This window comes from Neopsephotus bourkii, unplaced genomic scaffold (genome assembly GCF_033783945.1).
Source record: "Neopsephotus bourkii isolate Nb327-2 ecotype Australia unplaced genomic scaffold, CSIRO-AGI_Nbou_v1 NB_107, whole genome shotgun sequence".
NCBI lineage: Eukaryota > Metazoa > Chordata > Aves > Psittaciformes > Psittacidae > Neopsephotus > Neopsephotus bourkii.
This window is the reverse complement of record NW_026900624.1, coordinates 10,316,299-10,460,477: the sequence shown is the minus strand read 5'-3', so window position 1 is coordinate 10,460,477 and position 144,179 is coordinate 10,316,299. Positions and strand designations below refer to the sequence as shown.

General features: G+C 37.8%; 2 long non-coding RNA genes across 2 annotated transcripts; one reads left to right on the top strand and one right to left on the bottom strand.

The window, feature by feature from the left end:
- Nucleotides 1-54,665: 54,665 nt before the first annotated feature.
- On the bottom strand, nt 54,666-131,957 carry LOC133215911 (uncharacterized). Its single transcript, XR_009726514.1, has 4 exons — nt 131,361-131,957; nt 74,767-74,861; nt 58,555-58,604; nt 54,666-56,830 (listed from the first exon to the last, which is right to left on the bottom strand). It is a non-coding gene; the product is annotated as an uncharacterized LOC133215911 (long non-coding RNA).
- Nucleotides 122,148-128,356, top strand: LOC133215906 (uncharacterized). The gene is made up of 3 exons (XR_009726513.1): nt 122,148-122,907; nt 125,656-125,785; nt 126,919-128,356. It is a non-coding gene; the product is annotated as an uncharacterized LOC133215906 (long non-coding RNA).
- Nucleotides 131,958-144,179: the final 12,222 nt, after the last annotated feature.

Below are 144,179 nucleotides of genomic sequence, written 5' to 3'. Positions count from 1 at the left end.
GTACCTTTCCCTATTTAACTGAGTAAGAGTAAGTAACTTATTTTTACTAACTACTTCTATTTTCTTACAATTTATTTACTATTAACTAGTTAACTGGAATAGGAAATATATTTGTACTTCTCATAACTTTATACTTAAAGTGCCAACTACTTCTTAGGCCATTTTTATAAGCAACTTTTGCTTCTGAATGTAATATGCTCTCATTCCTATAGTCCTTTGAGACAATGGCAAATACCCACTCCTTTCAAAAGATCTGTTATTTACAAACTCAGCTTTCTTATATTTTTGGTAGTTTGTATCATATTGTGAAATTGAGCTTCCTGATTCTGCAGCTGGCTTCTTCAGGACTGTTGCCTGTGTCATTCCTTTAATCAAGGGACACAGCACTGCATCCCATGGTGAAGACTAGCATAGCATCGCTGTGGGCTGGTGGGAACCGAGAGAAGTAGAGAATGGTTTGAGTATGTGTTGAATGAGGCAGGGACTTCTTTATGCCACTGTCCTGGGTTTAGCAGTAGCAGTCATTTTTCTCCTTCTTAGTAGCTGGTGCAGTGCTGTGTTTTTGACTTTCAGCCTGGGAGCAACATTGATAACACCGATGTTTTTAGTTGCTGCTCAATTGTGTTTACTCTGACCAAGGACTTTGTGAGTCTCATGCTCTGCCAGGAAGGAGGGGAAGCTGGGAGGAAGCAGAGACAGGACACCTGACCCAAACTAGCCAAAGAAGTATTCCAAACCACAGCACATCATGCCCAGTATATAAACTGAGGGCAGTTACCCGGAAGGGCTAGATCACTGCTAGGGTCTGGCTGGGTATCGGTTGGCTGGTGGTGAGCAGTTGTATTCTCTTCCCTTGCTGTTTCCCTTATCATTATTATTATTATTATTATTGGTGGTAGCAACAGTGGTTTGTGTTATACCTTCGTTACTGGACTGTTCTTATCTCAACCCATGGGAGTCACATTCTTTCGATTCTCCTCCCCATCCCTCCAGGAGCGGGGGGGGGGGGGGGGGGGAAAGGAAAAAAGGGGGGGAGTGAGAGAGTGGCTACGTGGCTCTGAGTTACTGGCTGAGCTTAAACCACGACAGCCACTTTGTGAGATGGCTGGGATTTTTTTCCTTGGAAAATTATCCTTGTTCTTTTTTAATGACAATTTGTCTAGGTTAATGGTATCCTTGCAATAAAGTAGCATGCACACTCTTCCACATGGGTGGGAAGTCAGCCAATTATTTGAATGAAACAACAGTTGAATTAGTAGGTTAAATGAAAACCAGATTATGATATTATATAAATTGCATGACCACATCAGAGTGCATGATGCTGAATAGCTCCTTGGATTTGCTATCAGGTTCTGAGGCATTTTGTATAAAAAGCTGATTTCTGCTTGGCTGCTCTCTGCAATGCTTGCATAAAGGGCAAGGAGAGGAAGACTGAGTACTCCCCTGTTCAGAGCACTACGTTTCTAATTTTGTGGTCTTTTCCTGAATGTGACACCTACAGTGGAGCAGATTACATTACTGGTTAATGATGTGCAGAATGATATGCAGTGCTCTTTTGCCCACTCTCCTTTCTGATGCTTAATAACTCTATACACAAAACTGGGACAATAATTTAACCTACCTTTTGCCATCCATCAAAACACCACAAAGTGCATTTGTTGAGGGGAGGAAGATTTGACAGGGGGAAGAAAGGAAGTGGCAGTAACTGTAGGCAAGCCATTTGCAAGCTGGCTGCCTAAACTCATGCAGCTCATGCCTAAGTGGGCAAAAAGCTTCTCTACAGGCATACTGGGTGGTCAGATCCTCACCACCCCAGTTGCATGTCTGGAGTCAGAAAGAACTCCACTTTCTTCCTTGAATTTACTCCAGATTCATGCACGTGTACCTGAGATAATTAATGATAGACTGTCAGGATCTTTCTTTTTTTGTTGCAGCCAGGAACCAAGACATAGATTGGCTCATGTTGGATAAACGAGACCATGCTAGTAGTATGTGCTGGTTAATAGTAATGAAAAGACTCTGTGCTTATTTTATAAATTGGCTCTTTACTAGGAGAGCTATTTCAATGGTATGGCTGTACCTAGTAATATAGTTTGATTTCTCAGCGCCTTATCCAAACTGCAGTAAGTAGCTTTTTTTTTTCCTTCTAACAAAATCTTTATTGTTGCATGATGTATGTGTGTTTGCTGCCTTGCTGTTCACTGGTAAGTTGCCTGTCACAGGAAAAGGATACTTACGAAACTTCTACAGTTAAAGGCTCTGTCTAGGTAGAGGGGCAAATGTGATCTGTATTAAGCCTTGAGTTAAGGTTTACTAATTATTTTTCCCTTGGAAATCATGTTGACAGGGAGATGGCGTGTGCTGGACTCTCACACTGACATGGATCCTGGCCACAGCCAAGTCAGGATTCTTCTGGGACTGGGAAGATGGTGAGTGATGTCAAGTCCTATACTTCAGGCACACTGAGACCTTCAGGGACTTCAGATGCTAAAATCAGCCTTGTGAAAAGAGACCTAAGAAGTCTAGTTTTGCCTTTGCCCTGTTCGGCAGTTTTCCACTAGTCCTCTGTCCTGCTCATATACTCATATACTTGCTAATTCAGACCATCTGATAAAGAGAAAGTTTTTTAGTATGGCCTTGTCACTGCAGGGGTATCAGCTGTTCTTGTATGGATAGTAATTTGATTTTCATTCACTTGTTACTTGTAAAAGTGTAAGAAAGGCCTTGCTGGGTGAGAGCAGTGGTCCGTCTAATTCTGACAGTGGAGGAAGAAGTGATTCTTGGGAAGGTCATGTGAATCTGACCTCTCTCTGCAGACTATTCCTATCCCATTAGCATTCACAGTTGTTGGATTAGGGGATGCATGCATGCCTGTTTCTTACAGTACCTGTTAGTGTACCTGCTGTGCCTAAATTTGCCTGCTCCCCTTTTGAACCTCCTCCTATTTACCTTCACAACCTTCTCTGACAACAAATCCTACAAATTCACTACTTGCTCTGTAAATCATTTAGTTGTGAACTGATCTCTTGCTAGCTTCAGTGAGTAAGCACCTACTACAAAGAGAGGAGGATTTGATTAGTAAGTTTTATTTTCAATTTATCTTTCATGAGCTTGCAAAAAGTTAATCATGTTCTCTTTTCAGCCCCCTTTTCTCCAAACTGAAACATTGTCTTTTTAGTCTTTCATAAAGCATTCTGCTTCACTTTAGTAGCTCTTATTTGTACTACCTTTAACTCAACTGTGCCCTTGTGGTGCAGTTACACAAAAGGTGGAGTCATTGCCTTTTTATATAGCAGCTCAACAGCATATCTGTTCAGTTGCAGTTTCTTGTGATATTTGTTACTATTGAGTTACAAGTTACTGTTATTTGGTAACAAAAGTATCTCATGTTTGGTTTCTCTTCTTCCTATGACAGAATTTTTTAACTATAGTTTGAAATTTGACTGTAGAGGTATCACAGTAAGTGTAGATGGTCTTTGGGATATTGCGTTCCACTCTTAAATTCGATGCAGTTTGGTTTCTTAATTTCAAATATCTTAATTTCTTAATAATGAAAACCATGTATTTCAGCACTTTATTTGGAGTCTGAGCACTTGTCAAATACTTCATACTCTATTATAGTCCACTGTTAGTAAAACTGCAGTTGAGCTGTTACCACTGAATGCAGCTGTGCCTTTCTCTTCTCATCCTTTTTCTTCTGTGTAACAATATAAAGACATTTCTTTAGTTTTGTCAACTGTATGGTCATCTCTCTTTGTAAAGAGTCACCTGGGCCTGTATGGAGTTTATTTCTGCAATGTTTTGCTTGTCTATTCGTGACAATTTTGTCTTTCCTCGTAAGTATGTCCAAACAAGCCTCTGAAGCATGTTTTGCACATCAGGTTTTGTTTGTCTGCAGTACTGGCTTGTATCTCTTTTAAACAGAGCTGGAAGCCTCAGGTAGCCTTACTGCCGTACACAGGCTGATTTTTTCAAACTTCTTTCCTATTCTTCAACCCTACAGCTTTGTACACCTCTCTCTAAGCAGCGATGCACCGGATTATTTAGTCAGATGAGGAATTTGCTTTATTATGATTTCTTCTTTTGGACGAGAGGCAGCCTGGAGCATCAAGGCAAAACAGCTTGTTATAATTTGACTATTTTATCTCCCAAAGGAAGAACGTGTGCTCCATCATTAAAAATAACAGTACTGGACTTCTTCCAAACCAAAATATAGAACTACTCATGAATTAATGATGAGAAAGGACAACAGAAACAATTTTTGCAGGAACATCTGTAGTGACATAAGCAAAATTTGGTACCATGGACATAAGATTAAAACATGAATGTGTTTCAAAATGGTATGAAGAGACATGTAATGCAGTAGTTATTTGGATGTGTTTAATGAATATCTTACCAGACACACAGCGTTGTAAGAAAAAAGAAGTACTAGTGCATTAAACTGTCTCAGGAAGTAGATCTTGATAAAGAACCTCTAGCTAAGATGCATGAATAAAGGTAGAGGAATAAAGAACAAAGCCAAATAAAAGCCAGAAAGGGCAAAAGGGATGAAGGGAGCTAAGTGAAAGTAGGCAGAATCTGACAGGATTGGAAGAACTGGGATTCAGCACTAAAATTGGCAGTGTGGGTCTAAAGGAGGAATAAGTGAAAAATTATTGAGAGAACATCTGTGAAATAGGAATAAAAGCTTGGACTCTTGAAGAAGAGTCAGAAGGAGTGATAAGTGTTTAAAAGTCTGTATGAATGCTAGATGCATGACAAAGAAAATATAGTAGAAATACAAAGAGAATATTGGCATCATTAATCTAGCTGGAACAGAGAAAGGAAGCAAAAATCTGTTAGAGATAAACAGCATAAGCTAATATATAGATCATTTAGAAGGGAACAAATGAGAGAGAAGGTTTGGAAATAGATAAAATGAGGATTATGGGAGAGCATGTATATTGGTTAGAAAAAATGCGTGCATGTCAAGAAACTGTTTAATGTTAGCTCTCACTGTCTGTAAGAGTGGTTTTCCAGTTGTTCAATGGGTTTCTAGTACCTCTAAGTTGGATGGAGAATGCTTTTCTCTATAAAAGAAATAGCTCAAAAAACCTACAGCCATCCATTCTCACAAATGCAGTGGTGTTTCTAATCCAGCAGTCCTGTCCTTTGTGTCTGCTGAACTGCCCAGGGAATCATGGCAACCCCAGTTTATCAGAGGTCAGGTGAGTGAGTCATAAATAGCAGACCACTGACTACTGAAGTTCACACACACACACGTGAAAAACCTGTGGGCCGTTAGGTGTCATGAGAACTGAAGTCCAGCTGAGAACTTTAAGAGGGAAAAAAAGGGATATAAGGAGTTTACTGTGGTGCATCTATGGTGTTCTTTTCAATATCTTGGTACCATCCTTCTATGATAATATTTCAGAATGAAAGCAGTTTCTTTCTCAAGTACTTAGTTTATAGAAAATACTGAAGCAAGCATTCAAAAAAAGCATTGAAAAAATGCTTGGAATAAATACGTGAATCAATCTATGAAAGTGCAGTGACATCTAACTGTAAGGAATTTTCTCTTTTAAAAAGGAAGTTTAAAGTTGATTAAGCATACCTGTGTGACTGTTGAGCTGCCTTGAATCCTCCCTGTTTCAAGGTAAAGTAAGTCAGGTTAAAAATCCTTTATTGTATCAGATACTTAAAGCAGAAAGGGGTGAAAGTTCCAGACAGTATTCAAAGACCTGGACATGAATCACCACTGAAGGATTTATTAGTTTTACACAGTGCAAATTGCATTTCTAGACACAATTATAAATCTGAACTCCCCATTTGGTCCTTAGGTCTCTGTTCCAGCTGTAACCTGCCTCTTGCCTATGTCTTCATACTTGAAGGAATTGCTCCCCTAAGCATTCATGGTGCAGCTGGGCTCACCCCAGTTGCATGGGAGGAGTGGACAAGGAGCATCACTGCTGGGAGGGATTGGATATCACCTGTCCTGGGGGCCTGTCTGCTGGCAGAGCTGGTCTCTTGACCCATTTATTTATCCTCATGTGCCATCACTGATGCACAGACTTTCCACTCCTTATTTCCACTCTCCCTGTCCCCAGCCCCTTTTGTGGCCTTGTTTCATCTTCTTTCTACCCAATTTTGTAGTATTAGCAGTTCTGCTATTTCTGAATTACATCCCCCCACACACCCCCCTCATTTGCTTCATTTAATTGAATAATTGAAATTTGCCTTTGTGGCTGGTTGGATTTTTTCGGTTTCATCTTTCCTGCTTATGACTTTGCATCCTTAGTTAGGAAGCGCAGTTTTACTCTGTGTCTGCAGTTGCAAATGTTTCTACTAGTTCAGAGGTTAATGTAATGCTTGGTATTTATGTGGCATTTTTGTCAGTGTATTGAGAAATGAGTGTACATAACACGAATCTCTTTAAAAATACAACATTCCCTGTATTGCCAAGGCTCAGTCATTGTAGTGCTAACCACTTTTTACTTTTAGTAATGAAATAGGCATAGCTGTGGTAGATGCTGTGTCCTCCTGCCAAGACAAATGACAAACAGTGTTCTCATCTTTCTTTTTTTATTTTCCTCCTTCTGAGGAGCCATATTTAGCAAATTGTTTGAGCATTGCAACTCAAAATACAGTTTTACCTTTTATAGGTTTCAGCTTGTCTAGTTAGACATACTATTTTCTGTGGTATTTCAGCTGCTATTGAACATTTCAGGCTCTAAACATAATAAAAGAAAGACATATTTTCTATATCTTGAGAATACTGTAACTCTCCAACAATCATAAAATAATTGTTGCACCTCATATTTTCAAGTAACTGGCAGGAACAGTAATCTTCTACAGCTTAGTACACTCTATTAAAAATGAGTAATATACGTATTGATCAAAATGCTTCTCTTAGCTGATGAGGCATCTCTTGGGGATGAAACCACAGTACCATATGGCTTTAATGTACTCAATATAGTTCTCCAAATAACCACTATAAATTATATTTCAGAATTATGCTGGACAGCAATAGAGTTAGTCTTCCAAACTGTCAATAATATATCATGACTGTAGGTAAGAAATTGATTATGCACAGGATGCAGTATTTAATAATTAACAGCTAACCGATCTGTTTCATAACTGTGGTTTGTGACACTTAGAATTACACTAATTTTAACTTTAACATCGCATGATAAAATGGGTGAGTAATGCACCCAGCTAATTGAAACTGATACAGGAAGCATAACGCATCATTTCTCTAGCAATGTGGCTAATGTAATGCAATACTATTTCCTCAAAAAGCATGAGATCCAGCATCTTATTGCAATTTTAAATGTAAATTTTAAATGGAAACAGTCTTCTGAATATGTAACTAGTTTACTGTCCAATTCTGGCAAAGGGTGATGTAATAAATAGCTGAATTTAAATTTAAGGCAAAGATAAAGGCATGTTTTAGTTTGCCGAATTATATCTTTTCCCCTCAAATGTTTATTTGTCAACAAGTTAAATCATTAAGACAAATCAGTTTCAATCCCAATCTGAAACAAAACCACACCATGAAATAGGCAGTATTACCTGTTAAACTCCAACTGCAAGGTTGTTGTTTCTGACTTTACCAGCTGCCAGAAAACATGATGGCCTTTTAAAAATCTGTACCTGGAGATACCTAGTTATCAAGTTTAGAATATGTACAATACCTGGACAGAAAGATCAGTTTCTGGCAACACTGACTCTGCCTTTCCTCCTACAAAAGGCAACAAAACCACATAGAAAGCAAACTCCTTTGGTCTGCCTTATGATTAAAGATCCCATGGCATTTTATTTTAGTAGAAGCTCACCATTTTGCTGAACATAATGGTGGCCAAAATCCTCTCTCTTACCTTTTTAACAGTCTTCTTTGTGCAGATTTTCAGTATGGCTGGAACAAATATTGCATAGATAATGCACTCCAGGGCTGGCATCACAAAAAAATTTTGGTAGGGGATTGTCCTTGTTTTAACTGGGATTTTCTTCCTAATCCTGTGTTTTGACTTTAGTCTGAGAATAATGCTGATAACACACTGATGTTTTAGTTGTAGCTAAGTAGCGCTTACCCTGGTCCAGGACTTTCAGTTTCCAATGCTCTGACAGGGAGAAGGGGCACAAGAAGCTGGGAGGGATCAGAGACAGGATACCTGACCCAAACTATCTAACAGGATATTCCTTACCATAAACTATCCTGCTGAGTATAGAATATGGGCTGGTTGTTACTCAGGCATGGGCATTGTTCAGCAGGTGGTGAGAAATTATATTGTGCATCACTTTGTCTTGGGTTTTATTCACAGGAATATACTATTTACAGCATCCTTAGGGTTGGAAGGGACCTTTGGAGATGATCTAGTCCAAGCTCCCCTGGCAGGGGAGGGCCACTTAGAGCAGGTTACACATTCCTCTCTCTTTTTTTATTATCTCCCTTTTCATTACTATTATTATATTTCACTTTATTTCAATTATTACACTGTTGTTATCTGAACCCACAGGTTTTACTTTTTAAGGATTGTCCTGTCCATCCCACCAGGGGAGGAGGGGAGGAAGGGAAAGTGAGTGAGTGGCTGCTTGGTACTCTGTTGAAGGCTGGAGTTAAACCATAACAGGGATTAAAAAGAACAAAGAATAAAAAAGGAGGTTATGCAGCAGGGTTTTTTTTCCTCCCATGAGTGTCATTAGACCTTTGCAGTTTTTCACAGGATGTAAAAAGTCTCTCTTTCAGCATAATTGTTGGTTCAAATGATGAGTGTAAGAAAAGACATTTGAAGCTGGGTTTTCACAAGATAAGTAGCCACTACAATGTGCAGGCACCTGTGCTAAGTTTTTCTTTTCTTTTCTTTGTTTAAATAACTATTTTGGGAATCAGAGAAAGTGCAACCAGTAAAGTTATGTTTCAGACATTATATAGGTTGTCAAACCTCACTTTCTCATAGGTGTAAGAGTCAACTGTGGCTGCTATAGGGAAGGTGTGCCTCAAAGATAAGATCAGCTCATCCAAACAATGAGATCTCCAACATCTCAGTAGGTTAAAAGGAAGGTCTAATTGCAGATAGATTTAAGAAGCAGTTTGGATTAAAGCACGCTGCTGTTGTTTTGACAGGGGGCTTATCACTATGTCTTGACAGGGGGCTTTTCGCTATGTCTTGACAAGGATTTGTGTAAAGCGTTCAACACTGTCCCGTGCTACATCCTTGTCTCTAAATTGGAGATGCATCAATTTGATGGATGGACCACTCGGTGGATAAAGAACTGGCTGGATGGCCGCATACAAAGAGTTGTGGTCAATGGCTCAATATCCAACTGGAGACCAGTAACGAGTGGTGTCCCTCAGGGGTCGGTGTTGGGACCAGTCTTGTTTAACATCTTCATCACTGACATAGACAGTGGGATTGAGTGCGCCCTCAGCAAGTTTGCCGATGACACCAAGCTGTGTGGTTCGGTTGATACACTGGAGGGAAGGAATGCCATCCAGAGGGACCTTGACACGCTTCTGAGGTGGGCTGATGCCAACCTCATGAAGTTTAACCATGCGAAGTGCAAGGTCCTACACCTGGGTTAGAGCAATCCCAGGCACAGCTACAGGTTGGGCAGAGAAGAGATTCAGAGCAGCCCTGTGCAGAAGAACTTGGGGGTGTTTGTTGATGAGAAAATGTACATGAGCTGGCTTCAGTGTGGGGTTGCAGCCCAGAAAGCCAACCATGTCCTGGGCTGCATCAAAAGGAGAGTGACCAGCGGGTTGAAGGAGGTGATCCTGCCCCCTGCTCTTGTGAGACCTCACTTGGAGTATTGTGTGCAGTTCTGGTGTCCTCAACATAAAAAGGACATAGATCTGTTGGAACAAGTCCAGAGGAGGGCCACGAGGATGATCAGGGGACTGGAGCACCTCCTGTATGAAGATAGGCTGAGAAAATTGGGGCTGTTCAGCCTGGAGAAGAGAAGGCTGCATGGAGACCTCATAGCAGCCTTCCAGTATCTGAAGGGGGCCTATAGGGATGCTGGGGAGGAACTCTTCATTAGGGACGGTAGTGACAGGACAAGCGGTAATGGGTTAAAACTGAAACAAGGGAAGTTTAGATGGGATATAAGGAGGAAATTCTTTCCTGTTAGGGTGGTGAGGCACTGGAATGGGTTGCCCAGGGAGGTTGTGAATGCTCCATCCCTGGCAGTGTTCAAGACCAGGTTGGTCGAAGCCTTGGGTGAGATGATTTAGTGTGAGGTGTCCCTGCCCATGGCAGGGGGCTTGGACCTTGGTGATCTTAAGGTCTTTTCCAACCCTAGGTATTCTATGATTTTACTTGGAGTGGTAGATAATGGACGAGAAGAGCTGTGAGTCTCTGCCATAAATACTTGAGCAGATGACTGGGGATTTTCCTCTTCCAGTAGGTCCTTTCTCTTAATGGACTTTGCAAAGATACAAGCAATACTATCAAATGCGGGAATTTAAAATTGAATATCCTACTTCTACTTTTTGAATATTTTTACACGTATCACCCACAACCCTTCCATAAAGCCTTTGTGTTAATGAAAAAAAACATGAATTAACATGTGACCATCAGTAAATTCAGGTGCAGGTAAATCTGTCTTTTTCCCTTCTCACTGCCATCCCATTGCAGCTTTGTCTTCAATAGCATACTCAATGCCATAGCTGTGAGGAGCAGAAGTCCTCTAATATTACTGACAATGACTTCATTTTTTGTTCCTGAAGGCTGCTGATTTCTGGAATATTGAGACAGAGGTCTTGACAGCCCATAATTATTCTTAAATAAATTTTGAAATTTCACCTTGGAGTGGAGAGGAAACACCTGATCCAGCGAATCAACAAAGGGAATAAGGTTTCCCCACCACCAATACATTTTATACTCCTAACATGATATAAACCATTCATACATCTATTCTTTTTCTGTCTCTTCCTTATGGCAGTCTTTTAAAATATTAGATAATGTTTTGGAGACCCATATGTGTGTATGTGAGGTGGTAAAATTGTATAAGAAGAAAAACACAATGCTAAAAATAAATTATGGTCACAATCAGTATTCTCCAACTTCGCGTTCTCTAGTGTTGCAGTACTTGGTGCAGCATGGAATTTGAAGTAAGTTTCTAGTGTATAAATATCACGCATTTGATGCTATGATCTGTGCTAGCTACCCTTTCTGTCTTCTTCCACCTACTCCCAAAATCATGAGTGTTCTTGAGTGCCTCCTAAACAATTTCAGATAGACACACTGCCTATAAGAAGGCTGTGACATGCACACTTTTTGAAGACTGTGGTGGAATTGTACCTGCTGAAGTGCTCCCCAAACAACTCCTCTGCTTAAGTAGTTTCTCAGGTAGACATCAAATTAAATGAGTCTTTAATATGTAGGGATTCATGTGAATTTAAATTCATGGGGGGGGGGGGAGGGGAAGAAAATGAAAAAGGGAAAGCATAATCACAAAGAATCCTTGGACATTTGCTATAAAACACAGAAAAAGAGAGAACAAGAAAGTTGCTAGGAACTTCAGGAGATTGGTTTGCTAGCCTTGTTTATTTGCCGCCCTAATCTTCCCTTAATATCCACATCCATTTATAACATGAAATCCCAAGACGGCAGTGAGCTTCCCCACCTTATTTGTTGTGAACTTCAGATAGGGCTTCAGGCATTCTGGGTGCAGATGCTGCAATGTTTTCAGTAAGGCAAGCTTTTCTAGGAAATGTATAGAAAAGTTCACTGCTCCATCTTAAGGAAAGTAGTTCTGACATATGTTTCCTGAACTGTTAGGATGAGTTAGCAGCAGAATGTGATAGCAACAGTCTTTTTGTTTCTGAAAAGGAGACTATGGCTAAAGACCATGCTCACACATGCTGCATAATTTCTGGTTGGCTTTTTTTTTCCTGTGGTTATATGCAAGACTTCTTTGGCTATTGGAAAAGTCTCTTGCTTCTTAAAATCCACTATGACATTAATGACGAATAGTAAAGACTACTGCACTGATTTTTGCACGCTAATCAGTCTTTGCATTGCTTTATGTCTTGTACCATATGTACACTGTGACTTGGCTGGGATGAAAAACTAACTGGCAGCACTTATTCTGATTGTTCTTATAATGATCAAACAGTAACACAGTTTGACAGAAATTTTATAAATCATCATGTCATAAAACAAAACCAGCATAAACTAGCTTGAATAAAGAAGGTGTGCTTAAAATAGAAAAAAGTTAATGAAAAGCACATGAAACTGCCCATCTGTGCAATTGTACATTTTCAGTGTATGAAGGCAAATAAATACTGTGAAGCTTTTGTACAGTCCACTTAAAGGTATTAAAAGAAGCTTTTTTGAAAGTTAAGAAGCAAGCTATAGCACATGCTCTTGAATTCCCACCATGAATCTGCTGGTGGTAGTCAGGGAAGGATTTGTCTGGCAATATTTACCTTGACCTCTCTCCTTTCATATCTCTAGGAACTGCCTCTGACACATCCTCTGCATTTGCTTATTTGGTTTACTTTTGAAATCTTATGAGTCAACACATGTGAGTTACAGCAAAAAAAAAAAAAGAAAAAAAAAAAGAGGGGTTTGCAAATTCAAGGGACCAAGCGGTGAGATACATGTCACCATTTTTCACTTTAAGAGACAAGGTGTCATATTGGAAATGTTTTATTTGTAAAATGAATACAGCGATTTCCCAGCCTCATCCTTAATAGTATTTAGCCACATCATAAAAAAAATAAATCATCATAACCAGACAGTCATAAGGGATTCAAGAAAGCCTGTTTTAGCAAAATCAGAGTTGGTCTACAGAAGGAAACTAAGTGGGAAAAGTAAGCTAGGAGGGGTAACATAAATATTCTGGCAAACAAGCCTTACTCAAAAAAGTGACAGCAAGAACAAGTGGCTGTTAATAGATCAAGGTCCTGATAATCTGAGAATCCAAAATGAATCATAATAACCTTATCTAGGTGTTCCTGCTCCGGCAGGGGGATTGGACTAGATGATCTTTTGAGGTCCCTTCCAATCTCTAACATACTGTGATACTGTGATACTGTGATAATACAATATGACACAAGCTTATAGGAGCAAAATCAGAGGTGCTAACATAAGTCAATTAATCAGGAAAACATACATAAAAGATATTAAGTAATGGTTCTGTAAGTATAGCAGAAGTTAAAGTAAGAGAAAGAAGGTGATAATATGGGATACAAAGTAGGATGATAAGTCTTTTTGCTTTATCAACAAATATTATATTTAATGCAGTAATATCAATGAGGAGCAAGAGAAGAAGGCTGGAAAAAAGGTAATTCAGGTGTACTCTGAGAAGTCTGAAAATCACCAGTGAATGCTTACAATGTGCTCTGGATTATGAGTAGTTACCTTCTGGAACACTCTGGGAACAGAAAGGATCCTGCATGTTGTAGATTATAATAATATTATGCAATGTAACTCCCACCTGGATTTTTATCCATCACATCTGACAAAAACTGAGGGAGAATAACAAATATGATTCGGCTTCATTTCAGGAGCATTTATAAAGGTACTGCAACGTATTGTCAAAAACAGTTTTGGCAGATGACGTGAAGGGCAGTTGATATTAACTTTAACATAATCATCACCCAGTTCCAGTAAGTTCAAGACAACACTGATATGAAAGTCAATAAGCTTTTGCTAAAGGCTTCCTACTCTTAGTGCAATTTAATCCTTCTGGTTATATCTTGGAGATTAATTTACAGAATATATTTATAAAATGTGTATAAGACTCATAGCTAGGAGAAGAAAATAAGTTTAAATATGAAAGTGGACTTGAGAACTGCAGAAATGTTTTGAAATCAACATAAAATTAATTAAAGGACTGCACGTCCATTTGAAATAGAACAATTGAGAATTTACTTGATCTGCAGAAAAAGAGCATTAGTTTGAATAACTATGCATATAATTAAGCATTTGAACAAGCCATAATGAGCAACTGAAGGATTTAACTCACTGGAGATTTTTCAGAGGGTAAGTATGTGTAAAGGATGACCTAGATACACCTCACATTATTTCTGAGCTAAGAAAAGGACTCGCGCATCCCTGACATCTCTGTAGATCTATGACAATGAAAGATTGTTTGGCATTTGAAAATTTATGCTTATGGTTGCATATTATACATGCAGTATGTTGTTTATTTTTCCTAATAATGTCTACCGCAAATGCCAGTTGAACTGTAATCTCCATGACATTTTGACTGCATGGTCAGAGGTGTGCTGGCCTTATAGGTAAGCATGTTATAAAGTACTGTAAGTGCTGTGGGGAAAACAGGCAATTGTAGTTCATCGCCATGTTATAAATTACTGTGCCATGGAAGTCAAATAAAAGCTGCAGGAGGTCTTTTTAAGAACTGAGATCATACTCACACTTTAAAATGAGTAGAAAATTCATTCGCTTGCATTCATTTGTAGCCTTTTTTTCTTGATAATGTATCAAGTTGTCTTTTTCATTTAGGTAGGTCAATGGCTACATGTGATACTATTAATTCACACTTTCTGGCTTGCATTTTTCACTTACAAACACAAGCAAAATGGATTCTCTTCCTATGTGCAAGTCTTTTATTTTCCTCTTTCCACTGAACTATTGGGCACTTAATGTCTTGCTTACATTCATATAGTGAAATTAATTCATTATTTTCAGACTTTTTCTCAAATCCTTTTCTCTTTTTCCTCTCAAAACAGTTAAGGAACAACCAAGTATTTGTTATTAGTGTCTTCCAATATTTTTTAAATTGATCTGAGTGCCTATTGATGTTTATTTCCTCTGGCATAATGGTTGAAATTCCTTTGTTATACCATTTATTCTGGCTAAATACATTGACTCAGGGACTTCAGAATATAGTACTATTATGTAGAAAGCTAAGGAAAAGGTATAACCTCAAAACTATAAAAATTACAGTTTTGAGATTTTACAGTAAATTATACTTACCTAAATTTGTCTGAGGTCTGGTAAGGGAGGAGAAAGAGGCATCAGAGTTAGAGAAGGCAGAGTAGGAGGCAGAGATGCTGAAGGGGTCACTGGAAGAAACTTCTTTCAGCCAGCCTTTAAAACTGTGTGACTGAAGATCCTGAGTCATGGGATGGAGCAGGTGAAAGAAGTGGGAACAGGAAGAGTAGAAAAGGATAAGCAGGGAGGGTTGCTGGGCAGTTACAGATGTTATAAAATATGGTCAGTGTTTTGCTTAGCTGGCATCCTTATCCTTGGGTATTATGATTTGGTCAAACAATACTCTCCAAATCAGTCACTTGATATGCACATGCAGAATTTTAGACATTGGAATTTTTCACATTGTATGTTCTGAATGACAATCTGTAAACTCAAAGTCGGTGTGGTGTTGTCAATACTGAAAGGATTTATGAGAACAGAAACGATTTAAAGTAATGTGGACACAAATGGCAACAGGAAGATTTTAACTAGGAAAAGCTGGGACTGAGGGCTAGATAGAGAGAAAAGCAAAGATACTCTGATTTCCATTATATGTGCATATATCCTGCCAGTTTTATTGTTCGATCATTGAAGCTTACCTCGGTGCTGTCCCGCTTGAGTTTCTGTGCTGAATTTAGGATTATGAACACTGTGTGTTACTTTGTCACAGTCCTTGTAGCACATGGCAGCATAAATGGCCTTTGCAACCCTGTATCAGTTTCACAGCTTTTGTTTGTTGCTGCAAGTATAGCATAGATACAACAAAAAGATATGTTGAAACAAAATAGTTACATTGAAACAAAACAATGCCAAAAAGCTCTATTGAAATTCATGTGAACTTTGGGAGAAAACACAAATTCAAGCTAAACCAAATGTTTCAGTTTGCTCTCCTTCAAATAAATAAAATAATCCAGTGGGACTACATTCCTGTAGTGAGACACAAACTTTACCTGCCAGTGCTTTGAGGCAGATGTAGACTCAGCTGGCTTGGTTTCATTATGATGTGAAAGAAACACAAGCTTTTCAGGGGTTTATAGATGGAGTTTTGCTGAGTGCAGCTGCTCCCTCAGCATATTATTAACTAAAAAACATGATAAAGAAAAACAAAAGAAAAAGAAAAAGGTTCCTGGCATTTCTTTATCATGCAGGGAATCACTTGGACTGTTCTGAGGGGATGTATTTGAAAATCACTGCGGAGGATGTGACACACTAATACAAACAAAGTAGAATCTGGAGAATCATAGTGAGGGTAAAAAAAGGAGACAAAATAGTAAATATTAGAGTGTATCCCTCTAGAGAATTCCTTAACAGGCACCCAGGACCACAGCAGAGCCTTTCAGATCAATCACAAGAAACTTGTTTAAAATCTCATCAGCCCTCTTCTCCCTCTATTTTACTTCTGTGGTGGCTGTGTAGTTTCTAAATAGATTAATAATGTTACGATGGCAATAGTGTTGTAGAATCATAAGGTAATTGAATTCAAGGCTGGAAAATACCTTCTGAGATCTCTCCTGCCACAGCAGGAGAATCAAGTATGCCTGTGTCTCTTAACAATTCTGCTTTAAGGGCTTCTAGTGATGGTGGTTCCATGTTTTCCCTGGGTTTGCTTTCCCCCAGTGCTTAACTTATCTCCACTGTTGAAATTTAAGCCCATAGGTTTATATGTTTACTGTCATAACTTTAAATAGTTTAATACATGTTCTCTTTTCAGTTTACTTCAGTGATTTGAATGTCACTGTTACCTTTGACCTATCTTGTCTTGATTAAATAGCTTTAGTTTCAGCCTTTCCTTTTTTTTTTTTTTTTTTTTCCTTTCTCCTTTCTTCCTCTCTCCTATACCTCTCTACTTGTCCTCTTTCCCTTGATTTTTCACCATTCCTTGTTCTAGTCACCCCTTTTCAGACTCTAATGTTGAACCTCTTCCCAGTTTGGTGTTTCCAGGGCAATCATCCAGATGCCTCCTGGCACAGTCACAGGAATGGCTCCTTCTCCAGTCTTTCACAGGCAGTATTGTAAAATACCTCCTAATGTGATGCCTGCCTCTTCCTACAGAACAAAAGTTTGTTCTATAGCAGCTTGCGATCCACGACACTCCTTAAAATCTCTTCATGGCTGCTACTTAATCATTCTTCATTCTGCCTTTGTGCATACCGTTTTTCTGATCTAAGCTAAGTATATTGCACCTGACGTTATTTAATCCTAACCCACTTCTTCAATTGTCTAAGATCATAGTAAATTTTTACCCTCTTCTAATAGGTTATCAGTTTCTCTGAATTTAATATTTTCTGAACGCTTAGTAAGATATCTGGGATGGTATGTCCTGATTTACTGGAAGTACAGGTTTCCTTCCACTGAGGTTATACTAAATGCATTATTAGAAACTGGCTGTCATGGACTGTAAAATATTTGGAGGATGCTATTTGAGGATGATTCTTGTGATTTAGCACTGTCCTGGGTTTAGCAGTAGCGGTCATTTTTCTCTTTCTTGGTAGCTGGTGCAGTGCTGTGTTTTTGACTTTCAGCCTGGGAGCAGAGCTGATAAAAATGATGTCTTGGTTTGGCCAAGGACTTTGTAAGCCTCATGCTCTGCCAGGGAGGAGGGAAGCCTGGAGGAAGCAGAGACAGGACACCTGACCCAAACTGACCAAAGAGATATTCCATACCACAGCACGTCACGCCTTGGATGTAACTGGGGAATGACCCGGAAGGGGCTAGAGTGGACTGCAGGGTTGGAGGAGGTATTGGTTCGTGCTTGGTTGGGCTGGGGGAGGCTAGTTATTGGTCGCCTGGTGATGGGGTGTTGTATTCCCTTCCCTTGTTATTTCCTTTATCATTACTATTATTGGTGGTAGCAGTAGTGATTTGTGTTATACCTTAGTTACTAAACTGTTCTTATCTCAACCCGTGGGAGTTGCATTCTTTCTGATTCTCCTCTCCGTCCCTCCAGGAGTAGGGGGAGGGCAAGAAGGGGGGGGGGGGAGTGGGTGAACAAGCTGTCTGGTTGGGGTTAAACCACGACAAGCACAAAAGTTTGCTGTTTAGGATGAACAGGGACAAATTCTTAAGCAGGAAGTGAAGGTGTCATAGTGCTAGTATTGGTGGGCACGGTTTAGGAATTGGCTTTACCTCAAGACTCATATACCAGACTGCTTTGTTACAAAGTTTTCTTGGGGTGAGGGGACATACATATGTACACTTCCTAAAGAGATCTGTGATGTGAAAACCAAGTTTGTATACTGCCTATTCGTTCTGCATTTATTTATTCAACACTGAATACAATAGACGCTGGACTTATTCTGCTGTATATAATACATAAGCAAGTAATGCAGTGAGAGTTTGAAAAAGTGTGATTTTGCCACATCAGTCATTCTGATGAGTGAACATTCTGAGTGCTGCAGTGCACTACAGCAAAGCATAGCACATAGTGCCTTTCAAGCTTGCATAAATTCAGTCTTATATGCTGTCAGAAAGCAAATGTATTTTGTCTACTACTTCTACCATTTCTGTAAGAATTGAGCTGGTATACTTGTATACTTTAATCATTAAAAACCCACCAAAATTTAAAAGTCATTTTATGATTTTTGTCCCGATAGCCCTTTAGATGTCACTGTTTTAATGAAGATGGTTGATTGATTGACTGATGAGTTAGTAAAGGAATCTTGGGATAATGTGTGTGGCTTCTGGAGCATTTCTTGTGATGATTTTGTATACATCTGGTGGTGTATTGTCTATGATTTAAAAAAAAAAGCAGTTGTCTCCAGAGTGCCCTTATGCTATGCCATGTGCTGGTCAGGAAAGATGAGGTTTTGGGCTTCACTTTCTATTTATACGCAAGTTTGTCTCTGGTTTGCTCTGTCGCTCATTTTTCTTCTGTGGCAGTTCAGTGTTGTATTTTTCTACCTTAAACCATAAAATATCCTAAACATGACTCCTAAGATGTCTTTGATGTTTTCTGACAGCACTTAACTATTCTACCTCTATAAACACTCATACAGTTATATATTACTATTGTACTGCATTAAAACATACCAATTATTACACGTTATATTGACACATTTTGCATAAGGCACATGCAAGGATGTTTTACTGAATACTTACAAGAAGGAGTGGTGATAGTAAAGTGAGAACAAATGTTGTACCACTTTGAGGATTTACAGGATACAATTCAGCTGACTTCATTCAGTCTACAATAGCCCATGCCGTTCCTACATATGAAATGCCTATTCAGTACTAGAATCCACACACCTACTTTCAAAACCAGCTTCAATCACTGTTTGATTATCTATGCGCTAAGTGGATATTCAGACCTAACAAATAGCCCAGATAATCGTTTCACTACCACCTTTCCTCTTGGACAGCAAGGGTCAGTTTCTGTTGTAAGCTTTTAACTCCAATTTAGAATTAGCTGGAAATCATTAACACTCAATATAAATTCAGCAGCAAGATTAAAATGAGCTGGTAGTCAAACTGGACTTATATAAGACCTCCATCATTAAAGCAGAGGTAACCACCTCAGCTAACACATTTTTGTGTCAGAATTATCTAATGATACTGTTGCTGCTGTAACTTAGAGATATATGTATAAAGTTGAGACTACTGTTTGCTTTCAGGGGTCAAAAAAATGAAGTAACATTGCCCTGTGAAAGTCTCATGCTGGACTTTTTCAGGTATACTTTTCAGAGCAGCATATTGAACTATTGGGATCTGTCGCAAACAGTGATCATGTCATACTTTGGAAAATGTACCTATGGTGCAGTTCTACAGAAATGTCCAAAAAAATTAGTATGATGGAACATCATATAGTGTTTGTTTACATGTACAGATACCCAATCTGCATGCATAAATCAGGTGTTTCAGCATAACCGTAACCTGGTAGGCACTAAATGATAAGATGCATATTGGATATTATTTATTTTATTATGTGCCTATACAAACACCATTTGTATTTATGTTTTGGAGATGAATGATGAAATTAGAGCCTTACTTCTAATGCCATTAAGTTTGTTAGCATGAAAAAACACTAAATCGATGAATGAAGTGGCAGACCCACAGTAATTTACAATTCATCTTAATGACCCAGAAAAAGTTCCTGTCTTTTCCTGGTTAATCATCTGAACTTTTTAGATGATGGCGATTCCTTCCAGTTCATATTTTTTCCTTGTATCAAGCAATACATATTCATCTAATATTTCTTCCTAGGTGTTATGCTTACTTAATACCATCCTATTTTCTGTGGAATACCCTGTTTTTATTAGTCATCAATGCTTTAAAATAATTATTGAAACAAATATATGAAAGATGGATTAAATGCTAAAAAAACCCCCAAACAAAGTAAGAAATCTATAGCTGAAACTAACTTTCTCTAAAACCTAAGAGACTTAGCAGACCACTGTAACTTTAGGGCCTTAATGGAAATGAAATTCTGATGTAAAACTGGAGTAGCTGCCACCCAAAATGCAGGAACTCCTCCAGCACAAGGGAAAGGCTCACTCTAGGCAACTGGAAGCAGTAACGGTTCTACCAGCTGCTGGGGTTTGGGTTGTTTGTATGTCTGTGGGTGAGATGAGGAAAAGACAAAAGAAAGTGATGTAGGAGCTGATAAAGGGACAGGAGACACATCTTGGCCTAACACAGAGAATGTATCCCATAAGAAAGAGAGCATTTTGGCTTGCAGAGGTTTGGAAAAGTGAGCAAGAAAGCTGTCTATTTTCATTTAACTTTCTTGCGCTCAGGAAGAGTGCACCTTATAAATTTCCCTAAAGAAATAAGGCTGCATCAGAGAACACCTAGCTCCCTCTGCTTTCTCTTCATAATGGAAATAGCCTACAATTCTACTTTTTTGTTGTTCAAGTGAAAAATGGGCAATGCTTTATTTAGAGTTTTGCATATAGTGCATAGTACATTTGCTATATTTCACTTTTCCTGTAGGGCAAATGATTGGTATCATAAACTTAGGACTGCTGTGAAAGTAAATCTTACTCCAGGCAGACATTTCCTGTTGAAAGATGAAACCTTACATTACAGCAGTGCTTTTACTTAGCTGACCTGAAAATAAGTTGCTCAGAAGATAGCTTAACCTTTTCTGATTAAGAAGAGGGGGAACAATAGCACATACTTTCTCCTACAGAGACAAAACCCTTATATTTTTATTTAAAACTTAAAATATTCTATATATCATTTGTGATGCCCAGATTAAAAAAAAAAGAAAAGAAAAGAAAAGAAAAGAAAAGAAAAGAAAAGAAAAGAAAAGAAAAGAAAAGAAAAGAAAAGAAAAGAAAAGAAAAGAAAAGAAAATTCCTGTTTCCTTTGATTAAAATCAGCTTTTTCAGAATGCTGGCACTTGAAATGAGATGTAGTACTTGTAAATGGTTACATTTTATTCACCATCATAATAATCTAAGTGTTTTGAGGATTTTAAAATTTGTTCTTATGAATATGAAAATTACTTGGGGAAATCAGAAAGGAGAGGATTTAATTTTAAACTCAGAGGTGGTCTTAGGCTGCAGTTTGTATCAATTTTATTGCAAGATTTGCTTCTAGATTATATCTGCAGACTATTGCTCAGATGTAATGAAATAAGGAAGAATAATATCATATTTGGGTTTTATCTCTTTCCCTGCCAGTCAGTACAGAAGGTTCAATGTGAATTATTTTATGCAAGCTATTCTGTTTAATATGAAAAGGAAAGCTATTCAAAACCAGGTATTTTTTCCAGGACAATGAAAAGAAAGGTATCATCTGTTGATGTAAGGACAACTCAAATCCTGAAAAATTTTGGCTGAAACCTCTTGGGAATTCAAACCAACCAGCTTGGCTTACATGGAATTTCATGAAAGTTTCTCTGGAAAGAAAACGATGTTGGGATATTCATTGGATTTGTTTTTTTTTTAAAAAGCCAACATTTCATGTAGAAAGAAGACACAGAGTGCTAATATTCTTCTATGTGAAACTCCTAGGTTTATTCATAAATAATGTGAAATATCATAAATGCTTGGCAATATTAGTCCTCGATGATAACTCTATGCAAATTCATAACCTATTTTGGAGCATGCATGTTAGTTGTGAATTAGAAGAGAAATGGTAATATGAGTGGGAGTATAATGTCCAAACAACTTATCGTAATTCCATGGGTTTTTTAAAGACCTGCATGATAATGGGTCACAATGAAAAGTAGTATGAGCTCTGTCTCTAGAAGTGATGGATAGATTTCTTCAGATACCTCTTCAGTTCAGAAACTGTGCTGATTTTATAGGAAATAAGAAGTACACAGTGACTTAAACCACTAATATATTTACACGTGTATATGACAGTCATGGGAACTGGTTAATTGGTTAATCAGGGATCATATTCAGGCATGAAAACAGTGTTTTCTTTCTGTAAGATTTCAGCAAATACGATGAAGTTTTCCATACTGGCTGTCTGGTAAGAAAGAATATGAAAGGAAAATTGTTTCACTGGCTTATGTCCTACATATGGACAATTTCTTTGTAATCCTTCTTGAGAAATGACATGGGCCTAGACTATTTATTTCATCGTAAAATGAACCTGAAAGAAGTGCAGTCCGTAGAGGCATAGTCCTCTGAAGTCTGTTTTCTCACAATTTGAATGAGAACACTGAGCTTCCATGAATCCTGAGAAGCATAACTGGGAATGGAATAAAGTAAAATACACTTAAATTCCTTTTTGTCTATGGGAAATTTTGTACAACAGAGAACTTAACCCAAAAGATATCCTGAAAAAAATGAATGGCATTTATGTATGGTTTCCAGTATTCTCTACAAATAAGTCATATTGGTAAAAAGTCTCAGACAATGTCTGCAGCATTTTTCATTGAAGATACATTTTGGATTTGTTTAATTTGAATTATGCTAAAATCTTTCTCAGACATTATATCTTAAGATAACTGATTTTGAAATGTAATCACTGTGAAACTTGGAAGCAGAAAATATACTAAGACTACATGATTGCAACTCTGAAAAAGTATTTTAAGTTTCTTGTATATAGATTTATTTAATAGTGTCTCAGAAATGTGTCCTGCAAATGTTCAAGACACTGAGATTACTGTAATTTTAGGAACTTCACATCAGGAGGGTCCTTCAGTATTAATTAAAGCAATTTGTCATAATTGCATGGATAAACACTTCAAAACCACTTTGTGAGAGTGGCAAAAAAAGTCTTCCCTTCTATCACTGCTTATTAGACATGCCAAAATATTAGCATGACACTTGAACAGTGCTGCAATCTGCGTGGTCAAATTGCTGATATATAAAAGAAATAACCTGAGGGGGATTTTATGAAAGCAAATGGAATGACAAGTGTTTCCATGTGTTTATTTGATTTACTTTTAATTACTTAGCACATAAATCATTCAGACCCAGCTGCTCAGATTGAATACTGAGCAACAGTAGCAATGCTACAGGTTTGGGGTTTTTTGTGTTTTTTTTTGTTTGTTTGTTTGTTTTGTTTTTATCAAGTAAATGTTACAGAACACATTCTGAGTTTAAATTCCTTCTTCACTTAGTGATTCTTCAGCAATACTTCAAAATATAAATGCAAATTAGACTACCTAGTACTATTTAGCCTGCATAGTCATGATTTAAAATGTAAGCATATTTCAAAGGGTAACCTGGTACAAAAATGAAAGCTTTATATTTTTGAGCTTGTTTTAATTTTGGTTTATCTTCTATAAGTAAAAGGAGTGTTTTAAGAAATTTCTTACCACCTCTCAAAAGGATCATCTCCTTTGCCACTTTCCCTTTCCCTTTCTTATCTTTAACCCTTTCTCTTACCTTTTCCCTTTCACTTCCTCCTTATGCTTATCCCTGTAATTTTGGTTAGTCGGTTAGTGTGGTGGGTTGACCCTGGCTGGATGCCAGGTGCCTACCAAATGCACTCTACCACTCCCCTAAACTGGTGGATTCTGCTTTTTTAGGTACAGCAGATCCATGCTTCAAATAGATGGTCAGTGATTTTTACAGTTTATCAAACAGTATCCACAGTCAAACTTGTAATTTTGTGACATTTTCTTGATGTGTCATGACATATCTGTTAAAGAGGCAGGATAGAGAAGCAGTATGTGCAGAAATGGGTCTTAATCATACAATGAAAATGTACAAATTAAACTTTCATCATGTTTTCTAACACTGCAAAAGGTCACAGAGTAAGGCAGTTTTCTAAAAGCCTTTCCTGCCTCCTGAAAAAATTACTGTGCCTTGGACAAATCCATTCAGTTGTATTTAAATCATTAAGCAAAAACCAGGGAAGAGCCCTAGTTTCAGAGTTATGGAGCAGCAACTCCCTGCGTCACATTGCTTTAGGATTAAAATCCTCTATTCCACATTTGTCTTGAAGGCAGCTGGCTGGGAGAGTCCAAAGTGAAGCCAAGGAGTGAACTAAATTTATGTGGATAATCAGAAGCTCAATCCTAAAATGAGACTTCTGATCCCCTTTTATGGATAAAAGATAATGATTTGTTAAGCAGTAGAGGTATGTATTCGATTCCTAGGCAAAGATACCAGAAGAGACTGGGATGAAGAAAATACATTGCTGTAATGTGAAGTGGCCTGTCTGGCATGATGTACTCTCCCAGGTGGCCAAGGAGAAGGTGAATCCTCCTATATGTATAATTTACACTCCCTAAAAAGTGGGGCTTCAGGTTACCTGTCCCTGGGTTTGTACTATTTTTAACTTAAATGTAATTAGTCCATCTGCTGGTTGTACTAGGATTTTTAAGAGCCTTTCTTTAAAAAAAAAAAAAAAGGAAAAGAAAGAAGTACTGTTTTTTATTATGGGCATTCATTCTGACTTCTTTTTTTCTTATTTTCAAATGAAACTAATTACACACCTTTTCCCTATACAAAAGAAACATATGTATTTTATTATATTTTCATATGGATGAGACATTCTTTCTTCACAGTATACTAAGGAGTGAAAAAAGAGTGAATGCTGTTTAGAGACACAGCTATCTTTATGAATCCCTATTTATTAATTTCCTTTCCTTCTTTTCTCTAGGGAATCTTGAAGGTGGCCAGGATCATCGCAGCAGACTAAAAACTGGTTTGAAGCCTCAGAGGAGGTAATAATACTTTCTTACTCCTCCCTTGTTTAGTCTCGACAAGCTAGCTGTAACTCTCTGCAGATTAGCAACATGCAATCTGGTGTGGTATGACAAACCAGGCTTACGATATATCCTTAAACTTCATTGAGGGTCTTCCATTCCCATATGGTTAGAAAGATTTGTTTTTGTTTTGTTTTTTTTTTAATCTGAGCTGCAGTAAAATCTGGGTCATTGGGTTAATGGACAATAAGAAACAATCTGTAAATGCATCAAGTAATGGTAATGATGTGAAATAGATTTTGAAGTTTGTAAAAATTTTAAAGAATGCTGTTTTCCCTTTTAGTCTCTTGTTAAGGTAGAATATACAGCATATTTACTTGTTCCAGTTTAGGAGACATTTTAACTCCTTAAACAACCAGCAACACTTTCATTTGCTCGTGTTATGTATTTCATTCTTAGCTGACTGTGTAAATCCTTTAGCTGCATGGTATTTGTGAGCATAAGCAGTAAACCTCCCTCTGAAAGCAAGCGACCAATTTTATGAGTATTGAATGGGTAACCAAAACAATAATGTTTCTCTTCCAATTCACAAGATTCAACAGTGGTTTTGCACTCAAGACATTTTAATCATATTACTATCATACTGTGCCCTTCATCTAGAGCTAAATACCAGCCAAAGTTTACTTGAAAATGAGCCTAGGTTTTGCTCAAATAGGCTAATGAACCTTTGTGAACTTTCAAGACTGGGCTGAATTTCAACTTTGTAACAATGCTTGAAGCCAGGTGAGTTTTACTGTAAATATTTCCACTGTGGTTCCTGCAGCAATCTGATCTTGTTTAACTAGTTTAAATAAATGCTTGTGAAACATTGAAGTATATTGTGTAACATTAAAATGTTTTTATTTAAAAAACTGAAAAGTAAAAGCAGTGATAATATGCCACTGTTGAAACTGCTAAATTACTGAATGTGCAGACTGAGATAGCATTAGTTAAATATTCTGTTTCTTCATCTATACGTATTCATGTGTATATACCAATAGGAAGCAAATGCACTAAAAATTTAAAGAACTTGTCAAATTTAGTAACATACGAACAAAATTTAGATTAGATATTAGGGTGAACTTCTTAACTGTGCAGGTAGTGAGGCACTGGCACAGGTTGCCCAGAGAAGTTGTGGCTGCCCCATCCCTGGCAGTGTTCAAGGCCAGGCTGGATGGGGCTTAGATCAACTTGATCTGCTGGAAGGTGTGGCAGGGGGTTGGAACTGGTTGAGTTTTAAGGTCCTTTCCAACTCAGACCATTCTATGACATGATTCTATGAAAAATACTGAATGCATTGTATATGTATAGCTATTTGTAAAATCTAAGATAGAATGATTGTTACTAGTTACACCTTCTCAATCGAGTATTGCTAATCTCTGTGTCTGTAAAGCCCTTTTTAAAGGGTTTGAACTTAAGCATAGCTCTTTACAAAAATGAAAGAAAGGATATGGGGGGATTCAGTGAGAGAACTGGAGGTTCAAGAGACTAAATATTACCTCACAATCAATAGCAAATTGCTTCTGGTAAATAGACAAGATGCATGCATCCATAAATATCTCTTTGCCTCTTCCCCCTACCCCAAAACTCAGTCCAAAACAATACTTAGTCTTAAAAGCAGATGGAGTTAGCATGGAGATGCCTTCAAACAGAAATGCAATTGCTTCAAGATGGACCACAGTGGTTGATAAAAATAAGTAATGAATAATGATTAGTATATGCTGTGGTCTTGACTAGTCTAAGACATAGGGATTTATAGAGACATTACTCACCATTTTCCTGAAAAGTATTTGAAATCTGTTCCAAATAGACAAAATGTAGTAAATACACATAACCAATTCCCTAATTTAAGGTCTGTGATGATGCATACATGCTGTGACTGAATGCAACTCAGGTAAGTACACTTATACTGAGGCAGAACTAGGGTGACTAGATGAATAAGCAGAGTAAGGCAAACATCCACCTTGAGCTTTCATGAGGTGGTGATATTGTAGCATTCTAAGGGTTAATGTTTTGTAAGCTTCTTTTAATTGGAAGTTAAAATTGTGTAAAAGTTTTCTTTTTATAGAATTAATCTGCAGATTAATGTTTCCTGTGTTTTAATGACATGTTCCCCAGCAGCAGATGAGTGGTATAAAAATGCTTAATTAGAGTCAGTCGTAGCCTGCTGGCAAACAATGACCTTACCTTCAACTCAATGTACTGGAGAAAGAACTTGAAGCCTTTTTGTTCTTTAACGTAAGTTTTAAAATTAAAAGGCATAAAGTGGTTTTTTGGTGGCTTTTTTTTTTTTCTTTTTTACATGCCCAGCTGAATGTTGACTCTAACAACAATACAGTAATATCTGTTTCTTTGAGCAGTTTTCTTTATTTGCTGGTTGGGATTTACAGAGGTGTGTGTATTTGTGTGTGTGTGTGTGAAAATGAAGACAGACACCAAGAGACATAGGAGTTCAGCAGATTTCCTTAGTTTTTGACTGCAGCTTCTGTTTTGTTGCCTGTACCTAACATTGCCTAGTTTAGGCTGATATTAATGTAACTACTGCACTTAAGCGAAGCCTCCACTCACCATTAACTGTTCCCTAAGGCATTTATTACTTCAGGCATGTATTCTATAAATTATACAGAGGGCATGATACTGTGTTCCAGTATATCATTAGATCTGTATGCATTTTAATCTAGCTCTGTTGTAGAATGGGAGTAAGGTTTTTTGCTCCCCTTACCTTGTGTTCTCCTGTTTCCTATGAAAGCTCCCTCTCATGCTGCAGCTCAAAAAGGAAGAAAATCTGTCTACCATTATATGCCGATACAATTAAATGCACAAGCTGGCTAGTGTTTGCATGGCTTGGCTGCAAGTCAGGAAGGTACCCATAAAAAATAAATAAATAAGAAATAATTCTCTGTGTGTATGCATTCATGTATGCATATGTATAAAATATAACTGGGACATGCAATTATTTTTCTTCTGGTTATAAAATGGATTCCACTCTCTTATCACTGCCAAAAAAAAAAAAAAAAAGTAAAATAAACCAAGTGTTTCTTTCAATACATCTCGCAGTCTTTATCAGCTCAATAAACATACAGTGGAAAACCAAAGAGAAACTATTGGTGTTCTTTAGCAGAGAGAGTGAAACAAAACCAGACATTCTGAGAGTTTATGAGAGCATGTAAAAAGATCATTTCCTGAAAAAGTCCCTAGCTATAACTGGAAGATCAGAATGTCCTGATTGGGAGATTGTGTTAGTCACAAAATGCGATATACACATTGCATTTTGGAGCTATCATCTACTTAACACTTACTGTTGTTGGACTGGGAAGAAATAACACATGTGTTGCTACCTTACTGAGTGTAGCGGTAATAATGAAAAGCATCAAGGAGGTGGAGTGGAAAAGAAAGTAGATGGTAGAAGGAGCCAGCATTGTGCTTAGAGGACACACTGCAGTGTGAGTGAAATTCCCTTTCAGTAACCTCTGGATTGATTTAGCCCCACTGCCTAGGAACTTCTGGCTCACTGACAGCAAAGTAAGCCATGCAACATTTTACTTACATGAAGAATAAAACCAGCTCAGCCACTGTCAGTACATACTGTTTTGCTCTACTGCCCTGATGCATCAGATACATTTATTTTCCAGTTACTAAACTTGGAAACAGGGTGTGGTACAGCTCCCAGGTTGTCCATCAGGTCTATCAGAACTATCCTGCAGATGCTTACATATTTCAGTGTATATATGAAAAACCCAGGTATAATATCATCTCCTCAGCACACATGAAAATACGAAGTGTATAAAAATGTGTAGGACAGGTTGAAAATCATGTATTAGAGCTGGATTTTCTTTTTTTTTTTCTTTTTTTTTTAATGTAAAGCTGTGCATTTTATATTTTGCTTGGAAATTCAATTATCTATCAAAAGAAACACAGAGGTACAACAGAGAAAAATCTGTCTGAAAGTGTGGATAAGATGTGACTAGAAAACTACATTGGATGTTTCATACACCCTTATTTCCCTGAGGGCCAGGGCCCAGCCATATCTCATCAAGCACCAGGTGGTGAAACAAGAAGGGATTGTAAGGCATGAAAAGAGAGGTTGCTTGGTCAAGGACCCTAATCTAGAGAGGATATGTTGTTAAGGCATCTGTACAAAAACTGCAGTAGTATTTTTTTTCTATTCAAATTTTCTTTTTAATTTTATGCTTTTAATTTTTAATGAAATCAAAAGTTTGGCTAAGAAATTGGATGGAAACATCTTGCTTTTCTAAAAGAATTCTCAGAAAAAAAAATATTTCCTGACATAATAGTATTCAACAAAGCAGAACTTAATTTGAGTAACAATTTTAACTGGAAATACTGTTATTTCTGCTCTGGTGCATGTGAATGCTGTGAATTCCTACTGTGAGGAAGAGAGAAACTAGAGGGAATGTAGGAGCTGCCACACTAAATCAGACCAGAAGTCTTTCATCTGCAACTTCTGGTGTTTGGTGGCAGTCCACAAAGAAATGTGTAATACTAAGTAAGTGAAAGCGTTATGATCTACATCAACTGCGATGCTGATAAAAGCTAAACATTCTTAACTTTATTTTCAACTCTATATTTTTGAAGCTTCTTGCATAACTTTTTATTTTCAGTTTTTGTCTCCACAACTTCATGTGGCTCTAGTGTCTAAAACTGCATCCCACTAATGGAAATATTTTTTAATTTGGTTTTCCTTATTGTTTTTAATTGCAGTTTTTGCCCCAATTTTATCACACTTGTATTGTTGCTGTTTGATATCATCCATCATTTTGCATGACAGTTTCCCAGGGGCCCTGTTCACCCTAGATGCTGTTTCCTAAACCTTTCTCTGCATCTGTTTGCAAGCAAGGTGATAAAATCTTCCCTTCTGTATGAAGAGGGTAAGAAGAGTGTGAGAGGGTGAGAATGCAACAAGGCCAAATGCACTCTGTCCTCTTGGGATGTAAAAGGCAACTTTTAAGATTGCCAGTACCAAAGGAAGCAGTGATTGGCTGGCAAAGGCTGTGGCAGTCTTCCTCAGCCAACCCTAGTCCCATCTTGTTCTGCCTTCAGGCTGGGTTTGGCTTCCTGTTTTGGAAGACAGATGTGTGCTATATTACAGGAGTCTTGGAAATTATCTTGTCAGAGATGCATGCATACATGCTGCTTTTTTGCTTGCAGTTTTAAGAGGACAGTAGAAGTGCTGATGTTTTACAATCATAGAATTCTTTAGAGAATTATTTAGGTTGGAAGGACCTTTTAAGATTATCAACTGCTAAATCCTTTTTGCCATTTTAACTGTTTAGTTCTTACATACTCTCAATCGTACATTTAAGAAGGACCTCAGGATTTAGAAGCAGGACACAGGTTACAAAGATTGGTTTTAATGTAAAAAACATCCTGAGAAATGTTCTTAGTGATGTATTTCTCACAGTTACTCAAAGTGCCATTCTAAATAGCAGAGTGTATGCGTTCAGCACTGTACATTTTCACTTTCAAGTCTTGTTCCCATTAATTCAAATGAGATGCTTATTAATCTGGTATTCCTATAATCAGTATACTTTGAAAGAGACCAGATTTCCACCAGAAATCATAACATATATGTAATTCTCCCAGTTAGGGAAAGAAAAAAAATAAAACAAAAGAAAACCAAATGCCTTGGTGTCTGTAGCTCAAGCAGCCGTGCTATAAAACAAGGTGTGAGTAGCTGACACAAATGAAAAACATTTTCATTAATCCATTTAAAAGACTATGGATTTTTAATCAACATCCTTTTGATTCAGATCCATGAGTTAATGGCTTTCTTGAAATGTCAGTGCTAAGGAAGACAGTGCATCTTTGTGCTAAGAAGTGGCTGCAGACTACTTCAGAGACGATTTGTCTTCATTACGGAAATGTCCACCTCTGCTTGCAGCATAGTATCATCTGGGGGAGATGGATAGCAAAACCAACTTAATACTGGATCTTCTGCTCCTATCTTGTTTCAGAGTTTCTTCCCTGTAGAAGGTAGAGAATAAGAGCTAGGCTTGTGGGGCTCTGGGAAGATATTACAGATACGCTCTTCGCTTCCTAGTTCCCGTACTACTCCATCTCTGATAGCACCTGTGGGACCCTAGAGTCAGAGTTGCTGTGGGAATTGCATTGTCACAGAGCACCTGTAGGTTTGCTCCTGAGCATAAACTGCTCTCCAAGTCCTGATGTAATGTCGGTCCAAGTCTTGGGTACTGGTAGTGGTTTGCTCCAGTTTACTGTCGGAGTGGCAGATGAAGTCAGTGAAGCTGAGTTTTGATGTGCTGCTTTGTGAGTAATTCTGTAAAAGCTTTGCAATGGTTTAAGTATTGTAGGGATTTTTTAAGATGCATAACATGGGGTTTTATAATACAGTGCAGTCTTCACATCTCTGTATGGCAAATCATTTACTATACTGCATAAAAATGCTAATAGTTTATAAAAGAAGTCTCATTCTCCATAGACCCTGGTCCATAAACTTGCAAGGTGGCTTTTTGGTAAGGGAAGGGTGCCCTTGGCTCACCTGACATACTGTGATAGTATCGGTGTCTGAAGCTTTTGGCTTTGTTTGGCTGAGTCCATGTTTAGAATTACAGTCTTTGGTGGAAAGGGGAACAGCTTCATATAGTCATAGAATCATTTATGTAAGAAAAGATCCTTAAGATCATTGAGACAAAACATTAACCTGGCACTGCCAAGTCCACCACTGAATCACGTCCTAAAGTGCCACATTCTTTAAAGTACTTCCAGGCCTATTTTGACTCCCCCACTTCCCTGGACAACCTATTAAGGGAAAGGAGAGAGTCAGGCATTGCATGAAAAATACTTTTAGTGGAACACAGACCCTCTGACTGAAGATAATAGCCATTTGCATCAACGTGTATTCCACACAATACATTGTGCCCATGCACAAAGCTTATAATTACTCTTATGTAAGAGTAATCATAAATTACTCTTAAGCAAAGTGGCCACATCTTTGCTCAACCCACACAATGAAGAAGAAAATTAAAAGCAAGTTGTAGCTTTCTCTGTGCTCTGTCCCTTAATCCTGAGCAGCGTTTGCCAACTTAGCATCTGTTTTGTCTGTAGCTGTACATTTAAGGGCCTTCAGCATGGATGATAAGGGGCTTGTAGGAATTGTTGCATGCTGGAACACATAGAGGGCCTTCAATATTGAGGTACTTTAGAAAGAATAATATTGTGATACTTTGAAAAATAGCCAGTAGTTTCTGCAAATATTGAATTCCTTTATGTTTTCAAATGTCAAAAGTAATTTTTAAAATATATCATGATAGTCAATATTTTTGTAATGGTTTTCTAAATAATTATGCATTTCATTGTTTCAAATTGAGGGGGTTTGTAAAACAAGCCCTAAATTTATTGAACCTTATTATTTGATATGGTTTCTTCTGTCGTTGTTCAGAGTGTAGCACACTGACAATTAACTTTTGGCACCTGCACAGTGCATACGTCCAGATGATTATACCTTTGATAACGTATAGATAGGTAGTTTTAAAGACACATAGTGTTCATATTCAAAATGTCTTCCAGGCTATATGCATTTCTAGGGAGGTAATTTCAAAAGAAAATTATGCCTTCATCATACTAGATGGGTATTAAAATACTGTCATTCATTATCAACAAAGAATGTGTTCAGTTCTGATTCTTTTGCTAGAAGATCTTTTAAAAAGGAAAATATTTGAGATGGAGTTATTTCTTTTCTGGTTGGAAATTTCTCATTCTTTATTAAGTGATTGGAAACTAAGGACTTTTATTTTTTTCCCTTGTGATGACTGGGAGTCAGGAACCTCATCTACAGTGATGTGAGTGTTGAAGTTGCAAGTGGTGTTTCCGGTCAGAACTTCTTTCATTTGAGCCCTCCAACCTGAAGGGGCAGCCAGTCTGGTTGGCTGACATAATGAAAACTGAGCATCATCAGAATTATTAAAATTTCTCTACAATCAGCCAAGTGGATGTATAGTCCCACTTCCTCCACACCCCAGATTTCCCTTTCTGTTTCTGGGACATCAGAAACCAGCCTGTCAACATCACAGCACAGCCACGTCTGCACATAAAATCTTTTCAAATTAATAAGAAAACACACCTCAGTTGAGGTTTTCTCCCTAGTACAGCATTTTCTAGCACAGTGTTTTCTCTTTAGCAGCTCATTTGACACTGGATGCCTGACCTCTGCTACCATAATAGCTGTTAATGGAAACTTCACCTCATGCAACGATAAGATGGATTTTTGGCAGCTGTGAGAGATTATGAAGAGTAAGAACAATCTTAGCTGGAATCAGAAGAAAAGAAAGCATCTGTACCTTGAGAAACACTCAGCTGGTTTTCATTACACACCAAGCCTATATTTATTACAAAGACTAGCCAAGAGACAGAAATTGATAGGTCTCTGTGCTCGGACCAAGGAGGCTAGTGTCGGCTTGATAAATTCTTCGTTTCTTCTTGGTTGTATGAGTACAAGTGACCAGAGCTATTCAAAACCACCGGTGGTCTGTCTCACAGACCATCTTCTATGAGTAGTTTTTTATCATGTTTTTCCTTCAGTGTTGTTCCCTTGTCTCTAGCTGTCTTTCCCTTCTAAAATGGAAAGCAAAGGAGGTGAGACAAAACAAGGGGAAAAAAATTTCTTTTTAGAGCAATTTTAGTACATCAAGCATCAAATACGTTAATCATTTATTTAAAGTCTCTATCACTAGAAAGCTTTTTCCTAAGCATGTGTAAGTGGTGAGTGGCATCCAGAGAAGGGCAATGAAGCTCATAAGGGCCTGGAGTACAAGATTTATGAGGAGCAGCTGAGGGAATTGGTAGTATTTAGTCTGAGGAAGAGAAGGCTTAGGGGGTATTTTATCACTCTCTACAACTACCTGAAAGGAGGTTGTAGTGAGGTGGGGGTGGGTCTCTTCTCCCAAGTAATAAGTGATAGGACAAGAGATAATGGCCTCAAGCTGCACCAGGTGAGGTTTAGATTGGATATTAGGAACAATTCCTTCACAGAGAGGATCATCAGGTATTGAAAGAGGCTTCCCAGGGCAGTGGTGGAATCACCGTTCCTGGGAGTGTTCAAAAACTGTGTAGACGAGGCCCTTAGTGACATGGTTTAGTGATGGATTTGGCAGTCCTGGGGTAATGGTTGGACTTGATGATCTTAAAGGTCTTTTCCAACCTATTTGATTCTATGATTCTATGATCTCAGACCACAGAGAAGAACAATTAAAATTCAGAGTTTGAAAACTCAGTCATTAAAAGCGAAAAATGGGAAGCCTCTGTTGAAAAGAGCTTTTGGTTAAAAAAAAAAAAAAAAAAAAGAGGAAAAATGTCAATGGGAATTAGAAAATAAGTTATTTCATTTCTGTCTTCTTTCCAAGCCTGGAAAACACCAGAGATCGAGCTGAGCTGTCACTAAAGATTAGGAGACAACAGCTACCAACCACAAACTGTTTGGATGTGTCACTTAAGGCACTGTAAAGGGAGCCAAGTGAGTCAAGTAAACAGAATGCTGTGGCAGAAAACTTTGATTTAGTTATAACTGAGTAAACATGGGAATATACTGCTGTAAACAAGTGAGGAGTTTGGCCATAGGTCCTTTACATGTGAAGTGAAAATTAAATTAAATTATACAAGACAGATGGGAAGACCCTTCAGAATCCCTTTTCCCCCTGAAATTAACTTGTAAAATAAAAGGGTGGAAGACAGGAGTTGTCTTTTTAGCCCTTCCAAGAACGATGGGAGAGTGTTTTAGAGGCTTCCACTGTACTTGGCTGGGCTGTTGCAGCTGCTTCTGGAGAGGTTTCTTCCTTTGAGACAGTGGGAGACATTGTAGTAGACAAAGTGTTCTTTACAATATCCTGTAAAGAAAGCATGGCATGAAACATGCCTACCACCAGTGCAACTCTGGTTTTTTGACTGTCTGATGAGGTTTTTGAACTGTATGCTCTAGTATGGTGGCATGTAAATAGCTTAGAAATCAGTATTTCTATTATTGCTGGAGGTGCCAAAATTCGATTCAAAATTTCAGTGATGGTTTAAAACCAGCATGCTCTTCAAGTGCCAAATGATGGTAAGTTAGATATGGAACCTCATCCGTAGGGAACAATTCAGTGTATGTAAGCAGGATATAAAGTGGTGGCAGCTGAAACAGATTTTTCTTTTCTACAGCTGCAATTGGATTCCACTCTCTAGGCATATTTCTGTTTAGGGAGTATTAACTCCTGAGCTGAATTAATTCCACTTGTCTTCTACCCGCTTAATGCCATCAAGAGCTACCAAAGTTGAGAAATTTAGCCTTGCACTGGTATATAGGAATTTAAACCTGAAAACTTTACTTGATGAATGGATCCATGCTAAAAAACATTGCAAATCACCAAACCTGACTATTTCTGTCATGCTCTACAAAAGTTTTTGCGTAACATGAGTATTGAGTAGTAAAAGATTACTCCAAACAGGCAGTTTTCAAATCAGTGTGATGGTTTTCTTTTACAATTTCTTTGACACCTTCACAAGAAGTGATTACTATAAATAAACAATTTAGACACAGATCTGAAAAAGCACCCAATTCCTATTAAGATGTCTTACTCCCTCTGATCTGTCTTTGAGGATCTGGACCCTTGGCTCCTAAGGTTTTCTGGCGAATGCATCATCAGACTTTTCAGACAGAGATATATGGAGGAAGTTACAACTACTGGAACTGGAGCTACTTCAGAGAAGTAGCTGTACAAGGGATGACTGTTGGCGCTGTGTTGAAAACCTTTAAAATCAAGGAAATTCTTCACAGACTTCAAAGATATGTGGTTTTCAAATGGGACTCCATTTTGCTGTTGTGCACCCTTCTAAATTGTGATTGAAATCTGAAGGGAGTACTTTTGTTTTCCATCTATGAAAGCAGTTGGTGTATTTTTAGAATACAAGATAAGAGCTTTCCTGGGGTTTTTAAAGAAGTATATCCTGCTGCATCAGCTGTGGAGTAAAGCTATTGCACTGCAATTGGACTGAAATAATTTCTGGAATAGTCAGTACTCCATTGGTAAAAAGAACCTTAGATTTTTAGGTCAAGGTGTCTTTCCTTTCTATAAATTCTACTAGAAAACTTTGTTAGGCAGTTATTTGTATACCATGGTGTAAGGAACGATGTATTGCGAGATTGTAGTTGAAGAAAAAATTATCAGCTTACTATGTCCTCAACCATAAGTGTGTAAATGGGTTTTAAGAGCTATAGCTGCTTCATAAGGATGAATCTTACCCTACAAGTAGAACGCCACAGTACTGCTTTAGTTTGTGGTACAGTTGATGTAGTTTTACCCACTTAAATTGTGATATTTTGTTTAAGATATTTATCAAAGCCTTCTCTTTACTAAAGGTGAGATACAGGTACCTTTTAGAGGCTGTATTGCCTTCACACAGAAAACATCCTAAAAAGGGGGTGAACTTCCACTGGAGATTCCTTTTCCCAACCTGCTTTCCCCCCAACCTTCCCTGAAAAAGTCTAGACCTAGAAGCAGTCAGAAAGACAAACACATCTTTAAACACAGTTAGGAGGACTCATTTCTATGCTTTCTCACATGTACAAGAATTAATAGCTTAAAATAAAAAAATCCTAATCAGATTTGCATGGTGGATTCTTTATCTCTGGAGAAATCTTTATGAACCTTTCATATATGCCCAAGAATCCCTGATGGCCTATGGGCCTAATTTTTGGTCTGATATGAATTGACAGGGTATGAGACCTGACATAATGAAAGGCACCAAGTGGCATATTATTTGTTGGTTTTGGCCACTAGTGATGAAAATTTTCCTGAGCAGCTCTGTGTCATGATGTGGCAATCCATGTGGCAATGTCTTGAACAGAATTTAGGAACAAGACCAAACAGCTCTGTACCACAGTTATTTCAGCATATAGTGGCTTTTACTTTTTCTTTCCTTCTCTCGAAAGCAGCTGCAGTCTTTTGCTCCAGCAAAGAGTTGGTGAAACATAGAGACACTAAATTAAAAAAGAAAAAAAAATAAAACCCAACAGGATGCTTTCCAAGGAACAGAAGCAGTTGGATTATACAAATGAGAGATTCCACTAAATGAAAACAGGAGATGTTTAAAATCAAACTTTCCATTTAGCAAGAACAGTGTAATTGTAGACATAATAGAAGAAAAATCCAGTAAGTAGCTTTGGAAATGGCTGTAAACAGCTTTTGGAAAGACAGGGTAGTGTCATTTTGGCAAGCACAATCCTACTAAGAGAATTTTTACAAAACTGCATAAATTTTCTTGCTCCTGTCTTCCCCTTTCCTGTTTACCTACAGGTCATACCGGGGCAACAAAACTTTCAAGAAGAGCATCATTTTTCTTGAGCTGGAAGCTTTTATTTCACTACAGCTGAAGCTTGTCAGTGAAACCAGAGGGTGCCAGAAAAGGTGGGAAGTCATGAAAGTCAGGGTAATTATGCTCTCAATAATTCCTTCTGTGTCTTACAAACATTAATGTATTTGGGTATGTCACTACTAGAGCCAGTGTGGTACCTTTTGAAGCAACAGCCCTGTGCACTGTTCCAAAGAGTTTATGTCTAACCCATGGCACACAGGCTGCTTTCCTTCCTTTCCTTCATCTTTTTTTCCTTAGTGACAAGCCCAGAAAAGACCAAGGTTGTAGGTTTACATCCCAGACCTGGGTCAGGGTAAGACCACTGCAAAACTTCATGGCACCTTTCACAACATGCTGGATCCTTGGGGAGAAAACCTGGGCAAGAAGAGAGCTGTGGTTAGTTTTCACAAGATCCAAGTAAGCATTGATCTAAGACAGCAGGGCACGTGAGCCAACTGAACAGAGTGCATTTACTCCCAGAGCCTTATCCCACCACAGGAATTCAGGAAATGAGGTGGTGGGTATAGTGCTTTATATGATAGGATGCTGCACATCAAGTGCCCTGACAACTCAGCTAGCTGGCATACTGTCTTCCTGCTCTTCCGTTACTTATCCATGGCCCGCATTTTCGTTTCTCTTTCTTTTTCATAGACACAGTTCTTACACCGCTGCAGGCATCTTTCTAAGTCTCTGCTTCAGCAAGTCTCCTGATGTACCAAGATGACAGTAATGTGTGTTACTGCCTGCAAACTGCACTGCAACTGAGGTGAGAATCACACCACATGTGATTACTGATCTTGCATGCTACTGTAACAGTATGGTCAAGAAAAGTTACAGATCTCACTTCCTAGGCTGTATTATACATGTATATATAATATTGGTAAGAAACTACTGTGTTACAGTAATGAAGAACAGTGACAGAAACTGTGACATTACTTGTAAAAATATGCTTGTTCCCTGTGTCAGTGCTGGCTATACAGAGGAACTGGTAAAAGAAGTATCTAGATCGTTCACCTTATGTATATATAGTAAATATATGCAGCTGCAGCTTAAAGTTTGAATTCTTTGAATATACAGCGTGCTGCTTATTGTAAATATTAGATGCTAAGCAAGAGCTTTGTGCAAGTTGGAATATCACTTCTTATTTAAAGCCTTCACAAAATGAAATAAGCATGTTTTGCCTTCTGTATGATTTCCAAGATTTTTTGCAAGTCAAATGAGTTCTTTGTGCTCAGGTTATTAATCCATACGCTTGATGTAACATAAGCCCATTATTTAATGCTAAATAGCATAAATCACTCTTAATTTTGTAGTGTAAAAGGATTACACTCCGAAGGAGCTGTTCAGCAATAAATGAGCTTTAGCTGAATTTATAAAGTGGTAAGTTTTTTTCTGATAGTTGTGGTGGGGCAAAGGGGAACTAGTAATTGTTTAAAAAACTAGTTATCAATCAGTACTGACTTTGATAAGCTAGGTATCATAAGGATAAAAACCCTACAACATTTTTCCTAAGAATGCCTCATTATTTAAACAACAGCAGAACGTGTATATAGAATGGAGATAAAACAAACCTAGATTAGATTACTAGTTTAATAATCTTCCCAAATAAAAATACAGAATTAGGAAAATAGTTAAGCAAGATTATAGTAACAAATGCAAGAAAGGAACAGGGCATGAATTAATAATGTGGAATCAACTGCTCACAGTTAATAAATATCTAGTTTAGGAAACAGAAAACCACACAGATTTCTGATAACTAATGCCTTTTGTAATATTGGCCAAAATTTCTATCTGGTAAGGCCTGTCTAAAGGCAAAGTAGTAATTGAGCTACATCTTGGGTGTAATTTGAATGTGCTAAATAAAAGTATGATATGAGACTTGAAATGCTTTCACAATTCAAGGGGCAGAAAATGTGTCAGGAAAATGACAGGAGCCATGAAGAAGGCGCATCTTCAGCTGTGTAAGTAGACGTGGCTCCCTGATGCTTCAGCAGATCTGCTTTCATTCATACTTTCTGAAAATATGACCCCTGGCACTTTCAGAATTTCTTGCAGAGAGTTATTTGAGTAGAAAACAGAATTAATGATTGTGAAGTGCTTGAAGCGATTGAGGAAAAAAATTGTATTGCTAATAAATCTCACCCGTAATGCAGGGTTAGAGCAGCACTGTTGTGACAGTGCTGCACATGAAGGATGATTCCCCTAACCTCAGTGGAACTGAGTTACCTCAGGGTAAAAGAAAAAAGAGATACTGATACATTATGGATTTGAATTTTATTAAGCTGTGTAAACACTAGCCCACTGGGCCATGATATACTGTTAGCTTTTGGTTTCTGTTTTCTTTCTTCTTAAATAGAGCAAGATAATCCTTCTCCAAGCTGAGTAAATAATTGCTTTGCGGAAGACAGAGGTCCTTATGGTTGCCTCCATCACATCATTGCTGTCAAGAGAATTGCTGAGGATTTAAAACTTGTAAGCAGCTCTCAAAAATAAAAACAAATATTGATTTGGATTAGTGTCAGCCAAGTTAAAGTTTGGAGTAATATCTTTGAACATACATTATTAGAATACATGCAAGATTGAGAAAAAAAAAATCTTCCATTAAAAACAAAAAAACAAAACAGCATAATAACTGTAAGATATGCATTTTTGTAAGAAATTAGTTTTAATAATGGTGAGGGTCAAAATAAATTGCAATATAAGCACTGAGTAGTAAAAAAGAGATTTTTTCTAAGGTCTACTAAGGAATCTGAGATTTTTATATACACATCTACTTTCACAAAAGAACTGTACAGTATTATTTCTAGTAATGTCTTTACTCCAGTTTTTGTACTTTGGTGAACTGCTGGAGAGGGGGCTACAGTGGGAGTGCTGCATGTGTGTGACTCTGAATACTGTCATGTTAAAAGAGTAGCATGGATTTAACTGAAAAATAAAGCTGTGCTTTTTCTAGTCTGGGGAGATAATAGTGCAATTACCTGAATCTAGCAACCAGCAGACATTTCACATACAAATTTGAAGAACTCTTATAGTGCTTAATGAAGATTTTGTGCTCATCAGTTATCTTCAAGAAACAGCCCTGCCGTAATTGGCAGCCTAAAAGGGAGTCAGTTAGGAAGATCTTTGTGGGACAGCAAGTCTCCTTGGTGGGCAAAGTTAATGCAATGGCAAAATTTCTTTGAAGAACACCATTACCAATTTGATCTCACGTTATACCATTTGAGGAAAAAAAAGAAATAAGTTACAGATATGAAAAATAATAAATTACACATAACCACATTTCCAGCCTGAAAAATGTCATAATCATTCTGTTACGTGAGGGGCAAGCAGAATCCTATCTAATGCATAAGAGTGTGCACATAGTCATGGATATGGCAGTTAAAGAAATAATATCAAAAATGGAGTGGTATATTTCCAGTAGATTTTAATTTCATTATAGTTTATTGACTGCTGGAGTTTCTCCCATGCAATTCTTCACTGAATGTACAGTTTTACAAGGAAGTTTGATTTGTCTTAGTATTAAAAGCCACTGTTTAAAACCTTCAGTAATATGTCATTGACCATTTCATAGCTTTGAATGATTACTTGTGATGTATGTGATGAAATGAAACAAACCAGAAAAATAGTGCCAAAATGCAGCCTGTATGCTGCTTCAACAAGATACATTGAAAAATAAATAGGATTTAGTATTAAAAGGCTGATGTGGCTTTAATTTGCAGTTCATGAGGACTAAGTATTTGTACAAGTCTTTTTGCTTTTATAATGAAGTATCAAATTGGCAGTATTCCAGGCCACTTTCCATAATACATGAAGTTGATTGTGCTGCTAAAGCACTTACTCTAATTTGCAGAAAAGAGGAACAATAAAAACTATGCCTAAAAATCAGAATGGGGGTGGGACAAAGGTACTCAAAATAACAAGCTGTTTTTTGCCTTTTCATTTTGGCTGATGAAAATAATCCCCATTTTCTGGAAGACCACCAGGAAATGTTGAATTACTTTCTTTTAATTCACTTCTGATATAGAAAATCAAAATTGGAGGGGGGGTATGTTTACTTAGAGGAAAACAAATGTAACACTGATCTTTGAAAGTAACTAGGTTAAGAATTACAATTTGAATAACTGCTGTTTGTTATGTTAAATTCCTAACTTATTTAAATTAATACAACAACATCAACTAGAAAAAGGTTTAATCACTAAACCATAATTCTACAGAAGCATATGCCTCACTGAAGTTATCAGAAAGCCACATGTAAGTAGTTATCCCAGTGGATGTGTGAAAGCATTAGTCCTCGTGGGCAGCTAGGTAAATGCATTAGTAGTAGAGCAAATAAGAAACATTTTGGCTATAATGTGAAATGTGGTTCTGACACATTCTGGGGAACTCTAAGATGGGATTTCTTTTAATGAAAAATTGTATGTAGCTTGGATCTGTCTTATTTCTTTCCCAGATGAATGTCAGTTAGTGGCTGAAGACAAAGCAAAGTTGGCTGGCAATTCATAAGCTCACTTCACTTATTCCCCAGCAAAACTAACCCATTGTGAGCCCCCAGGGATGTTAATTAAAAGCTAACTGACAAAGGACTTTGGAGTTCTGCAAAGAGGTGCTTGGTGTGCAGTGTGTCATTACAGCAGGGAGCTCTTGGCACAGTGGTCAGCTAAAGAAGGGGCTTGAAACTATGTTCTAGAGAAAGCATGCTGCAACCCAAGAGCTTTATCACTCTGTCTAATTCGTGAGATGCTGTGTAATTAGGTGTTTCTTGGTGAAGCTATTTTGGTTCACTTACAGAGACCCCAAATCTTTCCCTTAAGTTCCAGACACCTAGAACTCAGTCAAAAGTCAGAATTCTGTCAAATGTGGGTTTATGGATTTGATTTTTAAAGAATGGACTCCCTGTAGGTGCCCATTTTTCATTTGAGCATGGAAGGGTATGCATCTGTGTGGAAGTGCATTCAAAAGGGAGCATAGCTTTGCAGCATGGTGGTGGTGGTATCCACTTTGCAATGGGAAGGTGATGTTTCTATTCTAGTTCTGAAGCCTGTTTCTGAGTTTAGCATCCAGCTGGTTTTAGATAGGATATAAAAATAGGCTTTGAGTTGATGCCAGGTAGTCCCCATCCCAGCTGTATGCTTTCCTTTTCTCAGTGATTTGCTACAATAGAATAAATCATCAACAAGAGTACCCAGAGATGCCCTTTAGCATCCTTCATCCTTGCTTTGTCCTTTCTATCCTGAGTCTCCAATTGCTCTGAAAGTGCGAGCTGAGACTTTCACCTTCCCAGGCCATGGCATAACACTTGTGGTATAGCAGCATCAGCAAGGAATTGTATTTGTGGATTGTTGTATCCTGTCATTATACTATGAAAAATGTTTTCTGAGTTTCTATTAGATGTCTAGTGGATAAAGGTCAACCCAGAGTTTGGGCAGATGTCAAACTTTTAGAGCGCTTTCTGGTCAAACACGGCTGTGAGTGGTGAATTTAGGCATTTTCAGTGCTAGATGGCAGCCGAATGTGTATGGGTTTGGTTTGGTTTGTATTTTAATCTCAGTGTTTGTATGCAGGTGGCCCTTTTCAGCTTTAATGACCAGTTTTTTTTTTTGATGAACATAACTAATTCATTCAGTCCCTCTTCCCATAAAGGAGGGATGGAGCAAGATACTGTTATCTCTTACTCTGGGCTATAATTAAAAAAATAGAACTGCAGAAGAGGAGTTTTCTCTTTTGAAAATCCTTCTTTCAGAATTCTATAAGGTTATTTTAGATATTAGTTTACTTTCAATTTGAATGCAAAGATAAAAACATTGGTTAAATCTACTGGAAATAATAAAAAGATACAGCTATCCAAAATCACTAAAAATGTTTAGAAGTTCTGAAAAAAAATGTATTTCCTGTTTTCATCTTTTTTTTTTTTTCCTCCTTCCCACTTACTGAAAAATAAGATGTGGGAAAATTAATGTATTCCCTTTAAGCATAGATTATTTCCTTTCAAGATTCAAAATAGCTAAAATAGGTGTTTCAGGAATGAACCTTGGTTCTGCATCAGATAAGGATGAGCTAAATCAAAATAAAGATCAAAGCACATGCCAAACTGTTTTTTTCCTGACTGGAAGGCAGATATGAGAAAAGAAAAAAATCCCCCCAAAACAACCAACCAAAAAAAACAAACAAAAAAAACCCAAAACCAAAACACAAAAAAGCAGTACCTTTGCATTGGGCAAGGAGTGAGAGCTAGGGGAAACAAAGTTTATCTTCCCATGCTATTGGGCTATCAGTCTTCATCCATTTGTGACCTGTTTGGCAGGTTCAAGTACATTTTAAAGTGGTAGAAAGTTCTCAGGGGAAAATTTGCTTTTTACAAGAAGGTAAAAATTGGTGGGTAGGTAAAGGAGGGAGCTTAAAGTGACTTTTCTTTTTCCTTGATTCTGATCTCAGCAGCTACCATGTCTGACTGCTCTCATGGGCTGATCAACCTAAATGCCATATTAGCCAGCCAACTAGTATAATTTTTTAATTTATATTTATTATTTATATTTAGTTTTAATGCACCAATTTTAATTAATAAAAAGAACAATCTGTAGGTATAGAAAGGGTAAAATTAGAAAATGGGGGGAAACCTAGAAGTACTATGGGAAAAATGAGCTGAGAGAGAACATGGTGTCAAGTGCTGAAGACTGTTACACAGAAAAGAACAGTAAATCAGGGCTCATTTTGGAATTACTGTATTATGGAAATGTGAACTTCTGACATTTTATGAAAAATACCAATATTTATAGACATCTACTTATATAGATAAACTTGGTCACACATACATGTGTATTTAACATACTTGGAAATTGCTCTGCAGCACAGGTCATTATGTACATGACAGTAACAAGGAGCTTTTTGATTCCAGAGTTTCCCTTCATATGCCCAGCCAGAGAGTAAGCTATCAAGCCACCAAAAGTAAAGGTTAGTGTGATTTTTCCCACATTTCACATATCGCCCTCTCGGGACAAATCTTTTCCCTTGCCATGTCCTTCTCTCTCAGCTGGCGTTTGATGCTGCCTTCCCCCACCATCTCCACAGCTCTCTTCCCTCTTTCTGTGTTCCCAGCTTCCTCATGCCTCCACAGCCATCACAACTCTCTACACTAAATTTATTAACCTGTGTCAGGAGTGAAAGGTGAAGGGAACAGCCTGTGGGAGATGGGGTGGTAGGTTGGACAGGAGGGACCTATGGAGACAGCTGAGAGGGAGGGAATCTGCCATAGCTCTTGCCTACTGCCTGGAGCCAGATGCTTTCTACATCAACTTGTACATTATCTGAGGATTATCTACATACTATTCTTTCAGAGGATGCTGGTTTCTGAGGTTGGATGATATATGGAAAACTGGGTAATACATCTTTTAATGGTTACGACCACGCCAAATACTGTGGAAGATCAGACTAGAAGACAATCGTAGTTTAGGTCCTTCCAGTGTTAAAATCTATTATGTGTTGGGTTCAGTGCCTTTTTAGCTTGAAGATGATAACTTATGTCTAGAAACTCTCTTATGTTTTGCCATTGGTTGCCTGTGACCTTTAACATATGTCAAGCATATGGTAAATTTCTGAATGCTTAAATTGTAGCACCAAGGTGTTATATTCCTATTATTTAGTTGGTTTTCATTCCCAGTTTTGGCATGAGGCCACTGTAGATGAGACATTTTTTATTCATTTAACTTATTAACAAAAATAAATCTTTTCTTGTTGATTTGTTGATGTATTCACTTCCTTTCTGCAGCAGTAGATCTGGTAACAACAAGACAGTTGAAAGCAGGAAATATTGCTTTCTACTCAAAGGACGGACAAATCCCTCACATTTTTAGTAATCTGATACAAGAAAGCTTATAAAATAATATACTTCATGCAAACAATCATTTAAAAGTAAAAAATTCATGTTATGTTCTCTTTCACAGAGTGTCCTCTACTAGATCATTATTTCCAAATGTTCCCACTAATGTTGGGTGACATAGTTTGGGTCACTTGGAGATCTATTAAATCTGTGAGACAGTGCTTTAACACTTTGTTTGGGACTGTCAGTATTCAACTCTGAGAGCAGGCTCTGGGAGACACAATGCAGGCATTCAGCAACAAGGCACTGAAAGTTAGGAGATGTAGAAAAAAGAAGAAAATAACAATTTGACTTAAAAATTTCAGAGGATGAGACAAACAGTGACCTTCTTGTCTTTTTATTATTTTTTTAATATATATACACATCTATCTTATCCATTGATTCACCTAATCTAACTATTCCTCATCTTTTTTCTCTTTATGTTCTGTGGCTGCAAAGATGTTGATGACCTGCTAATTTATTCCTTGTGTTCTTTATGAATTTCATCTGTTACCAAAAATTGCCCTTAAACGAGGGTAGTTAAATGAGAGCATTTTCACATCTCTCTTAAGCACCCTGCATGTGTTTCACTTAAAACAAACAAACAAACAAACAAAAACAAACAAACAGAAAAAACACCCCCCCCCCAAAGACTTTATTTTTATGAGGCCTTTTTTTAAAAAAAAAAACCAAACCACAGAGCTGTGAAGCTTACCATAATTTATAGAAAACTTTATGAGTGGGAGTGGGTGGGAGGAGAAAAAAGGGGGAAAAAAACAGGCAAGGGAAGATAAGGAGGTCTTTGAATGAAATAAATAAAATGAGGCTATGCCAGATCTTATCTAATAATGCCAGGAGAAGGAGACAGAGGAGTTCTAACAGTATATATCCCAGGTTTCACCAAGGTAAAATTAGAGGCAATCTTGGCAGTGGGTGACCAGAGAAGTTGTCATGTTAGCTCTCGTCAGTTTTAGTATTCTTGTCTGTAAATAGAATTAGCGCCTTTAATTTCATTAAGACATTAAAATCAAGAATAAGTTTTTGTCACACATCTTCTGGTAAAGTGTTGAATAGAATAGAAAATATTAAAGGGATGTCAATTGAACCAAGAGATATGCCCTGCACAGAAAAATACATGATTTTTTTCTAGAAACACACATAAATAGTGTGAGTAGATAGTGGTTTAGTATTGGTGAGATGACTGATGAGTTGTACTGGTTGTGCTTCATTTGTGCCAGTAAAATAGCAGACTGGAATCCTGTTTTAATTTTAATGCTTATTTTACTATGCGAGAATGTATCCCATTAGCTATCCTTCCAAATAAAAGCAGCAATTACTTTTGAAGGTAGTGGAAATCCTGATAATCATGACTGACACAAAATTACATTAACTTGCATTTTCTTCTGAGGAAAATTTTAGGGACTTCTGAAAAAAATAATATTATTTGCATTAATTTTTGTCACATTGCGTTTAATGAATTTGCAAGTTTCCCTCGTTGCTCTAGGACCCAAATTGTCTGATAGGGAAGGAAATAATGTGAAGAAACCTACTCTCAGTAGGTTTTTATGTGTAATAAAGCTTTGCATTACTATTGAGCACCTTATGTCTAGAAGCAAGAGCCAGAAATTTCAGTGACTTTGTACTTTGCAGTCAACTCATGAGGCATCTAAAAATGTAATTGTCTGAATTTCAGTGGGGAATCTGTAACAACTCTAAAACCTAGTACCTTGCTCAAGTAGGTAGAAGTCTAACAGTCTGCTATGTAGGACATGGATTTGTATATTTTAGCCAAACGTGCCCCTAGAAGAGGAGAATTCCTACCACTCTTTCTGGTGGCTAATGGTTTTTGAAGTAATTGCAGTCTGTTCTGGAGGCACAAGAGAGGGATTTTAGTGACTCCAGTGGAATCATTCCAGATGTGGTGGAAATGAGATCACGTTCTGGGCCTCCGTTTATAGCTCTGGTGAGAGACAAGATTGCAACACTTGCATGAGAGACTGTGCCAATACAAGAAATCTGGTGGGTTTTTTTTTCTTTTTTTCTTTTTTTTTTTTTGGTTGGGCTTTTTTTTAACAAGAAGTTACCTTCTTGGAGTTTGCTAATGCCAGGCCACAGACCTTCATCATTTGCAGGAAAAACTGTGCTTCCCTAGTAGCTAACTCCTAGTGACACCCTCTCATCCCCCAGTTCACACCAGGAGGTGCCTTCTCAGCTGTACAATGGGTGACCCAGCATGACCAGAAGTCAAGTGGGATTATTTTGGCTGTACACACAGCAACAGAGCTTCCATGCACTAGGGCACGAAGACAGAGTGAAAGGAAAACCACTGATTTTCTTTGAAGGAACCAAGAACACCTTGATTTGACTCACTGTTGGTTCACCTGCAGTCTGTGAACAGCTATGGCTGTTTTCTTTCCCAACATGACACAATTTCTGTACTCTACATTGTCTGTGGAGGTCTATACATAGTTTTGTTTTTATGATTGGTAACATACTTAAAATTCATTTAGCATGTTTTTAGCCTAAAATGGCATTTTAAAGGTATGTAATAAAACTGATGTGGGCTGGAGCTTTAGTTTATGTGGGAAGGGATTGCTCTGTGGAATGAAAAGAGGTGAAAACCTGTGGGGTTTAAGTTCTGAAGCCACAAGCAAGGACATTATTATTCATTGGAGGTCATTTTTTCAACCCAGAAAGCACTAGTTTTATGAACTGAAAACTCCAGTCCATGTATGTTTTATTAAAGCTTAAAAAATACCTTTAAAAAAAGTGCAATACCTCTACTTGTCTACTGTGAGAGATTTTATGTTCGATCATAAGGGCCTGATTCTGTCCCATAGCTGTGTTGGAAGGGTAGGGAATGAAATCATTTGGACTACTCATGGGGCAGGTTACTCATGACATAAAACCAAATCTGGTCTCTGGGGTATGTGGCCACCAATAGCAGCAATCATGGGACAGGTCCAGGAATAATAGTGGCAGCCATTTAAATAAGTGGAAAATTGTCCTCCATTTTTACAATTTCTATCCCTCAGATGTCTGCATTTAATAATCACGTCCTAGTATTCTCATTATTGCTCATGAAAATAGTACAACTTTCTGGTCTGCTGAGAATGCAAGTGGAGCAATTACTTAGATAAAGACATCTTGACATTTTCTGCAACAAACTGCCTTTTGACAGAACAGAAAATGCAGGAAATGCTCACTTCTGACAAACCCAAGAAAAACATTTCTCTAAAATATTTTTTTTCTCAATTTGTGTTTTTTTTTTTCCTCCAGCCCTACTGTAATTGACACCAAATGTTCCTGGCAGCAACTGCTTTCCAATTGGTTACTGCATCTCCACCATGCAAATTGAAAACTACATTTCTCTCAAACTGTGCATTAGTATGAGGGAAACAGCTTTGAAAACAGCTTTATTTTTATTCTGAAAGGCTGCTGATGCATGCAGTTTTGACTTATAACCACCTTATGAAGACAAGAAATAGTTGCAAAAATAAAAATGCATTTTCAAAGATGACCAAAGAAAAAGGCTATTTTTAAGAAACTGCATAGTATTAGAGCTCTAACAATGCTGACTGCAAGAAGAGTAAACCACAGTGAAAAAACTTATAAATACATAAATCCACATTTAAGCCTCTGGTAATTAAAATCTTGACATCTCCAGTGAAACGACAGGGAATGTACCTTGGTGAAAATTTACGGACTTGACATTTCTCTAGTGCATAACAACATAACCTCCCAGAGGTGCTGAACAGGCATGCCAATATCTGGTTGCATATATCATAGTTAGGCATCTCAACACAGGTAGTCTAGGCCTTGAAAAGAAAGAAATAAATCAGTTAAAGATTAACAATTTCAGGTTTTTTTTGTTTGTTCGTTTTGTTCATAACGATTATTTTTAAAGTTTGAGGTAGCATATTTAAATATTTTTTAAAAGGAAGTAAGTATTTCTCAAGCCTGGGTAACAGTTTAGTGGAAAAACCAAGCAATTCTCTCCCACTGAGAGAGAAGCTGGTGTCTTGTCTACTATGTAAATCAGTGAAAGTGCCATCATTTCTGCACTTAGTGATGGCTGGCTTTGGATGCCTTTGTTATTTTGTTTCTCTTCAACACAGGATTTTTAATATGCTGAGAACACCTGATTTTCAAATTTTGGGTCCGGTTATTATCATTGCATTGTAACAGTGTTTCAAAATTTCTGTCTGGCACTTCTGTTTCACAACATTTAAATTCTTTCTATAATGTTTCTTAAATTGCAGTGCAAATGACACAAAATTCTAGAACAAGCTTTTATCAGAATAAGAAATCTCACAGAAATTTAAAAGGGTCCCAGGAAGGTATTAATTTTAACATTTTGAATACAAGAAAATTTCAATGACTTTTTTCCTTGATTTGTTTCAAAGATACAGCTATATAATTTTTATTTAATGTTAATATAATAGTAGGTTTGGTTAATTTTACATTTAGGTTTAGGAATATATCATTATGATCTTTTTTTTTAATAAGTATTTTTTCTTAATTATATGTTTTAATTTTTCTGATCTAAACTTTCACAACTCATATTCTAGGAAGAATTTTTAATTTTGACAGCTTTCTGTGCAATATCAGAGCTAGTTTGAGCATGAAATTCCCATTAAGTCTATATCTTTCACAGTGCTATGGAATCATTAGAAATACTGAATTTGTTCAGATATTCAATACATTTTTTTTATCTTTAAAGTACTAATTTTTGTGGGGTATAGTTTGTACTCCTTGGCCTTGTTTGGATTTCAAAACTTAAATTTGTAATCTTCAGATTTATAGTTTCTGTAATACAGGATCAAACAACATTTACGGTTACATTTCTGTCATAAATTTTAAAATAGACTCTCTACCCTGACCCTGTGAAGCTGCTTATGGCGGGGTGCTTATCAGGAGATAGTAATGATATGCCTAAAGTGTCAGTGCAAATATTGAGTTCAGTTATGTAACTCTCCCATAGTTACTGATGTTTTAATTCATTCCAGAAGCATTTCTAAATTCATCACTCAGGCAAAAAAAAAGATACTTTTTTTTTTTTTTTTTCTCCACACAGCACATAAAGTTGTCTTTATCAGGTTTCTTCAAAAAAACAGAGTAGGCTCTGCCTAGTTATCAGCTTTCTCAGTGAGCCCTTTCGTGCTTTCACTCATAACAACTTTCTTGAACATGTTGAGCTTCTCAAATGATTAAAACTTCTCACAACCATCTCATCCTTTTCCCATTTCTTTTGCCATGATAGCTATAAAAAAGAGTGAGTAAATAGCAATGTTTTTATGGCTGTAATTACTACCTACCAGGCTGTTCATAATAATTCTGCTGTTTTTATTGCTCCCTTGTTGGGCTTATTGAAGCCACCTTTTTAGCTGCTTCTGGCAGAAAGTGTAAGTTTGTTTCCTGGCAGATGAGAAGAGCTTTCTTGGCATGCATTCAGGAGGCCAGAGCTTTCTGTTTGTTTCTGAATTCTGTAAATAAATAAATATTTTGGGGAGTTTCTGGGGGTACAGATTTGGGATTTTTTTTTCATAAGTTTTTTTTTTAGGGTCTTCTTGGTATTTTTGTTTGTATTTGTATTACTAATTCTGTCCAGTTCTGCTCCTGTATATTTCAGCTGATGTCAAAGCATCAACATGGACATCATACACACAATGAAATTATGCATTTAAGTGCCTTGTTGGATTAGAAGCCTCAGTCAACTGCTAGAAGTGTGTTCTGCTAGCTTTAGTAGAAAAATCAGTAGATGATATAAACCTACAGGGTTTTTAGGTTGAAAATTATTTAAGTATGTTAACAAGCACAGTTTGGTTCTTTTCTTTCTCCTGTAATATTGTTGTTAAGGGCTGGAGGGAGAAAGGGTCAAATTTACAATATGGACACTAATGCCTTTTAAATACAATGGTGGAGCCCTCCAAGCTTCAGGCTGATTTTATTAAAGGAGTGTATAAGAATGAAAAAATCAACATATTAAAACTATTCAAGTTTCTGGTGAAAAAAATACATTTTGTGGTTATAGAGCTAAAATTTTGTTCTGGTTTGAATTAGACTATTTTAGTGAAAGCAACAGCATATCATAAGATCCAGGTAATGCTTTCTTAGTTAATCTGTAGGCAGATCTCTGTCTTCTTAACTCCTTACCCATGAAAAATTCAGAGCAGTGTTTCAGTATCGTATATTACTTTGCAAGTATACACTGCCATATTCTTCCAGCTGCAGGGAGATTCTCCAGGACAAACTGCATATAAGTGGCACAGAATGCCTCTTCTGCTACTTGGAGCTGCACAGATAAAAAAAAGAGACTAAGACAATTCAGGAATAAAGAGATATTTCAGCATATTTATTCACATTGCTCGGTCTATGATTTGGGGGGGTTGGGGATGGTTTTTTTTTAAATGTTCGGGTGGGCCACATGCAAAGAGTTGTGGTCAATGGCTCAATGTCCAGCTGGAGACCAGTAATTAGTGGTGTCCCTCAGGGATCGGTGTTGGGACCGGTCTTGTTCAACATCTTTGTTGGTGACATGGACAGTGAGATTGAGTGCACCCTCAGCAAGTTTGCCGATGACACCAAGCTGTGTGGTTCGGTTGATAGGCTGGAGGGAAGGAATGCCATCCAGAGGGACCTTGACACGCTTCTGAGGTGGGCTGATACCAACCTCATGAAGTTTAACCATGCCAAGTGCAAGGTCCTACACCTGGGTTAGAGCAACCCCAGGCACAGCTACAGGTTGGTCAGAGAAGAGATTCAGAGCAGCCCTGCGGAGAAGGACTTGGGGGTGTTGGTTGATGAGAAAATGAGCATGAGGCGGCTTCAGTGTGCACTCGCAGCCCAGAAAGCCAACCGTATCCTGGGCTGCATCAAAAGCAGTGTGACCAGCAAGTCAAAGGAGGTGATCCTGCCTCTCTACTCTGCTCTTGTGAGACCTCGCCTGGAGTATAGTGTGCAGTTCTGGTGTCCTCAACATAAAAAGGATATGGAACTGTTGGAACAAGTCCAGAGGAGGCCACGAGGATGATCAGGGGACTGGAGCACCTCCCATATGAAGATAGGCTGAGAAAGTTGGGACTGTTGAGCCTGGAGAAGAGAAGGCTGTGTGGAGACCTCATAGCAGCCTTCCAGTATCTGAAGGGGGCCTATAGGGATGCTGGGGAGTGACTCTTCATTAGGGACTGTAGTGATAGAACAAGGGGTAATGGGTTCAAACTTAAACAGGGGAAGTTTAGATTGGATATAAGGAGGAAATTCTTTACTGTTAGGGTGGTGAGGCACTGGAATGGGTTGCCCAGGGAGGTTATGAATGCTCCATCCCTGGCAGTGTTCAAGGCCAGGCTGGACAGAGCCTTGAATTGCATGGTTTATTGTGAGGTATCCCTGCCTATGGCAGAGGGGTTGGAACTTGATGATCTTACGGTCCTTTTCAACCTTAACTATTCTATGATTCTATGATTCTACTAAATGGTTCAATTACAAATTACATGTTGGCATTATCTTGTCAGAGTTGATATTCCCAAACATAAACCAGCACTAGTCTTTCAAGGAAAACTATTATGGCCAATTACTGCAAGCATGTCAGTTCTCTAGGAAGAGCATAGTGTTAGACAGAAATGAGTACAAAATCACAGTGAGCAGAACTAAGTATGCAAGAATTCTAGCAAGAAGAAAACCCGAGGTTCACATCCTAAGCACTATTTAGAGAGAAAAGCTGCTCATGCACAGATTTGGTGGAAGTAATTGCAAGGAAAAACAAACTAGTAAGTCAGGAGAATAAATGGGAATGTTGCAGTTTCCCAATCACCTGAGCCATTGCGAAGTGGCAGCTGCTGGTCCATGGAGCCTGCAGAGCATTTCCTCTCTAAGAAAGCCCATGCATGGTGCTGGCCACCACTTACTCATTTTGTCTTGTAGAGGAAGCCGAGGTGGATTGATGTAGCTGCATATAAGGCGAGGTAATCCAAACCCTTTTTTTTTTTTCAAAAAATGAGTTTTCTCTGAAACTGATGCCATCCATCTAAAAATAGTCATTACAGCTCCCCTTGTTCATCATGTGTTTATGACAGTCTTTTTAAGAAGTGGCATTCATTTGCACAGCAGTTTTGCTGTCATTAAGCATTTTCAAGACAGGTTTGGGAGCTGTAGGGAAAGGGAGGCAGAGCAGTGTTCTCCTGGTTACTTGTTCTACAAACTGAACTCAGAATGAATGCATATTTTCATGTTTTATGGCTTACACATTAGCAAGGTTGCAAGGATTCAGTAAAAGGAACTCAGTTAATAGTGTGCAATCCTGACATTGGTTCTTGGCTGGAAAATGGCACTGTTGAGGCCAAAATTAAAGGTAGGTAAGTGGAATTTACCTGACTCTGAATTTTGGCTCCTTTTCCATTAGAAAGGAAAAACGAACTGCTTTTGGCCTTGCTTCTCAACAGTTCTGAGAATGAGAAAAAAATTGGTAGAATCGTAAATTTGAAGCCTTCTCTTCATAAAAAGTAATTTTTCTTGAAGAAGTTCAGCTGTTTTCAATTGACACCTTAAAAAATCTGACCTGACTTGTTCCATGCTTCCTTTGGAAGCAGAAACCTGAAAACTTGCATCTCAAAACATTTAAAAATATTGTAGAGATGGATCAGTACTTGGTGGGTTTAATCAAAAAGTTTATTAGACAACGAGAATATCTTCTTTCAGATGCAATTTTCTTTAACAGGAGTGCCAATAAGGAAAATTTAAGGGGAAAAAATGTTTAGAAGTGTGAATATCTGTTCATGACTAACATTAAAAGTCCATTTTAATAAAAGATATCTGAATACATGCTCAGCTGAGCCTGTTCAGCTAATAATGTTAAACTTCAGGGAAAAACCCAAGCTTGTAGAGCTGACTCTCTCTGGCATGTACCTGAAATTATCCAAGGATATTTCTTTGGAGAAATCAGTTACTGGGGCAAGTGAAATATTGCAAAGTGTATGGATGGGCTGCATGCAGGTCTTAAGCAGGATAATCCAGGGATGATGTCTATTTGCAAAGCACTACAATGGTACATGAAGGGAACTGACTATTCAGTGACATTCTTTAACGCTCCAGGCAGGGGGAATGGGAATGTTTTGTGAGGAAAATTTGGTTAGGGCTAATAATTTTGAATTTGGGAATGCCGTGTTACACTTATGTGAAAAAACAACAGGTCTAGGTGTTCGAGTGGATCAATTGACATGTAAAATTTAAGCTTACATCAAACTGGACCTTTTTCTAACCTTAATGTATTTTTTGTTTGTGTTTGTGGTGGTTGGTTGGGTTTTTTTGTTGTTTGTTTTGTTTTGTTTTGTTTTTAGGGTCTGTTATTTCTGTTTCTAAAAAGGTCAGAAAACTAAAAGCTACTGTAGCATTGGACATTATTATGATGCATAGATATGCAGACAAAGCACCTAGCGGAAAGCTTGGAAGGAACATCACTCTTGTGATTCAGTCCAGTTTTGCATTCTCAGGATGATTACATGCTTTGGACAAGGTTAATGTAAACAGCCAGTCATTTGAGTTGTGATTCAAGCAGATACTGACCATTTTTTGTTTTTTTTTTCATCAGCAGATCTGTTCTTGAACTTTCCAACATCATTAAGTACAGCTGACATTTGTTTTTTGCATAGCACTTGACATAATGAGATATAATCCCCATCTGGGCACTTGTGAAGAGTAATTGCACATTTGCAAGATACTGCAAGATTTATAGTAGCATCTCCCAATATCTCACAATACAAATGTATCTAACGTACTGTGAGAGGTAAATTGGCACATTCACATGATATGGCAAAGTTTAGTAAGATATCTTACTTTATCTCTTATGAAAACTATGAAATTATTGCCTGTCACTTTTGTGTGTTTATTACTGATTATTCTGTGAGGCTGTATTTCAAATCTATTGCTTGTGAACATGAACAAATCCAGACTAAACAGGATACAGTCAGAGATGAAATATTGTGTTTGCTGAGATATCAGCACAGAGACCTCAGCAGTTTTTTAAATGGAAAAATAGAATTATGGGTGCCAAGGGCTGAGAAGTCAGAAGCAAATGTAGTAATATAACCTACATTTCAAGAGGAAAAATAGTTGTGCTGAAGATAATGATCCTTCAGAATTTGAAAATAATACATCTTTCTCCAAATACAAGAGTTTTTCTCTCCATTCTCATTTCTGTCTTTGCCAGAAGTTAAGGGTTCATGTAGGGTCCAGAAATCAAATATGTTCACAAATGTCTTCCACTCAGTCGCAGCTTCCGAAATCCTTTAGCAACCTGAGACTAAATAGTCTCCAGTGCGTACTCCCATCATCAACAGCCACTACCTTGCATCCACTAGGTTCAAAAGAACCCGTCAACTACTTCACACCTTCTAAAACTTCTTATTAGCAGAGAGAGAATTGCATTTACTGACACTGAAACCCTACGAGGTACATAGTGAGCCCAGAAAACTGAAGCAACAGCAGTACAGAATCTGGCTATACCACAAACAGCACTGGGGGATGCCAGTGGTCTGTAGATGGTAGCATAGTTAAAAAGTACATATATTGTTCTGATCTACAGGGACAAGACTATCTGTTTGGTTATCCACAATACTCCACAGCCAAAAAAATGCAGTTCACTCATGCAGAAGAGGATTATATGTTTTTATCCACAATTAGTCTGTAACTTTTTTTTTTTTCTGGTATTGCTATTTCATGGCAAAGTAATACTCCATATTCAGTAGTTGAGTGCCAGCCTCATATCCTTATTTACAGTTGCACTTGTCTTGTTTGCTTCAGAAAGCCTAGTGGAAGAAAGTTTAGTCACATTGCACACCTTGTTCCCTCCTATGTGTGGGCCACAGCTCTTCCTCCAGCTCCTCTTCCTGCCTGGCTGGGTGCGAACATCAGGATGCAGCTTGCACACTTAACCTGAAGCTGTAGGAGCATCTGCTGCCCTCTTCCTACAACTTCCACACAGAGATGCCATTGTACTTGAGAGGAAATTTTAAGTATTCACAGCTTGCTTATCAGGGAAAAGTAGTCATCTGGTAGAATGAGAAAACTCATGTGCTCTGTGGTATAACTGTAAATAACTGCACTTGAAATCAAAGCCCATATCTTGGGACAAGTATGCCAGCTTCCAGGAGAAGACGGATTTTTTTTCATGGCAGACTTATCACTGGTTTCCTAAATGAACCAAGATAAACAGAATGAACTCTTTCATGTGCTGCTGTGATTAAAGCAAGGTCCTCAAGTTGGCAGCCTATTACAGGGCGGTTCAAAGTGGAAATAGGAGCTGGCTTTTTTCTTTCTCTCAGAGAATCCTCCTGCTATTTGTGCACAGTCTATCTTGGTGACTGGCATACATTGGAACATACGCCGTCTGTGGGCTTGGAAATCTCATGGCAGTAATCAAGAGTGCACTGGTCCTTATGGCAGGCATCAAATGGGCTACTGCCAGGTCTTTGAACTACAAAAATAAATAGAGAATAGAACTGCATTGTATTGGCAAAGCCTGAGGCCCAGTCGCCTGTCTTGGAGCATGCTCTGGTGAGAGTGTTTAACTTGGATATGGTCCATCACATGTGGTAGCTGCAAGAGTGGAAGAACAGAACAGTGTTAGACGGTACATTTAATAGTGTGTTGGCTTAGTAGTCCTCAGGAAACTGTTACTCCCATTTTCTCTCCTAGGGCTCTGAGCCCTACCCTCTTGCTGAGCTTCTGTGTAAGTGGGTGTAGAGATCAAGTAGTACAGTTTTCTCCCTGGTCCTACAAGAAACATGTATGCACTGGTCTGATCTGTAACATGTGCCTTTGGCAAGGGTAGGAATTGTGTGTGTGCCTTTTCATTGGCAGTTTAGACAGCTCTGACTTACAGCATGCTGTAGGTGAACTGCTCTACCCTAGAGGACTTGGGAGGCAGAGGAGAGGAGCAGCATGTTCCATGGTTTTGGCTGAAGCATGTGTTCCTCTTTCTGTTGTGGGCAGTCTGTGGAGCAAACTACAACCTCCTCTTTCCTTGCTCAATTACATTTTTTCATCAAACTAGAGTGTCCTGTGAGCCCCTCAGTGTGTTACATACCTACCTACCTGACTGCTAAAACTGTGTGTGTGCAGTGTGTGATCCTGGAAAGTTGCACCACAGTTTTCATGTGCTGTGAATGTTTTCATGGCTGAATCAATTTGTTATGGATTATCAGACAGGGTTTCTGAAGAAAGAAAATCTGAGTATGAAATTTTCCAATTAAGTGATATTGCAGCTTTTGCGTATGACTTTTGTATTTGTTCAGTAAAAGTTTTGGGGGATTTTTGCTGCATAAGTTACTTGATGCAACACTGGTGAAAGGAGGGAGAAGAGAATTTAAAAGAGGATGAATTCCCTAGTACAATGTGTTTTGTGTCACTTTGGGAATGCAAAGCAGCCATGAACTCAGTTCCTGACTATTCCAAGTTATCAAAAATGACACAAATCACTGAAAAAAATTCTGCTTTACATTCTGGATGACTAGAAAGTAATTCAGAGTAGCTATGTTCAAATTTGAGGTATGTTTCCAGTGGGTTATTTTACATGATCAGATTATGTTCTGAAAGGATAAAATAAATTGGAGTGAAAATTTTGTGAGTTCTCAAGCAAACATTTTATCAAATTAAAATGATTTTATTTGGCTTTAAAGCAGTGACATTTCATTTATCATAAAAATTTGTTTGCTGAGAACTTGATGGCTCTGTTACTGCTCAGTATATTTACTGTGGGAAATATATTGTGTAGTACATGAATTTTTGCAGGATCACCAGTGGTTTACAAGCCAGTTGCTAGCTCTGGAATAAGGGCAGAGGCAGCACTGGTTGCTGCTGCTGCCAGGGTCTTCCTCCTGAGGAAGGACACACCAGCGTGCATGTCCTTTTAGAATGCTAATTAAAAAATGAAAAGGAGGATACTGTAGGCTTTGAAACACATTAGGCAGGAAAAGGATAGCTTACGATGATGCTTGCTAGGCATAGGGTCTGAGCACTCTGAAAAATAAATGATCTGTAGTTTGGTAAAGACATTTAATTAACTTAGCAAATGTGGGTTGTTATGCCATTCTACCTATTTGTATCAGAGGGCTTTAAGCAGAAGTTGTAACTCTGTCTTTACTCAGCTCCATGACATTAGAAAGAGATTGTTTTCATCTGACAACTGATGCTTTCTGTTCCATGTTTGCAGTAACAGTTCATTGGGCTAGGTTTTTGCCTTTAGCTTAAAGGCATGTTGATAATTTCCCATTAAAGTAGCATTTACCTAAATATTTATCTGAATGGAAGAGGTGACTTACCAGTGTTTATGGTTCAGATGCTTATTATTCTGCTGCACTTTGTTTCTCTGCTATGGTTTCTTCTGAGGTACAATGGCAAAAGAAATCCATAGAAAAAAATATATAAGAAAAGCTATATTTTTTGTGATTTCTCTCCTAAGTGGGACCAGAAAATACTAAAAACATCATGGGTATAAGGTGGTGGTGAAAAGACTGATTCCTAGAACAAACCACTGTAGATGTATGTGACCAAACAGAGTAACATGGGGATTTCATCTGCAATGCAATTTGAATCTTCAGTTATTCACCATTTATACTTACAGAAAAACTACATAAAGATTGTGGGCTGGCAGGCAGAATACTCATCTCTGAAATTCTATTAGTGACAGGGGATATTGTACTTTTTTCTTGTTTTCTTTTTACATAATACTAACAAATGCCATCTCCTTGTTGAGTACAAGGTGAATACTTGACATGAGCCTTCAGAATCATGAATGGTAGAGCTCTTTAAATCCTTCCTCAATGAGTTAGACTTATGTGGCTGTTATGATGCTTAGCTTCATTTCTGCTATTTTTCTGAGATATATAAATGGTGAAACTCAGGCTGTGTGTTATCAGGCTGGTGGCTTGCTGCTGAAATGCTCTGAGAATCTTCCTTCTTTTTTCTGAGATGGATCACAAGTACTGCCTTGCTTCAGAGCATCCTGGTGTAAAGGAACTTGGTTTTGGAAAGGCCTTGTAACAGAAAGACTTCAGGGCTGTCAACGTTACGAGTGTTTCAAGAAGCAGTTTTCAAAAAAGCATTTATTTTTTTTTCCTTCAAACTCCCTGAAATACTTTGATTTCTTATAAAATCTAGGAAAATATTTCCAAACTGAAAAATGTTTAACTCCTTCTAAAGTTTGTAAACTACAGATTCAATATCTATCTCCCTTGTTTTGATTTCCATGCTATGCTTTTTACAAAACTTGTTACCCTCAAAAAACTTTAAACAGTGGGGGTTTTAGTAGCTGTCATACCCAATGTATCTTGCATGTATCTACGTATTTAATGTAGGCTGTAGCTGTTTCAAGTGCATAAACAGTATATTAGTTTACCACCTGTATATTCATTTTTCCAGTCATTTTACTACGTCACCTAGTCCAGAGATTTCTTCTGTCCTCTAAATTTCCAAGTAACCACTTAGATTAATTAATTATACTCATCTTCACAGAAAGAATAATTCTAGAGTAATCACTGTGCCTAACTGGAAGAAAATCATTGCACTTGTAGATTTGCACACGAGAGTACGTCACTGTGTAGCATAGTTGGTAAAATCAAATAGGCTGAATAAGTTTAAAAATCTTTAATCCAGTTAATGAAGGAAAAGGTTCCATTGTTTCATTTTAAGCGGCAAGCTATTGTGCATAATCATAAAGTTATCTTATTTGCCTGATGTTTTATATTTAATTCCCATCAATGTAGCATATAGTAGTGAAGAAAAATGGCTGAACTGGAATGATAGCATCCACCCTTTTCTTACTCCTGGGCAAAGGCATTTTTACAGTAAATTTGAAGAGGAAATGTAATTAAACACTTCAAAACTTACGCGTATTTTCACAGAACCATAAACATGGATATAATATTTGCTACAGTACTAATCACAAATCTATCCCTTACATACTGTGCTTATATTTTCTTAGGAATATGTATAGTATATAATTAAATAGCACAGAATATATATCCCCAAACTCATAGGAGACTTGTCAGTTCAAACACCACTACAGAGCGAACATGCATGCTTTGTTGTTTCATGTTTTTCAATTTTATGCAATAAAAATTAATAACTGAGAATAAAATAAGCTACTAATAAATCTTCAAAGCATCTTCATCCTTCTGATTTTAATTATTTAATTGATAATTGTGCAGATCAAAGATTCCCCTGGTACTGATCTAGTTTCAACAATTAATGCTATAACCAGATACTCATTTGTGTATAGAAGAAATAAAACTTGTTTAAAAATAGATGCAAAAAAAGTATGAAAAATATATTAAAAAAATAGAATTTACATTACATTTTAATATTTTTCCTAAATCATGTTATTAACAATACAGTGAAAATATTTACAATTAAATATAATCTATTCTGCCAGCTGCCTGCTGATTTTTTTTATTCTTGGAGAGATTTATCATTTTCAAATGCACTGTGACAATTTGGGTGAGGAATTATGTCTCCTTACTTCAATTTGTGATTAGGAAATTTCTTTTACATAAGATACCTTTGTAAAACTTTAGAGTATTAAACCTCAGCTACCTCAAAAGAAGGAGATACAGGTAGTGAGGTTGAAAGGATTGTTTGTTACTGTTAGGAAGATCAAAGAAATAAACATTTTGCAATCTAGTTAGGCTTCAGGGATTTGGTAATGTTGAGACTGAAAGGGTTGTGTCATGTGCAGATCTTTTTAAAAGCACATACAAGCCATAAACAATGTTGCAGTTTGAGCATTTAAATTAACGTGCTGTAGCATGTAACACAGACATATTCACATATGCCTATTATATATGATATTCCCATATCATATTCACATTTGGACACATCAGCTTCCTTTGCAAAGGCATAATTTCTACTGTTCACAGGCTGAAAGCATCTTTGTATCCAGTGAAGACTGTGGACAATGTGTTGGATGAGGCCATGCTTCCTCTCTGCCCTCCCAGGTGTGAGTTAAGCTGCATTTCCCTGTTGCACCATATCAGGCCACCTAGACCAGCAGCAAAAGCCAAAATTGGGGTAGTGCTGAGGACCTTGCTGTAGAGGATCAGCATGTTGCTTTTGCATCAAACAGGGTAAAATTTGCCCTGTTTGGATAGGAGGCCAAAGATGATGATCTATGTTTTATCTCTTTTCAGTCAAGCTATTCATCTTCTCCCACCACAAAGCCTGTAATGGTTCAAACTGGACTGATATTTTCTCTGTCTTTTTCTGTTTCAGAGCTGGTAAGAAAACATTACAACAAATTCACAGGGAATGCCAAAAGATACCATTTTGGAAATACTATTTCAGTCTGTTCAGGGTGGTACCTGTTTTATTTCTCTGCTGTGGTTTACCATCTGTTGTGTTCTCTTTGTCTTGTCTCATCTGCAGCCCATTATGCAACAAAATCCTCAGGACAGAGGGAGGATAGGAAGGCAGATCCTTCCTTACAAGTAGGGGAGCATGCAGAGGTGGGATAAGTTTGTGAAACAGAGACGGAAAAAAGCCCCTGCTGAAGAAAGTTGCAGTGTTGGGCATGGAGGGATCCCACAGTCAGAGGTGAAGGGATGAAAGCCACTTCTCTTAGGATGCTGAGCATTCTGGGAAATCTAAAAGTTGCTGAACTCAAGACAGTACTGGACGAAAGGCCCTGCTCTATAAAATGTTTAATACAGCCAGGTAAGTTTTGTCTTATGTATGTCTTTTTTGCCTCACTCAGTTTTCACTGTTGTTTAAAAAATTCCATAGTTCTAGACTTCCCTCTCCCCCATTTATAGAATCTAGCCATTGGGATTCATGGCTGTCACTATTTTTGGGGTGCTCTGAGATTGGTATGGGGGTTTGGAAGATCCTGTGAAAAAAATACCTGTTGATAGCATATTGTCTTGCAGCCATAAAAATGAGCAGTGTTGGTTGGAAACTGGGAGTAGAAACTGTGTAACACCATGTGTATATAAATCCCTGAAGCTCAGTTTACTTAGGATTGTTAATGGTGTATCTAAAGGGAGGAGAAAAAATGTAAGAGATAGGAAGGATAATGATGTGAATTGCTAGAGCACAAAGCAGACTTGGAACATGAAAGAGCGAAACACCATGCCAAGATAATTAGATGATATAAGCATAAGGCAGGGAAGTTAGCCAGCACTTATCTTCATTTATAAATAATGCTTCTGAACACTTCTTTCCATCCCCATTTAAAGATTAATATTCTGCTGTAAACCAGACCTGCTCTAAACATCAGAGTCTCACTTACCCTGGATTAACCTAGTGGTTCTCTGCAGGATATGACGAGGTCGGAGCAATGCAGTTTATCTCCCTGTTTTGAGTACAACAGGTGTTGGTACTCCGGGGTTGCCCCTTTTGATAAAGGTTGTACAGAGAACAACAGGGAGACATGAATCCCTGTTAGTCACCTCTCATGAAGGAGATTAATCTTACTGAAGTCAACTCAAATCTGTTTTTATTCAACTGTAGTAGATTAGACCCTCCAAACATGAAATAGGGATTTGAATAAATATCCTTCTCGACTCTGATATTTTCAAAATTGACATGGGCTCTAGATGCCTTATAGCCAGTTAATGGTAATAGGAAGGGGTCATCTGTAGGGTCCTTATGATGCTTTGAAATGTCTGCTGCAGTATTTAATGTGTCAGAAATTGCTTGTATTTGATGCAACCCTTCAGCATAGTTCAGTGCTTTACTTTCTAAAGTAGTTATATTCTTCCTAAGCAATGATTGCCAGAGACACGATTCCATTCAGATTCCCACATTGTGTTGAGATAGGTGCTTGCCTGGGACTTGGCCAGCTAATCTATGGACAAATTGTCCAGAGCACCAGAATACAGAGGTTTGAGAAGTTATTATGTCTTCAGACTTACAAATGTAGCTCCCTCTTGAAAGCTTTTGTGATATGTCTGCTAACAGATAACATATTCTCAGTATGGAAGCCAGGCTTCCCAGGGCTTCTGATGGATTGGTGTGCCAGTGGATAAAAGCATCAAAATACTCTGGTCACCCTTGCTGGTGATCTGTTAGTGGTTCATGGGAAGCCAACTGGTGGTCTATAGTGCTATTTTTCCTTCTTATTACCAGTTACTAAGTCATATAAAGGACATATTAAAGAAATAACATTAAATAATGCTAATATCCCAGGCAGATGATTATTTACATCTGCCACAGAAACACCAAAGGCAAATGTGAGGGGAAGGTGTCATCTGTAGTAGCTGATAAAGGAAGTTAGAGTCACTTCAGCAGTATTTTTAAATTGCTAAAGAAGTTATCCCAAGAATTAGTTCTGCTAGCTAGACAAGAATTATCAACTTTTAAATTAAGAGGAAGAAATGAGAAAGAGATAGAATCTTAATATTAAGCTACTTTTGAAATAAATGTGTTTTTTTGACTTTTGAAATCCAATCTAAAGTCTGCCCTCTAGGCTGTTTCATTCCACCTGGCTTTAGCCAGAGGATTCACCTGGGTTGTACTAGCTTTCCACTTTTTAAGAAGTGGAAAGTTTCAGGAGTCTCTAAAAGACCTTGAAATACAAGTTGCTTGAATCACCACAAGAAGGTGCTTGAAGTCACTTGTCTTCACTGGAAATGCCTAAACTGAGATGGGGGGGAGTGAGGAATAAAGTCTCTGCAAACCTTGCTTGATATTATGCAGAAATACAGCCATGAGTCCTCAAATGATTTCTTGTCATGGGATTACCAAAATCTGTTACACTGTACATGCAAAAAGAGTTGAAGCAATCACCAAAAAGTGTAGGACAAAATATTAGCCCCTTAGAACAGTCCTCTTCAACATTATTTTCCTTTTTTTTTCATTCAACAATTGAGGATTATCCTGAGAAATCTGACTTAGTTTTAAAGTAACATTGATCTTCAAAACCGCAATGGATTCTGCTCATAAACAGAAGGTTAAGCTGAGAATCAGAGCAGCATTTCATTGAGAAAGGCCAAATGTGAAGAATTTGAGATTTAGAATAGCTGTGGTAAAACCTTGTTATGTACATAAATATTTGGCTTGATTTCACGAGTGAAAAGAACCCAGTAGTGTTGCATGGTTGAAAAATAAGAACATTTATTTAGGATGTGACTTCTTAAGGAGATACTACTAAAAATCTTAGTCGCAGATATTATTCTTTATTCTGGAAAGAACAAGTTGGGAGCTGTTGCTTTTTTACTTTGACCTTTAGATGTTACCCTAATTGTCATCAATTCACATGCTATTTAAAGAGAAGAGTAATTTATAATGGTAAAGTAGTAGGATTTATTTTGTATCTCTTTTTAAAGGAAACATACAACTTGAATTGTGTACTTCAGGCTTTTTTTTTTTTTTTCTTCTTATTTTTCTTCCCTGCCAAAGTTCTTTTTGATTGCTTGGATGCCATATGGGATTATGGCCCTTTTATCTTTTATATGACTATCACCTGCAGGCAGTTGTATCTGAGCTCCTGATCCCTGACCACAGCTTCTCCTAAACCTCTGTGAAACATCAAATAGATTTAACAAAAGGCCAAAGAAATGAACGATTTTTTGTTGCTATTACAAGATCTTAGTTGACTGTCCAGGTTAGCACTTCAGTCATAAATGAAAAATGTATTTATTGAATTTTGTCTAGTCTCTTGGGCTAGTGCTCCTTATAGAGTAATAAATGTCCTCTGGATCAGACCACCATGGTGGGCTTTCAGTTGGAGATCATTGATCCCAGCAACTCTCTCAGGTTCGAAAATCCCAGTTTAGCTGTAGTCATTTTCTTTGTTATATCCAGCAGCACATACTGTACCCTTGCGCTTTTCAAGCTGAACTCGACGTGAACTCAGGGGTGATATCCTGCTTCTTCATGGTGGAATTCTATTTGAAATCGTGAAATTCTAGTAAATGTGGATTATTAACCATGTTGGGACTATCAAAGCTAATGTTCAGTTTTCTAAATTTCCTGCATTCTTCAGTCATTAATGAAAGAGGATGCAAGTGCTATCAAGATTACAATTTGTTATAACACTATAACATTGAGCATTTTTGATTGACCACCTGACAACTTTGTGCTACTGAGCAAGTTCAGGGTGAAGTGTTATCTTAACAATGGTTGTTTTAGTAACAATGTAGATGTAACCACAGCAGTGTTTAATTCTCTCGTGCCAGGCGTATCTATTTCTGAGCCCAGAATTCTTGCTCTGTAGCTCTGCAATGGCTTGGTGTGATCAGAGATGTGTCTTACCTCCTTCAGGCTATTCTCTGGCATCCCTGTTCTGTCTCAGTGGTCAAAGGATGGGAATCTGTTTAATTGCAACTCTGTTTGACTCCTGGACATGGGCATGGATATGAGCCCATTTTTTACCCAAAATACCCCCATGAGAGATATTTTGAAACATCATAACTAACATAAGTTAACATAAGTTAACATAATAACTAATGTAAGTAACTCCTGGATAGGAGATGCTGAGGAAACTTTTAAGGAAAAAAGAGTCTTACAAAAGCTGGAAGCAAGGACAGGGGGCCTGGGAAGAATACAGGGATGTTGTCCGGGAAGCTAGGGACCAGGTTAGGAAAGCTAAGGCCCAGTTAGAATTAAAATTGGCTAAGGATGTGAAAGGTAACAGGAAGGGATTCTATAGGTACATTGCAAATAAAAGACAGACTAGGAACAACGTGGGCCCTGGCCAGAAGCTAACAGGAGAACTGGCTACCCTGGATTTGGAGAAGGCTGAGGTTCTTAATGACTTCTTTGCTTCAGTCTTCACTGACAAAGGCTCTGACCACACCACCCAAGTCTTGGAAGGCAGATGCAGAGACTGTGAGAATGACGACCTTAGACCCACTGTACGAGAGGGTCTGGTTCGAGACTATCTTAAGAACCTGAATGTGCATAAGTCCATGGGACCTGATGAAATCCATCCGTGGGTCCTGAAGGAGCTGGCAAAAGAAGCTGCTAAGCCACTGTCCATCCTATTTGAAAAATCATGGCAGTCAGGTGAAGTTCTCAACGACTGGAAAAAGGGAAATATAACCCCTATTTTCAAGAAGGGGAAAATGGATGACCCAGGGAATTACAGACCAGTCAGTCTCACCTCTGTGCCTGGAAAAATCTTGGAGCAGATTCTCCTGGAAGGCATGCTAAGGCACATGAAAAACAACAAGGTGCTTGGTGACAGCCAGCATGGCTTCACTAAGGGGAAATCCTGCCTGACCAATTTGGTGGCCTTCTATGATGGGGCTATGGAACTGATGGACAGGAGCAGAGCAGTTGATGTCATCTACCTGGACTTGTGCAAAGCGTTTGACACTGCCCCGCACAGCATCCTTGTCTCTAAATTGGAAAGACATCAATTTGATAGGTGAACCACTCAGTGGATAAAGAGCTGGATGGATGGCCGCATACAAAGAGTTGTGGTCAATGGCTCAATGTCCGGCTGGAGACCAGTAACAAGTGGTGTCCCTCAGGGATCGGTGTTGGGACCGGACCAGTCTTGTTCAACATCTTCGTTGGTGACATGGACAGTAGGATAGAGTGTGCCCTCAGGAAGTTTGCCGATGACGCCAAGCTGTGTGGTTCAGTTGATACACTGGAGAGAAGGAATGTCATCCAGAGGGACCTAGACACACTTGTGAGGTGGGCTGATGCCAACCTGATGAAGTTTAACCATGCCAAGTGCAAGGTCCTACACCTGGGTCACAGCAACCCCAGGCTCAGCTACAGGTTGGGCAGAGAAGAGATTCAGAGCAGCCCTGCGGAGAAGGACTTGGGGGTGCTAGTCGATGAGAAAATGAACATGAGGCGGCTTCAGTGTGCTTGCAGCCCAGAAAGCCAACCGTATCCTGCAGGTCAAAGGAGGTGATCCTGCCCCTCTACTCTGCTCTTGTGAGACCTCACCTGGAGTATTGTGTGCAGTTCTGGTGTCCTCACCATAAGAGGACATAGAACTGTTGGAACAAGTCCAGAGGAGGGTCACGAGGATGATCAGGGACTGGAGCACCTCCCATATGAAGATAGACTGAGAAAGTTGGGGCTGTTGAGCCTGGAGAAGAGAAGGCTGCGTGGAGACCTCATAGCAGCCTTCCAGTATCTGAAGGGGGCCTCTAGGAATGCTGAGGATGGACTATTTGTTAGGGACTGTAGTGACAGGACAAGGTGCAATGGGTTCAAACTTAAACAGGGGAACTTTAGATTGGATATAAGGACGAAGTTTTTTACTGTAAGGGTGGTGAGGCACTGGAATGGGTTGTCCAGGGAGGTTGTGCATGCTTCACCCCTTGCGATGTTCAAGGCCAGGTTGGACAAAGCCTTGGGTGACGGTTTATTGTGAGATGTCCCTGCCCATGGCAGGGGGGTTGAAACTAGATGATCTTAAGGTCTTTTCGAACTCTAACTATTCTATGATTCTATAAATACAGGCAATTTGAGATTGCTCTTGAAAGTATTAGCTAAACTTGCCCATCCTTCTCATGAGTTACACCTTTTTGAGCTGCTTATCTATTCCTTCTGTAAGGTGTGGCATGCTGTTTTAAAGTGCACAGTCATGCAGTTTGCTTTGCCTCAAAATATTTTTCTTAAAATGCATCATAAATAGCAGCAGTTCACAATCTGCATGTCCAGCAGCTCAGACACATCTGTGGTGGAATCAGGACACAGCTGGTGTTAGATGTGTCCCCACTTCAGTGCCTGGTCCCACTGCGGCTGACTTGCCTTCTCATCGCCCAAATCTCTTTTGAGAATCATCAATTTTAGAAGTCTGGATGTCCCAGAGATGGTTGCATTGAAGGGAATATTTGATGTTAACAAAAAATATGCTTTTAAAATATTTTCCCATTGTATTTAATATTGGAGCATTCAGTGATAGAGTAAAATTGAAAATAGAAGCATTATTCTTACCCTAATCCTTCCATATATTACAAGGATTTTGTTCCTTTTTCCACTTGTTCTTGGACTGTATTTATAAAACTATCTTAGCAAGGTACCACAATAAAACACACTCCAGCTGACAATTATATCTTTCTCAGTTGTATTTGAGATTTTCTCTGATACACAGAACCTTAACAAGACTGTAACTGGATAATATTGGTGACATTTCATTTTTCATTTACTAAAAGAAATAGAAGAGAAAGGGGGCCAAATAATGATTTTATCTTGTGTATGGAAAAAATATTTATCTTTGAATGAGAGGCTGTCTTGTGTGACTTTCTGCTTTGTATGATCAGAAGATTGAAGCATTTCTTTTCTTTTCCTTTACAAAGCATTCTTGTTTTCTTGTTTAGATCATTCTCAGTTGATTTGACATTAATCTTGGCTGGGTTTATTCAGTTTTAATGCTATGTATCAAAGTAAGTGTCCTGGCTTGCTTGTTTTAAACCCGAGCATGTCCTTAGCAAGCTAGGTATTTCAAAAAACCAAAACACTTTCACACTGAGCAGTTCTGTTCAGTTAATGACAAGTCTTTCTTTGCTTCTTCTTCTGAACCTTCACCAGAAACTAAATATAAATAAGGCTCTTAACTGAAGTTTATAAAGTGGTGGTGACTGAAGGTAAGAGAAGTGCCTTTCTGAGTCCATCCTCTGTGTTTGTGTGCCTGGAGATCTGAATGCAGTGTGGAGTACTTGCTGGAACGAAGAAACTTCACAAAACTTGTGTTACTGTTCCTCAAAATGACTGAAAAAAATCCCAGATTTTTTTCTCACTGATTTAATGGGATATTACATTTCTCTGATATACGTAATATTGTACTTTTTCCTCTGGAGAAATACAAACCCAGTCATTTCCTCTGATACTTTCTTTTTCAAAGCATGCATACTACAATGGATGAAAACCTGCTCTCTGTTGCTATTATCATAACTTTCTGGTTTGATTCACTTTTTAGTAATTTGATTCTAATTATTATGGGGAAAAAACATCGTTTCCAACATAAAATTTCTAAAATTTGATTTTGTGAAATGGCTGAAGAATTTATTTTAATGCCAGCAATAAACAGTCTTCATGTACTTTAGCCTACAGTAATTCTTCCTAAAATGAATGTAAATGTACAACAAACCAGACTATACTGTGATTGTCTATAGTCATTAAAGAAAGTAAGATCAAAACTGAACCTTTTTTTAACAGCCCCACTGAATTATAGCTAGTGGTTGAGAGTATTCCCGGCACAGAGACAAGACAGCGTTACTGTGTCTGTGTAAGCAATACTGTACATCTATCTGTCTGGATATATGATCATGAGCTGAAGATTGTTTATTGTCAAAGGCTGAGTGGCTAATAAATGCTGGCAATGGCTTGGATTCACTGGAATGCTGCACAGCTGCAGCATTAGTCAGACTTTCCCTTTTCTGAATTCTGTAATCCCTTCAATATTGCATTAAATATGTTTTCAATATTTATCTGGATAAAAATATGCTGAATATTGCAACTGTTTCATTCTGATGTTTGTCACGTAGGAAATCTGTATAAGGCAGAAGGTAACGATGTTTGCATCACTAAAACCTAATGCAGCTGCTTCTTGCTTTGCTTGCTCGTTCAGAGGCTTGTGCTTGGGCTATTTACAGCACTTGGTAAGCCTTTGTGATTGCTTGGAGGTGGAGGCATGTCAGAATTTCTGCAGCCCCATTTCAGGCCTTAGTGCTTGGCTGAACTCACTGAACTGACCCGTCACAAGAAACAGGGTTCCTATAGGTTTCAGTGTCAGTAGAATTTAGCGGATGGATTTTGGATTTGTTATACTTCATACTCCAAATCCTTGACAAGCCAGGAGTCAGAATGGTTTATTAATATGTCACTATTTTTTTATTAGTTTTCCTAAATGATTAGCTGGTCTATTGTTAGCTGATCCATTGTCTCTCAGCTTTTTCTTTTTTTCAAACAATTTTTATCTATGAACCAGATTATTTGGATAACAGTGATTGCAATTAATGATGTGGGAGAAGGGAAATATGCTCTCCTTATGTTGCAGGTTCAGAATTAAGACAGGGAATCCAAACACATGCAGTTCAAGTTAACCACATGGTCTAATGCAGTCCTGGCGATGCTAAGGATCACTGTGTCCATGTGTTTCCACCAGCAATTACTTTCCCAGCTGCTGTTGAAAAAAACAGAAAGCACACCAAATGGAATCTTCTGTAGGTACCAAAGATAACCCACTGCTGCTTGGGAGGATTGCTTTCGGCTTTATGATCTTAAAGGTCTTTTCCAACCTAGTTGATTCTGATTCTATGATTAGCTTGACCTAGAAACAACTGGGCTGCGTATGCATTAGGAATAGAAAAGGTCATTAAAAAATCATATTCAAATTCAAAGTATCTTTTGTACTTTTTTCCCCAGCTGTATTACTAATAGCTTGATCAGACTTAAGCAAAAAGCCTATTGAATCCATTAGCTGTAGGCCACTGATTCAAGCAGATTAACAGTAGCAGAAAGTGAAGGATGAATTACTGGTGTCTGTCTAACTACTTCTAGTGTTCGCCTTGCAGTTAAAGCTAATTTCAGTCACTTATTGGCAGTCACAGTGGCACCAGCAAGTGAGTGGGTCATGGAGACTAAACCATGCATTCATCCTGAATGGTCCCTTAAGGAAAAGGTGGGAGAGTGTTGGGGAAGCTTGAATGAAAGTTGCTCCCATTCCATGAAAATGTAGAAAGCCTTAGGAACCAGAACTGTTGAAAACTTCTGGTGCGTAAAAAACCCTTCGTTTGAATGAACTGCTGCAAGCACACATTGAAAATGAGAAGCCTAGCATTAAGTTTAAACTTCTACATAATAATCTGGATCATAAACTTACACTGCTTTGTCACATTATCTCTTTAAGATAAAGACTTTTCATGTAGTCTCTTGACACTGGCATAGCATTTTAAGTGATTCAAATAAACAGAAAAATAGAATACTAGTTTCTTCGTTCAAGAAAAAACTCACAAAAAGTGAGAAGGACAGACCTTGCTTGCTCTCTGTGTTTGGATATTGGCTTTCCAGTACTTTTCAAGTACACAAAGCAGTCTCTCATCCCATGCCACTTTACAAAACATTGATAGCTAGTGCATATTGCCGTTTCCGCTTGTGATGCAATGTGTCATATTTGGTCTTTATACCCAGAACAATGATTTATCTTGTAGTAATAGCTTAAAAAGTAATTAGCCCCATCTCATTACAGACACTGCGTGTTTTTTTTCAGAGAAGAGTGACAGCCATAGAAGACCTGCTCTTGACAGTAAACTGAGTTGAAAGTCACAACACAGTCAAACACTTTTCTTGTCTGGCAGAAAACGTTGCCTATCAGGTTTTCTGTGTTATGTGGTTTCTTTGTTTTCTTTTTCAATATTGGTGTCAAGAAACGCAAAGTCCACAGAATGGAGAATACTAAATATCTGCCAAGTGAGCACAGCTATGCATGTTGGTAACTTCACCACACCACAGGATGCGTCTGATGAACTGGAAAGCTGAGAGATCATAATTATAAGAGTAAGGTACATTGAAACGTTGAGTAATATGTGTATTCCTCCCTTCTCCCCCTGGCAGGTCATCAATGCTGTTGTCACAGTTGCAGCTTAGTGACCAGCTTTTACATCACTGTCCCCTCTGGTAACGTCACAAACCCCAATCCACATGGACTGTTTTGCTGCCATGTCACATTTATTTAATTGGTTTTCCACTGTCACACCACAGCTGCTTTTGATATTGCCCAATCAACATTTTTCTCACTCAGCAAACATGTTTTGCATTATGTTTTCCCCAGATGAACAGGCATTCCTTTTTCTATCAGATGAAACTTCCAGCCCTTAGTTTCAAGTGCTGTAGGATCCTTTCTCTTAGTCCTTCTTGGTTTCTGGCTGCATACTATTTTTCCAGTCAAATATTGCTTCTGGCCTTTATTCAGAAGCTACCACTTGCAAATCAGTGAGAGATATTTGAAATGAAGTTTAGGTTGTTACTAAATATTGTAGCTCCCCTTACAGTATCTCTTCCCTTCCCTATACACAAATGTATGTGTTAATATTATAGAATTGTAGAATTGTAGAACAGAATATAAATACTTATCATTTGTTTATGGTCAAGGAAGCCCTGACCTCCACTGAGATTTACAGTCCTTGCCTCAAACAGCTTCTTTTATTTGCATAATTTGCTGGTTTTCTGTCTGTGCTGGTATTGTATGGCTGTGTTGCCACATACCAACTGCATGTGAGTTTGACAATAAGCAGCAGACAAGTGGGTGGCTCACTTGCCCCATACCAGTGCTCAGATTGCCCACAGCGGCACTTGCAGAAGTATGGCCCCATGCTTGTGCTGCTCCTGGGATGGTCTATGGACCTGGGACAGTGCAAGTTGTAGCTTCTACAACCCCAGTGTGGGGCTGTGTGGGTACCCTTTGGAGACTATGGAATGTAGAATCATAGAATAGTTTTGGCTAATAGGGACCTTAAAGCTCATCTAGTTCCAACACCCTGCTCTGGGCAGGGACACCTTCCACTACACCAGGGTGCTCAAATCCCCCTTCAAGCTGGCCTTGAGCACTTAAACAGCTCCCTGTGGAGTGTGACCCATTCTACTGTGAGATGTACTGTGAGACCGGCTCTGCAACTGATGGGATGGCTGCCTCCCTGTGCTCCATTGCATGTTTGAGCAGATCATATTGCATGGATTTGACCTTAGCTGAAAGGCCCACCAAAATTATTTAGTTATGGAAAAATGTTGCACAAGAATAACATGGAGGAATTGTACAACACACAAATGCTATTATACAGAGATAGGTATCTGCAATTTTTTTGTTCAGTTTGGGGCCACTTTCACAGATACACAAAGCAGCTGGTCTGCACCTGGTTTGTATCAAAAAAGACCTTTGCTCATGAATAAATACACGACTAAAAATAACATTGCAGGTCTAATCTACTTACAGTCATAAAAACTTCAACTTCACTATAGGTGCCCTGGAATAAGGGATGAAGTAATTTTGTCAAGTTTTAATGCAGAATAATTTTTTATTTGCATTATTAAAAGTGGAGTTTAAGGCCAAGAATGTGTATAGCCAAACATTGTTTGGGGGGTTGAAAACACAATTTCATGTTTATTTTTCTGTCTGGAAGGTGGTTGATAATCCCAACAGTCAGCATATAGTCTGGCTGTTGGACTTCCAACGATAGCTGTTCTTATTGTCAATCTGGATCTTCAGTAACTAGATTTAAGTTGAAATTTAGAAAACACAGAAGATATCTAATAGTAAAAAAAGGTTCCATGAAAAGAAAACCATGAGGGTTAGATACCTCCTCTTATATTTTTGTAGAGTCTTATTTTTTTTATTGGATGTGTACTGTTCTTTCTGAAAGACAGAAGCAACAAGTCTGCCTTTTCACTGTAATTGATTATTTAGTTATTCAACTAGTTATTTTCTGTGAGCATGGTCAGAAATGACATGTCTTTCTACTGCAGTCCACCTGTTTTATGTAAAACACAGATTGCAGTTGTGCTCTTTTTTTCTACCACTGTTACACAGTCCCCAAAACCGTCTCTTCCATCCTGGGTATGAGAAAGAAATCGTGGCTACTTGCCACTGGGCTTAAGCAGAGTCCTTTCATAGGAAAACTACATTTACTTAGGAGAATAACATCATGTGGCAGGGCTATGGCAACAATAACACCTCTACTGCCAGAAAACACTTAGCCTGGGTGGCTCAAATGGCCCAAAATATTTAAGAGCATTTTTCTTATACTGTAAATTCCCTATGGTACATTATTTTCTACTGAAAGCTAATAACTACCCTGTCTGTAAAGCAACTGGTCTTAAGTTTATTAGCTTGCAAGACAGAGAAATAACAGACACATATCACTGACATTTAACAAAGATATCTTTCACGGGTTTCTGTATTTTTTCACATGCACCACACGTTTCTCTTTAGTTAGAAAAACACATTTTGAACCACATTCTGAGTAACTTCTTACGAAGCAAAGCACATTTCCTAAAAAGTCCTTAGTGCTTCACCAAATACTGAATCCCTTTTCAGAAAGTTCTGGAGGTTTTTGAGAGAAAAATAACATGTCAGCTTCTCTAATGAAAGCTGTTTCACCCTTGCCGCAGCAGCCGTAGTATTTTCCTTGGCATAATGGGAGAACATCATCCTGTTCCTGCACTGAAGTGGAAACGATTGCACAAATGATTTTCATGTGAAAGTGGCTTCTTCAGGCAGTATAAATCCCCATTCACACTTCTTTAAAAGTATATTATTAGCCTGTTTCTTTGAGTAGAGGAGTGGGTCACAAGAAGATGATGCATGTGATCACTCTAGAGCAAAGGTGTAGTAGCAATATGTTCTGCTGGTTAATTAGAACTTTCCACTATCTGGATACATCTTGTGGGTGAGTGATGCACATAGAAGGTGGTCCAGTCAAACATGAATATTTTTGTCCTGGAAGGAGTCCACTTTCAGACAATATTTTTAGCCACAGAATAGTGAGACTATAAGAAGCTAAAAGCTGCCCTTGACTCCTGTATTTTTAACAGGCAAATATGTACAAATTAACTAGTGCTCAGTGACACAGTACACGCTATTGCTGGTTTGTTCTTCCAGTGACCGCATCCTCTTGAATTAGCACCAAGTCCCATGTGAACTGGCCAAGGTCACAGTAAGCCGCAGGTCCTGTAGAAAAAAATGGAGAAAAACGGGTGGCACGCTTGGTAAATTATTTCTATTTTAAACTGGCCTCTACAATTTTTGGAATCTGAATTTTGCTGTGAAAAGAAGAATTCGAAAAGAATGCATCTCCCAAGTGACTCAACTTTTGAGTTAAACCATGTGGAACTTCAAAAACTGAAGCTGCAAGTTGTGAAAGCACTCCTTGAGGGCCTGGGGCTCTGCTGAAGTTGTGACAAAAGTTTTATTAGCTTAAATGGGAACAGGAACATGACTTTGATTATTCTTTTTTCAAGTCCATGAAGTCCAAGTGGCACTTGCCCTGACTAGTAATAAGAAAAATTCAAAGGAGAGCAGTAGTTGTACATCCTGGAATGTCAATGTTAACAGCCCAAACTGCGGTCCCAAACTCTTAATAAGATGGAAAGCAGAGGGATTAATTTTCTTTTCTGACCCAAGCACACCAAAGGCTACGCAGAAGCCTGCCTGGGTGGTATGTTAGAGGATAAGGAACTGAGATAAAAATATTCAGGAATGATCCAAGCTTCACACTAAAGAGAAGCTATGGTGTCTAGGGCTAAATAGAGGGAATGCTGGTGTTTTATAGTCTAACAGTTTCAAATGACTTACAAGGACCATGTATATTTCTCTCTTTATTGGCTCACCTACTTAAAGGTGCACAAAGGCACAATGTTTTATTATCATAGTGCCAGTGAGGCTTCAATTGTGAGCTTATTAGACTGGTGTCTCTGCATGATCCACAGAAAGAGTAAGCATTTGACAGAAAGCAAGCTGTTCCTCTTCATCACCCTCTTCTCCAAAACTTTGACATGACAAAATGTTAACTGGCGATTGCTAATTTGGGTAGAAATAATTTGGCTACAATAATTGTGGAAAAAAGCACAGAACATTGGGAAACGTTTGCGGATAGTACAGCTCTGGGTTTTAGTTGGACTGTTTCCCAGGCACTACAGAAATGGAAGCATGGTGATTTTACATTTTGAGTTTGAAATAAAATGGCCTTTTTAGAGGTATTGCAAAGTACTACGTTTAGAATCTAGCATTCAGGTTGCTTAAAAAAATTTGCTTGTCCCTTTCAACCTGCCACTAGGAGCAAAGATGGCAAACAGCAGAAAGGGCTTCCTAAAATGCAGTGAATATTCATGTGAGAAATCCACATATGATTAACACACTGAAGGTGGTCCAGGCAGTCTCATGGAAGGCAGCCTTATCAGATATGCATGCCATCTATGCATTCTTTAATTGCTGACAGATAACGCAGCAGATCCAATATTTCCTTTGTTTTGGAATGTTTTATGACTACACCAAATTCATACTTTAAAGTATCTGGAGTCACAGATTCTGTTTTATCTTAAAATCAGCAAGAAATATGGTAATGTAAATGTCGTGATGTTTTAATGAATAAACATTGCTCCTATTTACAGTATTTTACCTCTGAATATGACCCTTAGATGTGTAGGAATGACTGTCTAAGAGAACCCAAGGGCAAATATTTACGTATTTACAAATTACATATAAGGACAGGTTGAATGTTGAAAGCCTTTACACTGTTTTTCCATGAAGAACAACAGTGACAAAACAGTGCCTGCAAAAAAGGGTGGAGATGTGTTCTCATGTCCATACATATCTTCCCCATCCACCTTGCAGCATTTATTTCAGTCAGTGGAGGGTTTCTTTGTCTAGCACTTTGGACTCTTTTCCATCCAGCTCCTGACACTACTGCAGGGTCTGACAGCAGGAGAAAAGGGATATTTGGGTTACGCCTCTGCCCACCTGTTTTTTTTTTCAATTTCCTAAGTATTTCTGTGGTTTTTCATGTGCTTTCAACAATACTTTTCAAGGTCTATTGATCTAGCATAAAATGTAACCATTATTATATCCAGAACGCCTGAAAATTACCATCCTGTGTTTATTCTGTGTTCTAGAACCACTAAACAAAAACAAAAAGACTTGCATCCTATGCCCAAGTCAAGCAGGAGTAAAGTGAACAAAGCTGTGACAACTGAGAGGAGAAGGTGGCAAAAATAGCTTCAAATCTGAGGAGCTTCTTTCAAAAGCTGCATTGTTTAGTGTTCAGACTAGATCTGTCTTTCTATCTCCTTCTCCTTGGAGGAAACGTTTGAGTGGTAAACTGGAGACAATTTACAGGTAGTGGACATGGGGGCTTGCAGTTAGCCCCTTATCTGTCTACATGTACTGTTCACATGTGATTAATATGTGCTGTGTTAAACATGGGTAGAGTCCTGTATGTGTGGCTGACAAGATAGTTCTGCTTTGAGTAGTATGCATCCTAGGCCAATATAAAAATAATGTAATACTGCCAGCAAATGTAGTAGTTTTCTGCAAAAGTTAGAGAATGCAGTTTGCAATTTGAAACTGTTGTACAAATGCAGACATGTATTTGTTGAAGGGTTTTCAAATACCACCTACAAGAGAAGAAAAAGACCATTTTTTTTTGATGTTTCTCTATTTGTTTGGTTTTGGTTTGGTTTGTCGTCATTTTGTTTTGGTTCTTTTTTTTTTAATTGTAGCATAGTCTTAAAATTCAGATTTCAATCTCTCTTTTTTTTTTTTTAAAAAAAAGAGAGGTCATAAATACCTTTTTCTTTTGTTTTTTCTTCATTTATCCCTTTTCAAAAGTAACTTGATTTCTGATAAAATGGAACTAATTCTACATGTAGTCCATAAACATAAGAATTATGGGGTTGAGTTTCAAAATTCTGGAGTTTTAAATATTTATTCAGTTAAGTATCTTTAGCAGAACATATTTTTAATTCTTTTCTTTGGAATGCTAACATACAACAAAATCTACCCCTCGACATTCAGCGATCTACTTCTATTCCTTTTCCATCTTCTGAAAAAATTAAATGGAATGTGTCTGTAGCTGTTGCACAGTGGTGACTTGCAAGTATTGCTTCTTGCTACAAATAATGTGGTCTGGGTGAAAGACATTTGAAGGTAAGCTGCTGGTTATGGGCATTTATCATGTCCTCAACTCCTAAAATGGCACAAAATTCATGCAGTGCTGAGTAAACAGTATGTGCTTTGGAAAAGGGCTTTGTTTGGGAAAGGCAAAGAGTTGACACAAAGAATTTAGGTTTTCCATCTTTCTTTTACTCAATGTTATTGAGCAGTAAGAATTTATGTGTTGAAAAAAAAAAAATTCTGTCTACTTGTTAGGGATCTATTTTAAACTAGTAGCAGCACAAGGAAAATGATGTGTCTTACAGTAACATAACATTTACTTTACATGGATACCTTGTTGTGTTTTGTGGCATTGGAAGCACTTTAGACATATATATAGTCTACTGGTTACCAAGGTGCACTTTGGGTTCCCCCCAGTTTTATCATTGCAGGAAAATAATTAATTTTTTTTCCTAAAATTGGAGGACTTCAATATCCAGAGATTCCTGCCTTGACTGTTAAAGTTGCATAGGCTTACCAATATCTCAGCTGCAGTGGAAAGGTTAATAAAAATAAATGATATCGTTATAAGGAACTATTTTTTCCACAAAAATGTGCTATAAACGGCATTACCAGTATGCCTGAAATTGCAATTTGCCCATTATGAAGGCATGAAACAATTTGGGACATTTATTTCCCCTCACTATAGTAGTTTGTAGATGGAGTGACACCATTAATAGAAGAGTCTATAAATGAGTGCTAATTATGTAACCAGATTGATTCAAATGGGATGAGTTCTCATTTATTTTAATTGATAACTTCAATTCTTACATGACAGAACAAAATAATTAATAATGACAGTGACAATTATTGGGAAACACACATTGAAAATGATACTTCCAGGGTTTTATATATGTGATAGAAATGTACAGTATAGTAAATTATCTAGGGCAATTTTTTTGTTGTATTTTTACTTCACAGATTTCAGGAACAGTAAAAAGAAGTATATTATAGGAAAAATGCTGCTGACAGTGGAATTAATAACTTATGAATAAACTCTTTAGCCTCTAGTTAAATTGGACTGCTTTCGAACTTAATTATATCAATCCTAGAATATTAAAATTTAATATTAAAACTGTATTTTAACAACTAAAAATGGACTAAACACTTCATAACCCGTGCTTAAGCAGAAGTCATCTCTAAACATTGTTTATATTTATATTTTATATATATATATATTGGTTCAGTTTACTATTGATGTAAGATCCAACTTGTTAATTTGAAAATAATAAAAAGACATTGTGTATTTGGGGGGGATTTAAGGCTTTTTATGCTTCTTTATTATTTGTTTTTTGCCTGATGATAAACTCAGGATAGCTATGAAATATGGAAAACCTATATTTTCCCTATAATAAACTTTATTTAGAGGTCTTGCATAGGTTGTACCAAGATGACCTTATGGCTGAGTTTTTCATGAGGATCAGTAAGATGTAGTTTTTCAAAGGTTTAGTACAAAAGCAGAAGAGGAAAACAAACCCAGTAAATCCCTTAACTCCTGGGTTCCCTGTCAGATCTGTCCTCATTTAGGTGGGCTTCATCCCAGGAAAGCAGTATGTCTCACGACAGATTTATAGACAAAGACTTTAATGAGTACTAACATTAGAAGTACATGCAGACCTCTCCAACATGGAATAACAGAGATTAAAGAAGAAATAAGTTTCAAAACCTGATAGTCATTTTTATGTCAGTAATAAAGTCAGCTATTTTTAGGAACATTTTAATACAGATATTTATAGTGTAAAGCTATTATAAATTTTAATGAATTATTGGTAAACGCTGTTTGTATCTTTTCTTGTGGAAAGGGTTCTCACCATAAATATATATATGTATGTTTATGCAAAGACATTTCAGAGGATTCATAAACTGGATAAAGACTACACTGAAGAAATTAGACTCTTCTTCCTGTCTGATAGTAAAAGATCAAATCCCTCGAAGCTTTGTTTAAACAAATTCATCAACCGTTTGAGAGTGCAAGCTCTTGAAATAAAAGAACAACACTATAGACAACTGATTTTTTTAGGCCCTTTGCTGTTAGACCTTTCTTGATACACTGCTGGACTAAAAGTAAGTCTGTAAGGCTCCAGACCAAATTTTACAACTTCCACTTCAACTTCTGTCTTCAGCTCAGTCTTTGACCTTCTGTCCTTGTTAAATCCTTACATGAGTGCTAGCTTAATTTCAGGGGGAATACTGGGGCTTCTGATCTGTGGGAGATGTAGTAAGTTTTGCATTGCTTCCTACATCACCCATAAATTTTAATGCAAAACCTTAGAAACAACAGATTCATATGAATGTAACAGTAATTCTATCAAAAATCTAATCCATACTTACCATTTAAATAGCCTAATTTCTAATAGCCTAAACACTGTAACGCCAGATTCCTTGGCAATCAGCATTTCTTCCACAAAACCAATTTTTCTTACACTTTTGACCACCTATACTGCCACATCAGTATAAATTAGCAGGTTGATATCCTGCAAATTATATCTCAGAATGGCATTTGTATATAAGGAAATGGAAATGTAGTGGGAAAATGTTTATGGCATATTTAGATGAAATTGGTTAGCAAAAATACAAGCAAAATCTTGGAATGTGGGTGACAATGATTTAGAGTCTGTTTAAATTCATATTTGTATTTTTAAGGGAATATTGATATGTCCACTGAAAATCTGATATTTTGAAAATTATGAGTAGGTTTGCCTGATACATCTAGCTTTAGGACTAAAACATATAAATGCTGTCTTAGTTGTATTGCACGAACACCTGACATAAGAATAAATATTCTTGAGTTGTGAATTGTAAAAGGGAACAATGAACATTGTATAGGAACATTGTATAGGAAATATCGTCTTCTCCAAGAGAGAAAATACATGTGGAACTGATTTGGTCATATATTTTTTGTTGCAGTTCTATACCGTCTCTATACTTATCACTTCTCTCCTACCTGTCATATAGTGGAATGCATTCACTATCTCTCCTAGAGCTGGATGTGGTTTTTGCTTTGTGCAAAGGACTTTACACTCCAAATGAAGCCACTACAGAACATGAAAATAACAGACAAATGAGAGGGTAGGAAATTAAGAACAGGAGGTAAAGTAAATAGAAATAAAAAGCCAGAACACCAGCTGCTGGAAATTAGTGTAGTTCTACTGAAGCCCATGCAACTACACTAACTGAGCAATTGGTTCATTATATTTATTTATTTTACTCTTTTTTCCTTCCCTTCATTGGAGCTCTGAATTAACTGAATTTACATCAGCTGAAGAGCAGTTCCAATATGCATCCTGTTACGTAGCAAACTGGTATCTGTAAGAAGGAAGGGGCAAGACCCTCTGAGGAGGTCTTCGAAGGGTCACCATCTACCTAGATCATAATAATGCTCAAGGATGTATTCTCATTTTTGCTTTGTTATTTTTAATCCTTTTTTCTCCAGCACAGGTCACCCTAACAGGGAGTCTCACTGTTGGTGTGGTTACATTGGGCTGCAGCAGACCTTTGTGGACGGCAAGCAAGCCATCAAATGAGGTAGCAGCAGGTATGATGAGGTCATAGCCACACTACCGGAAAACACAAAAATTGAGTGCTCCTCTCCTCCCCTTGTTTTCCAGCCTGTCCTCAACTCTTTTTGCAGCGAGCCTGAAAGCACGTCTCAAATGTACACCACCATGTTTTCAGTGTGGGTAATGAGTGGACCAAGACTCAACTATGCTGTCACATCATCAAGAGGGTAAGAGAGGTGCACCCAGAGGAAATGCATTATGTGGAGTGGCAGCTGAGTAAATCATCACAATAGTGGCAGAAGAAAGACAGGAGTAGGACTGCAAAATTACAGTTCATAATGAATACAGGTTTTGACTGATTTGGGATTTTTTTATGATGACCGTTTTAATTTTAACTTGGAAAGCAAAATCTTTTTTTACTAGAGCTTCATGAATAATTGATGACTGTTTTGAAATTTATTTTCAATACAAAAGACATTTCTAATCCAGATTCTATTTCCTATAATTGTTATATATTAAATATTTCCCGAATCAAAGATTTGCTCCATTGCTTATTCAACGCTTAAATATCTATCTATATAGGCTTCTACATCATTACTTGGAAATACATTAAAAGAACATTAATTTGTGAAGTTCTCTGAAGCAAGGAGTGCTAACAGTAAGTAGATTTGCAGTTCTAATTCATCTGCCTTTTGCATTAAGATACAGTCTTTAAATACATGTTCACACATAATCTAGGCAGTTTCGTGCTATTTCTCCTTTCTTTTCATTATTCACTGCAGAACCCTTTTGTGTCTTTCAGGATTGAATTAAATGTGGAATTACACATTTGCTTTTGGTCTCATTTAAGGTAGCCATCAATGTACCAGCTAGATACCTGGAGAATATTAAGACGTTTATCTCCTTTTGACATACATGGCTACTATTTCCATCTTACAGAGAGACAACTGTAAGAGAGGGGGACAGCTGTTTAAAATTATATCAATGCAGATTTAACCCGTTTAAAAAAAAAGGCTTGAGAGGGCAGGGTATCAATCTTCATTCCCTGGGATGAAAATCTATTAGTGGGAAAAAAAAAGAACTCAGTGTGAACAAAATGCCGTTTTGTGTGAATGTAACATTTTCACTATGCATTACTATGAAGGATTTGGCTACGAAGAACTTTTACATAGATGTTAGCCATCTGAGCTGCAAAGCTGCCCTTTGTAAAACATAATCTCGAGGGATGTGGCTGTTTTAGAGGCTGGTTGTGAGATGAAGTAGCTCATTGCCCTCCTGCAGATGAACACTAGAAATTACAGACTGAGGTCACAGGCCCATGAGCTCAGAGTTTTTTCAGATCCACATGGAATTTCACAGTACAAGGGGTAGTCACTTTTGTGACCTGTTGGCTCCCTCCATTCTGAATATTAAAAGGATTACTGCAAACAATGGAGTTGTTGAACTTGAAATAATTTTGTGTGACATAAAGTCCAGCACAACTGAGATACAAAGAACTATTTTAACTACTAAAATAGAACTCATGTTACTACCAAATATGTCTTCAGGTGTTGTGTTGTAATGGCCTTTACATGATATCAGATGCTAATTCAAAATACACTGTCAGGTCAAAACCCAGCAAAATAAATCATAATGAAGAATTCTATAAAAGTAGACCAATATAATTTCCATTGCTAGTTTAACTGCATGATCCTTTGGTTATTTTTGACTCTTCAGACACTTGATTAAGTAGGTAATAAACAGGTATTTATTTTAAGGAACAAACTTCTAAATTTGAAGAAGAAAACTGCATACCTGTCATCGTAACTAGTGCTATTTGGTGAAATTTCTACTCGTGTTGAAATATAAATTGCAAGCATCCCTCTTTACTAGTTCTCTCAAGATTTTCTGTTCCAAATGGTCATCTCATGTTACTCAACCTACCATATTTCTGTGAAGAGATTAGTTTTGAAAATCATATTGCTGGTAGAGAATTCTTTTTCATTATTTATTCTGAATTCATTAGTAATATGGGTAGAATTACAGTCAAGTACTTTTCCTCCCTGAAAAGCAAAAAGATTTTTAACACATGTTCTCTTCTTTGCAGAGAAAACTTCCAATTTGATTACCCATCTGACAATTTAGCTTTATATAGCAACAAATAGTAGCTATCACTCATGATGTTCACCAAGATAACCTATCAGCAGCTAAGGTAAAAAAAAGAGTGCCTTAATTAATGAAATATGTAAACAAAACTGAGCTTTATTTTGAACATACAGATCCCATTCACATTATTTTCCCATACAGTTGAAAATTATAATTGTTTCTAATATGTGCTAATGAGAAAGAAACTCATTCTCTAGCTGTAAAACAGGTGGAGCCATGGGGTTTTTTTGCATATGTGTCATAAAACAGAGAGAAGAGGGGTGCGGTCGTCAAAGCCTAAGGCTGTGGTGAGGAATACAGTGAGAGGCAGAGCAAAAAGGTGAGGGAGGGACCCCAGGAGAGAGCTTGGGAAACGAAAGTGAAAGCTGTTATCTGATTATTACTGGTGTGTGTGTCCTTTTAGTACAAAGCCCTTTTTGGAGTTGGTGGTGATTTTACATGAACGACTGGTGACTGCGATCAATGAGAGTCTTGTGCTTCTGTAGATTTTCTTTCTTAGCAATGCAGTATGACAAAACAGAAAATGTTTCTGTCAGCTACAATAGAGATCCATTTTTATCCAATGAAAAGATCTGCAACTCTTATTTCTTGCAGCCAATTCCCTAATTGCTAACATGCTTCAGTAGCAGTGTGTAGTGTGCCAAAATGGAACCCTACTTGCCACCTGAAAGAGATAAAATGTGAGCAAATGTATGAAGTAAAACTTTAGGAATTCTAGTAAAACCAGGTGAAAACTAAGAAAAGCTGAAATAAAAACTGACATGAAATCATGCCTAAACCTCAAACAGAACCTGAAAATGTATTTGTTCTCTCTCAAAACCAGAGGTATGTGGAAGAATCTCGTATGACTCCCCTCTTACTAGCTCTATTATTTCCAATCAAAATCACAAGTACCTGGCCTGACTCAACCTGGGAATTAGGAAAGTTGTTGTGAAGATTTTCTTAATTCCCTGATGTGGTATAGGTCAGATCATGTGCTAAGGCTTACAGTTTTCTTTTATAGCTCTAATGAAATATGCTTTTCCTATTCAACATGTTGGTAACTCTTGCTTTTATAACTGTCCAGTCTTTTCTTGAATGCTAATAAATTCTTAGCTTTGATGCTATCTTTCTGCAAAGAAAGGCTATTTATGCACTACATTAAGTGTTTACTTTTGTCTGTAAAGCTACATAATATGGGCAGGCTATTAAATATATCTCTCCTGAATAGCTTGACCTAAAAAAAAAAAAAAAAAAAAAAAAAAGTTGTTATTGGGGTTTTGGTTGGTTTGTCTCTTTTAGAACTTTTAGGAAAATAGCTAAGAAAAAAGTTATGGAAACATATAAGTGAATTGTTTAGGAAATTCTATACTATGAACTATGTTTTTAATGTATCCATCTCAAAGCACAGAAAAAAGAAGGTTTATTAGCAAGTGCTGATATTTGAATCTCTAATTCCTGTTTGTTCCTTTGCCTAGTGCCCTTCGTTGCTCTTCCTGGTGCCGGTGTTGCCCCTGTAACTTGATTTGTGAACCATGTAACTTCCCTGGACAGGGGTTAGAAGAGCAATGTTACGTTAGCTTTGATTACCTCCCTCCAGTTTATGGGAAACAATTTAGTTAAACTTTTTGTTATTCCATCTTGGAGCAGACCAGTGCAGGAGACAGATCAACAATTTTTGCCCCTTTGGTACTGCCAGCATAGTAAAATGTACCTATCTCTGCAATGAAACATAGCAATAACATAGGAAAGGAAGATTTCATATGTATACAGTATAAAGTTCAAATTACTGAAATTATGTTATCTCCTTCAAAAAAGTGAATGTATTATTGAATAGCTTTTGCATATTTTTTTTAAGAATTAGACCTCACACTTCTGAATTTCTACCTTTATTATACTCTAAATTCCCTTGAATGCTAAAATACAGTTACTAACGTGAACACAGGCAGCTTTCCTATTTGCTAATACGATTGTTACCATCATCACATTAATAAAGAAACTGCAGAATTAGTTGAGTCCTGAGGGAAGTTGTCTCTGTGACAGATACCATAGTTATTTCCATGGTGCAAAGATAGTCATATATTAAAATACAGCATGTCTCCTGAGACAGGTTTCTACTACTGTAGCTGGTTGCACGAAGCAACAGAAAGTTTGGATAATTTCTGAGCTGCATTTTTTTGCATTAATGACAACAGTACATGCTCCAGAAAAATTTATACAAGGTAAAGTCTGGCTGGTGAGTTCTGCCTTTCTGTCTGATGTAAACATATTTATCCAATGAATTAATTATCTATAGTCTGGCCTTTCTATAAAAATACTGTTGTATTTCTATTTACTGGTTTTAAAGCACTGTCTATGTGGGTGGGCAAAATGATATTGCAGTGCTTACCTCCCATGCCAGCTGGCCACCAAAATGTCTGACTGTGTGTGTTCAACTCTGTTCAGTTGCCACAAGACATGAAGCAGGGCTGTGACCCTGGTGATATTCTTGCTTGTAAATGTAAGCTCAGCTATAAAAATTGCTGTGATTCCGTCAACAGTAATATTGCTGCTGTGTTTTCTGAAATCCTCTGTTTGCAGATCCTAGTAGAAATAAGACTTTTCGGATCTAGAAAAGTAAAATGTAATTGGAATGGGACCAAAAATTGTTGTAGTTAGACTTGAAGGGAAAGATTATTAAAATATGTTTTGCTTATAGTCTACCAAAACAGATCACACCTACTACTAAGTCATATCAAGATCTCCTTTCAGGTTTCAAATGCTTGGGTTGGATGTCCAGAGAAATTCAGAGTTTTGGGGGTTCCTCTTGCTTGATGTGATATTCTACCTTAGTCTTCTGCTGAAATTCTGCCAGTCAGGGGGGACAAATACTGCGATGTTTCTAAGGACATCATAACACTGAGTGCTAAAGTGGTGTTTCAAGGAATTGTTTTACTGGTGTAATCTCCATATTTCTGTGATGGTTTGGAGATTGCCATTATGAATTATGTCTTGTTTTCAGCAGCGACATCACTCTCTGGATAGTACATCAGGTAGAAGAGCTAAAGGACAGAAAACTGAACTGGCTTTCTAAGGAAGTGGCACTGCACACATGACTTGTGTGGATACCCTGGTATTGGGCACTAGCAGGGCTAGTTGGACTTTTCATACAACCTTAAGTGAATATATTTTATGAAGAGTGAAGTAATATCGACTAGTGGAAGTACAGCACTTTGTGACCGGATGTTAGTGAGAACTGTAAAGAGGGAGAGAGATGAACAACACATTGGAAAGTGTTTTCAAGTACTGATACTCTTCAGATATACTGACAGAATCGGATAATGGCCTAGTAACTCCTCTGAGCAGATTTTCATCAATCTACTTTTGTTTTGATAGGGAACATGAACTCAATGGTCACCACTCATCAGAGTCCTCAGGATGGTTCCCACCAACAGGGAAAGTGAGGACCTTAGTGTTGCCACACTTGTTCCTACTACTTCGGCCACCCAGAGAAGATCTCCAGCAGCAGCACTGGGAGACCAGCAGAAAGCAGAGGCAGGGGACTTATAGGAAGCATGGGACAAACCTGGAAGAGGTACCAGCATCAAAACCTCTCTGTGCTTCTGATGGCACTTGCACAGGATGAGACATCCAAAAGGACTTTATAATACCCTGCTAAAATAAAAGCTGAATTAACCTAGTGTGCTTTAAAAATTTAAAATGTGACAACAGGCTGTAAGAATCCATTTGCAAAAGCATTTCTTGTTCTCTCCCTCTTCCCTTTTTTCTTTTCTGCCACCACAGAATTGAAAGGCATGGCAGAAACTTGAAGTTGCCTTACTGTAAGACTAGGCTTTGATTTCAGCTTCACTTTCTACTGCAGGCTGCTCCTGATAAACTCACTGCATGCCAGGAACTGGCCTCTCATGTGAATGATGGGATTGCAGGATAGCTGCTTTGGAAACACTAACGTTGTTTACAAAACTTCCCGCTTATCTCTGCTAGTCTTGTGAGTCAGCTATACATAAATGGGTCTGACTGGTTACTCCAGTCCAAAACTATTTCTGTATGTTTTATTCCAAAGAAAATAGGCAGCAGGCATAATGCATTTCTCTCTGAAAATAATACACAATTAAAAATAATAATAAAAAAACCCAGCAACTAGAAACAAGATCTCAATCTTGAAGCATGATGAAGATTGACAAAATAATCTGGAGCCAGGAAAGATATGCTTATGTAAAAAACAGAATCATAGAGTATTTTAAGACTAACTTCAGGGTTCCTAGAGTGCAAAATAATGATAGTTACTAAAGAGACATTTCACATTGTTTTGGATGTGCATTTGATTCTCTGGCTTTGCTGTATTACATAAAAGTAACCTTTCTGTTCCACCCTTCCATAAAGGCCATCAGATGTGACGTAAGGTAATAGAGCTAGTTCCCCTCACTTCAGGGAACTGAGTCAAGGGATTGAATCTGCTCCTTAAAGGTGTTCAGGAGATGATTATGCCACCTAAGGTTATGCTGATTCCAGACTGGTGTACCAAATGAAGAATATTTATTTTTTTTACAATTTTCCTCACTTAAATGCAAGTCACACAAAATTTATACACAGAATTACTGATCCTTCCCATTAAATATAGTTTTTACTGACATCATTACAGAATTCCTGTTCTTGTTAGAAATTTTTTATAACAAATGCTTTTTTCTTTTTTCTCCCTAGAATCAGTGGAGAAGTTTCCCTTCTTTATTGTTTTTTTCAGAAGAAAGGAGTGTACAATGCACAGCATAACAGGTATTCCTAGCTTTTATGCACATAAATGATACAGCAAATTGTTAATGGTTAAAGAATATTTCTGGGGAAGCCTTGATATTGGGGAGCCATTATATCTGCTCTTTATATTTCTAAATCTGCTTGTTATAAATGTGTAAAAGAGCATTATCTTATGCATGTGTGTACTGATTTCTTTACACTGTTATGTACAAATTCCACCAGGACTTTTAAAAATGCACATAACATTTGGAAAGTAACAAAACCCCTATCCTGAGGGGGTCCATTACTGTTTCCTTTTTTGCAGGAGTAACAGCAGGCAAAAATCCAGGTCTTTCTCTAAAGTTGCAGTCAATGTCTCAGGGTAGTGGAAACATTGTGAAGTTTACTCAACGCTGTTTTCCTACCTTCTGTGCATGTTCTGGTGTTTGCCTTACTTTCATGGTGTTTTCTGTTTCCCCTTCTTGGGGAGAACATGAGACCCACCATGACTAGGTGAGATGACTCCTCATCCCTGCTTTGTGTCCCACTTTCCCCTGACCATCCCATCTCACCTTGCATTGCAGTGCAGACTGCTGCACGTTCAACCCACGGGCAATTTGGTTTGTCTCAGTTCAGTGTCAGATTTGGGCAATCAGCATGTGACATCCCCCCGGTGTTTGTGGATTGATGGTGACTAGCTAATGCTGTTGTAATGTATTTCTCATCTGTTGGTCTTTCCAGGCTGTTCTTCAGAGTTTAGGTCCTGATCTCAATTAGTCATGGTGATTCTAAACATTCAGAGCTGGGTGATTACTGTAGTATCAGAGATAGGGGCAGCTCCTGGATGAGAGCTGGGGTCTCATGGGGCTGTTGTGCATGTTTGGCATTAGACATGTAGCAGTGGATGAATGCAGTGCAGCAAATAAGTTTAAAAAAGCATGGTTTTTACCATTATTTTATTTCAAATCATTTCAAGTTTCAAATCAAGGTCACTGACTTGTGACCACTAAATATAGACATGGCATAAGAAAAGCAAACACACTTAATCTGGTATTAGCACACTTTAAAATGTGTTTTTAAACACCTAGAACTAAATTATGCTTCAGTGAAATTTTACCATTGACTTCCAGAACTGAAGCTCTATTCAGCTTCAGCGAGTCCAGAATCTCCTTATGAAATTTAAATGCTGATTCAGATTAGAAGGTTCATCCTATACCCTTTTGGAGGCATAGGTCCTTTCCCTGCTTGAAGTCTGGCTGTTTTCTTTCACTCAGATTTTGGCTTGAATTAATTGTATTATCTCAGTATTGAGAAATTTAAATACAGCAAATAGATCCATTTAACTGTGTTGTTTCTTAATGTTGTCACTGGTCTCTTATTCCATTTTTGATTTCTGGTACATGCAGATGGGAATTGCCTGGTAGGAGTGCTGAGGAAACAAAATATCAACATGAATTTCAGGGAAGCCTCTACTTGTATTTCTTGACATAAACTGTTCCTCACAGTTTAGTTTTACTGTATTCTGCTGCTGAGTGATGATCAATATTTTGTGGCTGGTAAAGTGAGTCTTTTGTCTGTGAGGTTTTAAAACACCTTTAAAATCTTTTGAGACAAAGAGAGCAGCAAGTTAGTGTGAATACATTCAGGCATTCGAAAAGAAATGTGACATGGAGTTTCACTACTGTTAATATGTATTCACATTAATAAAATAGCTAGATTGGTAACTAAGATGAATATAGCAGAAATTATAATGAAAGGAAATAGGATCTTTACTGTTTTTTTAGATTATAAATATAGCACTTGGTGTTGGGCTAAAGGAGATACGTTCTTAAAGAGATTAAGGAAATATATGTCCCACCAGAGATTGCAGAGAATCAGGCATTTCATTCTGGACCTCACAAGTATTGTAAAATTACAGATTTAATAAACAAACCGTTTTACGTCTCTGTAAGGAACTTAGAGGGGATTTTGAAAGTCAAACACTGAGGACCCTTGCTTTGATTATGGTGGTAAAAGTAACATCTGCCTCAGACTTTTTAACAACAGACTGTTCAGATCATTCTTTTCAACTATGGTAGAAGACTTGACAGACATAATCCATCCTACCCCTCATTTCTACACTTATATCTCCCAGCTGAAGTAAACCTTACATCAAAGCACTCATATCAAGGACATTCAGATTTAATTTTACCTTTCTTTTTCAGATGTTCAGTTTATTACGACAACTTTTGTGGTTTCCTAATTAAATCAATAACACAGGCATAAAAGAAAACCAATCATTTTGTTGGTCACGTCCCTGGGATGCCACAAAATATTTTTCTTTCCTCCAAATCTGAGACAAAAGACCTGGCTGAAATTTCTGCCACACTCACATACGTTTGCCACTACAGACTGCTACCAACAAGTAGGTTATCCCAGTGATGCCAATGCATGTGCTACTTCTTAAAAAGACTCCCCAGATAACCACATAGAAGAGCATTTATCCTTGGGATGGGGAGTAGACATGAGAATTTAGGAATCTTTCTTTCTTTTAAAAACACATTATTATATGTCCATGAAAACATTAGGTTGGGATAAAGGCAAATACAGAGAAAAAGAAAAGGAGCCAAGAATCTCCATTTCTGCTTCCATCAGCGAGGCTCCTCCCTCTTCCATTGCTCTATTTCTTTGTCTCCTCTTGGGCATACAGCTCTGCCTGAGGTTAACTCACTACCAGGGACCTGTTGATTCTTTCAGGTTTGCTGATGTCATTTGTGCCAGACATTTTTTTTCAGTGATTGGTGCCAGATATTTTTTTTCAGTGATTGTATGATTCTTAACGGTTCATAAAATGTTACAGGCACATTAGCTTCATTTCATGCTTTTGGTTTAAAATTTCACATAGGTACTTGATTAAAGATTTTGAGTTCATGGTTGCAAGAGTTTTGTAAAAGCTTTGTTCTACAAGATTTATTTCCCTGAAGAAAGTTTAAAGGGAAGTCTCAGACAAGGCACTCAAAAAAAAACAAAACAACGCCAAAAAAGGAAAAGATAGAAACAGCTTGAGGAGCACTGAAAACTTTGTTTTAGTATGGAGAGATAATAAACAATAGCTTTCAGGGTCTTTATCATGATGTATTGTCTGCATTTCAACACATGGTCTTTGTAATGCAGACAGAACTGGTTTTATTAAAACATCAATGACAACAAAAAATGCATTTCCCCAGATCATCTCTCCTCATAGTCAGAATTTATTTTGCCTGGCAGGTGTAGCCCATTTATTGCAACAAAAGGTGAAAGGTTTGATGCTGTGATTGTGGAATCTCAGGGAGACAACACTCAGCTGACCACTCAGTCTTCCTCTGTGAAAGTTTGTGAATTCTTTGTCACAATCTGTTTCCCAGTAGTTTTACATATTTCTTACCACATCCACAACTTTATTTAGCATTACTGTGACTCGCTACCCTTTCTCACATGGAAAATATCTAATCCATCAAAAACAGGTGAAACAAAAGGTTTCTTTGGTGACTGTGATGTCCCTTGAGGTTTCAACACTTGGAATGTGTGCTTACAAACTTCTGAAACTCAGTTTTGATCCAGAGATACACATGCCTATGCAATGTGTCCATTTTGATTTATTAGAGAGAGAGGCAAATACTCCAAGAAGGTATCTAATATTTGATGTAGCTGATAAAATATTTATTTCAGTGCCCAAAGTTAGCGATATTGTTTCCAAGTTCCAGCGTATATATTTAGTGAGACATCAAGAATTTGGTCCAAGAAAATGATTGATTAATTATGGCCCCAAAGTAGTCATAAAATCCACTGTAGGAGATAATTTAAACTGGAATCACAAAAGACCATTCACAGCCAGGAAGAGATTGTCTACAGATGCATAAGACAAAGGGCCAATGAGGGTGAACCTTTTTTAATACAGTTCCTCTCTGGAACTTAGGTTTCTGTGTACCATTTTCTGATATTAAAGTCTCCATTAAAAGACCTTTGTAGCATATACACTCTCCTCAAGAACTCAAACCTAGTGATGCTGTGGTGGCTAGCCTAGCAAATGGTTAGTGTGTTCACCCAGAAGGCAGAAATGCCATTCTGTGTTGGGCCGCTGCCTTCTACCCAAGGAGCTCCCAAGCTCCTGGTGCTTATCCCTGTGTTCCCTGATTGTTGTTCCTCACAGAAGGTGTTTCACGGATCCCGACTTTGCTGATGCAGTAGCTGCTGCTGTGACAGCTGTACTTTGTCCTCTTCCTCCTCTTATCTCTTAGTTCAAATGGGAAGTACAGGCAGCCATGGTAGTTTATCTCCATTCCTCCACACTCTTTCAGCTGATGGAATTCCTGTCATTTTTATTCAGTCCCCTCCAGTTTCTTGGATTGACAGTTATTGCAGCTGTCCATACTTAGTATGCTGGAACTGTTCCCCTTTTCGTTAGGCTTGTGTCCAGCCCTCATAACAAAAGGCAGGTGATCTGCACACTAATATTTTGCCTCATTCAGGCTCCCTTGTTCCCTCTAACTTCAAACTTCTCAGTAAGAAGAAGTACAAGCCATGATTTCTCCGCTCTGCCTGTGAGCCTGTAAACCTATGTTGGTTTCTATGTCAGAGGAATTTGAAAGCTTCTTTGAAAAACAAAGTGTTAGCTTTTTTACATCAAAACTATTAAAACAGATGATACCTGGTTTTCTTGCAGGGTCTTGTAATTTGCTGGCAAATTTTAACATATTACCCAGTTGAGAAAATAGACAGTGATTCTACTGAAATGCCTACAACTGCCTAGCCACAGGATCGCTTATTCCGTAGACGTATGAATCCTTCCTGTCCGTTGTCATCTTTTCAGCTTCAACCTACTGTTCTCCTGCTATTTACACCTACTGTTTTTCCTGAATGTGTCAAGTCTTTTTCCAGTCCTTTCATAGCCCCTTCAGCAAACTGATTTCACATTTACTGCATTAATTCCTAAGCGCTTCCATGCCTTCTGCACACATGTAAGTGAATGATTGCACACCAAAGATGCACATATGCCAAAGCAAGCCTAGAAGAAATTGGTAAAAAAGTTCAAAGCTGGATGCTTACTTCACCATCTGGATGAAATGGCTTGTCTGCTAGGACTGTTGAGCACACCCGCCTCTCATTCCCTTCAAAATGAACTCCTTTTGCTCATTAGTCAGACTCAATAGTCAGCTTACAGTTCAGAAGGAGTGAAATGTGCTCATACAGTTTGCTCGTTCTCATGGTATCTCAGAATCTGTGACTGGAGAAAACTGAGTATTCTTTCGGATATCTCCCAGGTTATTCTATGCAGTTAATGCAAAGCCACAAAGAAAAATTTTGTCATGACTTAAGAAGGTTTGATAGTAATCTGGCAAAACCTTTATTATTTTCTCCTACTGTATTGCCAGTAATGAAGCTCAGAGTTGGCCTGTTTTGTTAGTAGTCTTTCTTGAGGACCTCTTCAAGGACAGCTTTCTAGGCAGAAAGGCTTTCGGAAGCCTTTGTTCTTGCTGTACTGCTGCTTCCAAAGGTGCTGACTAAAATGATAAAAGATGAGCTAAATATAAGACTGCTGAGGGTTTTGTGTTGGCCATCCAGACAGTGGTTTCACTTGATACTGCAGTTCCTCACGGTGCTGGGGAAGTAAGGACCAAATGATTCACGCAGCAGAGAGGAGAGTTCAACCTGGCAAAGGGTAAGGTTCTGTCTCTGAAAAATGCTGGTGTGGCATTTTATGCTACATCCCATAATTTTAGCTCTTAATTTCATGCTTTCACACTTTTATTTTTTGAGCTGGAGAGGAGTATCCAGTGGGCTTGGGACAATATTTTCTTTATGCAAATTTCCTTCCATGCAGAATATTAATCTCTGCCATTGGCATTAACAGACAAGAATTAAGGTTTCATATTAAATATAAAGCTCTGTCAGAGCATACATTATGGCCTACTGTGTTTATAAGATAATTGTACTTACTCTTAATAGCATTTAAATTTAGAATTCGCAGATTCCAGGCATGCTAGCCCCTTCCATGGTGTCTGCTTAGAAACAACCATGTAATAGCAGTTAGCTTTCTTCACAAGATACTGTAGTAACAGGTATTTTGGTGCAAGGTTGTTTCACCTTATTGGATTTCAACTTGAAACTAGTGTTTGTTATTGCCCTAAAAAAAAATGCAATTATTTGTTACAATAACCAAAATTAATTCCCTGCAAACAGTAGCTGCCAGCTGGTACTGGGTTTTAAAACTCTTATAAATTGATATTTCCAATTATTTGGGCAAAACCCCAGGAGAGTCTTATTTTTGTTACATGCTACTCCTTTTGTGGGAATTCATATGGATGCATTCCATCTCCAGTAAAAAGTTATATTATGCTGCAGGTGTGCAGCACACATAACCAATAAAACAAAAATCAAAGCCTTACAGGTTTTAGCCTTTGTGCAGTTTTCATAGGTTATGGTGTTGTCAGGTAGTGTAATGCTCTAAATAAACATTAGATAAGATTCCCTGTTCACTTGCATGGGAAGAAGTAACCAGTTTTAGCTGAGGAACACAGAAATCCCTTCTCCCATTGCCTGCCTCCCCCATCCTTTCCCTTGTGTCCCAGGAAGAAAGGTGCTGCATCGCTAAGCACATGAAAGGGTGGTGGGAATCAAATGAACAGCCTCATCTCCAGCGCATCTAGCCAAGTCCCACAGAGAAATAAATCTCTGCACAAGAAGCAGTTACTGACCATCAGTCCTGGAGTTTCCTGAAAGGCCAAGGCTGTGATTGCAGCTAGCCTCGCCCTAGGAAAGGTCTGAACTCAGTTTCTGTGGAAAATCACTGCTATCTGAATACTTCCTAGCTCCTGAGTTAAGATAGTGAAAAAGGGCTCTCCACTTTCAGTTCATTGTCTTGAGAGGAAGGGCGTTGGGTTTGTGAATTTTTATTTTCTGCACTCATTTCACCATTCCTCCCTCTTCCCAACTTCCACACAGAATACCAGAAGAGATGCAGGCATTAGCTTTCAACAACTTTATTAAAATAAGTCAGCATATATGATTTACAAAATGTTCAAACAGAAACTGTGAATTATCCAGAATTCTAAAAACAGAGATTGAAAGGGTACCTAGATTTAGAATTTGACTAAGTGCACAAAACTAGAATTAAAATTACCTTTGAGTATTAAAGAAATTTATAACACTTACTTGATGGCCAGCTAATTCATATTCAGTGTTAGGTTTTTCCAAATTTCTCTGTTTTCTTTAAGTTGCCATTTATTGCTTTATTAACATGATCCACTTCCAGTGAAATAATTCTGGTCAAGAATACCCTAGCAAGGGCCACTCAAGTATTTGCCAGGTCTTCTTTTTTAGCGTATTTCGTGTTGTTGAGCAAATCGCATGGCTGATTTCTCTGGGGAAATGTCACACAAGTAACTTAAGCAGGACTGGTCAGTATCAGAAGAGGGAAAACATGGGCTATAAAAGAAGCTGTGTTCTGGAAAAGCATATTTCCATTGCCCTTTGCTGGAGAGCCCAGGCCGCAGCACCAAGGATGAGTCGTCTGAGAGTCATGGGGAACTGCAAGGGAGTTTTCCTATTGAAAGGGTTCTCTAAGCAAAGTGTCCCTCAGCAGGGTGGAGCGTGGGAACTGATAAGCTCAGCAAGGGAAAAACAGCTTCTGGAGTCCGGGGAGGAAAAGGGAAAGGAGGGACAGGATGGGTGACTTTCAACTTCAAAAAAAACTTGTTGAGATTGCATGGGTCTAGGAAAAGAAAAGCAGAAATCCCTTCTCTTAGGCTTATCAGTAGGACCAATAAAGGATAGTGGATCTCTCCCCATCCTGGATCAAGGCCTTTTGTACACCCCATACCCAGCACACAGAGCTTCTGCTTTTCTCTCCCAGAGCCCTGCAGCAGCATCCTCAGCTGACCTGTGATTCTTGACTAGGGGTATAGATAGCGTCCTAGCCTGGGCATTATGAGGCCAGACATTTTCTTAGGGTGAGAATATTCAACAGGTTTTTCCATACTCTTCACAGCATACTCCTCCTGATTTTATAAGGCTGAGAAAGAAGAGCATGGTTTCAAAGACTGAAACCAGTAATTTTGTCAGATCTTATGGCTGGTATTGGGTGCATGGTGCCACCCCCAAAATGGACTAACTTCCTAGGGCAAGCAGGAAACAAGGGAAGAACAGTGGTTGAGTGTTAGCAGCCTAACATTTCTTTTTCAGCAAAATACCAAGAGCATTTGGAGTGGGATAGATTGCAAGTTTGGAGCAAAGAGAGTTATCAAACGTGGAAGGTACTTAATGCAGTAGGAGACTTGTTTGTCAAAAAGCATAAGGCATACCATATAGATTCACAATTCTTTAAAGTTTCATTCTGCAGCAGAAAACAGCTGAAATTGTGAACATTTGAAATATATTTAAGCCAGTGTTTTCACCTGAAGCACTTAGCTAGTGTTACATATAGTAATTTAAACAGCTTGATTCTGATCAAAATACAGGAGAATAAAGCAACCTACCTCAAATAAAAGAGGTGTGGCTGTATATATAAGAAAATAGAAAAGAGACCACATCTTTGTATGTTGATAAAAACAAGTATAACTCCAGTCTGGCCAAACAGATGTATTTTAATGAAACTCCTGTTGTCATTTCTCTTTCTTTTCCCTCCTGTCACAAGTCCACACACAAGACCTTCATTCCCTTCATTCCGTATTGTGCCCTTATTCATTAGCATGGCAATGTGACCATTGTTCAGTCTGATAGGGAAACAGCCAAATCTGACCTTAAACATTTGATAGAGGTTTTCTTGTAAAATATATGATTTACCAACAGCTGCAGTGATTCTACAACAAACACGTTAGTGTACCAGAGGACTGGGACACAAGTTTGTTTAAACAAACCCAATAAAGTTACTATGGGAAACTGAAGGAAGTGGGTCACTAGTTTCCTGATAGTATTTACGGCAGTCCATAGATAAGAGAACTGGAAAAGAGGCCCCTCTTTCTTCTTTAGTTTATCAGGAGGTTAATGCAGAAAGACAAATTGTTGTAGGATAAACTCTGATGTCATGGCTAGCTTTTTCAGTCAGACCATATGTGTAGAAACATATATAATAGTGTGGAATTTGGGGCAAACACATGATGTTTAAAATTAAAAAATCTGAAGGAAAGAAGGGAGAAAATGGTAGACTTCTGTGAAACACATATTCTGGAGGAAAAAAGGGACCTGTGAGAAAAGAGCACTGTGCTCTAAGACCTAAGAAATATTTGAATGTAGTTCTTCTGGCTGAAATGCACAGAAGCGTTAGGCAAGTATCACCTGCTGATTTCAAAGTCTGAAAGAAAGAAGAAGCTGGCCTGATGGTTCTGGACTTTGAAATGCTGCTCTTTACTGTGACACACAAGTAGTATAGGTACCTTCAGCAGGCACATGTTAACTTTAAGGAGAAGCAGTTCTGGTGCCAATAGCAAAATGAGACTAACATCAACAGTGGTGACTTTCTCCTTCCTGTTGCGTGCCAAACTGTATGCCAAAGTGTCAGGCCAAGTGCAAAAGTAAGCAGCAGCATGCACATCCCATTACACGTGGCAGAGCAGCTGGGAAGTTTAGGAACAATTTTAATGAAATTACAATAGTGTCTAAGCTCCTAAAAACACTGCTGGCAGCAAATCCTTCCTTCCCAAGTAGAAATGAGCCACAGACTGGTAAGTGGATGGCTCTAATTCCTTCTGAGCCATGCATGGAAAGATGACATAAACTATGCACGTATCTTATTGTTGAATTGCTAAGTGATTGGGCATGTGTACTGTTTAACTTCAGTGGATATGTCTTACAAGGACAATCTCAGAAGCTTCTGGGGGGGTTTACTGATTTATTTTTATTTATTGATAGCAAGGGTTAATGAAGGGATAGAAATGCCCTGCTGAACCTTAATTTATCTGTTATGTTTTGTGTTTCAATAATGCTAATTCAATTAGTTGGAGTTGGAAGAAAAGCTGGTAGGAGCCTCATGGAGAGGGTAAAGGGTTTTAAACTGCAGGAACAATTTTTTTTTTGGCTCCTCCAAATTGTGGAACCCAAAGCATGCCCAGATGGAACTTGCTGAGGAGCTCTTCTCATCGTTCTTCCCTTCCCACTCACAAAATCTATCAAGTTGAGCAAGCTGGAAGCAATCTCTTTCTTTTGCAGAGTTTGAAGGGGTTTGACCATCCCACGGTCCTTACAGGGGAAGTATATCAGAGACCATGGCAGCCAGCAGTGGGGCAAAACTAGCTCACTTCCCTGTCACCACCAAAACCTCAGGCATTGTCGCCATACTTTAAGGAGACCGTCCCTTGGGACTCCACCTGAGCTGCATGCCTTTTATATTTCTTGGGAAACTGGAGCCATCGTTAGCAGCGAGGGCTTCCTCACTGGCTGTTTAGATCTTCAGCTGATCTCTTTAATTTGTGCAAATTCCAGACCTATGGAGTCTAGCAGTGGCCTTTCCATGGGGAAGGAAGCTGTTTCATTTGTAAGGAATAAATAGTGAAAAGTATGACATGAACCTTGCTGAGATTTCCTCTTCATTAACCCTTGTCTGCTGTATTTTTCCATGAGTCTCCACATGGTTTTGATTTCAGATCTTCAAAATATATTTTATGTTCCTTCCCTGGCCTCCTTTAGAGAACATTGTTTTGCAAAACAGAAAATATTTCCAGGGTTTATCTCTTTGTCAGTAGCTTGAAGTGGGGAAAGTCATTTTTAAAAAGCCCAGTGCTCATAGGAATAGGAGCTCGATTCTTCTTGGTTACAACTACAGGGTGGCTTTTAGACTTTTGTCTGTGTTAATTGTTTCCTGCATCATTGTATTTATTCTTCAACCTATATCGAAGGTATGACTCATTATCAGTGGCTATATGTAACCCATGATGGGAGACATAGTGCAGATGTAGCTAGTGGTGTCACACACATCAGTTATGAGGAAGACCTGCTCCTGATGAAGAGCAAGCCTTCCTGAAACCTCTCGGCTACAGAGCTGAGCAGCGCCTGCCCAGTCTATCAGGAAATTTGCCTGACAGGGGAAAACCATGTCATAAAACCACTTTTATTTCTCTCAGCTCTCTCAGCCTTCCCATGGTGGAGCAGGGAATGTAGTGGGAAACCAGAAATCACCTAGGGCTGCTCCATACGAGCTATTCTTGGCTGTCAGAGATGTCCCTGAGGCTGCCTTTGGTCAGGCTGAGGCATGAAGTAGTTCTTGAGTCATCAGTGTTTTAAGCAACAGCAAAGTTTGTGTAAAGCCTGCCATTTCCCCTCTTGTTCCACACCAAAAGTATCTGGCATGGACCAGAAATAACAGTGCCCCATTGGTTTTCAGTGTCTCACTGTTAGATCTCCAAGCGAGCAATCACTAAGTTGGAGATCCTAAATTTATTGCTTTAGCGCTCGTGCATGACAATACATTTGGGGTAATTTTGTGGCTCCATTTCTGTGGTGAAGAAAGTCTGAAGGAGTCTATGGTAACCTGAAAACTGCTCACGGATGTGCTGCAGGGAGGAAAGGGGAAGCTAAGGTTTTGTTTGGAAGGGAAAAAAAAAACCTATGAGCCAAGACATAAAGTCTCATTTTGCTCCCATGTGCTAGTGCTTGAGCAGACTATTGTTCTGGACTCAGAGATTGGTTCTTAATTATGTTGAGCAGTGAATGGTTTGAATTATGGCCACATAGCTTGGTGAGCACAAGCCTGTTAAGAATTTTGGCTGGAGAGCAGCTGTGGGGCTGCTCGGAGATCGCAGAAGGTGGCTGTTGCTGGAGGTGTTTTCAAGAGTTAAGAGGCGTGCACGCTGCCACCTGAAGTCCCAAGCCTGAAAGCTTTATCTAAATCTGCCCTTGTCTTTATTCTGCTATTTCAATCTAAAATAAAACATCTTGTATTTATTGTATCATCACATTTAGACACTACCATTTTGGAATCTCCTGTGGACATCATCAGATCCAGATGTTTCCAAATGTCATCATCCATACACTGAAATGATTACAAATGGAGATATATTTCTGTAAGCTGTTGCTACTCGGTGAAGATTGCCAGTTTCCACTGGCTTGGAGGAGTCTTTTATTTTTAATGGGGTAGGGATGGCCCAAGTTCAGTACTGTAGTTTTATAAATTACACATATTGTTGCATGAAGCACAAGTGATTGCAGTCTCTGTTCACTCATAAATTTGGACTGATTTCCTAAGAGGTTACTAATTTTAATATGTGTAGGATGATTTTAAAATTAGGATTACACATTCTGATTACCTATCTTTATCTGTAAAGAGTGTGATGTAAGTTTATTATGCACTCTGATCGAGGTACTAAAAATACAATTCAATTCCAAGGAAGAAGTATTTTTCCTTCATATCACTCTCTTTGTGTAAGTTGTCTGACAACTGCACTGGTACTGTACACAGCTGTGCCTGGTTTGTAAATGAATACTACCACCCTCTACTGCAATGAATATTTAATTCCTGCTCAAAGTTGCATATTCTCCATTCTAAATGTGCACAAAACATGGGGAGATGAGTTATACAGATGCCCAGACATAAGCAGAGATAACCAACAGTTCAGAAGTGGCAAGGATTTACACTGACCTCTTAGGCATTGCTCTGGATGTCAGGGTAAGATTACAGTTTCTACAGTGGGGAAAAGAAAACTTGTACCATTACTTGCTCTTATTGTGACCTAATTAGTAAAGTCAGGCTACATTTTAGATTTTTTCATCTGTTTACTTATTTAGAGAAAATAATAGTAAGTCAGGGATTCTAAATTCCTGGTTTAGGGCATCAGAATGGTGAGTGTCACAGTGTTAAAATTTTAGGTACTCTTCTGAAACAGTATTGTATTGTAGCTTTCAGGCATAGTTAAAAAAGTTATGTGCTCAAGAGTGAGACCCTGGAGCAAGCTTCCTGGGTGAAAGATTACCTGTGGTGACTCTTGGGAACACAAAAGTGACAGTAGGAGAATTCTGTCTTTCTCTAAAGCTTTGTCCTGCATGCATATTGCACTGTGAGAAAGCACTTATTTTTCCTAGGGAATTATAGTCCAGTAGCTTCACGTGGATGAATGTCTTGCTCTTTCTCCCAAATCAAAAAAAAAAAAAAAAAAAAGGAGTAATTCTGTCAGGAAATAGAATCAGTCTCTCAAATGATCATCTGATGACAGGGTACTGCAAAAGTCACCTCATTGCCTTTCTCTCCTTTCTCTAGTAGATGATATTGATCAGGTAAAAACAAGTTACTTCCTAAAAAGATGAGCAACATAGATCTGAAATCCTTCAGACTGTTAAAGAAATGGGAACTGTGTCTTCCAGGTACCAGAAATTGCTTTGAGGACTAATGCATATGCAGAATAACTAATGTTGGTTCCTTTTCTGTTTGTATTTTAAAGGAAAGTAGAGCCTTTTGTAAGGAACCGGGTTCTAATTCTTTTTGAGCACACTGGTCTTCCTCTGAAAAAGCCTTCTGCATCAGGCTCTGCAGGGGAATTAACTGGGAAAATTGCACTGCTGGACTGAATTTAGGCATGATCAAGGAGATCAAAGTTCAAAAAGAGAATGCACACAGATTTAAATCAAGGTCCCAAAGGTACCTAGTGAAGTTTACATTCAGAAAGTAGGTGCTGGAAAAGTCAGATGCAGTAGCAGAGCAAGCATTTTGTGATTTCAGTGCTGGTTTAGGTGCCAAATACCATTTGGGCACTTAAATTCTTTCTGAACTTGTTAGTGTACTAGAGAAGCGTATTGCACATAAAATACAGCAGGAGGTTATGGTAATAACCTAGCTGTTTGTTGGTGCTGTCACACACAGCACCCTTCTGCCCTTTGCCATGGTTACTTTAGCTGTAATATGGTTATCTGTCATTATTTTAAGAACTTTGTCTTTCTCTAATACAGAATGAACAGAATCATCCTGGCACAAACTCCTTTGTGCTGAACTGTCCCCTTCAGAAGAGTCAAGAGCCTGTAAGAGTCAGATGCATAAACCTGGTCATGCTGGATGTAAAAAGCTGCAAACACCAGTTTATTGCTTGGATGTGCAAGTTAGAGAAAGTTGCATCTCTTCCCTGACAGGTGGGTTTAGGTCAAATCTTATACCTATGTTTGGTTGATTTGGTTGTGGATTTTTTATTCAATACTCTTTACATGCCATTAGCTAGTGATTGTGATGTCTTAAAACAAATAGCTGCAGATTATTAGAACACAATGGTGTATATAGTAGCCAAGCGTCTCATTTCCTACTGCTCCCAAGTAATTAATGGGCATGTTCTTTGCAGCTCCTATACCAGCATCATACAGGGTTAAAAGGAAGTTTGCTTTACACAGAATGTTCTCACTATTAAACCAGATCAAACAAAAGACAGAAAAACCCCATGTGCTACTGAATGCCCTTGTTATTTTTAAGGCATGAGGCCACACTGTACACACACTATAGGAGCAAGAGCACAAGGGATTGAGGTTATGTGAAGACTGCACAAGTTTGCATGACACACATTGCAAAAAAATAACACTCAAAGCCTTTCTGAATGAAGTACATACACCCTCCTTCATTATGTCATTTCTGTCTTTACTTCAGATTGGTCGTTAGGAGGTTACCGGAGCCCCAAACCATATTGTAATGATCAGATAGCTTTTTCATAGAATAAAAATTTAGACCTAAGAAATATGTTTCAAATGTACAGTGTACGAGTTATCTGTAAGTGCATGCTGCTCAAGTAATGCATTTGTAAGAGCATTCTCCCAAGATTTTAGAAAGGCAATTAAAAAAACAAAGGAGGAAGAGAAGGAAAACTATCCAAGAAAATAACTGGACAACAGTTTGAGGTAGCAGCTGATAGACCTGCCTTCGCTTCATGGAAAATTCAAGAAATATTTACCTGTATTTGGTGATGTCTTCAGACTCAAAAAATCCATGCAGCAAGCTAATATCTGAGACAAATAAGTCCTCAGTGCTGAAAGAACCTTTAAATAAACAACAAATTGTGAATTCTATGTCAAATAAATTGCATGTACTTTTTTTTAGCAGCTAACTTTATACTAGTAGTGATAAAATAATAGCAGCAAAACCAATAAAAGCCTGAATTTACAGGTGTAAAATAATACAAGGTAAATAAATAAAAGTACAGACGATATTTAATTTCAACTAGATTTATAGGGATAGAAAGAAAATCACCTTTACTGCTTATTAGCTTTTAATAATGTATATTAGACTTTAGTTTAGAATTTTAAAAATGGTGCTTCAGTTTTATTATGTGGACTGGAAGTTTTGTTTAGTCATCTGGCTAATGTTGACTATTTTAAACTCAACATAAAGTCAAAATAGATCCAGAAAAAGTTAGTACATAGTTAGAACATTTATTTCATTAATTATTTTGAGTTAGCATGGATTTTGTATTTTCTCACTGCCCTGGTAATGAATCTATGGCAAACTTACGCAACTCCAGTAACTGAAAAACTCAGCAATATAAGCAGCTGGCAGACTCTAAAAGTAACTGATTCTACTAAATTGGAAGAAATGGGTAACAAGGGATAATTGTTAATCACAATTACAATACCATAAAGATATTGTTTTCAAAAATACTTAGTGCCAGGTCAGCTAAACTATGCTCAATAAACTCTAGACACAGGGGATGTGTCAAAAGTATTCTTCATGAGAGCTCCTCATCTTGATATTGGAGAAGGCATAAAAGGTCTTATGGAGGAAGGGATGCTGATACTGAGAAAAATATATCATTCAACATGATGTATGTGTATCATATGGTGCTGTGAGAGAAGAGTCAAGGTATCATTGAAGTGATGCTATTAATAGTACTGAAAATCATATACAAAAGTACTTGAATAATAAGAAGGGTAAGGAACATCCCTTGCTGAATTTGAACTGAAGTAAAATACCAAAGCTCTTGTGTCTTCTGTATAATCAAGAGATGTGCTAATTCTTGCCTATTTTGAGGAGGATTTCTCATGTGACAAATTAAAATTACCCCTCATGGCTGCTGGATAAGCTGCATGCCTTTGATTTCTCTCAATTGGTCTTGGATAGCAATGAAGAAAATAAAAAGAAATTAGCTGAATCCCTTTGTAAACTCTCAAGCTTAAAGACTCAAGCTAAAATTTAACATGGGTTTTCTGTTAATCCAGCACATGATTTATTTACTGTAAGCAATCCTGAAGCATGGGAAATGGTTTCCAGAGATCTGAACATGAGTTTTCTGGACAAACTGAAAAATCTTTTTTAATGAAAGACCTGTAGATTGAAATTGTTAAAAGAGATTTTGTTTCCAGTTTAGGTATCTGACTTGACAGGGTCAGTTGGTCTTCTCCTGAATCCATTCCAAAACCATGAACCACTGAGCATATGTACATTAATCAAGGCTTATGTGATTAGTGGCTCATAAAGCTGTAAAAGGAACATTTATTTCCTTTTTGGACATAAAGCACAAAAAGAAGGCAAAGGGTGGTTTCTTGTCACCAGTCATCAGCTTTCCGTGTTCAAGTAATAGTGATGATGAATGGGGTATAGGAAAACTCGGTAGCATCATTCTGACTACACAGGTTAGCTGTCTGTAAAGATATGACATGTTGGTGCATGGTATTTTTTTCAATAAAAGCATAGAGAACAGAAATGAAAGCTGTAGAATTTGGCAGGTGATTAGGGAAAAGAAATTTCAAATATCTTTATTCCCTGCTTGCTTTGAAAATGTCATCTCAACAAAGGATGTAAAGGATCTTTTTAAAAAGTCTGGTATAACTTACAATTACGCACCTAAATTGTGTAACTGGAGAAGTAATGAATTTGACCAGTGGGCTAAATGGCTAAATCAAGGAAATGAATATAGACATTTTGCTCAGTGACAGCTAGATTAAGAATGAGACATCACTTCCCATGGAACTGAAACTTGTAGTAATAGCCCTTTTCCACAAGGATCATGGTCAGGAAAATGGTACAGTTGATTGTAAAGGTTGCTAATCAGAGAATGAAACATTCATTCTTAGTCTATGCTGATGAAAGTAAGAAAGATAAAGCAATTTAGGGTTTGTTATGAGGCAAGGGTTGTAGTAAAAAGATCTTAATCGAGGAAGACACTTTTTAAATAAGAGCTACAGAGGTCTGTTAGTCAATCTCAGTATTCATTATGAGAAGGCAACCCTGGTGTTTTCTGAAACAACTGATAAAATTTAACACATTTCTGTTATATTTGATATTCTATTGCTAATGACCTTTCTACAGAGCTTTATAGTTTTATAGATAAAATGTTGCTGACTATATTTCGACATGAATCAATTCTTTATTGTCATTATTAGACAATACAGAATTTTTATTCTTCCCTTACTTTCTCTCTCTTTTAAGTGTTGTCCTCCCCAATTACTTTGGACTATATCTTGCACATAAAAACATCAATAGAATTAATTTCCCAGACATGTACTGTTCACCATGTGTTCAGTGGAATCATAATTCTTATCTTGCATTGCTCAATTTCTTCAAGGAAGTTTGTTGCCCAGCTCTAAAAAGAGGTTAGGAATGTGTGTATGAAGCAACACTGATGCTTGGACCCTTCTGCTTTGTGTGTATATAGCTGCTCCTGTAGAATTTTGAAAACACTCCTGCTTAGTCTTGCCCTTGATTCGTTTACCTGCCGGTAAGTTCTTGCTTTTAGGTCTCACTCAGAAAAAAGAATGTAAAGAGAGGGAAGCACCCTTCATCTCAGTGGTGCGCTGCCAAAACTGTAGCAGGAAATTTCCTCAGAACTTTTTTTTTGTAATTCATGTGGTATTTTTAGGGAAGAGTACTTTTTCTCCTATTTCCAGAGTCAACTACAACCAGTGCTATATAATTTTGATTATTCTGTCTAATGAAGTATTATTTAAGGACATGTTATTTTTTTTCTGCATGTGGGTTTTCTAGCTGACATTTCATGGGGGCTTTTTAGCTGTTTTTCCCAGAACTAGTCAGTCACAGGTAATCATCTGAGTGAATCTCCTGGCAGCAACGTCTTGAAAACTGCTGAGCATTGTGTGCCTGTGAGGTGGTCGCTTATTTGAGCATTAATTTCTTCTTGGAAGTGTGCCACATAGTTACAAACTGAGTGGGTTTATTTTTATTCCTGAGGGGAACCAGTCTCTCCTGACCCTGCTCTAGACTAGGAACCAGATTCTCCCTGGCTCATATGTGTGATGGGATGGGAGGCAGCCGAGGTAAAGGGGGTGAGGGAGAGAGTACCATAGAAATACTGGGTTAACAAGATTGAGATCTGAGCTTGTTTTTCTGATCCTGCTTGGCTAGTCTCTCTTCTTACTGATGTATGTACAACAGCAATTTAGTAGACCTGCATCTTAGAGGAATCACTGATCTGTGAAACATGAGCAGCACAAGCCCAAGCTAAGTAATTGACAGGTAATCCCAGAGAACTACTTAACGTGTGAGACTTTGAGCTGGGGACAAAGTACCAAAATTTGTCTGTGATGTATTTATCTGTACGGTTCAATGCAATATGGAACATAATTTCCTTTGTGTGTTGCATATGGGGCATTTGGGACCTCACGTGGCTTTTGGACTACTCTAGGAAAAATGTCTTGTAAAGTGTACACTGAGATGAATGTGGCTTTAATAAGTACACAAACCTAAATTAAGTAGATGAACTTAAGCTGTTCTGACAGTGGAGCAAAAAAAGCAATGTAAGACCTACCATTTTGGGTTTCCCTAAGACATATTGATGTTCACTGAGGATCAGTTCTGAATTCAGCTCCTTCTGTGATGCCAGCTGTTGCACAAATACTAAAGCCCTGTGTAAATATGGGGCAAAAAAGTAATAGATTCAGTTTTGAATTAAGGCTGTAAGGGTGTTTGAGCTGAATATTTAAGATGAAGTCAAGTATTTGTACAGGAAGCTGGCCATTTACCTTCCCATGTTTATCCCTTGTTACTGCCTGGTTGTATGCAGCAGACATTGAATTGGCAAGCCATAGTTTTTCAGAAATCTTGAGTGAACTTACTTTGGCACTAAAATACCATATTGCTTCATTTTGCATGCTTCAGTTGTACAATTCCTGGCGTTAAAAATTGCACTTTGGGGCTTTTGTATTCATTCTACATTAGATGCTGAAATCATGAGTTGTTATGTCTTTCCTGGCCAACTATAAACCCAGTGCCTGATTTGCCTTTTCTCATACACCAACAGAAGGTCTCCACTGACATTCACTTAATAGGATTTCCTTGATGTAAAAGTGGTGCAAGAGAGGATTGAATCTCAAATGTATTTGCAAGTTTAACTCATATTAATCAGACTTGGGTATAATGGAGTACAATAATTATGTATATGTTTGGCAACATTCGTCTCCTGGTTAATATTTTTATGTTCATATGTTATATTACTTACAGATGTTTTCTTCCTGCTTATTTAGCAGATTTCTATTTTTAAGCAATTTCATGTGATTTTGCAAATATTTAGTAAATGTTACAATACTGGCATTTTTCAACTGGTACAAAACTGAACGGGCTCACTTAAATTAAAATCTTACTGCACTGTAAAGCCTAGTCTCTCTTTTTTTAAATTAACATAGCATTCTTCAATTTAGTGCAATTATGTATTTTCTTGTAGATGCATAACACAGAAAATGCACCTCTAAATTCTTTGTTTAAATTACAGTTTACAAAATTATTCCTAGTACCAAAGGGTAGATATTATAGCTTTGTCCTCAGAAAAATGAAATAATAATTGGTAAATCTTACCCAAACATTTTGATTTGTCCATTGTAGTACCTCACAAAGTTTTATTAATGCCAATGCACAAGTGGAAGTTGATAATGTATTAAGAATGAACTGTGGCAACCAGGTTATTTAGATAGTGCTTTCTGTTAAGGAGACTTATAATCTGTATATTTGAGTGATTAAACTAACACTCAAAGCCCATCTTTATCAAGCCTTTCAGTTTGACTGCATTTGGGATTCATTCCCAACACCATTATGTTTTTTTTGCCTAAACATGAAAATGTCAGATAGAAAGAAAATAATTCACAGCTGTCTGGGTTGATTCGTCCATTTCAAATGGGTTGATTCACCCATTTCTGACATCATTTTTATGCCAGCATAATTCCACTGAAAACCATGGTATTAATCTGGTGCTATACTGGTTTAATAGAGTAGCAAATCAGACCTTAGGGGGGGGGTTCTTGGTTACTTCTAATTTTCTGATTAAAGCAGATTTATTGGAACCCATTGTAGCTCTACTGTGCGCTATCTGCATCAGCAACCTCACTTCATTCTAGGGATTAAGGAAATTCCCAGCTTGCCTCAGCTCAGTGAAGGTACAGTCAGTCAAATGCTTCAGCAGGATTTTTCATTTCCATATTATTTTAACCACATTCCAGAGCCTTGGAAACACAGACGTTCCAAATATTCCATAGATTTCAGATTCTTATGCAGATGCGAGGCACCATCTCTAAATTCAGTCATCTCCACTTCATCCTTCCTGTCCATGTAGCCAATAAAACAGGAGATTATCACCCAAAATATTTTCAGGATTGCTCTTTTGGGCAGGAGAATTAGGTAATCGGTGTCTATAGCCTGCCACTGGTAGAGTGGTTGTCCTGCCACAGGCTAAGGGCTTCCCCAGGGGAACACTGGCATTCAATGGACCAAACAGACACAGCTGTAAGAGGAGACAAGGGTTTTTTTTATTTATTTTTATTTAATTCCTTTTCAGGCACTGCTGCTATTCAGATTTTGCCCATAAAGTAAAGCAAAGTAAAATAAAATTAAATTCAATTGAATTAACCAAAATAAAATATCCAAGCCCTACCTCAATAAGCAGAAGTTACCCCTTTCAGCGCATCATCTGCAGGATAGGTTAGTCAGCCCTGTGTCACGAGCAGCATCAGCTAGCTGTAATTATTTCCCCAGTGTGAGACCGTGGGAGAGCGTCTTGCTCTCCCCAAGCCTAGCTGAGTGCATGTAGGGCGCTTGCTTTATCTGGGGGGATCGATATAGTGTGCACATTGCCACCACTAAAAAGTTCAAGATCATGACTCAGAAACTCCTTAATAAGTTACACTGTTCAAAAATCATGCAATTGTTAAGAATTTGGGAGGGGGGGGGGGGATAGGGGAGGGAGGATTTTGTTTGCCCCTTTGCTGTGTTAATCTAGTCCTTGTTTTTTCTCTGGAGTCTCAAGGGTTAGAAGTGAATTATTTATAAATAAATATAAGTTTCCCATGTCATATACAATTCGAAGAGCTGGACCTTGCCACCAGCAAAACACTGGGAGACTCTACGTTAGATCTAAAGAACTGGCAGCTCTCTGACTTGTTCATCTGGCTTGTTTACATTTTCTCCACTGGGAGCAAGAGCTTTCTTTGAAAGCATTGCATCACTTCTCTCTGGGAGGAACGCTTTGTGATGGGCAGCTTCTTGCAAAACTAGCCAGGGTTTTCAACAATACATAATAGGGCTAAGCTTTCCAAAACTACATCCAAACCTCCTTTACAGCAAGGGGAGAAAAGATGTAGACATAAAGGTGAAAAAAGTGAGGGGAATGATTGCATGCTTTTCACATCTTCAAGAAGGCTCAGTCAGGTCTGGTCTGACTCATTATGGTTTTTAATTGTGTGCATGCCATTTGACAGAGGAAAGGTGCCTCAGGGCTTAGTTCTGTGTGCATGCAGTCTGAGAAATGCTTAGGGCCTCAAGTTCTATAAATTAGTGTAGTGAGAACAGAAATTGTTCTGCTGCCTTTGCCTGCAAGGCATAGAGGTTGTCTGCTTCAGGAAAGTCAACCAAAGTATTTAGAAACAATCTCATGCATTAACTAAAACGGGTTTTCATTTGATTCTGCTTTGTTCAATACATATGGTCCATGGGATAATCAGAGAGGTTATTTCTTTCCTAAAAGGTTAAAATCTAGAAGTGCACAGACCTAGGAAATACAGGGAAAAAAATGCTTGTGGGGGGAAACAAAAAGAAGAAATAAATAAAGCCTAATTTCAGAATTTTTCGTGGTATGTTTAAAGCCCCAGATGAAGATTTATGTTGGTCCTGCTTGATCCAAATGGGTTGCCTCTCCTTAATAATAAAGATTTCTTTCAGAACGTTTAATGCATATTGCTGCTGCCAGATACAACCTCCTACTTTTCCTAGGTTTTGAAATAGATTGGGCAATTCCTAAGCTTTCTTTGGCACGTGAAGATAAATTCATGCATTGGACTACAAAACAACTGCTCACCCAAAAGTGCAGGAGGCCTGGATGATGTCGATTAGAAATAAGCGAAAGGAACTGGAAAGATCTATAGAAGTAGCATTTTAATAACTTTGCTTCTGCATTATATGTTGAAAAATATCTTGTGAAAAGGGAATAATCTGTGGAGTATTCTCTGCCTTTGGCTTCAAAAAGGTTAGTTTTCTTGTCCCCTTACATATGTACACAGCAGATAGCATAGAAAATGCTAATCCTAGTCATAGCCTGTTGAGAGAGAAAGAAAAAAAAATAGAGACTTAAGTAATAAATCTGGATAATCCCCTCAAAGAGCAATGGCACAGTTATGGCAGCAAGCACACAGGAGTTCAGGCTATACTGTGTCACACAGAAGCATCTTCACACTTGCTTGCCTTGTTCCAAAACTATTTCCACTGCAGTGTCAGGGGCTGCAGCACCTCAGAAATACACCTTAAAAGCCTCAGGCATAATTGCTGGCCATTGAAGCTCCATGCCAGCCCTGATGTAAATGGAGGAGAGTCCAGCAATTCACCTGTTTCCATGGAGTATGCTGAAGAACAGTGGAGCAGAAGACAAAATTGGATGAAGCTACCCCCAGGAAAGGTTTGGTTTTGTTTGAAAGCTGAGACAAAATGTGCATAAATGAATAAACTGAAATGGCTGTAAATAGCCTAGGAAAACATGCTACAATAAAATTGTTTAGAATTCTTCATTATCCCACTTCATGTTTGAGAGGACGACTGGAGAAGAAGATCCTGTATTTTTTTTAGAAATGCACAGACATTACAGCAAATGAGTGTGTTTTCCAGTTCAAATATTTTGAGTATTTTTTAATGTTTGCACAGGCTCAGGATTTCTGAGGCCATGCAATAACCTGCAAAAAAATCCCACTACTTCTTGCCTTGCTGAGACTCACCACATGGCATACAGTTGAAAACACTTTGCTGTGGCATGTTTAATAGGTTGCAGAGTAGGCAGTACCTCTAGCCATATGTGGTTCCTTACAGCAACTGAGAAGAGAGCAGATGAAATATGTCCTGCTTTCTCAAAGCAAGTTGTATGGCTCTGTGGCTCCCTGAAAGGCAAGACCACTTCCACTTTACCCACACAAACGTAATCCCAGTGTGTTCCTCAGTTTGTGAATGGCTACGTTACTGTGCAATTAGCCTGGATTATCAAAATGTTGGATAAGAATTTGGGGAAAAAAGGTTTGCTTCTCATTTTTTTCACTGAGCTTACGTCTGCTTTACTCGGAGTTTCCTATACCTGATACTTTGGTGTCTGTGACCACCAACAGAGTTTCCCCCAGCCCTAGCAGTCTGTTTTAAACGCGTGTGCTGTATATCCTTGTTGTCCAGAGGGCTCTGGTAAAGGCATTTATCTGTTGAATGATGTGCAGACCACCAGATTCAACAGATGACAACTTAAGCACAGTGTTAGTGACCACCAATGGTGTGGGTTTTATTTTGGGATCCTGCTCTTTCTTTTTAAAAATTTGTTGCTCTTATTGACTTTTTTTCCCCCTTTTGCAAGCTGTTTCTTCTGAGTTCATGAATCCTTCAGCTCTGTCCCATACTAAAAGCAGATCTTGATTTCACGTGCACCAATTTCGTGCTGCTCCTCCTCTAGCCTTCAGCAGTTGCTTGCGGTTTGTGCTCATACGAAATCAAAAGCAGGAGTTTGGGAACAGATGTGAATAAACAGCCATGGACCCAAACACGTCTTCTTGCTCCCTCCCTCCTTCTCGCCTGTTGCCCATTTGCTAACCCCTGTTAAACTTAAGACATAGGGCAGTTTAGAAAACACAGATCATGACTCTGTGTTGTTTTTATTGTCCTTTTTACAGGTGGAGATTTGTAGAAAGGGAAGACAGATGTAACATGGTGACATAAAAGAGGCAGAGTGAAAGGACAGTCCTGAGATGTCCAATCAAGACCCCTGCTATCAGCATCAGCCACACCACTTATGTCCTGTTCATCAAGCTGGGAACTGCTTGGCAGGATTGTTATCAGAATATATGTCTTGCTCTATCAGGGCATATATTAATCTTTTTAGGGGTTACACACTGTTCATGTGGGATGGTTTTAGAGACCTAGGAAATTAAAAAGTCAGACGGATGCAAATGTGTTGTGCAAATGCATCCTTCCACAATTCTGCATATCACCACAACAGATCTTAACAGGGATTTTCTTAGCAAACAACATATGCAAAGATAATAACCTCCCTGCTGATACTGGCAGATCTCCTTTCTGATGGACTCAGTTTCATTCACATGCACAATAGGGGGGAGAAGGATTATTTTAGCATACTTGTTTTCTTTCCTGGTTCACATCATTCACTGAGTATGTACAAATAGGAAGGATGCCAAATTGTTTACAAGAAGATCAGAGATGATTTGAGCCAAAACTATCAGTCCAAGTGCCCCCAAATTTAGGGATTTTCTGATGTGGCTATGACTTCAAAAGCCATGATTCAGCCCCATCTCTGCACTGGAGTGAATATCAATATGAGCATTAAGGACCAAAATCCCGTTCCAAGTTGTGCTATAAGCTCCCACTGAGTGCTAGATGTGAGAAATCACCCTGACTCTGTCAGTATAAAACTTTCATGACACAGGTAATGTGCATCATAAATTTGAGCTGAGAATTTAACTTCTAAGTGTTTTTTCCTTTGAAAATCTTATGGAGCTCCTGTCTCTTTCTCCTTCCAGACCACCGCAGTTACCACACACAAGCCAATCACTCCATGGTCTTTAGAGGTCATCTGTCATTTTCAGTATCATTCTAAAAGCATAGGTGCTATGCCAAAATAACTTTAAACAGATGCTTAATGTCAAAGATATAATTTGCATCATTAGAATATAATTAGAATTAATACTGACACCTATGTGCTCACTTCCTACTAAATGTCTGTTTCCTTCCTACTGAATGTCTGCATTTTGGCTACATATATACTAACAAAGGGATGACTCCACAGAGACTAGATGTTTGAAAGAAGGAATTCTGCCGTAAAGGATTCAGCAGGAGGTATATCATCGGCTCTGACACACCAGCATGGTACCAGGGTGCTTATGTAAAACACTCAAGCCAGTATCATCACGCAAAATGAAGCTGTAATGACATTTCCATTACTTCTTTTTCACCGTCTTCCTCTTTCCCCCTCCTCCCCCCACCTTTTTTTTTCCCTTCAGGTTATATGTTACATGTAGATTGAAACTGACAGGTAGATAAGTGGCAAGGAAGAACTTTTAAATCAGTCAAGGTAAAAGAAAAGATTTTTTATGATTTCTTATTACATTTATCCTCAGTCATATACTGCTGTACTTTTTTTAACGTATTCTTGAGACTAATGCTTTCCTGCTCAGAGAGCTAAGACCTTCTCCTGTGCCTTTTATCATCTCTGGCTTTGATGGTGGTCACCTTCTTTTCTCTGACTTACATAATACTCATTCAAATACCGCTGCTATATAGATGATCTTCCTCCCTTGCCACTACAGTTAGGGTCACCCTTTAAATGAATCCTCCCTCATCATTTGCAGCACTAGAGGAGCTTGCTTCTTGTCCTCAGGTTTTCTCCTGATATTTTTTTTTGTCTTCTCTCAACTAACTACTCTTTGCTTTCATAACATCTTTGCTATGGAGATACACCTCCAACATTTTGGGTTTTTTTTTCTGATATTGTATAGTGAGCATACTATTTGAAACAGTGTCTTTCAACAGCCTGAAAACCTGCTTACTCCTCAATTGGTTTCATTCTCAAGACTTAGCTCCCACACCTCTAGGTATCTCCCTTAAGAGAAAATGATTTGTGATTGGGGAATTTGTTTTTTTAAATTTGGAATACGGTACGATGATTGTCCTGACATACATGTCTTAGGTTGACTCCACAATATTATTACTGTTTATTGCTTCTGTCACCTTTGATTTCCCCTTTTGTTGCAGCTTTCACTTGTTGAAGCTTGTCTTAATGTCAGACCCAGATCCTACAACTTACACATCTGCTTACCTTTAGTCATCTGCGTATTCCCATTGATTCCAGTGAGAATACACACGTACTTTAAATTAAGCACACGTGCAAGATTTCTGGAATTAAATAATGGGAAATAAAGTCTGGTTGCTGTTCTTTTTCCCAGCTTCAGCATCTAGCAACTTTTGCAGGTGGTTAAACCTGCAGAGATTTAAACCACATTGTTAATAAAGACAGTCGGCCCCAAATCAGTGAGATTTGAGAAAAGGTCTTGAGAATATTAAGAGAATTTTTTATAGCAATAATAGTGGTGTGAGCTTTCATAGCAAGGGTTGCTCCAAGACAGTAGAGCTGGCAACAACCCAACATTTTATTCTCTTTTCTCGAGGCAATACTCAGATCAGATACAGTTTTCCTCCCTTACGTAAATCCATACTGTCAAAAGTGTGGGGCAGGAGGGATAGAAGAAATAGCAGTTTGTAATTTCTGATGGGGAAGCACTCCACTGTTGCTGGGCTGTTTGTTAATTGGAAAGGACTGTTGTTTGTTAATTGTCCTGAATAACGTACACCAAAAGGACAGCACAAATTTTCGGGGAAAAAAAACAGGTGGAAAATTAGGCTCAAGAAACGTTTGTACTGTAAAGCTCAACTACAATATTATAACTTGGTTTTCTCTTTCTGTGTATTTAAACTGATATAACATGGGCTGGAAACAATTCAAATTTCAGTTTGCATTAAGTAGCATTGTAACTTTGTGTCAACTGAAACAAGAGATAGAATTATAAGTTATGGTATTCTAAATCACATGCCACATGATATTTAGAATTATTTGAATGAATTTAAACCATTAAAATAATTACAATTATTTGGATTTTTTCCCCCTGCTAATACAGGCTAGCAGTGGCAGAATAAAAGATGACAGAAAGTGAAAACTGTGGGATGAGAAAGTTGGGGCTGTTCAGCCTGGAGAAGAGAAGGTAGCGTGGAGACCTCATAGCAGCCTTCCAGTATCTGAAGGGGGCTTATAGGGATGCTGGGGAGGGACTCTTCATTAGGGACTGTAGTGACAGGACAAGGGGTAATGGGTTAAAACTTAAACAGGGGAAGTTTAGATTGGATATAAGGAGGAAATTCTTTACTGTTAGGGTGATGAGGCACTGGAATAGGTTGCCCAAGGAGGTTGTGAATGCTCCATCCCTGGCAGTGTTCAAGGCCAGGTTGAACGAGGCCTTGGGTGATATGGTTGAGTGTGAGATGTCCCTGCCTATGGCAGGGGGGTTGGAACTTGATGATCTTAAGGTCCTTTCCAACCCTAACTATTCTATGATTCTATGATAACCTACTAATAGTTTAATTTTAACATTTCAATCTTCCAGACGTTCAACTTTAAAAATATGGTTCAAGTTGTATGAAAGGTAAACAAAACCTTTCATTTCATGTTTCTTCTTAAACACAGGTCTCAAAATATTAACTTTCCCAAAGAAAGAAATTCTGGGATAGCACCATCTCTGCAGCAATGTGGCCAATATCTGCATTATTTATTTAGCCTGAGGAACCTCTACGAAGGAGCTGAAACAGGGGGACTCAGGGCCAGATGGGAGAAGATAATAGGTTAAGCCCTGCACTCATCTCATCCCTTGTGGCATTCCCCACTATAGCTCTTGTGCCTAGCAGCCAACCAAGGAGCCCCTGCAGCTCTGGTTTGCTCTTGGGCATAGAAATCCAAAAGACAGAGAATAAGAGATATAGAAAGAAAAAGAGAGAGAGCAACAAGTGTAATGTCATGTTTCCCACCATTGTCTCTGGAAAAAAAAAAGAAGCCCTTTCAGTCTCAATCTTTTGGCTGCACACAAGTGCATGAGGTGATCTCAGCCTTGGAAATGGGTAAATTAGATAAGCTAATTTATTTATCTCCTAACTTAGAACCGTTTTTGCTGATGTGTGGTATACCGGTTTTATTCCTGTAATCTATAATCTACTGGTAACATAATTCCTTTATGCTTTAGAAAAAATATTTCCTGGCCTCCTACCTTTGAGAAGTTAGTATAAAATATCTATGATCTATGTAATCTATCAGGTGAGAGCAATTACTTGACTATGTACAGAGATAACAGGTAGTACCCAAAAGTATTCTGCCGGTTTGGACAGTGTCTGGAGTCTACCTCTTCATAAAACTTATCTTTAGAAAGGCCTAAGAATCTTCCTTTGTAGCTTATCTAGAAACTGTCCATGAGCCAAGAGGTTCAAAGATGCAGTTAAAAGTGCATGGGAATTGTAAGGGTTGACAGAAAAAAAGCATCTTGCCCCCGGTTAAGTGTACTTGGGAGTCTTATTTAACCTTCACTCCAGCCATCTGCACACAATTTTATGTTATTATTTACAACATGATGGAATTGAAATGTGAATTTGCCATAGCAACCCAGGCTTCAAATGGGGCATATGCTGCTTTCCAAAATTACAGCACCTCCTTAAAAAGGAGTAGAGAATAGGGCTCTGTGTAATCTGAACTCTTGCAAAATGTTATTAGCAAAACATGGCTTTAATAAACAACACATTTTCCCCAATTCTTGGAGTACATTTAATGAGGAAAGTTTGCAATTAGAAAAAATCATATATATTTAAAAATATATTGATATACAAAAAATGAGTTATTTCAGTTTAATCCATTTTTGAAGAAAAAAATTAGATGGGGGATACAGAGCTGGCAATGTTAAGACCAAGGCCCCGAGGGACATTTACATGATGTGGGTGAGGATTTCTGTGCTATTGCCTTCTCATTTCACTGTAAGAAAAACAAAACAGTGACAGGTCATACATTCATTCATGCATTTTATTCTTTCCATTTAATCATTCCTTTTGCCAGAAAAATAATGGAGCATCCAGCAGATGACATAACTGTACATAAATAAATATTTATTCAAATCCCCTACTTGCAGTCACTTCCCACTAACAAAATACCAGAGTCAGCTGGGTTTCTGGAAAGCAGAATGTGTCCAGAAATTTTGCTAGGTTATGCAGAATTATGCTTGTTTAACTGAGCCTTTGAAAGTCTTATATGATTATAAATGTGTAAATTTGTGTGTGTGTGTATGTACCTGTGTGTTTGTATTTATTCATATTGTGTAATACAAAACATTTGGACTTGCACATCCATTTCACATTTTCTCAGCAGGTAGACTTTACTAACAAGATTTATCTTAAGTATAAGCATACATAAAGTTTGTTGTGGATATCAATTTTATATAAGTGACGTGATCCTTTTTTTAAGCAGAGTTTGAAGAGATTCAGCCATGTGTATGTATGGCATGAGAAAAGAGCTATACAAAATGAGCAACCTTCTCACCCTCTTTACAAATTATTTCTTCTGATCAAAGTGACAATGAAAATGAGGCAAATCACAGCTATTTGTTACCATTTTTTAAAGCAAGTGAAGAACCCAAGTCCTGCAAACAAGTGCTGTAACAGGTGAGATAGCCCCTGTCTCTCCACTTATACATATGATTAGAAATTTGTCTTCGATGAGATAAATGGGAGCTTCTGCACCTTACAGTGAAGCTTTCTTTCAGAATGCAGGCCAGTGTAAAAGATAGAAGAAACGCGGGACACAGTGGCTACCAGATTTACTTCTATGCGTGTCTAGTATCTGAGCTACTAGTCTAGGCTCTGGGGAAATGCAGCGTCAGAGCTTTAAAGGCCTAGGTGGGACTTATTTTGGACCTGCTTTTTTATGTGATGCAAGTTGCACCAGAAGTCTTTAGTAGCAATGGGCAATGCTTGAATGAGGCTCAGAAGAGCTGACTCCTATTCCTTGTACAGGTTGGCACAGTAAACTCATTGTGAACACCTAGTTGGATCAGCTCATCCACTTTCAGACTTTGTTCATTATAAACAGAGATGTGGGAATCAGGACACAGAGTTTTTGCATCTATTCTTGTCTTTTCCACTTTATTGCTAGTTTTCTCCTTCGGGATATTACAAGAAAATATTAGAACATGCTTCAGCCTCAAATATAAGCTTTCCATTAACTGAACATTTCATAGGACAAAAGTACATCCTATAGATTGGCTTATTTCCACTATCCTATTTTAGATTCTTGCAAGTAAGTTAATGAAAACCACAGCAGGTTTGAATTGTGTTTTCCTTTTTAATCTAAAGATATTATTTGTTTTGGCTTAAAGGGAATTGTGAGAAAGACTGATATACTCAAAGTGAACACATTTAAGTGCTTTCTGAGGACAGCAAATGAACCTTAGCAGTGAGATCCTGCTGTCTGTGAGGCTAAAATTGCAATGTGCTTTACTGGGATGTAAGTATAGGGATGTAAAACTAGGTACATGTCTAAATATGTGTAATCCAAAATGATATCCAGTCAGAAATAGCTAATGTGCAAGGAAAAAAATTATTCTCAAAATTTAAAGGAATTGGATTATACTCTTATCCAAGATTTCTAGTGACATCATACACCATGAAACAATAAAATCTAATAAAGTTTGTTCACTTCAACAGAAGTTTTAAAGTACGTTCAGAAAGACCTTCCCTCTGATCACTGCTGCCTGATTTCAGCTTCAAAATCCTAAATCTGACAGTAATTCACTTCTTCAGCCATACCAATCCTCAGCAATATTTTATGTAGAGCATTCCCTGTATTCCCTGGGAAATACCAGAATCTGATTCAAGTCCTGACGTTAAGTTTCCAGGACAATAATGAAGTTAGATCCTAGCTAGCTAGGAACATTGCACATTTGATTTCAGAGCTCCACAATGCCATGGCTACAGGCAGTATAATTTCATAGTTCTCAGACTATGTGAAGCTCAGGAGTTACTCAGAAACACATATAAACAGCAATTCCTGGAGGTAAAGTGAAATATCTAATAGTTGTATGTATCAAAGTTTGTCTTCTCTAAAAGAGTTGACATTATAGAAATATGCTTCTGATACCTGCCATGGTCTTTTTCAGGGAATCTGTGTGGTGTAAGTATTAAAAGAAATGTTCCATTCTTAACCTTATGCAAAGGCAGAGTCTTTTTTTGGCCTTGGTCTTCACAGAGTAAATTCATTAGTCTGAACTGTGTTTTTATCAATGCTAAAAGTCAGGGGAAAAAAAGCCAGGACTGAATCCCATGCCTTGTTGAGCTGTTTGGAAAAATTTGCTTGCCTATATTTCAAGTTCCCTGGGACAAAGTCTGCCTTTCCAGCAGTTTCAGTCTGTGTACAAGACAATAGAAACAGTGCTGGAACACAATAAATGCTTAACAATATTAACAGTGCCAGTGGATGCTGTTTCTTGTCCATGGAGTTGCAAAGCATGTCCAGATACTACAATGATGCATATCTTGTAAATGCATATGATAAACAGGTAATAAAGGTTGAATTAAACAAGTCAATGTTTTTGGCCCTGTTGCTGGCTGGCAGTTAGGGAGTGTAGGTGAAATAAACCATAAACCAATTAGCACCGATTTGCACTCTATGCTTTCCAGGGAGCTCCAAGATGTTGACTCTCACTTCCAAGAATGATCCCTCTGGAGCAGCATTCAAAGCACTGACAGGTTGATGCAGTAAAACCTTTACGCATAATGCCCAAACTTTTTATGATTTGCCAATTCATCTCATTTTGGGAGCTGTCAGTTCAGCCCTTTCCCTGAAATGTAAAGAAATGCTTTTTAAATGTTGGTTGGTAGTGGGGTTTTTGGTTTAGTTTGATCTTTTTTTTCTTTTTTTTTTTTTATTGCAGAAATATGGCCAGCTCCACACAAAACTCAGGCACAGCCTTATTGGGTACCTAAAAGGAGATATAGGCCTTCCTCCTAATTTATCATCATGTTTATCTATATATCTAATGATGTTCCATGTCTCAGGCACTGCATGGACCATCCTCTAAGATCAATGGTACAATGGTAAAATGCTATTTAATGCTATTCAGTTATATAAAACAGTTTATTAGAAAACACCAATAAAGCAGGGTAAAACATACTTGCCTGCGCCAAAAGATTTCCTGTTTCTTAACTCTCTATATTTCAAGTCTCCTCTGTAATAACATTTCTCTATTACTTATTCTGAAATTATAGATGACAAGGTTTTAAAAGGCATAGCAATACTTACTTAGAGGTGAACACAGGTGCTTTCATTAAGACATGATGCACTTGATAATAGAATTTATTAATGCTTCTCTGGAGGTTAAAAGATCCTGTGATGGAAGGTTTAATGACAATTTAAGGCATGATAGTCATTTGGTAGTATTCCTTCTTTTCCTGGTTTCTTTGAATTGCAGCACATACAGGCCTATTTGAAATAAAAAGTAGGGGTAGTTCTGATAACGCAATGTGCCTTTCTTCTAGGATTAGGCATTGATGGGTAGGAGGCTGTTACACTAAAGGAAGCTAGAAGACAGCAGAATGAAACCTAAGACAGAAAGGAAGTTCTTTGTGCTAAATGATCAAAACTAAGGCACTTTGCCAAGGCATGTGTGCATGATAGCACACTGCCTACTTGGGTGAAGAAATTCCCCCCAGGTTCTACTTTTTGTACACTGACAGATCAGCTCTGAGCCATCAGTTATCTGCAGCAGCGTGTCCAGGACCACTGCTGTCAAACATGCAGTAAAACCTGCTGCCCACTGAGGCCCATTTGACAATCTGGACTCTGGCTTCTCCCGGAATTACATATTTGCATGTGTGTGACACAACAGACGGAATTATAATAAGCGAGGAGTTCAAAACTTGGCACCAGTGCCTGTCCTTTTTCCAAAGTCAAGTGTAAAGTCTTAGGGCCTTATTAATGAAAAATCCATCCCATGGCTAGATCACAGAAAAAGGAGGGCCTCAAATCGTGAGCAGGATCTGTTATAAAAGCCATGTGTTCATGTAAAAATATGACGGAATATGGGCACAGAAAGTTACATGTGGATTTCACCAGATGCATAGGGATTCCTGGTATGCACATAAAATTTATGGTGTACTTAGAGACACAATGCAAAGGGTCAGGAGCCTGTAAATACGTTTCCTTGCTGCATAAAGTAGGGTGATAAACAACGACATGTCAAAATCCCTGAAAATCAAGGTTGAGGCCAAAATACAGTTTGAAGTGGAACAGCTGAAAATGACTGTCCGTACATGGACAGTAGAACTAAAGAACTCAGCAAATTCTGAAAGATAAAACACACTCTAGCCAGTCTTATTTTTCTTTGTCTTGTCTAACGTTTTTGTTTCTAAAGAGTGAAACTGATTACTCTTGTTTGACATATCAACCATGTTCCCCGAGCAACCTGGGGACCTAGTAATAGCTTATGCTTATCTGGGGTTTTAACATAGACTGCAGGAGTAGTTATCACCTGTTATTTTTAAAAGGACAGTTAAGCAGTCCTAAAATACGACTTCATACTAGGAGTATGTTATTGTTCTCAGGAAAAGAAGCTGTTTGTTTCCCAGTGATCTCAGCAAGTTTAACATACACACTTTTTTCTTTCTATTGTTTTAATCAAAGAGTTCAGTAAAAAATAAGAAGAATTTTTTACCAGAAAATATCACTGTATTAATACCTCTAGCTTTAGGCAGCTTATGCAAAGCACACTATGCTCCCTTTTGTAATGTTTCATTTCCACCATATCTCTGCTCACTCTTGCATGGACAGCTTAGGCTGGTTTGTTGGGGTTTTTTTGGGTTTTCTTTTTTGTTTGTTTTTTTTATTTTGGTTGGATGGCTGGTTTGTTTGGTTGGGGGGTGTGTGTGTGTATGTGTGCGTGTTTTGTTGTTTTGTTTTGTTGTGGGGGGGTGATGTTGGTTTTGTTTGTTTGTTTATTTTAATAACAAGGCAAGCTGGGTTTATGCTGCTCCAACTTGTGTTTGTTGCCTAACCTGCTCAGGTTCCTTTCTCTCATACCTGCATGTGTGCAGACTTTGCCTACTGTTAATTCCAGTGTTATAGGCTTTGTAAAAGACACAATGCAGAAGTTATGAGAGGATTCTCTGAGTAAGAGATCTGAAGCTACTTTTGTAAGGCTGCTTTCAGAAGAGTCCTTCCTCCTTAGCATATGCATCATCTGACTGCCAGGGAAGGCATGGAGTGAGGCCAGAGCATACAGTCCTTTGGGTAATTCTGGATAAGAGCTTTGCTCTTTCGCCTACATGAATTTTCTGTAATTTATGCCATCCCAGATCTTCTAAATTACCTCTAAAGCAGCTCCATCCTCTTTGGTATTGATTCTCATTAAAAAGCAGGAAACATGAGCCATTGTGACTGAATACTAATTTTTCTCACCAGTGAAAACCTCAGCTATAGAACTTTCATGTTCTATACATAAACCACTCAAAGTGACCACAGCTTTTGGGTTTTTTACAGTTTAAGCATGGCATGGCAGCTGGAGGAAATATTAAGCCAGCCGATTCATGCAAGGACATCCAGGGTTTACACAGGGCATGGATCTTCAGCACTGTTGATGGTGTTTCAACTTTAAACATGACCACAACAAGAAATTTCAGCTCCAGAAGCAGAGATTCATATTATGTCATGACAGAAATGCTGCCTACCTGCGTCACCAAACAAACACTGCTAGTAAGCATCACTTTAATGCTCACAGAGTAAGTTTTGTCAAAGTATAATGGCCTTTAACAAAAGAAAACAGGAATTAAAGCACCTTTGCTCACATTCTACTTTCACACTACCAGGATCTTTAAGCAGAATACGTGCAGGGTGGTGGGTCTTGGGAACTTAGAAATGGAGGGGAGTAGAAACAGTTGTCATAGTTATTGTCTTCCATATACCTTAAGAGTTCATTAAGCGGTCTATTAATTGCTAGTCGCAGTATAACACCGGCAAGGGAGTGAAAAATAGTCAGTCTGATTTTACAGTCAACAAAGACGAGAAAAATAAACACTACTAAAGCTGTAAATAAGCACAAAAGTTTCAAAAACATACGTTTCCAAGGGAACAGAAGGTTTCATTAAAATTATGGCTTTACCTCTAGAAAAGAATTTTGTTAGAGGACACGTGGTTGTCATAAAAATTGAGCAGATTAGGAAAAATCACAGTATTGTCTGTTACAAAGCAGGAATAATCCTGTCCAATACCTCCTAGAGCATCCCAACTGGCAGATTTAATTTAACAAACTAGGGCAATAAATACACTGTATAACCACATGATGTATGTGTTATATTACCATACATATATAAAATGCTGTAAATATGGAGTTTTTTTTGCATAGTATTGCTTATGAGAAAACCACTCCATCCTCTGGAAAGATTTATCATTGAAAAGACAAGAAAGGTTACAACTAATGTGCATAGATTGACATAAAGTCCGATTCTGCAAGATGCTGCAGAGCTTTCTTACTGCTATCACTAGGACTGCAAATTCCTTGAAATAGTCACTTAAGCATTTTGCAGAGATAAAAGTTCCTTACAACCTTAACATTTTTAGAAAGAGAAATGAGTCTGTATTTCCATGGACAGAGGGCTCAGACAACATAGCTAATGCTGTTTAGGGTTTATATGGGACAGCAGGATAGATGAGTTCCCTTTATACATCACTCAGTTACAAAAAATGTAATTATGAAAGGGTTCCCTCTGTCCTGTCCTGCATAGGAGATAGAGAAGAGTGAGGAGGAGATGACATTTGGGGTTTCTGTTAAATACGGTTGAAAGTTGGTTGGAAAATGACTACTTTTGTGTGCATTAAAGAATATGTGTACAGCTATGTCCTTTTTTCCCTTAGATACTAGGTAGGTGTTAACAAAGCAGCTAAACAATGTATGAAATTGGTTTCGTCTGGTTTTAGTTTTGACATCCACAAGGTCTGCATGTTCTGCTCTGTAAGCTGTGGAGTTTTAGCTGTGACTCTCAGTACAACATACACTTCTGTGCTGAAAACCAAATACTGTACTGTTGCCAGGAGATCCTAAGTAAAAAAACAAAACAAACCAAATAAATCGACTGTGCTAAAAAACAACAACAACAAAACAAAGAACACTCTTGCCACCTTGCAAAACAAAATCCTTCAGGCATGATTTATTAGTAAAACCAGCTACGGACAGTTGATAGTGTACATCTGGATCTAATGAACAAATGCGCAGGCCAAATCAAATTTTTTTTTCCCAGGGTTTAAATGAAGTAATTCATCTGTATTTTAACAAAAGTTTTTATTTACACATGAAGAGGTGGGCAGCCATTCAATCAGTCATGATTGAAATTGTTCAGTCAGTTAAAGTGGTCGGTATTTTTGTGTTACCTTGAAAAAACAGAGGACAGCATGCGTGTGCCATTTTGCCATGAGGAAATGTATGTCTCTACCTACAAAATGTTTCATATATATAAATCTGCATACAAATATTTATGAATCTATTGTACACAGAGAAAGTAATTCACTTACATTAACATGAAACTTCACAATGAATTAGGATCATAAATAACAGGAAGTGTATGTAGAACAAAAAGGCTGGAATGTTCTCGTGCAGCTCTACAGCCTTCTGGGCAGAAAAGCTCATTTTGAAAGCAGATGCTCCTGTGTACCGTAACAGAATTTCAGTTTAAGTTTTTGAGTGTATGGTCACTGCTTTCAGCTGGCGGCGAAGGTTTTTAGCAATGCCTCCCATCATTAATTTCCCAGGTTTTGTTGCACATGCATCAGCAGAAATGGGAGGACCCAAGGTTAAGGACAAAAGCTCAGTAAGAATTTCTCTCTGGCACGTATATAATAGCTCAGTACCTCTAATCAATGCAGGGAGGCGCACCGAAGCCCATAGAACTACTGACATGTTTAAAGTAAAACACATGTGTGACTGCCTGTAGAAATGGAGTCCATGATTTTAATTCTCTTTAACAGTGGCTTAACTCTTAATATCGTACAGCTAGCAGGCTGCTTTTCTTTTACTCCTTTTTTTCTTGGAAGCATGCCACAATTCTTTTAAAGGAGCTTTTGACTTAGTCTAACATCACTGCTAAGTAGCACAGCAGAATATCAGGCACTGTTGTGGAGTTTTTTCAATTAATTTAGGATTTGCAGTTAAATATAGGTGAGAGAGTTTAACATATGAATAATCCATACACCATTAAACAGCAAAACTTTGGGGGAGAGGAGGTCTTGAAGTAAAAAACCAAAATCAACAAAATGTCTCAAACATATGCCAAACGTTTACAGGATTGTTAGCAGTCAATGGCTGAAGCAAAGCTGAACAACTGCAAATAAAGCAAGTTTAGCTGATGGTTTATTTAAATAATCAAATAATGACTTTGACTTCTTCAAAGGTTTTACTGACTTTGTTAGAGCCTCACGCTCTTTTCTGTTTCTGAACATCTTCTGCAACAGGTGACCAATGATCTCTGAAGAAGATGGATTAGTAATTTTCTTCTTCTCACTCTGGAATTTAAACTGATACATTTTTTCATGCAAGGAATTCAGCTAGAGATTGCAACCGTACAGAAAAAATAAATCTTAGGTGAGATATATTTGTGTGGATAACTGGTATGGCTCTTCTTCTCATATTTTAGTTTAAAACTAAATCAGATGTGACAATAATGGAAACTGGAAAAAGTGTCATAATAATGAGATATTTATATCCAACTACTTAAAAATCTAACCAGACTAAATATTGACTTCACTGACTATTAATTCTAAACGTTGTCCAGTGTGGCACACAAACCCAAGAATTATTCAGCAGTCTAATAAGGGGAATGGGCTGCATGCCTCTAGTGGCCTTTCTCTGCGAGCCAGTAGTTAAAATTAATCAAAATTTGGTATTTAGTTTTGTTCATAATATATTGTCTGATCTTGGCTAGTGCCCATTAGCTATTTTTTTATATGTAGTTTTTATACGGCAGGTTTTATACTGTATTGGAAAAGCCCAAAGTCTAGCTTTCCATGTTCCCAAATAGAAAGCTGTAAACATGAGTGGTATCTAAGAGGAACTACTACCATTCAAACTACTTTGGTTAGAAAAGCCTTTCTTCTTCCCAGAATGACATTCTACAGAATTACTTTAAGTTACACTAATTCCTTTATTGTATATCTTAGTGAGATACAAATATATAAGGTATATGAACTATCAGATTCACTTCCTATTTAAAGTACATGAAAGTACTAAAACACTGTAATAAGTAGGATAGTTTAACTGCTTCCAGCCACTGATTAGGGATCTGATTATCATAGGTGCTCTCATGAAAGTTGAGTGAATGCCTACAAGTATTTAGCTTACAATTACAGCATTTTATAATCATGACTCTTTTTTAATAGAAAGAAGTAATCAATTATTTTATAGATGAAGGGACTCAGATTTTCTTCTTGATTTCTTTTCTTTTTTTTTTTTTTTTTTTTATTAACCAGCACTACCATAATTTTCAGCTTTGAATGGTCTTTTTTGAAGGACTAAATTAAGAATGGCAGGTATTTTAGTGGGGGCTCAACTAATTGTATATCTGGAGATGTAATGAAGCTCAGAAATATTTCTCTCCTCTGGGAGATGAGAGTACTGGCTAATACAATAGCTTATTTCTTTCATGGTTGACAGTTGGAGGGCTTTTTAAAAAAATGGCAGGAAATTCAGAGCTTTTCTTTGTATTCCTTTCCTTTCAGTATGCCAGATGCCCTGGTAGCAGAGAGCCTTTGAAACCTTCTCCTGTTTCTTCGACACCTGATGGCAATTGTTCGACTGGAGATTTACAGCTGACCTGAGACTCAAACAGCTGAAGTTATGGAAGCTTGAAATGGTGCTGGATTCACTGGAGTGACAGTGTTACCATCATCCAATGGCTGCTGATCAGTGAAATGCGATGGTAATTTCTGCATTCCAGTGGTCAAATGTTCCTACCATCAAAACCACCAACACATCCCAAAGAAAAAGCTATTTAGAGGCCTTATCTTCTGGCCACATTTGCATACATTTCAGCTCTAACCACATCAGTCACATTACTAGCTTTAACAGAATATCTCTGGTGATAGTTTATTCCAGGTTACAAAAGCTTGGAAGAGATAATTAACAAGGCCTTCATGCTGTGAGTTATTATGTGTGTGATAAAAGTTCCCTGATGCAATAGCAGTTAAAAAGGAAAACTTATTCCAGGGATAAAGCTAGTTCAACACCTGAAAAATATTTTCAAACTGTAAAATACTCTCTCAGTAGTGATTTCTTCTCTCATTTGTCTTGTAATTAGTATTATCCCCAGTGTCCCTATTCAGATGTGAATATGTACTGATAGTAATTCCCACATCTGTAAGATCAGGCTTTATGTGGAAAGGGGAAAATCCTTTGGCAGGAAATGTCTTTTTTTTTTTTTTTCCTTAAACAAAAGAGGATGGCAGTACTATACTTTCAAAACCAATCCCTGGCAAAGATGGAGTATAATTTCTTTTGTGAAACACTAATATGTAATAAGCTAGGAAAAAAGAGATTAAGGATGTTTTTTAAGAATGTATATTGTGGCTTGAATTATCTTCTTGAAATTATTAAAATACTCTTAAAAGTAATTTAGTCTGGATTATTTTAACAGAACAACATTATCTAACAGTAACAGACTATCAGGATCTTGCTCATAGCGTAGTAAATCATGCAGAGGCATATTCAGGTGTGTATACAGTTATACATTTACCAAACATTTATAATTTCATACTATTCTTTTATATTTACATTTCTAACACAGCGCAATATCCAGTTTACAGGAATCCTACTAAGACTACTGAGAAAGAACCTCTGCTTAGGAAAATACCTAAAAGGACATTACCTAAAACTAGCTTGGCAACCTACTTTTCAGGCTGAAAAGAACATGTTGCAAACATGAGTCGAAAGACCACACAGTTCTCTTTAAAACCAAGAGGAGTTATTTAGATACTAAGTTGTGTAAATCTTGTAAATAAACAAACTGAAATTTCATTGGTATCCTTTATTTGTATAATACGACCTTTTACGCAGGTGGGTTGCTATTTACCTTCCTAACTTACTATCAGTCACATATTATAAAGACAGTCTTGCCACCCTCACACCCTTGGCCTGTGTGTTTCCAAGCAAAAGGTGCTATGAAAATTCCTGAAACTAATATTTACCAGAAATCCTTTTAAAGAGACAGAGGTAAAATTATTACATATTACAACTGAAAAAGTCTATCAAATGAAGCAGACATTCTGTTTCTGCACTTAGGATAGTTCATTACAGTATTTTCAGTATTGCCTAGCCTTTGGGTAAATAATGTCTTGGAAATATAGTAGAATGTTCTAGCAGAATCCTGTAAGTAAAAGTTGTCTATGTTGTGGTTTTAGTTTGGTTTTGGGTTTTTGGTGTGTGGCATTTTGTTTTGGGTGGTTTTTTTTCAGTAAGACCCCCACCCAAAACTTTAAAAGTTATTTGTGGTTTAAAACTTTTTACAGTTTATCAAGTTACATTGAGAAGAATGTTTTTACTGCTATTTCATGAGTCTATAATGCAGAGTTTTATAAGATAATTTTGAACTAAAGCATCTTCAATAAAACATAAAATAATGACTTTGTGGGAGAAAAAAAAACCATAAGCAATAGCTACTTCTGTAATGCTTGTGAACAGGTCTAACATATAAATGTGTACATAGTCATGACCAGCCAATAAAACTGAGCCTCTTTTTCATGATCACTGTTGCTTTTTAATAGGTTTTGACTCATGCTTTCTTCCTTCACTTCTAAGAGGCTAGGAGCTTTCACTGTAATAACTGCTTTTAGAAAAATAGCAATACAAAATATTTTTTCAGGTTAAAACTAATACAGATTTCAATCTAAACAGGTTTAGCCAAACACTTTACATGATGAGATTAATATAAAAAATGGTAGAATTGTTTTAAAGATAATTTTAAAATCATCCCTGCTTGTAAATTTAACTCAACATTTGCATTTCAGTCATAAAACTGCATCCTGAAGAAAATCCTTTGCAATTTTCCAAACAGAAACAGATTACTACATTTTAGTTTGTATTATTTTAAAAGTATTGTAAGTTTCACAGTGGTGATTTTACATCAGATATTTTCAAACCTGTGTTAAGAAGTAGTCCTTTTGGCATCAGGCAAGTGATGTTCTAAAGCGTCAGTTTGCTTGTGCTTGCAGGAACTGGCACAGCTCTTCTCTTTAACAGGGTCTATACTACATTACAGTAAATGAAAATTTAGCTCTTCATTTCATTAAATAGACAACTCAGAAAAATTATAGCCCCCCCCAAAAGAATGATAACTATGTGTCATTTTAAAACACAGCACTAACTTGCCAGCTCAAAGCAGATGTAGCAATGCAGGCAGAAACATTTATTAGCATTTGTATATCTAGAAAGGCAGGCATTTGTGTCTGTCAGGACTCTGAGTAGCTCCTCACCCCTAAGTATCTAAATACTGGTTTTAAATGAATGCTTCTATGTTTAAACCATGTGAATCTTAATGTCCAGGTCCAAGTACATGAATGGACTCAACAGTAAACCTATACCATAAAACCAAGACAGCTCAGGCTGGAGCTGCTTAATGAAGCACTGAGAAAGAGCTTCCGCAATGAAGTGGGATGAAGTGGGGGCTTTCATAGGTCTTCTTTCTTTATTATTCATGTTTCATGATTGGCTTCCCAAATCATGGAGTGCATTTGTGACATATGAAGCAGCTCCAAGAGGAATTATGAAATACCTGAACTGCAGTTATGAATTTAGTTAAACCCCAAATGATCTATACACATGAAAGATTTCTCTGAAAACTAGTCTCATTTCAGGATTCATGCAAACAAATTGAATTAGCATACATCATTACAAGTAAAGCTGTGACAATTACTCATTCAAGAATCTATTGAAACAATTTGTGACTAATATTTCCAATTAGTTGCTCAGCTACAGTCATAACAGTTCCAACTGCTTAGATTGCTTAAAATTTATTACGTTAATAATGCTAAAGACTACATTTAAATATTCACTTAATAGCAAGTCTAGATATACTAGTAAAAAAGGACATTATATCACAGCAGTGGTGAATTAAAAAGTAGATTTATATAAGAAAGTGCTATCCCTGGTATGCTCTGCAAAGTTACTGAAAGTCTACTGTAATATTCTAAATAGTTCTTAATAAAAATCACAGAAAAAATCACCATTATTACTAGCTGCAGATTTTACAAAAATTTCTACATAACCCATCCCCATTATATTCTACAGAAACATCTTGATAATGATATCTGCTTTTCTGTGCATATCTATAAATATATGTGTATGTTTAAATAAATGTTTTGTGTGTACATATGTATCCATTGCCTTGAGGATTTCCACTGGAACTTAACTGTTTTAAGATATTAGAGAAACAAATACTTGTGCAATAGTCATGAAAGCCTTATCATGGATTCATTCACCACCTGTTTGCTACACCTGACTTCTAGAAAAAAACCAAGAGAGTAAAACAGGAAAGGTTTATTGCAGAAAAAAAAATCACTAATTACATGAGTAGCATTACTTTGTTTACAGATTTAAAGTAGTATAGAACACACAATATAGAATATTAGTTGAGTATAGAACCTATTACTATCAAGACAACAAGGCTATTTTCTTATATTGTCCTCTGTAGACAACTGCACTCCTTCCTACCATTTACTCAAAAAGGCACATTTTCCTTTTGCACCCTGACATGTTAGAAACTTCTTTCAAACACATGGAATATATAATTTTTCCATGTTATTTCTCCACTGCATTAAAAATCAGAGTAATAGAGAGTTGTTCTTGGAGAAGGAAGTTTTCTGTGTGCTTATCTGAAACAAGCAATCTTCTGATGCAAGAGATCTGTATGATAATTAGTATTTGGAATGAAAACTTTAATGAGTACAGATATTATCGAAGTTGTTCTTTAGCCCCAAGTGAATATTAATGGCATGTGTTTTCTATTTTACGATACACTTTTTGAGAACTCTTAATTAATGGAAAATACTTCCATTCTCAGCAATATCCAGTGCTTGCTATTGAGTAAGATTTTGTGTAAAAGTAATGTGATTTGGATAATTAATTTTTAGAAGATGTCAGCTAGATACTTGATGCTTTCCGTACTTACTGTTTTGAAGCCTCTGCTATCCTCAGTCAGCCTTCCAAACCTAAGGGAACATTAAAAAAGAGACCAAAACCAACAAACATAAATAAATAGCACTTTTTATGACAATATCTAATAAATCTGCTTTGTATTAGAGCTGGTAACATTTGGACGTTGAGTTCAAAATAGACTGTAACAGTCTATTTGCAAAGGAAGCTCAAGATCACCAAATGGTCCTCAGTTACACATTCCTTTATTAATGGCTTGCTTTTGTTCACTCTTGGGTTGTTTTTCCTCATAAAACCAGAGTTATGATTTTTTAGATCATAACTATTTTCTAAATAAGCCAAACATCACCAAATGTCCCTCTTTATTATGTGTTCTAAGAACACATAAACTGCAATAACAAATAAGACTTTTAAAATCAGAACAACAAGAAGTGATAAACTCATACAATGAGTTAACAGATCTGTGCCACTGACAGCACAAATCAGGATGTAAGAGCCCAATTCAGTGAGCAGTTGCAAGAGCATGAGAGAAGAAACCTATTATAAAGTCCCTCTGATAATTTACCAGCTAGGGTCACTTTGCTTTGGAATAAAATCACTAAAAGAAATTAAAAAAAAAAAAAAAGAGAGAAAAATAGAAAACCCCCAAACCCAACCCCCCTGCACCACATTCTAACCCCCGCTCTCCCCAAAAAAGAAACTCAGAACAAACAAGCAAAGAAAAAAAACAACAAACCCCCCCCCCAAAAAAAAAACCCATCACCCATCATGCCATCTAGAACTATATTTTAGGCCAAAACAACAGGCTAAGCTTTTAATTATATTTTCATATTTGGAGAACGTTATTTTCCTTAATTGCTTTCAGTAGAACTCTGAAAACCTCTACTTACATTTTTAGTAAGTTACTTTCTATTGCTTTAATGTGACAAATGCAGCTATATATAATCAGAGTGGTGCTGTTTATAGCATTAAATTAGTGTATTTATCTCCCAGGTTACACAGTCGGACATTGTGAGGGTCTACAAGATGCCCCTTGCCTTCCTTGAAGTTGTGGAGTAGTCAACAAACTCCACAACATCCAACTCCAGCTCATCTTCCGCACTTTCTCAAGTCCCTCTTACTTATCACTGACTGATAAAGAAGATCAGAGAAGTTAGACTAAAGCAACCATTTTCTTGCTTATTTCTAGGGTTTTATTCTGCTGTTTATTCAGCTTCACTGAAATGCTACTTACCTGGCAGAGAAGAAACTAACTCCAGAGTAGAGAACGAACCAGAATAAACTAAGTTGGCAAAATATGACCAGAAGGTATCAAGGTCCAAATGACTCACACTGAACAGACCTTATTTCATGATGCCTGACTTAGTTTGAAAAGTAGTTCAGCCGTGTGGAACTCCATTGAAGTGCTTTGTCAGGAAATACGTCTGCTTAAGATAACTGCAACACTGACTTTTGATAAAATGTGGGCACAACGTCAGTCACTGCCTGGATACCAGATAATTGGAATTATCCACTAATCCAGTCACAGCAAATTACATCTGTGACCATGTAGACACGCACACACACACAAAGATGGGGGATATTTCACCATGAACAGTTTCAAAATATACAGTGTTTCCCCTGATTTATAAGTATCTACTTTCTGTTCAAAATAAACTCACTTTCTAACAGCCCTCAGTCAAATAATACCACAATTCCTGTATTACATGCTCTGGAAACCACCCAAAGACAGTTAGAAAATTAAAATCCTATATAAAAGTCTCTCTAAGGAAAAGGATTTAAATTAGTAAATATTTTTTTATAGGTGCACCAAACCCAGGCTTCAGGGACAAAAGACTGTGAGTAAATGCTACAGATGTGGGGCACAGTTTTCAAGCAGATTGTATGGTGACAAACTGTCTTATCCAATAGTGGCAATTTTGTGTAAATAAAGTATGATTGAAAAGTTGCTCATATATATCTTCAGGAGAACTATGCTAAATTTAATCTCCTCCCCTACTATTTATGTTCTATTTCTACACCTCTGCCTATAAAACAGCAGAGAAAACAATCTAACTATAGCAGCTAATACACCAGCAACAAGAATTCCTTCCATGAACATGAAACTGTGAAGCTATCTATATCGTTCATCAATGTAGACGGCAGGACCTACCACTTTAGACTCCACATGAGTGAGGAGTTGAACCGTAGTTGAACATACTATTTAGTGGGAGGTAGACTCCACCTGTGAAGCTGCCTTGGCCACCACTCTCAGCAGTGTGACAACAGGAGCAAAAAAAGTTTGGAAAACTGTGAACTACTCCTCTGAGACTAAATACACGTTTGTAACAACCCTATTTTTCTTTCACATCGTCTGCTGCTCGGGCTCAGAGGGGCTGCTCAGACAAATACAAATATTTTTATAGACTGTGAAGCTAGACTTATTCTTACAAGGAAGCAAAATAGGGAATGTTCAAAAAATGGGAAGGGTTTGAGTTGTGAAGCTGCAGCTGATTATCCGTTCATTATCATGTTTTACAGTGGCTTGTCTTGGTAAGCGTGAAAACATCTGAACAGTGTTGTGGTTCTTCCAGCCCTTAAGTCACTGAAGCTCATGATACACTGCACGGCAACTCTCTTTCCCAAATATTCTCTATTACACACTTAAACTAGCCAATTTACAATCCATACTTTGTAGCAAAGAGACTAATGCTCCAGGTTATGTTTGCAGAGTGCAACTGTGAATATAGAGGAAAGAAAACCAAAATGCATTCTTGGGAGGTTTTAGCAATAGAAGTCTTACACATGCACACAAATGAAAGGACTAATGGGTATTTAACTTTTAAAAAGATGCTGTAAATATATATGTGGCATTTTATAATCACAACGCAAAAATATATATTTACAGAGTGATTAAGATGCTGTCAGATGTAAAAAAACATAAGAGGTCCCTTTACAATTTGAGCTAATCCCAAAGTAATAACATTTTAAGTTTCTTTATATCAGGACTTACAGTAGATGAAATTCAACAGAGTCAATCACAGCAGTGAAAGTGCTGCGCAGATTCTCTCATACAATTTTAAAACTGATTATTCCCACATAACTAGGCTTAAAAGGGTCAGAATGTTCGAGTAGTTGGAGTAGGTAACACAATGAATACATATAATCTTTGCTTACAGAACTATAGCTTTATGCAGTCTGAGAAGACAGAAGGAAAAGACTCTGTAAAGCAATCACTGATGCAATGTCTACATTACAATTATTTTAAACACACACACACAAATGTATTTTTAAAAGCAATATGAGGCACAAGTTAATGCACATTTTCTCCTGAAACACAACTCTGAGAGGAGTCTTTGCAAATCATGGTTCCTTCTCCCGCTGCTCACCAAATTCCTTTGCTCTAATCCTTCTTTTGGGCTTTTTGCCACAGATTGATGTTAGATGAATGCAGAATTATCACTTGAATTTAGAAACTGAGAGACAACAGGATTTGCTGACTGATTATCTCCATGCAATCAAGCACTTCTGCATGTCAGATACTATTGTAAGCTAGGAAATATTTCTCAGGATAACACTTATGCAAGATACTGTACTAAAGGAGCTACAGAATTGACACAAACAACGTGTGTTAGAAACCAGTACAGTTTGTATAGTGCACATTCTTCAAACTTCCAGTATTTTTCCATCTAAGCCTCACACTGCATTACTTACATGCTCCTGCTGGGATACAGAGGCTATGGGATTTTTTCCTCCTCTACCCCCTACCTGTTAAGATACTCTTTGTTGAGATTTGTGTCATGTGGCATTAGGCAAGCTTTGTTCTGAGAGTTTAATTCTCTCTTTCCAAGTCTACCGTGGTGCAACATTTACAAACTAATGTACTTGCCCTTTATGTAGCCCCTAACATAAATCCTATGCCCAATAGGAATCATTTTGCTTTGAGAAGGAGTTTCATCTGTGCTCAAAGAAATTCAGAAAAAAACCCAAGCACCACAAGACTTGGTGTCTTTTTCAACAACAGCTTTCTTCCTGTGCACAACTGTTTGCTCCTTCCTGTAAGTGTGTATTCAGCATCACATTTACAGCTTAATTGAGAAGTAAAAGATCTTTCTTTATACTCCTACAGACAGCTATAATAAAAGATTTTCTTCTCCCCCAAATTGATAATATATTTCTGTATGTCAAGAACAAAATCAGTCACCCAACCATTTGTCCCTTTTTTCAAATGGATACTAGTTCATCTAATAACAGCTACCCCTATTTCCCTGAGTTCTTTTGTACCTCTGTGAACATGGTTAAAATATGCTACTGCTATTTTCTTTGTAAGAGTATTATTTATTTAACAGGAGCTCATAAATAGCAGTAATTGACTAAGAATTTGCTCACACAAACTTTTAATTGGGTATTATGGCCATTCTACTTATTTATAAGACATATATAAATGTCCATTTACGTATGTCCATTCATTTGTGTCACTAGAAATTACTAAATGAAAGGGTGAAGCATGTAAAGTACCATAATCGGAGTTTAATAATACCACTGCTTCCCTTCTACATAGTGTCATTCTTTAAGGGAAAAAAAAAAAAGGAAAAAAAAAATCAACACTTTTTTTTTTTAATATACAGAAAGAGGATAGAAAGGTGAATCATTCTAAAAACAAATGGAAATGCTTCTTGGAATATGAAACTCTGGGTGTATTTGGAACCTGACTGTTTGAAAGAAGCAGCAGCCTGTGTTTAACAAATGTTTTTCCACAAAGCCATGGTGAGTCTCCCAGACCATAATACCAAATAGCAGGGCAACTACTAAAGATTGAAAAATTGCTGTAAGTACTTTTTTTTTTTTATTATTTTTATTTTAATTTAGAAGTTTGGCTTTATTCCTCCTTGCAAACGTCTCCTAGAAAAAATCACTACAGAAAAAGCAGTAGTTGATATCTGATTCTTACAACATAAAATGCAGAATGAAGACTTTTGGTCCAACTTTTAAGTAGCTTCCATATGGCAAGTTTCCACTTTTTCACTAAAAAATTAAGTGGCCATTTTTTGCTCTTTTTTGCTGCTCCAGTAGAAACCTGACAGTAAGTAACTACTGAAATGTTTTTCTCCACTGCAGAAAAAGCTTAGCTCCAGATAAAGAAAAAAACAAAGGTCTTATAAAAATAGCCTGTGCAAAGAAGTGGTTCAAATCACTAGAGCAACCCCCACAGAATTTCTAGATCATTTGTGAATAGCAATATTAATCAAACGATATTGCAATTTTTCATCAAATTACAAACAGCTCCCCCAAAACCTCTTGGCAAGGCTTGGGAATTCCGCTCAGGATGCACCCCTGCCACAACTGCGCTTCCCACATCCCATCCCACACTGCCAGAAGACAATGGCTGCTACTCCCAGAGCTGTTAGGACATACAAATCCTCTCCCATGGTTTGTTGGTGCCACCTATAAGGAGACAGAACCTTGGGTGACATGATTTAGTGTGAAGTGTCCCTGCCCATGGCAGGGGGGCTGGAACTAGATGATCTTAAGGTCCTTTCCAACCCTAACTATTCTATGATTCTATTAGATAATCTGCTGCAGCACAAAGCTAAGCCCTGTCCCGCGACAGCCCGTCTGTATGAACAGGCTGTCCTGCTGCTGCAGTGATGTACAGCCCACCACACACATCACATAGTCTCTAGTTTTGTGGTGGGCAGCCTTCGTGCTGAAAGTTACAGCTCAAGCAGAGGCAGAGCTATCATGGCAGGAGTACAGGATTCAACCTGAGGAAGGGTTTAGGCAGCTAAAAGTCAGACCAGCATCTGTTTCAGGTACAGGAGCAGAGGGCAGGCAGCCTGCTGTTGGGTGAGCGGCATCTGCACTTGGTTACCGTAAATCTATGCATCCTTTGGGCAGAATGGTCAAGAGAATAGTGAATGCTCATATTTTCCTATGGGTTTATTTTAGAAGTAACAGCTTTTCACATGATCCTATTTTTGGCAGTGGGATATCCCCAGGCAGAGGACTTGCTTGGCTTCCCCTGTTCCAAGGAGGGCTTCATGAAGCTGATAGGAACAGCACCTGTGGCTTTTCCGGATCTACCCTTCAGCCTGAGTCACCTGTATTTCCACACCATCGCATACTAAGTCTGTTTTATGCATGCTTGCTACATTTGTCAATGAAGTTAAGAGCTTTTAATGATGGAGTGAGCATTAAAAATAGCATTTACTGCATTAAATATCTGCTCAGTATTTATCTCCCAGTTCTGCCATCTTCACTAAACTAATTAATATTTTACTTTACTGATGTATCCAATCCTTTTCCACTGAAGTCCTGGTGAATGCAATGGGGATCGAATAGGGACATTAACGGGACACCTTCCCCCACAAGTCACCCCAGTTTATGCTCTATAAAAACAAGTGAGTGATGCAACAGCCTCAAAGGATGGTTCACTGTGCTCTTGGTGTGACTCTTGCAGAAAGAGGAGCCATAAGCCACAGTACTGATGCAGGTATCATTTAGAACAATATTGTAAGTATGAGTATGATTATGAAAAAAATTAAACTGATCACTGAGTCAAGACCCCAATACCTCCTTACTAATTGTTATTCACTAATTATTTCCTCCATATAGATAACTTCTCTTCCAGAAAGTCTCTGCTCTATGCTGAGATCATGCTTCAGATGCTGGCCATTTTCTGCTCTGCTAACATTGTCTCCATTCTCTCACTCAGTCATATGCACATGCCATTTGGTATCAATTTTCTATTTGATGACACAATAAAAGTCACCTAATTAAGTAACAACAACTTTAAGTATTAACTACATCCTTGTAAAACCACAAGAAATTTGTGGGACAGGTTTACTGCTGACGTTTTACTACCATTTGCTTTCATTTTCTTCAGTTGTATTTTGACCCTTAGCAATATTAGAGGTGAAATTCTGATCCATTGTAGAAATCAGTAGCAAATCTGAAATGACTTCAAGAGCATTGGGGTTTCTCATCTAGTTCTCCATGTGTCAATAACAGGAGTTGTTCTCATGAGAAACCTTGACTGAAACAGCCCTCTATGTGTAGCAATATTTTATACACAGGACATGTGGATACACTGCTTTTTTTAAACAAAGTTAGAAGAACAATAGCAGCCTAAGTTAAGGACTCAGAATACGGGAAATGCCAGGAGGGAGATTCTCTGTCTAATTTTACTTCAGCCTCCTTGCGTGCTCTGGTAGTCCTACTGGCTACTGGATTATCTTTGTTTTTCCTCAGACCTCACTGAATCACAGGAACCCTGGCAGATTAGCAAGCAATTGTTCACTATTTCACTGCACGGAGTTTGTTTAATATGTGTCCCCCCATCCCTAATGCTCTTTAAACACAGTAAAAATGCTTTACTTCCTCAGAATTTATGACACGGCACTAGTCATTGCTTCACAGGGTATTTATTCTCACAGGACCTATTATTCTCAATTTGCTGTCAGAAGATGGATGCACAGAAGTAAGAACATCAGATGGGATAATTTAGGGTGTATGCTCTAAAATGCCTATTCTGAAATATCAAAACCTTGATTATTATAGTTCAACACCACACGGTGAAAGAAGAACTCATGATTAAAAGGTTCTGTGACTTCAGATGTGAATAGGCTCCCTAATATTGTGTACATCAACAATACATGCTGTGAAATACCTCGGCTCAGTTGAAATAATTAATATCATACTAGAGGCCAGCTTGTCAAAGCAGGATAGAGTTCAGCAACTTCTGTGTTATTCTTAATTAATTTTACAACCTGTCCTCTGAGTGAAGTGGTATAAATGTAGGCTTTGTGCAAAGAGATCTATAGTACCAGGCATCTTGTAAATATGTCCTTATGGAGACTATAATTCTCTAAGAAGAATAAAGCACAGGGATTACAGAAAAAAAAACCTCAAATGTTCTCAGTAACTCTTGTGACCCATTTTTTCCTCTTGTGGAAAATATTTCACCTACTTAGAGTGCTTCTCTAACAATTGAAGTACATTTAATTTAGTCTTCCATTTGTCAAGACATTCTGCCTGATAAATAAACGTATTTACTGGATGTGTGACACGTCTAAGTGTTGGCAGTTCCTCCTCAAGCAAACTGGGATATGGAGACAGTAACAGAAATGTTCTGCTTGCCTTGGGAGATACTGCAGAGGTCAGGTAGAAAGTTAATGGCAAAGGACAGTTCTGAGTAAGCAGAGTGTCCAGAGAATGTTAAACTGCTTAAACTTGACTTTGATGAAGAAGCAGCATCCAAGCCACCTGAAAAGAATAATCTCGGGTCCTAAAATAGGACCATGGTGAAAAGATGTATTTGTAACGTGGTATTACCTGTGTACATATAATTATCCATGGTACTTTATATATAATGATACATTTTACATTTAAATGCAAAGTTACATGATTTTGTATTTTCGATAAACATTTCACTTAAGTTTAGGAATTAAACATCTACGGCAATAACTGAAAATAAAACAAAATGAACTTTATACTACTTTCCTGACTACTAAAGCCAAGTGAATTATAGAAAATAAACATGTCATAAGTAGCATGAAGTAAATTAGATTTCAACAGGATTTTAATAGTTTATGAACAAGGAAGGACTTTTTATGTTTACCAGAAATATGAGGGAAAGTAAGGACCAAATGAAGACCAACTCCCCAGTCATTATACAAATCCAGTCTGACGGGCATTTAACTCTCACAGCGGTACAGTCAATTAGTTTTACATTTAGCATAGGTCTTAAGGACATCTGAATTTTATTTAGTTGTACATTATGTAAGGATCTGAGGGAGGAAGATCTAAAAACAACTCCATGTTAAATGAGTTCACAAAAGGATAGACTCAGTGGGAACCTGAGTCCCTTCCCACCAAAACTGTTAGCGTATATCCTTTTTGACATTAGTAGGAGCACACAGGTGACCTGGTAGCTCTAGCAGAATCCAGACAGACATGTATGGCTTGGATCTTTCCTATCATAATCTTTTTTTTTTTTTTCTGTTATCAGATAATTATTTTCCCAGGCTTGAAATTCTCAGCATGAAAGACAGCATCTTAAGGCCTGAAGAGTTTGAAGATAGAGTAGCCTCACTCAAATGTAATGTGGTACAGATGCTTGCAACATGTCATTCCTTCAATTCACTGATAAATACCTATTAAGTTTTCCCTGAACCTTAAAATGTAGTCTAGCCGCTCATTTCAGGCATCTGGGTAAAATAAATCTTAAATTGAAAGTTGACCTCATCACCAAATGTCATTTATTTATATTGGATTTCATCCTTTTGAGTGGCCTCTCTGTATGTATTAGAGGACAAACAATTAAGGCCTTTGGTTCAGAGAAAGGAAGGGCATTGGAGGTCACCAGCACTATGTATCAGATTTTAGCCAAGAAAACTTCTTTAGGTATGTTATTAAATCACAAGAATTACAGATTAATGCTCCACTAAGAAGGCAAAAAACTGCTGAGTTTGCTTCTGGACTGTTCTCTGATGCACTGGAAGGAAGGCTGGAGGCTGGAGATGATTAATCCTGGGACTGAATTTTAAGGCAAAATATTTATGTGAAGGACCCTTAAGACACATTTCTCTCTGTCTTATTTTTAACTTCTCCAGAAGTTCTTTTTAATACTCAGAAAAGCCTTTTAAACCATATTTCTTGTCTCATACAGCTGTAAAATTATTTTGTTCCTCTTGGACTACGTAGAGGAAAAGTGTCTTTAGCATTAAGAACAATTTGACTACATGGTCATTATATAAAATATCCTTTCCTATCCAACCTTTTTTCACTCAAAGAACTCTAATCTTTTGGGGGAAAATGATGCAGATAATCTTACAATGTACTACTACTGCTCAGGGGATGAGCTGGAGGATTGGAGTGATGAATAAATAATGCATTTAGCAACAACACTGAACACTTTTCCAAACTGCAGTTACAAAAATTCGAGATAAGCCTTGAAGCCTTAGGAACTGACTCCCAACTAAGCCTGCAGGCACTCAACCCACTCTGTGGAAATAGATGTGTGCATATAGCATTTGGGTTTTGTTTTCTGGTGACTGTCACTGTACAGACCACCTTTGGAGGCTTATGGAGTACACAGGAGGGAAGAATATGTTAACTAATACCGAGCATGATGACAAGCATGGTTTTACAGCTTTCTAATGTTCTGCATTATAAAAGTGAAGCAAATTACACCACACTATCTAGAAGTCAGACTTCACAAAGAACAAGTGGTCATACTGCCTAAGGACACAAGAGTCTGCTCTCCCACAAGACATATGTGATGTACCTTCAGGACTGGAAGATGACCTTTTCACATCAACAAATTATACAATGAAGACATATCCTAAGGGTAGGTCTCATTAGCAGAACAAGGAATCAAACCCAGGTCTTATTTGTGTTGTTCTTTGATGACTTCATTTGCTCAGGAAGAGAACAAAGAAAGGCAGGAGCATTTAGCTGAGTTTACACTACGTGAACATGTTGTTCAGCATTATAGGCACAGTAAATTTCGCCACATCTAAGTGGATTAAATGAGCAGGCACCCGTCTCTGAGCTGCCATAACTTGTTTTGCTTCTGAGCCTCTTTCTCTTCTTTCTCATCTCTGTCATAGGTAAATGCACTGAGATTGAGACTGCAGTAACAGGAAGCACACAGGTAAAATAAGACATATTTTGGTAATCCTATCAAATTATATTGATTACAACATATTTTTCTGAAGCTCATATCAGAAGGCCCTTCTAGTACTCAAATACTCTTGAAAAGCCATTTATTAACTTATTGCCTAACAACTCCATTAGCCCTTGTAGCCATTGTGGCTATCCATGCACTCTGTGTGTCGCTAATTAGAGCTTTGATAGCACAGTAGCTTACTTCCAAACCTGAAAAAGCATCTTCAACAACTTTACACCAGGTGGGAATAGGCCATGCATTCAGCTTATTTAAGCTACCAACTTCCAGATCTTTTTCTCTTTGCCTAAAATGTGTAAGATCTCCAATAAAAAGTGAAAACTCGCTGTTCACTCTTGTTAAGACTGCTAAAAAGACTGGCAAAAAAAAAAAAAATAAAATCACAGTAAAAAAGATTTGGAGAATTATTGTAGTTGTTCTAGGGCCTGAAGGCAACCCATCTTTAAAGTGTCCTAAAACTCATTCAGCCTCTTGTGAGATAACGGTTTTCAGAACTCTTCTCTGTCTCTCAAAAAATACCTTTTTCAACAATTAAAGGAATTACCAGGGAGGTGTACTGATCGCTAATTAGCCCACAGCACATTCAGGTACAATATGGAAACTATCTCAGTCCTAGAGCAGCCAATTTCATGAACTTAAAGAGTCCCAAGGTGTAGCAAATGAAAAAGGAATGCAGAATTTAGTGGTTGCAGATTATCTGTCCACAAACCTTACATAATAGCCAGAATTAGGCAGCAAGTTACTATGGTATTATATGCATTAAAGCTGCCATAGGAAGATCTTATTTCAGTTTAAGCACTGTTCAGATCATACATAAGCAGGTCTGAATATCCTATGGAAATGGGAGGTGTGGAGTCTGCCTCAAAAAAGGCACTGGGAAATCTGCCATTGATTTAGTGGAGCCATTATCTCACCCCAGATCTTGAAGACATTTAATAGATAACAGTACTTGCCAGTGTGTTCTCTGGGGCCAGTCGGTATAGTAAACCATCATTTAGAATTAGCATGAACAGCTCTTGCTGAATAGCTGCCCCTTTAGACAAGCAGGAAGACAGTCTGAAACTCACCAGAAAGGAGCTACAAATTGCTGTCACATCAATAGCTGATCTGGTATGAAGGTTAATTTTTACCAAACAGAAGATGAACCATACCTTTCATGTTTTTACAGCTGCACAGGAATTGTGAAGAGAACATTCATAATGATGATGTAGCTGTAACTTAAAGAACACCACTCTTGCTCTTTTGCTTAAGTCTGTGGAGTTAACAGTGACTGGCACCCCTCATTCATCAACACAGGGTTTTATAACAAACTATTATATAAAATAGTTGTCCTTTGATATCTATGAAAACACATGATATATTTGTTACTTCAGTTCTCTAGCGTGAGCATAAAAATACCAAACTCCTCCTTTTCATGCCCCTCTTTTCACTCTTAGGAAAATTCCCCATTAACTAGGAAATGAGATACACAGCAAAACACCCATGCAAAAGCATCTGCATAAGAAAATTTAGGTACACTTTAACCTGTCAGTCCTGCAAAGTCTCGTGCTCGATTTATGTACTGACACCCTCAGTATTATCCAATCATCCAGCAGAAAATCCTGTTTTTTCAGACGTCTAGCCTTGACTTAATTTGATTGACAATAAATTTTCAAAGATATTCTAGGACACATAACAGGATCAGTGTCTGCAATATGCGTGGTGGGAAGTGGATGTATGAGGTAAGTAGAGACAAGAAAATCGACTTTCTCCTCTCTTGTACATGTGAGGAGAGCAGTGAGATGTCTCGTTTCTCCCAGTGGTTCAAACTTCTCCCTCTGTGCACAAGAGACATACTTGTGTTCAGAAGGCTCTAGAGGAACATGAATGAACTTTTTTCTGGCTGCTCACTGTGCATAATTGGAAAGCTTTACTTTTCTGAGCTGGTAGGAAACACAGACAAAACAAATAATGTTAGGACTTGAGAGAGGAGCTGAGGAAACACAGATTTGATCTGCAGGGCTCTGAGGTACCAATAGTGAGACGAGAGAGATGTGAGAATTATTTGCTGAAATGAAAAGGGTAGTTCTATAATGTATTCTTTCAAGTCACAGTTTTCTAGGTCAAGAACCATACCTTGGGGAAAGTGGGCAAGTTCCCACCTCTGATGAAGCAACCTTTAGAAGT